Source organism: Dendronephthya gigantea, unplaced genomic scaffold (assembly GCF_004324835.1).
Source record: "Dendronephthya gigantea isolate DGI-Jeju-01 unplaced genomic scaffold, DenGig_1.0 000076F, whole genome shotgun sequence".
Classification (NCBI taxonomy): Eukaryota; Metazoa; Cnidaria; class Anthozoa; order Malacalcyonacea; family Nephtheidae; genus Dendronephthya; species Dendronephthya gigantea.
The window spans coordinates 291427-435605 of NW_021163086.1; the positions used below are offsets into that span (position 1 = coordinate 291427).

The following is a 144179-nucleotide window of genomic DNA, read 5'->3' on the forward strand; positions in this document are numbered from 1 at the left end:
ATATTCACCTCGCCTTCAGTGAAATATTGTCAAATATAATACGTTTATGTGTTTTCTACATCGCGAGTCGGATGCGTTTTGTAATGAGGGATCAAAGACATTGTTAAAATGATTTAAAGCAAGAGCACTGAGATAGAAATGTTTGTTTTGTTAATGGGTCCCCAGCTAGACTAATGATCAACTAATCCTCTCCGTTCTGGTTCCGGCGGAGGATAACTTTTGAAAGGGAAAAAATGAAATATGAAGACCGTATGATTATCGTGTTAAACCCTACCTATCATATAGTAATAAGGATATAGTAAACGGTTAAACGTGTTAAAATTAAAGATGCAATTGTGTACTGTATAAACTGTAAGCACGAGGTTTCGAAATTTATAGGATTCCGGCAAAATCGGTAAACATGGAAAATTATTTTCTAATTCAGTCAGCCAAGTATGCAACTGTGAAATACCGATAAGCAAGATTAGGTTGAAGTGGTACTCCAATAACTCCATTGCAAGTACATGTATGCGATTTAGACAGGCCACTTGAAGACCATTAGAAACAAGTCTACCCATTGCACGGTTGTCTAAGGTTATATTGGATTTCACAAATCTTTTATGATTCACGATTGTAAAAATCTTTCTTCATATAAAATTAAACTGTAACTTTCGCGTTGTAATGTAAAAAAATCTGCGTTTTGACTGTATGCATATTTTGTCATTGCAAGGTCATGCAGATGATTATGATCTGTGGAACTATAGACTGTATAGACTCATTTACGCTACAAAATGTTACTCGGACTTACTGCATGGGGTTATTAAAATTCCTCTCACAGTTTAGATATGATATCGCTAAGTTCGTGAAATGTAGAACTATATTCGTAAAATTTTATAATACAACGGTTACTCCGAAAATGTAGTCACACGCCAAAATTATTGCTATTCAACTTATCATTAGGAATGATAAAAATGCTTACAGCTTAGCCACATTATTCGGAGTTCATCTTCTATATATGGAGTAATAGAAATGCCGTGTAAAGTAAACATTTTGAAAAATCGAATTTCTGTGTTTTGTGTAATATATATATTACGAATAGATGACTATAGTCATCGTTAACTGAAAAAATGAATAAAAATATTTAGTCGAAACGTAGAAATTTAACAAAATTCTTCAAAATGTTTATTTTTTACGGAGTTCATAATTATGTTCTATTATGCCTTCGTTCTGAGATATCAAAGGATATCACGGGTTTCCGCAATATAATTTCATTATTAACACTGCTCCATGCAGTCAACACGAATACTGGGTTCTTGACCGACGCTTTTTAGTATGGACCAAGAAGAGACGAAGGGGCGAGATCCAAGTAAGGTCAATAATCAGTTCATTATATGGCTGACATCCGGGATACTGTTCCAGATACAGAATAAACGGACAACGGTCCGGATATGGATTTTACGACGTTAATAGTCTCGTTAAGGAACACATGAAGCAATTGTGAACTAGTTATTTTATTGTTCAAATGGTAGGTTGTACATTTCTGAAGAATTTGCTGTGAAGCAGACGCTGTGAATTTTTTGACATATTATATAACAATCACAAAATTTCTATAATTTCATGGCAACTACAAATTAGTGCATTATATTCTTTCAATCTGAAGATTATAATTACAATTTTTATCATCTGGTTCCTAAAACGAAGCAAAAAGTTAATATTTTCCTCGATTCAATCCGAAAATAGTTAACATTTATTTGCGCTAATTTCATTTATAGCGAAATGATATGGGACTGGTGTGCCACATTTCGTTGAGGTCCACTTATTCTTACCACCCCTTGTATATACATTTGGACAATTTCTCATCGGTGAGAACGACGTGCTCACGACAACGACTGTATAGCTAGGGAGCTTTAGATTTCACTACGGCTACGGCTATACACGGCGCTACGAAATCGGCTCGTCCGATCTTCGTCGTCGCGTTGTACTCATACGCCACCTAATGTCGGCCTGATAAACCACGGCGTCCATGCATGCACTATAACAAACGCGTGTTTATACTCTTATATATTTCGTTAAGATTTACGCTTACCAGTTTGAAAAATGCACCTAATTGAAGCCACAGTTCTCTCAAATGCAAAAACCATCAACTATGATATTGCTTTCAATCACGTAGTGTAGTGTGGACTACGAAGTTTTCTCAATTGAAAATGCTGTATAGTCACATGCATGGCTACGTCAGTACGAATGTCAGTCACCGTTAATATGACGAATCTCAGTCGTAGCGGTAGCGGGAGCCGTAGTCAAATCTAAAGCTCTTTATTATCGCGATGCCGACGGTGTTTGAACCTTATTTCAGGGGCTGGTTAACGGAAGCACGCGTCTAATAGTGTATCATCGGTAAAAAACATGATTTATGTGGAAATCCCGCTGAAGTCAACCTTCCGTTTTCTGATAACGCAGTTTTCTCTTAATTAGCGAATCACGTACTTTCCTTGGACGAAAGCTCCGCACTCAGCCGTACTAGCCCGTACATGCAGATTATAGTTATTTACGATTAGCTTTTTGTATACGTATAGATACGCAAACGGCAAAGAGGACAAACGTTAATAGCAGCCTAATATATAATATAAAGGCGCCGTATAATAATGATGTGTAAATATTCAAATTTCTGTGTTGCCAATAAGTTTTACTTTCAATGGCTAACGCGTTTTTAAATATTGTTATTGGGTATCCAAAGGTTTAATGTGGTGAGTTGCCTGTTTCGTTAATGGTATAGTTTGTGACAGTTCCGCTGCTGGTGGATTGGCGGCAGTAGGATGACGATACGGCACTCTGCTGCCTTGCCGGGAGCTAGACTGTGAATGTCTTCCACCTTTGATCGCACCATTAGGATACTGCGAAGCACCAGCTGATCTCGGAGAACCACTTTCTTGCACGCTTGCGGTCGGATAGCCTAACAGGGTTGTTGTCGTCGTTTGCGTTGTAAGTCCGCCATACGGAACAGCGACCGTTCCCCGAGTTCGCCTTTGTATAGAACTACATGGACGCAAAAAATACAAGCAGCATGATATGATGATGCCTCCAACAATCAAACTTCCAATCACCACTCCGGCTATTGATTCATTGGAAAGGCACCAAGATGCCTTCGACAAACACATCGAGTGGCAACATATTTCTTCATCGTCGACCCTACAATCATCGGCGGTTTTACAAGCCTCAGATAAACAGACAACGTATACGATTAGAATGTTTCGGAATCCTGTCGCCACATTCATTTCGACGAGTAAATAGCTGCAGTGAAAACTTTTATTTACGAGCAATCTTCACGCAAGGAAAACGGTGAAATGCTGGAACGTTAACAATGCGGGCACTCAAAAAAAAAGGGTGGTGGGTTGGAAGGCCATTGGAAGAGAGTGATTCCATGCAGATAAATATCAAAAGGATGGATTTTATCTCCCATTATTCGTATAACCACATCTTCGCATGTATTCCGACAATCACTAGATTAATTCCAATAATTTTACCAAAACTGCACGAAATGAAATACATATACACATGAAAACAATGAGTTATGAGACTGAATAATGTCAGGACTGTATTATTCCACACTGATGTATAGACGTAATATGCATATGCGTGTCAAATTATATATGATAGGTCAAGAGGCGTTGAACTTATATTTAGTAGTATTTAATTAAGGCATGATATAAGCGTTCGGTAACTATTATGTTATAAACCTTGCAAGAAAAAAGGGATTAAGTTAATATCTGTATAGTACTCTACGTACCAAGAAAATGGCGTCACGTTAGGAGTTTTTGCATGGATGAGGGGTAGTAACCAATGAGATCAAGCGAAAAATAAAACAGAAACGCTGCAAGAGAACCTGGGGGAGTGGAATTAATGATATTAGCTAAATTCAAAATGCGGGCCGGAAGCAAGTATATAATTCTTTAGGCGAAAAAATATATACTGATAAACATGGGTGAAGATAGATATAGAAAATATACAGATGTCCTTCACCTGTTACTCCGTCCTCATTTCATTACAAAGATCAATGAATGATAATAGTGCGCAACTCACAAAAGTTATCTGGATCATGCGTATCTAGGAGCATAGAGTCAAAATGTCATGATGGATTGTTCAGTATATATCTGAAGTTATGAAGAGTTAGATATTTTTCCTCACCTATCATGCTATTCACTGGTACGAACTATTTGGTGAAATATAAAACGATTTTATTAACATTAGAGGCGACGTGTTTAGAGGGAGGTAAACGCTAAGTATCGATCTCTGCTAAGTATAAACACGGTGGTATAAATTACCGAGCAATAATATAGGTAGCCAAGCTTAGCTATGAACAATTAATAATTAATAATTAATAATAACTAACTAAATTTCGTGAATTAGGTCACACGCACATCCTGTGTACCGCATACAAGTAAGATTATAAATATACAAATCAGTTACACTCTAGTGGTTGTATTTTTCCGATGTGTTTGTAACTGATTTGCATATTTATTAAACTCTTATTTATTACAAATTCATTTCACAAGTTGCGCGCTCGTGATTGTATATTTAATACAACACGGCCGCTCGTATTTTAACTTAAAGCATTCTGATTAGTTTCACATTACGGCTAAGATGTCAGGTGTATTTTCAAAGGTACGTGATAAATTATTTTAGTATGTGAAGTGTAATATGATGCCCCAGCATAATACATGCAGCGTTGTAAGAAGATACAGGGATTGTCTAAAACATGTTTGCAGTTTTTTATATGGCTGCGATAACGGGATATAGTTATCAATTTATCATGATTTTCAGTATGGAAACTTCGACATATATGGGTAATAGATTCTTTAAAAGTTTTAAAACGGATGGGAAAAAACAAAATCTGTATGGAAATCTACATTCTAGAAATGATAACGGGGGATGAAAAAAAATATATTTCGAGACCGTTTTTTCTGTGTTTACATCATTCGGAAGCGACGAATGAGCTACAATATATCTGCATGTATACCTCCGTTGTGTATAAATTGTCAATTAATGAGTTATTGCAACTGCATGAGCGCGAAATTTTTAACTCACGTTGGCACATCAGCTATAATAGATATAGAGAAAAAGCTAATTCTGCCAAAACAATTTAAATTGCTTTTTGCATGATGACATGTACAAAAGAGCCTTTAAACAGTTTGACCCTGTCTACCATAAGCAGCCTGATCGACCCTGTCTACTAAACAGCATATCTCTCTATACTATTTTTGCTAACTGAGAGGAAATTTGATTTTATAACCTGAACGAGAGACAATCCTGCATGTATATTGAAAATATTCTTTTAGAAGATTTATCCCATCCTGGTCAACATCAGAATTTTCATACCTCATCATAATATACTTTACCCTCCCTCAGAAAAAAGAACCAAAAGAATAGTCACGTATCAAATATGAATTTCAGTAATCATAATGAGTAATCATAACCCTATATCAATGGCCAGCAGAAATGGGACATTTTTATGAAATACAATTTTATTAAACATATGGTCTTGAATTCCCTTAAAAGTCTAGAAATAGTATCATAATTAATAGAAAAAATCTATATTCAAAATTTTCTGCCCTCTATATATTCGTAAGCCACTTGAAAATTGGCGTGCGTACAAAATCGTGAAGCCAAATCTAAAGGAGGGTGATTTAATTAATGTGGATAACGCAGTTTTAAGAACTAAAAAAATCTATTGTTATATTTGTATGTCCATGTATGTAAATTTGTAGCAGAGTATACAGTGTATTATTCAGACAAAATATTTGTGTTTAATCTTATTATATAAATTGTCTATTTACCTAATTAATTCTTGTCCCTGAAAAGTTGTATCCCTTAGAATGTACTTTGGGCACTTCTATAGTTACTGATCAGGGGCCGGTAGTCTCAAGCCGGTTTACAGGGGTGGCGCCAGGGATTCCTCGACACAGGGTCTAAGGTCCACGACAGGGGGGCTAGGAGAGTGAACTCCTGGTTGTTATTTAACGTGGAATTGTAGGAAGCACAGTTTTCGGTTTATTGCTACAGTCCCATGCCTTAAATTTGGAGCCTATGCTCACGAGGCGCCACCTTGGTTGGCGCCGAGCGATAAAATTTTTGAAATTTGATTGCTCTAGATCTTTGCCGGAAATTAACATCTCAGAGTCTTATCACGGACTTTTTCATTAAATTTTTTATGCTACAAACCGTGTACAATGTAAAATACTAAGTTAAATTTTGAAGCTGTTTATCTAATTTATTTGGGAGAACTAAAAACAATAGACCTTAAAAACAGCGATACGGTTTACAATCACATAATCAGTGCATAATATTCAAGTTGACTCGTTCAAGAGAGACGTAGGAGTGTTATTTTATTTTGACTTATCCGCCGTTTAAGCTAAACGGGCTTGATACAACCGGCACCAGTCACTATAGCTTAAAAAACTGAGAATCTTAACCAATCAGGATACTGAAGATGGTCCCATCAGTGTTGGCACAAGCATGAATCTAAACACCACACTCCAGTTGATATTTTTTTCTATAAACGTTAAAATTTCATTCCATTTGTACACGAAAATAGATTGATAGCATGTTTGATAATCAGAAATTACTTTTAGTATAGAATACTATTCTGGGGTACATGTGACGTCATAGATTCAAGTGGGGATTAACTTCATATCGGATGGAGTAATCTGATTGTAATGAGTTTAGTTTATTCAATTTTATCTTTTTCATTCAATCTTTTAGACAAGGAACAATCCTTCAACTTTTTCTCGGATATAAAGAATGGCAATGGACAAAGTGCAACCCAGCCCCACAATGGACAAAGTGCAACCTTTTTCCCCTCAGTGAACGGCGATACAAGGCCTGCTCAAAACTATTCAACCAACTCATCAATGAACTGCATCATAAGCTATCATCCCTTCTGGAAGGCCGTCACTCTGCGAATTACGACCTCAGGAAACCCCCCAGTTTCAACGTTCAAAGATAACAACAGACAGATTTTTGCTAACACTTTTATATACTATATATACTTTTTTATCATTAAATTGTTGCCTGCGCGCGGGCAACAATTTAATGATGCTAGTCTCCAGGCCTTTCCGCCAGAAAAACGGCCTTCAACTGGTAATCCACTACTGCTCATAAGCCTGATGGAATTGAACGTTTGCGGCTTTCGTCGCAGAATTTCGTTACCGCGAGATGTGCGTCTCTCTATACAGCAACATTTTATAGCTATACGGCAAAATTGTTTTATACACATTAGTGTGCCTTTTTTCCCTGACGAAGAGAAACGTATAAAATATTCATAAAACTGACTACCCACATGCACGTTTAAATTTCAAGCAGTATCTGTTTTCAAGCAGTTTTCTATCAATTATCGTCCGATGGTGCAATACCGCAGCCAGCTCCTGCATTCTGGTCGGTATACTGAGAATATTAATGAGAACGCTCGTTTGTACCCATAATTGATATAGCACCGAATAACAATTCCCATAATACCAGAGAAGAGCGGCAAGTCGATCGAGAGGGTAATTAACCAGTTTTTGTGGGGTTTTTATGCGTCTTCGGTCCTACATGTTTTAGTTTACGTTGCAGGCACAAATTAACCATTTTCAATACCTATCCAAAAAGGATAACTTTCAACCATTATGCGGAAAAACAATAACTTAATTTCAACGATCCATGTAACCAGAGAGAAGCGTGGCAGCTTCAAAGAACTTAGCATCGAAATGATCGAATGTGGTATAGAAAATGTCTAAAATATACTAAAAATAGGCCTTCGTCATGATCATACTAACTTTCTCTTGAACTGTTGTCATATGCATGTATGATGTATATGATATATGATACGGTATGCTGTGAAAGAATGCAATTAAAAACACCGTAACTATTATTTTCTTACTGTTTGGACAGTCGCTGCACCACTTATGGTTGAAGTGTAGAGCTAAAAATAATACAATAAGCTAGGCCAGTAAAAGATTGTTGGGTGGAAGGGACTTTTTTCTATATGCACTCCAAGCAGCCTCTCTTTGTGACCTTTGTGCCGCTACGGAAAAATTAAGCAACTATTTAAAGCAAGTGTTGGTCACTCATCCAATTAAATGAATGATGGAGACACAAAATAAAAAAACTCAAGAGATTTTAGTTGAATATATGAATTGCAAAAGCTCTCTACTACAGGAGAAAATGAATACAAATCAGTAGTCTTCTTTGAGTTTCTGTCTAGACAGTCTGGCTGTTCAACCTGATGATCCATGATATCTTCGGCATCCATTTCTGCTATTTTTTGCTCCGTTCTGCTCCGTCAAATTCTTCAAAGCTCGCGGGCACCAACAGTAGTTTTCTTCGATGCCATAATCGCAAAGTATTAATTAGCGTCTTGAATTTCTTCTGCTTGCACGGCCCCAAGTTTCGTACGATACATAAAATGAATTGATTTTACAAGACTGGAAAATCCTTTCCTCAAACATGATAAATTCAAAACAGACACTATAGCTCTATTTCAAAGATATCAAAGCTTACTGAATCGCTTCGTATCTGCCATTTTTTAAACAATTTTCAATTTTCAGCATGCAATGTAGGGTGCCGTAGAAAAATGCGGCACACAAAAGTAAACATGGCTGAATAAAAAGATGCTCTAAGATCTAGTTAAAATATCCTGCTCAGATCACAAGCAGCAACGTTTTTGCTCAGAGCCTGTGCATTTATCGTCGGAAAAACGTATAACACGACATCCAAACCGCTGCACATAGCGTTACATTGAAAAAGGATGGATAAGCAGATATCGATAAACTCAGGTGACGAACATATAATGAATATCGGAGGTTGAACTTTTTGCCCGGCCGTGTAAAAGCAAAATTTGTTTCATTTGATAAAAAAAGCTGGAATAGCCGCTCTTTAGGTTAGAGAACGCATTTGCTTGAATGCACGGATTTTATGCAAACATACAGTAAACATCTATGATATCCTTCAATTTATAATTGTTCGCAAACATCTGTGTTTGGCATTATAATTTACTGCATTATAATGCGGCTTGCAACAACCTTCTGTTTTAGCGTGAGCCACAACATATTATGACCACCAGATAGATTCTGTATTTTTGCAACAAATAAACATTTTGAAAATTTCCGGCTTTTGACTATCTCATCATCAGTTCTAAAACCTATAGAATTTACATGCCACCATGTATTTCAGGTCACCCAGAGGTCCAAAGATTAGGCTTAATGATTAAAACTATATAGTAATAGCTATGAGAAAAAGTTTCAAGCAACAACCACCTTGACGAAAGCTTTTAAGGATGAAACGCCAGGAGATCTATTTGGAGAAGCTACCACACTGCTTCCTAATTATTCTAAAATGTTAAGCATTTATAATGTTCTAGTTAAATAGGTTAATGTTTCGATCCATGGGTTATTCACACATGTAAACCAAATTTACCACAAGTTTATACAAGCCATCAAGTAATTGTAATTTTTACGTCTTTAATTCGCTGTACCTCGGAGGACATTTTCACACAAATGAATATTACTGACAAACGTTCTGAAAGTATCCTACCGAGACAGGCAAGCATAAAATGATGTTTGGATGAACATTCCTTGTCTGTGTTTAATTTCAAATAAATACTTTTTAACACCTCCATGGTGGCATTCGTAACCCAATTCACTCAATATATTTCTTTCGCAAACTATTAATTAGCGCCTTGAATTTCTTCTGTCTCGGCCGCGTGTTTCATGCGACACAATTAAAAGTGTTTATCTACTTATTTGAGACGACCCCTGAAATTATGGGTTGGGTCAAGTATTTTTCATGCATGTGCAGGTCACGAGACATTTCGAAAGAACGATATATTAACAAAAAAACCTTCAGTTAGCTTGTGAGATAATTTTATTCTAAGAATCCCATTCTTCGTCTTCTAGGATTCGAATTGTCCAGTTAAAGAGACCGACAAATTGACAAATTTGAATTATCGTGTGGGAACATAATTCTTTTTAATTTAACGTTTTCAAGTATCTTCTTAGAAAGACTAATTTGGAGTGAATTTATATTATACATGATTTTACGAAATATCCCAAATCCAAAAAAGATACCAAAGTACCATTTTATATGCACAGTTCATATGCATTTTAAAGACCTCCGAGTCGCATCGGTTATTTTGACAAAAACAACAAAACGACCACCATCGAGCCGTTGTTTTAGGCAATCGTTTTCGATAACAGCATGGATGATTTGATTATAGTCAATTTAAATCAGGTCACGCAGTGACCTTATGATTGCCAACGCCCATCCAATCGAGGTCATAGAGTGCGACTTTCGTAGGAGGATAGGTAATGCCAAGGTACTGCTGTTAATCTAATATGTTTTACATTGTTTTTTTATCTGTACCTGCATCTGCGGCGGTCCCAAGTTCAATTGGATTGCTCTCTTCTGGTTACTTAGTTACTCCAAACGAAAATTCTTGACTTCCCGCATACTTCAATGGCAAGCAGCATGTACATTGTGCAGACGCGCTAAAAAGGGGAACAAATGTCAAAAATATCGCAATGTCGGCTTCTTTTGCAACCTGTCGGTTTCCAAGCATATCAATCAAAACACTCAATTCAGTGAATTGTATCGATGCAGCAACGAATAATAATTAAAATACTTCAGGTGACATTAAAATATACAGTTCATCTTTAGCAGGATGTTATATGGCGGTCTATGAAAATTTCTTTTCTCTCAATCAAGAATGGAATTTAATAGCTAGTTCTCAGCAGTTGAAGCACAAATCCTTTGTATCCATTGGATGGATTGAAATGCGAAATGCACTTTTCGCATTCTTTATATATAATAATCTCTAAGAATTCTCCAGAAGAGAAACTAACTGGTAACGAATTGTATATAGAGCACATGCACATCTTCCTACTTTTCCAAGATACGTCCTTCAAATTTTCGACCAAGCGATGAATTGCCTATTTCAATGCCATGTTGCAAAAGTTCTCAAACATTCAGTTCGTTCACTAGCGTATCCGTTTCCTAAAGTATCAGAATTAACAGCGTTCATGAACGCTTTTTTTCAACCTTTATTCAGATAGAAAATACGTTTTGGCCACGGAACGTATGAAAGAAAGTTAGTCGTTCGCATCAGGTCACATGCAACTGACGCAATTATAACCGATCATCTATGACCTCATGACTTGCATGGGTGAAATGAGTTCCAGAACCAATTGTTTCGTTATTTCGATTATTGCCACTCTCTGGTACTTTTTTCTCGTGTAATTAGGGACAGGGCGTTTTGTGTCAATGTCGAAGTCAATGCTGTGGTATACGAGACTGCATCAAGCCTGCATGCATGCACCGATGCACGGCGCACATGCAGTGCATGGTGACGGGAAATATGTATATGCTACAAAATTGTCCATAAGTTAAGTCCGGACCGTGTTTATTACAAAGACTGCGGTTTGGCAACGAAACTGACATACCATGCAGTATAATTGAATAGATGGTCTTAGTTTTGGAAGTGACAATAAGCTGTTAGCAAATTAGTAAGGCAGCGTTGGAGCCGGGCCCAATCCCGTAAACGACGCAATAAGACGACGTATTAGAGCCTCGAGCAAATGAAAATCAGCCAATTAATTATTGTGTTCATTGTAAACCGAATTATTGATTAAGCTATAGCTAGTCTTTGCGTGTCGTCTAGATTCTTATATTTCAAAGAAATTTGAAGGACGATACTGCACTATAGCTTAGCAAAGGGAAATCTATAGTGAAGGATACATATGAGGGTGGAACAACTTGAACTTTAGCCACTGTATGCATGCATGGTTAAGAATTTCATAGTGCGGAGAATCGTTTTCATTTCAGCATGTTATTGAAGCCGTGGGTTTATGCATACATTCACGTTGAAATTGAAGGTGTTTTCTCCATCGGGTTTGGCGGATAGCCTCAGTGCGATTTCAGCATGAATTAATAAAATCCTCAGCAGGGCGATTCCTAATTTTTCGCATTAAAAATTTTGTGCAGCTAATCAACCGACGACGGGCAATCAATCATGAAATTGAAGGAAAATATAGCAATGAAAAGATTTCCTCCTATTTATAGATCTCTAAGATGAACGGCATGCAGTTACAAATTTTCATTTTCTTCAACCTTTCAAGAATTTTCATGCAAAGGCAGCAAAGCAACTGAAATTTCTAAACTCGCAGCGGATATGTACATTGACAAGGTGTCTCATGAAAAACGAAACAACAGATTTTTCAGCAGGATACTTTGAGTATAATCACTGAATCCTGACGTATGGTATCGAAGAGCAGTTATATATATTAGCTTTTCGTTGATACCCTTCTCGGCATTTCATATTTATGACTTAAATGACTTCTCTTTCTTGTAATATAGGGAAGATAGAAACTATACCCGGCCTGCATGTACAGTACTGTCCTTATTCTTTTTCGTTATTATCAAAATGGCTACTTGTTTTGCCGTAGTAGCTATAAGAGAAGGGATTACCCAAAAATAAAGAGCTGTTAAATATTTATGTATGTTATATAAACAATCTATGTATAGTGAAAATAAACGTAAAAATGTTACTCAATGTATGATAAATTTGTGTTGATTATCATTTGAATTCATAATTAATTATATCTCAAAAAATAAAGTTAGCAAAAGTCTGTAGAGGAAGTTTTTCAAATATTTCTTGAATTCACGTCTAAAAACAGAATTTTTCATTGCCATTCTTTGAATACCTAATCGATTTTCAAGGTAATAGAATGGAGAAAGATTACCGTATATAAATATTTGGACTTTGTTCGGTATATATTTGTAGTCGCTTTTCACTTTTGGAGTTTTGCTACTATTTTTAAAAATTGCCCGATACAGTTCTCGCTCGGAATTTTAGTCAAAGATCAAATTCCAAACTTTCAAGGTGACTTAATTTGGCGTCGCTGGTTATTGCTATATATATATGCGGGAATATATGGGTGGTGATGTCGAGTTAATTCAAAATAAAATACCGCTTCCGGTATGCAAAATTGTTTTTAAGTTCCAAAATGAATCCCAATAAATTAATTAAGTGGTAAAATGAAATTTGTCACTCTGCCTAACCACAGGCAGAGTGATGAGCTTTCTTTGCAGGAACAGATCAATTTTCATCCAGGGTTGGCAGGGAATATTCAGGCTCAACATACTCACATAAAACCTTTGCATGGGATTCCTTGACAATATGCGTGATTACCACTAAGAAAGCAGATTTATGAGGGTTGCATAAATGTGGCGTCTGGCTTTTATCTGCTAAATTACATTGTTTTATGACCAATGAAGCGGCATTTGGATTCAAAATAGGTAATGGTCACTTTTCATGCCAATTCTTATTGCTTATATATTGTATACACTTAATGTATGCTCCCAAGAGAAATAGTGAGTTTTGTTTTCCCAAGAGTCTGAATGTTTCCGAGACGAAGTGGAGGGAAACATTGAAACTCGAGGGAAAACAAAACTCACTATTTCTCGAGGTAGTGTACATTGAGTCTTTTGTTATATGGAAAAAACATACAAGTTACACAACAAATTAATTAAAAAAAACCACCTACTTTACTTTGTTACGACAAGAAGCGGGCAACAATTTTTCACTTGTTTTCCTGGCGGGAAACATTGCATTGATAGTTAAAGTCGTATGACTACGAATGAACCAATCGCATTTAAAATACAAAGCACCTATATAGCAATGATGGTTATCTGTTTATTTATGAAATTCAACGGCGGTTGCCTGATGTTACTGATCTACCGCGAATTTTACCCAGTACCTGACTAAATCGTAACTGCATGGGTTTTAAGCGACCAACTTGAATTAGCGACTTCTAAAATTCGAAAACGTAACTCAGAATATTGAAATCCGTGCCTGTTTTAGGATAATTTCCGTGTATCGTAATTTTACTTAATAGTTAGCAAATGCGGTTTTTGTTCAATGGGCGTGATTCATTACAACGTACCAACCATGACGAACCATTTTTGCATCAGTACAGGGATAAATTTGATAATCACAAGTTTTTATACGGAGAAAGATAGTATAAGTACATGAAGCAAAACGTATTTTTTGCATAAAAAAGGAAAAGGATTTCTTTATGCAAATCATGTTCTCTCGTCTTTGACTGTTCAAAATTTAGTCTTCAAACTTGACACAAAATTAAGTAAATATAAACACTGATTTGCCGACATTTTTTTAACTAGTTTTTTTTAATCGAATTCGACGAAGAAAATTCTTCACAATCAGATTGTATAAATTTAATCGTAATTCGCCTGCCTTTATCGAGCGCTGTGATAAAACCTATATATAAACTGGGTATATCACCAAAAAAATCTCGTCACACTCATAAAAAATTCATAAAGGTCTACAAGACATATTAGAACAATGCGTCGTGTGATTAGATAGATTACACGAAAGATAAAACGAGAATTGTGACGCCTGATTCAACTTTACTTTTTATCCGAAAAGCATTAGTGATATTTGTACGCGAATATATCATGTTCGTGTCGGTTTAAAACGCGCATGCATGTATGACGGCTACTTTTGGCATATCTCGTTTATAAAATTAAAAACTCGTGTTGTCTCCCAAACAGGAGTCAGATTATTGATTGAAGATCTTGTCCAATGCAATCGGGAATCCAACCCATGCAAAGCCTCCGGTTTACCACATGCCGGCGCGTTTAAGACTGCACACTGAGAACTCAGAAATACTATATATTCGTAATACAATTAAACACAATATTTTTAAATTCATTTCACTTTGTTTGACAAGGCTAGTTCAATATGGAGCCCTATAGTTTAGGTTCCTAAAGATATCATAACAAACGTTTATTTATATACGAAATATACGAGCAACTCTTAGTATAGATACTCAAAGTAATTAATAAGGAAGAAATAATTTATTATTATAATAAATTAATTCCGATCACTACATCGATTCGGATGAAGCAAGTCACGAAAGTACTTTTCACACAGTTCAATCTTCTTATCTGTTATCAGCGAAATAAAAAATGACATGAAAAAATATTTTTGATATTTCGATACGTATATATAGCTGCACCATCAAACATGATCGACTTTTTATAAATAGATACAGCACGTATTCTAAAATTATGTTTGGAGTTTGACTGGTATTCTAGTGGTTATATAGAGCGCTTTGGATATATGTTCACGGCAAAAACACGGCAAAATAACAATCGCCTGTTTAAGTCAATAGTGGGAACACCGCGCAAATCATGATCAATTTTAACTGAAGCTTGTAGCGCATTTCAAGCTGAGAATTGCTGAGCAAAAATTCGTGTCATGTACCAAGTTCATGTATGCACATAAAATCGATTTAAGTGTTTCATTGACACTACTTCACAGAAGTACAAGTGCAGCCATAAGCCCCGTAAACGAGCGCATAATGATGTGGGTGGTGATGACGCTTGAAAGTGGCTATTGAAAGAAAATACGAGGCAGACGTGTTTGAAAAAAAATGCCGTGCCGATTGAACGCAATAACAATACGATCAATAATTTCCGGATTATTTCGACTACTGTCCATTCAGTACCAAGCGACCAGGAATAGAACTGCAGTCATGAATGTTCGCCCTAAATTTGGCCTTCGCTCGGCATATTGCTTCCGCGGGAATATCAAGATGCGATCCGCTCATTCTGTGCGATAAGATCATTAAACAAGAATGCACTTCGATCTATCAATACTATTGGATATCCCTGATGAAATGTTTAAAGTGCGTAATTTTAGTCTCTATTCTTTCAAGTACGCCGGCACGTTGAATGTGATCCATGTTAAACATATGTGATCGGTCGTGTCCTAGTCGAAATACGCAACAGACGAGCAACTATTTAAAACACCTTTACGCTATCGTGTTAATTAAGTCTCACTGCATGGACAGTGGGCCTCCCCCTTTCCTCCACAATGGTGTTGATTAAAGAATAGTAAAAACAGACCTCCCAAATCCTAAGTACTTCGATCGCTATTCATTTCTTGTTTGCACAACTCATTTGACACAAGTGTATTAATTTAAGTTTCGCTGTCGTCCAAAAGCATCGCAGTAAATCGCGACCCAGCGGGAACTTTGTAAGAATCGTCGAAATTTAGAAAACTGACAATTGGGACGTGGGTGTTCCAAGCCTTTCCATGCACTTCTATAGGATGCGGTCATCGACGCATTCCGTTTAGTATATTGCTGTCCCCATACTAAATTTGGGCACACAAACAACGCGAAATTTGTGTGCTTTGGGGCGTTTTATTGCTGTGTAATGGCTTCCTACAGGAATGAATACAGGAACTCAACGTCGCCAACTTAAGGTCGAGCCTAATGCTCTGTGACAATACAAACCCACAAAATCTCTCGATCGTGTTGTGAACTGGTAGGGGCCTTATGTTGACTTCATTATTGAGTCATTTGGCTTAGGAATTTGCGAACCTGTCGGCTGTATGGTTTTGATTACATGTATCAGAGCAGATGAAAGCTCCAAATTACAATTAATGTTATCTCAGATTGCCTATGGAGTCCCTCCCAGATTAGGACCAATAGGAATTTCTATAGAAGGCAAGAGACTCGATAACACGTTTGGCCGCAACGTTTGTTCGACCTTGGGGCCTGGCCATGTATCGACAATATTTCCGTTGCCTGTATTCAACCGCAATACAATTTTTCAACAGGACGCGCACAACCAGTTCCCTGCATTATACTATAGGTGACTCACTCTCTCAACTCTCTGCCATAGATTGTCAACATTGTTGTCTGTAGCATTACAAATGCAGAATGCGACAGTGGTATACGTTACCGAACATGACACAACACTCAAAAGGTGCGGAATGATTTATCGAAGCGATTAACACAGCTTTGATGTTTTCTCTCGCAATGGTGCTACAGTAGCTGGGCGAACAAAGTCACCCTATATCACGCTATGTCGCGCTCGTCCCCCGGTGAATAGCGATATCACAGAAGTTTCCGGCAGATGTCGCAAATATTTTTAATTAATTTGTTTAACCCTCGATGATGATATAGTTAGAATCAGCATCGCTTATATTTCGTTGAGGTCGTCGTGCATGACAGATTGCGCTCACCTCTGCTGAGAATCGAACCGCGCGCTACGGAAAGGATTTAAAAGCGTGCCCGAACGCCCGCGGTGTCTAGTGTCTTCTAACACGCTACACCGTGAACATCTGCAAGTGGTTGACAATTGCTTTTGCCTGCTCTTCAAGTCCTTTGGCTGCCTTGTATCTCCCCGTATCGATTTGGCCGAAATCAACCGAAACATGCGGCCGTGTTTGTTGACAATCCAGTCAGTTCTACTCACCATTGTGCTGGTCCTTTATGAAGTCCACTCATTCCGTTGGCTGTACGTACTCAGACACAAGTGTTTGTTTAATTGTTTAACAAAAACGAAACAGTATCGAATAAGCTTCGGAGAGCTGTTTCTTATTGTATGTATAGATGCTATACGCCCGAGTTGGCAACACACGCAATGACCTTTCGCGTTTGACATCGTATCAAAAATAGCCCAATGCTTCTCGATCGGTCCGGTCCGAACGAGTTGCGATATATAAACCCAACGTTATGTTTTTGTTTTAAACTTTCATTAAGGGGGATAAACAGCACGCTGGTGGATGAATCAAACGAAAGAGACCTGCGTCGCTACTTGTGCTCGTCGTCACCGACCGCCAACAGAAATCGGTTGTTGGACAAGGAACAGAAGAAAATTTGTCGAAGGAGAACCAGGTTTATGAAGTACGTCGTTACCGCGGCCGAACTAGCGAGGAGCGAATGCTTGAGGCTCGCTAAATACGAGAGATGGGATTGCACGGGAGTCCTTCAAGCGCCAAAATTTTCGAAGGATCTACGAGTTGGTAAGTTACTATAGAAGTATTTGAAGGATACGTCAAATGGTGTCTTGAAATCGTGTGTCTTTTTCGCGCTTCAAACGCTGCCAAAACGTACGCGAGTCGTCACAACAGAGCGCGTCTGGCATATTTATTGGAATAAATAACCGTTTTAGGGATATCCACTTAACCTGTCCTGTCATCTACCGGGCGGCTTATTTACATCCCTCTTCAGAATGTCATAGAAATACTGTTCGTATATTATATACAGTGCATTGTACACCGATAACTATAAGTTTATTACAACTACGATTTAGGCGTTGTACTGTTACAAGATAAGTAACAACAACAAGGTCGAAATACGCGACGCTGCGAGGAATTTGCGAGGAATATCGATATCCAAACGCTTGTGTCACAAGAGTTGACATTCACAACACGGACACGTGCTACGCGAACTCACATAGAGGCGCAACGAAGCGCTAGTTGTAACAATCGTACTACATATGGGCCTTTTCGTTTGCAGAAACGACCGCTTCTGCACCCCACAGAAGATAAAATACGAAGAGAATTCGATAATTAAGGCCTCGTGTTTAGCTAAGTTGTCAACTCTCTGCGAAGAAGATAATAAAATATACGAATCTTCTGTCAAGCGTCGTGTTTACGTTAGAGATTACTTAGATTTCTCTGGGTACACGAAGTAAACTCTTTCAAACATAAACAGTAGCGGTGGGACGCAATAGTGAGTACGGCATACCTTCATGCGTGCAAAGTGGCGGAGGAATTATATGCAATATATTGATACTCCCTGCAGGAGTTCACTCTATGTCGGCAAACATCTTACTGTCATTGTGCGTTCACCAAAAAAGGTTATCTGAACTTTTCATTTGCCTGCCTATTGGTCTCAATCGAGTTTCCTCGATTTCCATTCACCCAACTTTTTTTTCGCCTCAGTCTGAGAGGATTTTGTCACTTAGACGCATATGTAAACGATTGATGATTAGAGTTGACGTAAACGACCACTAAGCCGTGTTTGGAATTGGTTATAAGCCCAGCGTCACATTGGAATTTACATCAAGGATTAAGGTTTGATTGAATAAGTGAATAAACAAAACACGAGCAGCATATAAATATACAAGTGTGGAAAAAGAGCGTACATATACTCTTTAGCAAACCGAGCAAAACCCCCATCTTCTCAATAATGTGCTTTATACGCCACCCAATATCTCGCCGGCGGTCGTGTAGACAAAATTATAAGAAAAGACCGAAAGATTTACGGCTCTCGACTTTACATAAGTACTATTTTCCGGTGGTATGACAGCTTTTAAAACCGTTTCCTTATTTAATCTGTTTCTTCTGCCGTTGCATTTGGGCCCTACACGGCAACTACAGCCCTCGCAATCGTTAGTTTCAGCCTCCTCGCTCGCTTTTCTATACGGGTTATCGACAAATTCATATTTCACAACAAAAGATAAACGAAATTAGAAGAGAGTTAAAAATAAGCCACGGTAATTGCCGCGAATCTATTTGAATCTTATCACCGAAATTGCTTCAATTTTTTGACGTGCAACTGATGATACAAATTGGGATTAAGATTGCCATTTGAAAACTTAACCTTACCGATTATTCCGCGTTGCATTGCGGGTGGAACACGCTGGTAAACGCATCAGAATCAGCTGACAGTCAAATAACCGATATTAATTGCAGATGCATGATTAGGGCAATATATAGATTTGTCGAACTGAGATTTGATTCGTGTAATTTCCACATCGTCAATGTCAATGTACTCCAGACTGACGCCTTAAATTGTGGAAATTTATAGAACTTTTTTTATCACATTTGTGCGATACTTTTTATAACATGCATCCGATGTCATAATATGGATTTTATATATATGGGCTGTTGAAATTTCAAATAGTTCTACCCAAACTAGCTGTGGTGTATAAATGCACCTTAACGCCTACTTCATGCTAACGTGCTTTAATTGCTACGCAAAATCGCTGCTTGTGATGCTTGAAAGCGCTGGGATACTTTATGATAAGTTATCGCAAGTCGAAAGCTTATAGTTAGATAGATTAGTGAAACTGTAATTGATCGGTTGGACAAATTCCTAAAATTGAAAACATACTTTATTTTCCAGTACTTATTACCAACGCAGCATGATCTGATTTTCATTCGAAATCCCGTTTTAACGATGCTATCAATACGGCTAGTGTGCTGAATAACCCAAAACTTTTACACACACACTTTAAAATGTTTGAAAATTGCCTCGAGCTATGACAAAATTTAGAACTATGATGTTAAAAACCAGTTGCCCTTTCACTGATTAACTACTGATTGAGTTGGTCTTTATAGCATAAAGCTTTTGCCCTAAATCATGTGAGAATGCTTTATATAGCGAGATTGCATGTGACTTCGTAAACATGTACATAAATGTAGTAAGATTCCCTGAGAAATAAAATAATTCGAAGCTTCATATGACGCGATATGTTCGTTCAAGCTAACAAGCTTGGTCAGAGATTGATTTTATGCCCAATTGGCAATCATTATATGTACTGCATACCTTGCACTTTAATGTGACACGGCTCTAATATCATTGTGAAAAATATTATTTGTATCAGTACTTGTAATCTTATCTTCATGTCCGTGTTATATATATAGGTTCATTTAAAAACTATATACCACGCTCATAAATCTACTTATATACATGTTATAGTGACATTGTTATTGTTAAGCTGTTGCGCATTTGTATATGTATATACGCACGTTTCAATGACAATCCTCAAATGGGCAAATAATTGTTTTCGTTCATCTTCCAAACAAACAATGCAGTTTTGTCATGAAATGTATACAGGATGTATAGATAGTTCTAGCGGTGAATGCATGGGTAACCCATAATGCATGGGTATTATATTACCTGTGTTGCTACTCCAAAATCATTTTCAACCATTGTGACATTTTTTCCTACGCTCGTATATATATAAATACGAGCGTAGGAAAAAAATGTCACACTGATCAATGAGAGCTCAACTATTCGTTGATAGATTAGGCTATATATACCTATGTAAACCTAAAAATATGCTTGGAAATGTGCTGTTAAACCATAGCATGCAGATACATACCAGTAATTAAGCATCAGCTATTGTCCTCTGGGCTAGATTTCACATGCCTTATATAGATAAACTTCATCAAATGGCGCATCATTCACGAATGGTTATAATAATCATGAACAACTTCGCACAACGATCGCTTGCAGAACGCTTTAAAAAAGTAATTATTAGAATCAAACAAAAAACAAGCATCAACAAGTGTTTTTACATTTGAGCGTCATATTCCGACGATATATATGCGATCACAATAACTGAAAAACGGCGTGTCGTATAGACTAATATCACAGAGAAAGATGTGTTGCCAGTGTTGGGAATTAAAATAAGCAGCAGAGCGCATGCACGCACGAGTACGTTTTTCTTGACGCAGTTTGTAAAAATGGCGAATGTGTAGCGTGAGTGTTTACAACTTCATTGGCCAGTTGTTTAAGCTGTTGCTGAGAAAACGACGCAAAAAATACTTCCGGAAATCATATATTGATGCGACATTTTGAAATACATAAACAACCGGTTCTGTTAGTGAATCACATGCAATAAACTCCTGAGGCTGGTTATACGAAGGCGAAGGCCGTTCAGTATAAACTGTCGATTAGCCTGAAAATAACACTTTTATAATATTTTCGTTTTTATTTCGAAAAACTTTAGTTTTCTTCCGGGAATAATATATACTTGAAGTCTTACCCTTTTTAAGTTTATCTACCGTTTGGAACAACTTAAAACGCTTCGTACATTCAACCGGGCTCCTATAATCCAGTCCAAACAATTTTGGAGTATCCCAAAAAGATCGAGACAGTAACACCGGAGAACAATTTGTAGTCAATGGATATACATTTTGCGACACATATTCTTATCATTATTTCTATATCATGAACTATAGGTCTGTCAATGTTTCCCAACAAGTCCTTATTTGGGCCTCATGTAGTTATAACATATTCAAAGCAAAAGGAATATCTGCTAGAATCTATCCGGCAGTTTCAGATGTTGACTATATTTATCGGTTTTGGAGTTGCGTATAAGAAATTCTTGAATTTCCTTCTTTATACATAGTTTGCGGTTGTCCTCATCACGTGAAAAAGAACCAAGAATGCTTCAATAACACTTGACAATGCGTTTATTTGTCGCATACTCGTTAACGCAAACCAGAAAATTGCCGTAAAACAATTAATCACGCTTCCATCATCGTCCTATAGCACGGTAACGCTGACATATATAAATTGCCAAGAAGGTTGTTGGCATGTTGCTGTTTAAAAACCGTGGTTTTGACGACCTTTAAACCGCAAAAGTTGGTTTGATTCATTGAAAAATTTTCAATTTAGTCGTTTTCGGTTTCAAGAAATCAACCAATACATTATTATTACGAATCTGAATTACAGATTCTCCGTTAAAAACTAAATGGCTATAGGCTTCAAAAGAAACGAAACCTACAACCAGTAACATAGTTTTTAAAATTTCTATTTGAAAGAAGGTTTCTCTTTTTATACCATGCAGATAGTGCGCGGTATTAAGCAAATCGCGCGCAGATTTCATACTTCGATCACTTAAGACTATATGTTCATCGTGTTCATCGTGTATTTAAAAGGCAAAATGCGGGATATATCTGCTCTTCGTCCAAAATGCACCAACCGAATCTAATAATCCTAATTCTAAACCTTAACCCTAACCTTATAACCCAACCCGCGTAGTATCCGAAGTCTGAACACGTTAAAAGAATGTCAGTTCCTCCACAAAGTCAGTTTTTTAGAAATTGACAATTTGGCTCTATATATTTATTTAAATATATAGGTCCTATAGCTATATATTGATTCGATTGCATGATTGCACATATATGTGGATACAATTTGATAATACTCGGCTGCCTTTCTAATGCGCAAAACGCCCTATAGTTTATATAATCGGTATAGTTCTTCGAATGTTCGTGGATCATGCAGGTAAAACTTTACTCTGCAAATTCTCGCTTTACGAACCGGAAAGCCGTTCGTTCGAGGAGGTTCCAAATTCAAAGGTTACACCTTCAATCAGCCGCCTAATTTCAATCAATGTTTCATTAATGTTACTTCTAGGAACAAGACAGGCGGCATTTCTACACGCTTTATCCTCGGCCGCTCTGGTTTTCGCGGTGACCCGGAGCTGTGCGGCAGACAAGGCGTGCGACTGTGGAAAGCAACCTAGCCGTTCGCTCCTTGATAGATACGCTGAGGCAGTGGAGAGAAAGAATCCTGGTCAGCCGCGAAAGACGTATCGATATGAGGGTTGTCACGACAACATTCACACCGGCTTAAAATTTAGCAAGGACTTTCTTGATCGTCGCGAAAAAAGATTAAAGAAGCCCGCAAGCAGGAAGATCCTCAATCTTCATAACTATGACCTGGGACGAAAGGTAGGCTTAAATACGAGAGTATTCATTAACGCGTTTACTTAGAATATACATGCAGCAATCCTTATATCATTTCTATGTTCTGTTAAGTCTGGCCACATAAACACCGGCTTTCAACTGAACATGCAGAACGGCGGATCTAACACCATAAATATATACTATAGGCCGATCAAAACTTACAAAAAGTCCCATTTGCTACTTTAAAAACTCCACAAAACGGTTTTGAATTTTTCAGTTTAAATTTGTCCCATGTAACATGACTTCATTCATATATTAAACCGTGTTACTGAATGGATTTGCTTAAAAATGTTTTATATGCCAAACTCATTTTGATATAAGACAAATCAGTTTGGTACATCGCTTTAATGCTAACATACGTACAGCCATAAATATAAAAGGAAGATGGCTTTAAAGTTAAGCTGAAGCTGTTAGCTTGAACACATAGGTTATATATAGGAAGCATATTTTCGTACAATAAAATGGTCGGCGGCTTCCTCGAAACGCTTCGGTGGATGCGTAACTATTTGTGAACAATAAATACTTTGCATCAATTGCATGACGACAGCTCTTTTCTTGGCATAACACCGCAGTGACATTGTTGAGCTATTAATTGCAAGGTTTTTCGTCGAAAATACTGCTGGGCGTAGAGACGCCAAGGCCTGGCAGGCGTATTCATTGCATTCCCGATCATACAAACCTTGCACAGTTATTGACGCATAATCCGACCAGGCTTCCAACTGCGAGAAGAAAAAGGCCATACTCGTTGAGTTGGCTATAGAAATGCGTCCATTAAAAAGTGGGAGAAACATTTTCAACTTCTTTTCTATAGCCCTAAAATAAACAGGGTAGAAGAATGAGAGTATTAAAATGATCGGAAGCCTTATTAATAGAATGTATACTATACTCGTAACTGCATTAATGCCACTTGTGGTTACAGTGAATTCATAAAAATATTTAAGCAATTAATTTTCTCTGCATGGCAACAAATGCATTGTTTGATGTATGAAAATGATTTGGATCGAAATTAGGTCGAGATAAATAGGATATTACAACTTGGATTGCTTTGTTGACTTTGCCATGTTGACTGGGCATATCATTACTAAAAATTACAAAGTTAAGTGATGTCTAAAAGACGCGTAGATGTAACCTCATATGTAAGATTACACTTGGTCAGTGCTTTCGATAACACGTTATTATTAGGTTTCCCTTTAGGCTTAGCTGGAACTCGAAATTGTAGTATTTGCTTTTCAGATTCCAACGCAATTGCGCTGTTAACCTGTGAATTAAGTAATGTATATATCATAAGATTAGGCGCAGCTAGCCGAGTCTCTGCAATGCGGAACGCGATTTCCGGCTATTCTATATTCACCAATCTACACTTTATTGTACATTCAAATTCCAGATGAAACATTTAATTGCACCAAAACCGCATTCCTCATACCAGCGTTGATATATTTACATTTCCTATTTACAACTTTTATATTTCGGCGGGTATAATAATTTCTTGCCAATATAAAGACGTCTTTTCAACAGTAGGGTTGAAAAGGCTCAACTTTTCGCTTGTGAGAAACAGAAAAGTCAGCCTGCGTTACTGATTATATACCTAAGTAATCTCTGGTGTACAGACAGGCGCAAATTATCGCTAATTATGAACATTTATATATTTCACTTATTGCAGGCCTTTTAGGCCATAAACGGCGATATGAAAAACAACATAAGGCAAACATGCATGTGTTTACTGCAGCTACACGCTCGTTCGTATTCCACGCACATGCATTGGGCATGACACAGTAGTGAAGTAAGTAACTTTCCCCTCTCCTCACAGAATGCTGAAAATAATCTCTGTAAGTAAAATCATAACACCATCATAGGATATAGTTTTGAGGGGGAGCTTGGGGGGAGGGGATCGAGCGCAAGTTTTCGCCGATGGCAAGCATGTGCCTCCTATATTTCGGAAGTTTTGAAATACTTTATACAGTATGTCGCCGTAAACATCACTAGGCATTCGAACATATAACAACTTAATTATTGAAAAACAAACCACTCAGACGCTGTTAATGGCGGACAATGCTCGTGCGGTCAGAAAACAAACAAACATAAGTGTTTTTCTAATTTGTACCGTGTATTACGTCAACGTGGGTTGGAACAGAATCGTGATTGCCCGAAATCGTGTTGCTTTTAATAATTAGATTTCTTGCGAGCATAATGAAACCCACGTGCTCATTTGCGCTATTTCGACATCTAAGTTTACATAAAGTCTGCTAACAATCAGCCCGTACTGCATGCCGCAAATGCACAATCGGACTTGCAATCGACTTATGCTTGGCGAAGGAAAGATTTACCAGCGAACCTCTTCAATTTTGGCAGCACACAGCCAGCGTCATTCGTGAAACGATAAAATGTGGTATAACGGTTTTTGTGGTTGCCATGCATGTGCTTGCGATTCACGGCACGGAATTTTGCCAGACCTATACAAGCTGCTATAGGGCAACGCTATATTTCATTTTCCGGCGTGATATCTTACCTATCGATTCCCGTGTTGTAAAGCTAATTACAAGATTATTCTATTTATGATCAGTGTTTAAAGATCATTTCTGTAAGATCATGCTAACTGTGAGATCCGAGAATTTCACTGTTTATCACCAGACACCACGCTTACAGATCTGAAAGGATCGAATGTACTCGTTTTGGATGTAATCGTTTTCCAATAAACTGGATGATATGCATTTCATATACATAACGTATATAGCTAATGCGACCGAAGATAACAGAACACTGATTCCTCATTATTATCTGCGTATCAGTTTCAAACGCCAGACATATCTGTTACACCTTTCCACAGATTGCACCCTCGACTATTAAACGCTGTATTTATTGTGATAAAAAAGTCTCAGTCCAGCCGTGCTCAAACACAAGCTAGCTACTGTTTTACTAAGGCAGCGATATTTACACTAAAATGTGAACGGGCTTTCTTGATCGGTATACCAGAAACCAAAATTACCAAATTAAACAGTTATTGGGGTTTTATCAAGATTTTTTTCTTCGCAGTTGATTTCAACAATAATGTATACTAAAAATAGAGGTTTCTTTCGCCGATGGGAGACTGGTATACGTCATCTATAAAACGATCTATACCGCTAGTTCTCTTCTTGCAATTGGCTTTAAACGATGCCAACAGTTGTATAAAAGCTTAATTGAATATATTAGGGCTCCGTGTGCCGAGTAACTTTTTGTTAGCTATACAGCATACTAGTCAATGGAAAAACATTCTGATAGTGCGTGCTCGCTTGCAGAATTTACCGGAAACAATCTAATATTTATATAGGGAAATTGTAAATGCTCTATATAGTAGCGATTTAATATGAAAGAATTAGGTCTTATTTTCTTAAAGAAAACCGTCTGTTTATAATTGCAACCACTAATCTGGGCGTAGTATAGAGGGGAAATTAAATTGCAGGCATTCTTTACTGTTAAATTGGAACCGATTCCAGGATTCGGTAAAAGTGAAGGGTTTGAAATTGATTACTTTGCTCTATTTCAAAGTAAAAGAATAGATTTTTTGCGTATTCTCTGTATTTACGTTGATACAAGCAGACACACTCCTATTCGGACTACCATACTAGTACAGGTATTTTAGTTATCTGTTGACTCAAATTGAAAAAGTTCTTTAGAATGTGCGAGATCATGCATGTGTTGACTCACATCCCTTCGTAATTGAGCAGAGCTGTTAATTATTTTCGTCTCAGCTGCGTGCGGCCCAGACAAGCGTCTTCGAATCTTCGATTATGATTCAAAGGAAAATTGTCGGTCGCCTTTGCCTTGTGAATGCCGAAGACGCGTTTGTCGGACGTGCTGACAAAAGGTGACTTAGGGAATAAATCGAATTTACTACTTCAATTCACTAATCTTTTGTCTGCTCGAGCGATGTCTGTGTTTATAATTGGTCTGATATCTGCCATAATTTCTTTTTTCAACAACGGCATATATGGATTATATAGGAATGAAGGTAATTACATGTTATATAAGTAGACGATTGCGTACAAAGATTTTGTGCTATGCAATGAATTTGCAACGGCCTTCTAATTTCTTTCCAATATGCTGGCGTCAGTTGAATTCCATACGCATAACGTGTTCAACCGACTGAACGGCTATTTCAATATTTCATCTGCTAAACTATACGTGACGGTTCTGCGCAAAGGCATTTTATTTTTTCGCTGTATGGAGCATTTTCAAAATGACCACAAGTGGGACGTACAGTCGTTTCCCTAATTTCCTCGTGTAATAACGAATGCGACCATATTTAGCTTGGGTCAACCAGGGGCATCAAACACCAAGACCTCCTCAACACTAGGTCATATATACATATAAATGCTAGTTTCTTTGATCAATCAGTGGTTACACCACTTTCAGGAATTTCCGCGTCATTACTTGATTTGATGGTGCCAATCCGGGGGGGGGATTACATTTCTAAACATTAGCTATACCGCGTATGTGAACACAATAGTGTGTTTGCACGATGGTTTGCAGAAGTCATTTATCTCGATAAACCAACAAATATTAAGTGTAAAGTTGCCGGGTTAAGCAACCAAACAATAAAAAACCAAACCATACAGTCATACACTGATGGGTTTCCAACAGTAAATGTAAATCAATGCTTGATAATAAGATAACTACCTATTTACGGATTGGTGCAAACGAAAAATTACAATATTAAACCAATAGTTTCCCCCCGTAAACCATGAACACTCCGTGAAAGTAAGTAATCAAAACAACGTTCCAAAAATTCGGCAGGCAACTATTAATTATCCTTTCATAAAAAGTATAATATCAAAAAATATGTATAATAACAAATTATATACTATATTATTCGTATGTCGAAAGATGGTGTAATTAACTGGGGGTACAGGTGTATTAAATGGGGGTACAGATAAGCCTTTTTTTCGTAATTTGTATGTACGTCTTTACGCTGTGAAAGTAAAACTATCCCCATAATTGACTTCAATCGTGTGAGATACTTGAGAAGGGCTATGTCACGGTTCGAACAGGCCGGCGATTTCTTTCAAACCATTCTACCGCGAACTCGTATTGCTAACTTTGCATCAAGACGAAGAAAGATGACGAAACTACATTCGCGTAGTCTCGCAGATCGTTGCTGCAAACTTGTTATTCGATCGGGAGAAAGTCTTTTAAAGAAATATCTTTTATTGTGGATCGCGTCCGCTCCAACGGAGGATGAATTTATTACTAACCAGTACTGATACCCACACGAGGGATACAAAGAAAATTTGGGATTCTGTATTTTGTGTATAAGATCTTAAAGAATATGTATCCCTCGAATGATGCATCGCTCGCACATTCGTGATTTTCGTGTAAGTACATTCTTTTCCTATATCTTTTCTTTGCTGACTTGGAATTCATGGCAATCACGTGACATAGCCCTTCCGAGTCAAATTCCTGGAGTGTAACGTGATATCTGTGATTTTTCCATTGACAGGTGGTCCGGGAGAGTCTAAATGCAACCTGCCGCTGTCCAGGTTTTGGGGTTGGCTCTTGTGCACAGGAATTATGCGTGCAACTGCTCGTAGTTCCGTTCAGCAAAATCTCCGAGGAAATCTTCGATCGCTATAAGCAAGCGCGACTGGTGACCCTTAGCAAAAGAAACGCGGTTCTCAAAATCAAGAATAACGGCAATAACGAAAGGAGGGCGCGGAAAGTCAAATCTGGTGAAATGGCCTATCTTTATGGATCTCGGGATTTCTGTCTCCCAGACCCTACCAATCCTCACAAGAAACCTGGAACCAGGGGGCGTGTATGCGCGCAGAGATTGAAGTTCGATGCGAGGAATCTGATAAAATTCAACCCAGACTTGCCAGATCGTTTTGATGTTTGCGGCAATTTGTGTTGTGGACGAGGGTATAGCATAGTAAACAACACCAAGAAAGTAAATTGCAGATGCAGATTTTCCACATCTAGATGGAAATTAATTTGCACAAAATGTTCCGTGCCGGCAACTGTGTCTATATGCAATTAACTGACGTAAATGATTTTCGACCTATTAGAGGCGTATGGTATATTTTACATCTTTCTTTTATTCCGAGATAAAAAACCAAACTTATTGCTTGCATGTTTATAGCAAAATTAAGGTTTGTCGCGACGCGAGTCGATGAATTAAAATAGAACTGATTAAGCCTATACAATGGGTCCGCATCAATCGTATCGTATTGACCTTTTTAAACCAATATAGATATGTATCTCTCTCGCCATATCAGTTCGAAAAATTGAAAACACATCTTCAAGATAAGCATCTTGGCAAATTTAAGATTTCGCCTAAAACAAAACAAAACACAGACAATTTCGATTGTGAAATTCCGATTTTAGCTATTACACAATCATTTTGTAACATCCAATCGAAACTGCCTACATTGCTGCTCTAACCTATATAGATCTAGATGTTCCTCTCAGGAATGCTTTTCGTTTTATACTTCTTAAACTGTCGCTTGGTGTTGGATATTAAAAGAATTTTACGATTGTAACTGAATTACAAAGGAAAAATTGCATAGTTTGACTGTGCATTAAATCCTATTCATTTTGTACATTTAAAGAAGGGTAGCTACTTTATTTTTATCGGTCAGCATTTCAAAAACTTTTTGAAATAAACGTGTTTCAAATGAAGTGACAAGCGCAGCTTATTCAAATCAATAACTCGTCATGCAATAGGATCCAGCAGTTGCGTAAAATTTACAAAAAAAACTTTTTTCGAAAAAAAATATTTCGAAAGTTTTTTATTCATAAATTTTAGGCATGTGGTGAACCGGATGTTTGAACGATACAACAAAAAATAGTCCACAGTCTTTTTAATCATACAACAAGCTAATATGGAAAAGGGTGTTTACACAACCATTTCAAAAGAAATCGTTTTCCGAAGCCCAGATGAATCAGCAATTCAAATAAAACATTTGGATTGAATTACAATAGAGATATCTAGCTTAATTTGACTTTTATTACCTTCGCATGTTTTGGGATTTTTGACGTATTCTTAGAAAATGGGAGAAAAAAATGACATGCGGGCAAACACAGAAAGAAAGAAATTGCAAAAAAACCTATTCAACCAAGTTGATGTTTTTACGCGCTAATGAATTTGTCTATACTGCTGTATGTATGTCAATAAGTTTGGTTCGATTTTAAAATATTCGAAGAATATTGATAACTTATTTTCATTATGTTGTATTATAGATTTAGCATATGAAGTATATCAAACGTAGGTGAACTCAAATTAGATTCTATAACTATATTATATAAATATATGAAAAAGAAAATTATATATAATATAATATATGTAGAAATATTGATGTCTCATAGTTTGTAACATTTTAATATATATATGTTAATGAATGCGATGAATATATTTTAAAATATCGTTGTTGTTTATTTTTACCTATTGACTTTAACCTAGCAACATAGTTGGACAAATCATTTCTAAAACCATGAAAAGAACTGCCTATAAAAATCAGGTTTTGTAAACTTTTAATGGTTAAGGTGGATGCTATCCTATGTTGATGCACCAAGCTTTATAGGCAGGACATGCATGCATACAAGATGCCGTATTGACCAATTTCGGAGTTGCAGTTTACTATATACCAACAACATTAGTGCCGGCAAGAGGTTGGCAATGCTTCATATGATTGTTTTGTCCTCAAAAGAACCCAGAATTCGGCATGTACTAGGAAATTGTTGAAATATTGTTGACGAATCCATTTTGTATTTGGCATGCACTTGCATGGTTAGAGAGTACATGCAGGCGTCCCACCATAAAATTATGTTGTCTACGACGATGTAGCTAATTTGGAAATATATGGCGTTGCAATATGTATACGAATCAAGCAGTGCTCCTGAAAAATATCAATAAATAACTAAAGATCAAACAAGAGATATTATGAATATTTTAGATTCCGAGTGTCTAATTAGTAAAAAGAAAACACGTCACGACAATTAACATACTAGTCTAAATAGATGCCGATTATTGTTACCACCTTGATAACAACCACCTAACATAAGTTGAAGTCTATCGCGATAAATCATTATCTATTTCATCTTAAGCAGTAAACTATATATCCTTTTTTTGCATTAATGGTGTGGGTCAGTAAAAGAGCACGCAATCAAATAGATTTTTTTAAAATATCGATTTTCAAAACTCAATTTGAAATTCCTAATGGATGTTTTGAAAAATGATTTTTTCATGCATTTCAAATTAGCTTGATATGGCATGATATGCAACAGCCAGTGATTGAACCTCCATTGGAATGCATGCATATATACAAATACCACTAATTTAATTTGAAATGCATGCCCATAAACAATGCTTCGTCACTGTCTGGGTCATTTTGTCGAAAGCTCAAAAATTTCAAGCAATGATTTTGCAAGCAGCATAAAACATTTGTTAACCAGTAGTTTTTATTCAAGATCAGTGGCGTTCACTGGAACATATCAGGAACATTTGGACTGGCTGCTTATCAAAACAGATTTGAGAGATTTACCAGGCGGGAATCGTTATCTTGAAATAAACAATTATTGGGCGAAGTACTTGGGATATCATGAATTATCGAGTCAAGGTTAATGTTATCAGCCAAACCAAAGTCAAAGGACATGTTGATAACCTTACCCGAGATCCTGATATCACAAATACAGAATGAGGAATTCCTAATATCGCAAATATCGAATAAGAAATTGTTGCATTATACATGGCAAAAACGCGTTCGTTTTATTCGTTTATAAATATTTACGTTCTGCTCTAAACTGAACAACAAGATAACCCAGCTTTAGATTTAAGAATTAAGGTCACGTCTGATTCACATGTTAGTTTCGAGTGCACGTTTTTAACCATGCATGTATGTTTGTTCGCTTTTTAACATTGTTCATTCATGTGTTTTTTGTTCTCAAATTATATAATGGCGCTGCTAAATGAGCGTACTGCAGGCTCAACCATGCAGGGATAATTCAATTATCTGCTGTAGCAGATAATTTATTTATCTGCAGGTGACGTTATTGCTAGATTATCTGATGCATGGCTATATATTGACAAATTAGAACGCTTATAGTAACTACAATGTTTAATAATAAAAATTTACGTTCAAAATACAACGCTTAACAAGCTATGAAAGAAAGAAAAATTTATTGCATGGATGCATTGATATACAGCATCATAAACATTTTCACGTTACTACTTTTTGCATTCATACTGTATTATTCTAACACGGTTAGCATTTAAATAAAAGTTATACCGAAGTAGTCTAAGTTCAAAAACATATACATGACGAAGCAGCTGACGAGTTTAATCCCCCTAATAATATATATTGATATAGGACGCTTATAATGCGAGATAAACAATGAAATTCTGAGTGTTCCTAGTTCCTACAGCAGACTGATCCACACAGAAAGAGTTAATATCTATATGGGCAAAATATATCAGTTTGTAGGTTCACCACGTGTGTATATACGTAAATACTGTCGCTCTCATTCAAAATTACAAGAATATTCATCACTTATAACATTTGTAGAAAAGAAAGCACCACCTCAGAGTAGAATCGTTTTTTAAAACGATTTCGAATTTGTTCTATCCATGTGTACACAGGTTCACAAAATTGTAATGTTAATAAAGCTGAGTCCTCCGCCGTTCATTAAGCCTTGTTCTTTGTTTGATAGACAAAGCATTTCATGCATCAATAACCACCGACAATAGACATCGCCGATGAATTGCGATATACGAGAACCGTGCAGGCCTTATGTGCATTCATTTACGTTAATTTTTTGTTTTCTTTTCACAGATCGCACGAGAAAGTTTATCGCTGGACTGCAAATGTCACGGAATGACCGCGTCGTGCCCCGTGCAAATCTGCACAAGGTACTTGCCGATAGAATTCAGCATGATCTCGACGAGACTTTTCAGGTTGTACAAGAAGGCGTTGCAAGTTGAGCTATCCAACGCTGGCGAGATTTGGAAAGAGCTTGTGATAAAAAGGCGGAGGACAACAGACGATAAAAAACCGCGGTCGGACAGCATGAGGAAGCTGAGGTCTGGCGAAATGGGATACTTGTACAACTCGAGAAACTTTTGCGTCCCCGACAACAAAAACAAGCTGCCTGGTACCACTGGAAGAATTTGTGGGCATAGATTTCCGGATACTTTTGGACGTTTATCTCCAGTGGACAAGACACCGGTTAACGTGTGCACCAACTTATGCTGCGGACGAGGACACACCACCAGGACGATAACCATTTCCGTGACACAATGCTCGTGTAAATGGGACGATCGGATCAAAGACGTGAGGTGCAAGAGCTGCAACACGAGGGAAGAAATACGCACGTGCCGATAGCGTGCGCGGGAAAATCCGCAAACAGGCTGCGTCATGCGCACGAACCTCCTTCCACGCGCACCGTGCTATAAACCCACGAACACCTTCCACAATATTAGGATAAAATGAATACACCATAATGAATGCACCATATTAGACTAAATGCGCATAAGTGCATGCGCGTACGGATATACTTTATGTTTATATCCAAGCCCGGCCGCTTAATGGCCAAGTGAGTTTGAATGAATGTATTTAAATAGTAACTAAACGTAATGAATTCTAAAATGTTTGGGTCATCTACGCCGTCTTCCTGGGGCCAGTTGTATAAAAGACTAGTTAACTTTTAACTGTAGTTAAGAACAGAATTGTCCAATCATTTTATACAACCGGTCCCTGGGGAAAACACATTGGAAAATACCGTATTCCAAGTTTTTTTTTATGAAAATTGAATGTAACCAGTGTTTGTGCTCCTCTGAGGCAGTGCATGTTTAAGATTTTAATTTGTTTATTTAAAGAAACACATATCACGTTACATTGTGGGCAATGCTGTGGTCCTCAAAAAGAACAAGGTTATAGGTTTTTGCAAAAAATGTGTTTGCCCCAAGATAACTGAGCAAACTAAAGAGATCCATCCGAAAAAAATTAAATTTGTTCTCGAGGCCCCAAAAAAAGAACCTATATTGGACCTTTTATTAGTGTGGTCAATTTTTTAAAATTAAATTACCTTATTTATATAAATGACATAAGCTTTTTAAAAAATGTATTATACATATAATTTATAATACTGTAGGTAAAGAATGTTAATAGCTTCGCATGCACTTTTGCATTAACTTGTAAAAAGATCACATACACTTACACAGAAAATAAATAATTTTATAACCACAAATGCATTGTTATATTTCCAACACAACTAATTGAATGAATACTTTATGCAAAACATCAAAACCTTGCAAAACATTAAACAAACAGATGAAGTATTTCATTTTGTAACCGCTGATTAATTGTAACTCCACTCTTACTCTAAAGCGAAACCCCATCCGCAAAACGAATTTTTTCTCAGTTTTATTTCATCCAAAACTTTACGGTTGGGCCACCTATGGCACAACCGTATGAAAAATTCAAAATGGCAGCCGATCCGGGCACTGACCAAATGCAACAACTAACAAGTAATTATAAAAATCCATGCTTTAGGCGAAGATGACATATGAAAATACTTATACTAATGTGTTGATGGATTATTATACTTATAAAGCATCGCATCAACTTAGAAAATACTAATATTCTTGTATGTTTGCATGGTGACAGTTGATAAGTAATTCAGCTTGTACACCGCGTAAGTATTTAACACTGCGAAGTTTTCGGTCCTTTAACCCGGGCCTTCATCAGTTGAAATATCAAACCAATTGCACTGGCTCGGATTAACGGACCGAAAGCTTTGCAGTATTAAATACTTGCGTGGTGTGCCTACAAGCTAAATTACTTTAGAAAATATTGTAAGACTACCTTCGATTTTTCCGATTATGTTTGATAAAGCACATCTTTAACACGCCAGCCAGTATTAATGAGACGATTTTCACCTTGAACCATAATCGTGCTTAAGATTTTCAATACACATTTATACGCATAACATTTATCACATATATCGCCAAATCACAACAAAATGGCAGTAATTTTTGAGAGAAAATACCAGGTCTTTGTGAACAATAATAATCAATCCCAAAACATGTCACCGAATATCACCCAGTGACCTGACGCAAAGAACTTGATATGCATGGTGATCTCATTCAAATCCACTTTATGCATAGTTGGCCCTAATTGTTCTCGTGTAATTTTAGGCCTAGACCATACGTCGCATTTTGGTCGCGTCGAATGCAATTCAAACAATATAGATAATGAGATGATAATGAAGCTTAATGAGGTTTAACGTTCTAACGGATCCTAAGGCTCACATCATTACGATAGCACACCAGCTCTTACACTATATTTTTGCCCGCTGCCGATCGGTAGGGATGGAGACGGTATCCGAGCGAAACGGTCGGGCTAGGGGTGAAACGGTGTTTCTTTTGAGTTTGCTGTTTTCGGCGCAGATAATAACTCAACGAACCATGCTATTTTAACGGTACCTCCTCCATCCCGTGATCAACTGTCACACGTGAGTCACTGAAGTGAAACCGTGGAATAAACGATACGAACATCAAAGTACACACACACACGAAACAAAAAAAAAACAACCTGTAAATGTGGCGATCATTAATGAATTTACCTTTACCCCAAACACCGATTCCACGACCAAAACGGGTGTGAAAAGAACTGTGCTTAATCCTGCAAAACAAACTAACAAAAAAAAACAAACCCCAGCGAGATTAATAAGACGCTTCTCCCGTAGAGTTCACAACATCGCGTGAAGTCGTTAGGGAAACGGGAGGGATGGGTCACGCAAGCAACTAACAACTCGATCAGGCAAACTGGGCTCATATTTATACTCACCGGAGGGGGCAAGTAGCCGACCGGACAAGCGTCCTAGGACCCGCGACACTACGATACGAAGACCCGTATAACATTAACTTCCTTTATTATTTAATAATAAATACATTTATCATCTCATTATCTATTGTTTGAATTGCATTCGACGCGACCAAAATGCGACGTATGAACTAGGCCGTGAATACCGATAACAGCCATTAGTTGAGAAAAACAAAAGCTTTGCATCACATAGTTTTTCGTAAGAGTGACTTCTTAATGGTAGAGTTTGGCCGGCTATTTTTTGTAATCAATATCGTTGTCGATGACGATGATGAGAATTTCGAAGTAGAAAATTGCTGTTTATGCAGGAGATTTGTATGATATATTAGTTGTTTATCAAATCAAATAAATCAAAAATTGGTCAACAAGGTTGGCAGAAGCAGAGCGGAGACCATGGCTAATTAACATGGAGTTCATGATTGTGACATGTTCGAGCCACACAACTAGTTGTGCATAAAACGGCAACGGAGCTTGTTGGTTAGTCCTCAAAGTTACGATAACAAAGGAGCTATCCGCACGCCAACAAGATGACGGAGATTGTACTCGTACTCGTACTCGTACTGGGTCCATGCAATGTTGGTCGATGCGCGGCATATAACGCACATCCAAAGGAATTGGCCAATTGATTTGCCGCACGGAAATTTAAATCATGTTTTGTGTGTATTTTTTCAAAAATGCGTGTAAACATTGTACCCATGTTTGAACAACACGTTTACACGTATTTTGCGCACCGTTAATTAGGTAGTGTGAGTCACGTACTGCATACGAATCATGTAACTTTGAAATAATCGCTGTCAAAATTATTGGATATCGATCAAAGCTGGTTTGACTTCATTAAAAATTTATTTGATAAACTCAAAATTAAATTTAAACTGATGTGAATTTGATTTAGCGTATTGACATATCTGTATATATTACAGTTCGCATTTTGGGAATTTGATTTTACGTATCACGCATTTGATTTAACCCAATACAAATTCTATGGGCATGTGTACTCCAATTTGAGCTGCAAACGGTGTAAAGGCGGACTGGCCAGTTCGGCTCCCCGGACAAAAGGGACAAAAGTTGCTTCATCGTTAATTGTTAGTGGTCTCTTCATCATGGCGTTTTCTTTGAATTTACCGCCAATATGAATACCATGCATTCCATTCAATGTTCTTTTAAAATCGAAATAATTTTGCAAAAAGATGGAACTGACTTTTGAATGGAGTTGACTCTTGTCTCTATCATCTATGCTTCAAACACAGGCTATTTCACGATGTCGAGGCATTAACCACGTGTTTCAGCATTTGCGCTTTCGTGAGAAGCCTTTCTCTAGCTAGTTTCATAAAAGGTAGAACTACAAACTACAAAGACCCTGATAAACAGATAGATGAACAGAAAAAAAAGAGATACCAAACTAACCGTCAGCCCCACTTCTGAAGTTCTATTATTATTTACTTTTTTACAAGTTCCATTATTATACAGGGTGTATATAAAAAGGCAACATTTAATGTTCAAAAGTATGCACTTTGTGAGCTACACAGCTGGAAGTAGCTACGATAATGCAGTATTGTGCTTAATTGCAATATGAAATATTTGCCTTTTTTTATACACTCTCTACACACTTGCAGTTTTGTGTAGCCATAGCTATTGTATTGTTATTAGAAATTATTTTCCCAAAAACACTTAAAACAAATTTCATATCTTCGTCCACCAATCTATTAATTCTGTACATTGTGTCGCAAAACATCAGCACCTAATCTCTTTAATAAGCGATGTGCCATGGGGGCATTTGAGCTAAACTGCTTGGCTGCTTTTCTTGCATTTCCAAAGCAAATTCAAACAAATTGCGCAAAGATTGCTGGCTATTCGATATTATATTTTGCGACACAGTAGAAAAAGGGCATTTTTGCCAAGTTGGCCTTCCCCTAAAAGGTAAGAATTTAATTCTGAGGTCGTTTCTAACGTCCAAACACTACCAACTGATTTAAACCAATCCAAAATTCCCTCCAGAGAGTATACCTCTCCAGGACCATTGCAGACTGAAAAATTGTCTACCGGCTACGAAGAATTGCTAGCGCTGATTTTACTCATTATGGCTACAATTCTCCCACAAAACGTCTTCGTTTGGGGCTTTTATCTTTCTCCATATAATTTTGCACGTTAGCCACGAGACGTGGATCATGAGATACAGTTCCATCATACAAATTATAGTCGTTACCTGATCGTTCATCGTCAGCCTTAAGCTGTGCAAAGTGCTTGCAAGTGCAACAAGTGTGCTCTCGACATGAACGCAAATAGAACAGACTCCGTAGTAAATCAGAAAGAAATTCACGCGCGTGTGACCGTTAAGTATGGTCAGGAAAGCTACATGACATAGACTACAAAGAATGTTGTTGATGACCTGTCCAAAACATTGAAATGGTAGGACGAATGGCGTCACCAGTCCGACACAAAACATTCTGGAGTACCCCATCAGCCACGTACTATAGCCTGGTCCAATTTGGTTTTTGATATTAATATGAACGCTCCAAGAGCCATTGAATAGATACTTGCTGAACAGATAGAAGTTAACCGTTCTCGTAATATTCCACAATGGATACGAAACCTCCAGGAAAAGGTACGACATCAGGTTAGTTTTCCGTAAAGCGGGGCAGTAGTGAAATCTAAGATACAAATGACATGATAACGACAACAGGACACGAATTTAACCGACATCTCAACAAAGAAGTCTAAAACACTATTGGCATGACATGATACTTAAAAAGGTGATGAAACCTATGATACAATTGGCAGGACAAAAAAGACTTCTGGAAAAGCGAAATAGCAATCAAGACAATGAATTATTAACTATAGTTTAGGAGTTGGCTAGTTTAAGCTCTTTCGTATTCGGAAAACTGATCAAACTGTAACAAAACGGATCGATTGGGGACAGAAATTGAGTATTCAAATGAAGTTTTGCATTCTTTTTAAACATTTCGGGCTTGGATATGTGCAAAACTGTGGAACAGATCCGAGAGGTAAAACTGAGGTTTTTCGCTAATGAAACGATCTGATTTGTTCGGATTTTTAAAAGTGGTTGGTTTAGAATAATTTGACTGTTCGGTTCCCTATATATGGTTTGCTAGTTTCGTCCACTGGCTCATATTACAAAGAAAATTCGGAGAGAAAATTTTTAACTTCACATTATAATTAATAGTACGAATTCAGGATGCGTTAAACGCTGTAGTTAAAACCTGAGGAAATGAACTAATCTCACAGACTAAGAAATAATATAAATCATTTGAGAAAGTAATAGGTGTTTTAAACTGATACCAAATATCGTGTCGCCATGGGGTTACTATATAGTACAATTAGTACAATTTTGTTTGCCTTACCTTATTGTCGAGCCAGGATATCCATAGCCCGTTACCAAATAGTTCAACACCGATACGGGACTAGGTAAAGCTATGACTAAAGCTGATATACTCAAAAGCAGCATGATAAAATACCTAAAATTTCAAAACCATTTTCAGCTATGCAGTGTAGGACATTTTAACAGCCAAAGTCCTTTTATTGACTGCATGAGTGTAATTTTAAAAATCATACACTTCGTATCCCTCAAATACGCCTCCTCCAAAACCATCACCTTTGCATGCAATTTATGGAAACCTGAATAAACATCTAGATAATCTCTCTCTTCAAATCTCTATGCTGCCATTCTGAGTTTTATTCGCCTCTCTTCTATTTAGACTTGGAACCCTCCGTTCATTAAAACCTCTCCCATGATACACCATTCCCGGTCTTGTCAGGAGTTACTTTTTTCTATTCAATGGGCCCTGTTTCTATGGGGAAATCTCGAATTAAAAGCAAATACCTTGGAAAAGAGAAATAACTTTCACTTGAATCATTATACTGGTTGCGCACAAGGCAGAATAGCGTATGTATCCAACGCAGTGGGCCGGTGATGAACCAATGGATGCCCCTATAGAGAATATGGATTATTATTGAATTCATACGGGAAATATCAACATAAAGATTCGCATACATGGAAAATTTATATTCGAAAATTAGAGTAAACATTCATGCTTCCGAATTTTCACATAAAAGCGCGTGGGCGTATCCATATGCAGCTAGTGTACATTTAGGAAGAGGTTCCGTCGTATGCCCTTACCTAGCCCACAATAGTGCAACAGCTATGACAGTCTCACTAAAAGAGAACAAGAAACCACTGACAAGCGATGGCACCAGCCACTGTATGATTGCTTTTGATAGCGGAGCAATTCCACTAAAAAGTGAAATATGTACATGTTAATTCTGTAGAAGTTGGCTGCTTTTATTATTAATTTTCATCACTATATGGTTATCAATAAGAATTGCCCTTGGCATACCTTATTATCGTACTTAACGATACACATTGGGAAAACGTCCATCGTACCAAAGGAGTCAAACAGACCAAGGATGGTAACAAAACAAAAGAATAAACCCAGCTCACCAACTTTCGGACAATTCTGGAGAAATAATAAAATTCATTTTTAACATACGGCTTCGTTTATTTTCCCCAGCTCCAGGGCTAATTTTGACTTTATCTGTATAGATTAGTTGCATACAATTATTTCATTTTATAAATTCATTTCATAAATTTATTTATATAAATCTATTCCATCGATAATTTACTTAAAATACGTGTAGTGTAACTCTAACTACTCTACACTAGACGTACACTGCGTATAACTGAAAGCATGCTATATATAACTCGACATGCACCCTTAAAAACTTTGAGGTTGGTGTGGAATTTCAATGGGCCTGGCACGCCTTTCTAGCTACGCGGTCTGCCTCTCTGTAAATGAATTATTATTGTTAATTAGATTGCGGTTTAAAAATTTACAGTTCAACTATAATAGTCTTAACCTGGTCATAGCTTGCAGGTCTCTTATATGTAACAACCTAGTCATAATTCGTAGCTTTCTCTTTGTAAATGAATTATTATTGTTAATTATATTACAGTTATTAATTAGTTTAAATATTTAAGCTTTTTTATTTCTTCGTTTTTTTATTTTTTATTTTTTCTTATTTTATAGTCATAACCTAGTCATAACACGTAGCTCTTCCATTAAAAAAAATTACAGTCAATAAAAATATGCTCGGGATACTCGGCTTATTATTCTTTCATAAATGTTTAATTATTGGACACGCGGTGAAGACATTAGACTTTTTGCAAATTCAAGCTTCATCGATCTCTATACGCAATTACAGTATCACCTCCTTTAATTACTCAACAATGCATATAAAAATATCAGTAAGCAACCAGGGGCGCCGGGAGCAGTTTAGGGCAGCGGGGGCAGAGTTTTAGAAAAGGCCACATTCATTTTACCTTAGCAACCACACGAAGAGGAAACTCAAATTTACAAGTACATGCGAACTTGCAAATCCACGGGAGAACGGATTTTCAATAATATTACCGGTTAGTTTTTATGCGAAAATTAGGCATCATGATTAAATGTTGAATTTATGATATGGTAGCAAAGGGCATAGGGCTGCCCCCGCTCGCCCCCGTAAGCAAAGGGTAGGGGGGAGCTGCCCCGCTGCTCCCGTGGTTCCGGCGCCCCGGTAAGTAACACCTGTCTGAAAATAAATTGTAGTTCAAATTCAAAACCAAATAAATCAACGTTTTAAAATTTGCTTTCAGACCACGCCTCTGGACTCGGGCCAAATTAAGCAAACCTTTGTGGAAGACAACTGAAGGCTTGCTTGATCAGTGTAAGAATGGAGCAAAAAGTTTTACGAATGCCGCAATATGTTATAGTAATATCAACGAGTTGGTTTTAGTGAAAAGAACCTCTAAGATATCATCAACAGCATAGACGTTTAGGCTTAAAACACTAACCTTATGTAGATGGAGATAAAAGTGTAGATTTCGTCGAGGATATAAAGCACCGGTTCCAAACGAGGCAGTGGAACAACAAGAATAAGCGAGAGCTAAAAAAGCACCAAAAAGATATATTATATATATATACCAACGTCTTTAATTATCATGTATGTTTGTCTTACTAACACTGTGCTTAGACCATATACTTTACATTTTATTACAACCTGCCAATATTGCTGCAATTTCTTTACTATCATGCAATTAAGGTTTTTGGGTATGCTATATTTTGACGCGTTTTCTCGTATAGGTATCTGGTTGTTATCAGTACCATATTCAGTATCTTCGATTCTAGATATTTTCCCCAGGCAAACCCCTTTAAAGGCCGTTAATTTAACAGCGGAGGTGTGGAGAGGGTTCTTACTCAACGGATTTTGAAATAAGGATGTATAAAGTAAAGAATACAAACGAAAATTCTAGAAAGAGAGTCCACGTTTTTGCAACTTAATTAAACACTCTAGCCTTCGTTCACCTGTAGGCGCATACCTACTACAATATTGAAGCAGAAATTGAAAATGTAAAATCTTCGTATTTATTTGTTGCATCAGATAAACCACTAGTATGCACTGCATGTACATATAGCACCACTGAACCCAGGTACGGAAAGTATTAACCCGTTTATCAATGACGTCATAGGATAGGGACTGTGTGACGTACATCAACGCGAGATGTTTAGGTCAAAGTCCATGTTTCACTCTGACACACGTGGAAAACAAGTTGCAACCCGAAAAATTGGCATATGTATATATATATGAAGATCGTCGAAATTTGAATTGAAGGAAGATCTGCTGAAGAATAATATTGAATTTGTGTGAATTTTTCAAACGAAACGCTTTTAAACAGCTGAACGAGATACGAAAAATTTATATTCTTATATAGCGGATAATTTTATTCGAAAACTCTCTGTTACTGTGACAGTGTTACAGTCTATTTTAAATGATATGTATATACTTCACTGATTCTGTTGAGTTTGAAATTAGCATGCAAAAAAGAAGTAAGAAATATCATGCGAAATACAGCTTAAACGCAAAAGTACATATTTCATAGAGGGGCCGGAATACATAAGCAAAAATTTCAAACGAATTTAAATGTACCTCATGAGTAGCAAAAGTTCACTTACTAAAATGTACTTTTTAAAATGGTCCTATGAGTATATATAGTTAGGCCTATACCGTAAAGAACTATTTACCAACCCTCTGGGCTGCGACTCGCAGCTATAATTCAAAATCAGAATCATTAGAATATCCAATGTTATCACAGTTTATAGAAAGAAAGATTATGGTGATGTCATTGATAGTTTTGCTACAAAAATTCGCACCAAATGGTTCTACCTAAATTTGCAATGCCAATACGAAAGTTGCGAGTAAAGTATATAAACTTACCATTAGCACAATCGAGTTGATGTTAGGGATGCCGTCAAATACGCATGTTAGCAGGAAGAGCATATTGAATATGACTACACGTATAAGAACGGTAAGGACCATTACACGTACATTTTTACCCATTGTAGTCGGTAAAATCGGCTGCTGCGGGACTAAAGTTTCCAGCGAACGGCAAACAAATGTTTAATTGCGTCATAGGAAGAAGATATCTTAGTTTCATTTTAAATCCTTGGCTTGCAGGAAGTGAGATTTACGGCATTACAAACAGCGCCATCAGAAACGTTTGTGACGTTTCACATTTACAGCCATCCACGGAAAGATTTATCTGTTTATCCACAGTGTATCTGGCCCAGGCTTTTGACCCAATCCAGCAAAATCGTAATGTTGCCAAATAGCACCGTATTTTAATCAACCCAATATATCTCTGTTGACTTTGTTGTTTGGTTGTTGTAACTTGACACCAAACATTCCCACTGTTGCAAATCTAAAATTGTACATGTGGGGGGAGGGGTGATTCGATCAGGAAAACTAAAAAAAATGTTCAAATTTGTTCATACCCGGTTCTAGAATAGCACCTATTGATACGCCCAGGAAATGACTTTCACACCAAACGTGTAAAAATAGTAATTAGGTTTCATTATAGCATAGCGAAGAAAGATGGCACACGCAGACTGTATGCAAGTTAATGGCGAACTAAACAAGTGATAAACTTGAAAAAATGTGACCATTCAACAAAGGAATGTTTCTTAGCTTAAGAGACATTTGCAGAACTTGGTACCCGCGCCTTTGCATAATAAGCCCAGTGAGCTCTATATGAATAAGCCTCGTTCCCATGCTGCGCAAAGGCGCGGTTACTAAATTTCGCAATTGGTCTATTGCATTAAGCTGCGAAACGTATTTTATTTTGGGCAGAAGTTCTTCGCCAAAAAATTATTCAACGATATGTAGTCTATATTCTTGATTTGACACACAGTTACTAGTCCATTGACTATCACGGCTTTTGCGGTGAAGGTTTCAAGGCAAAATATTTTGAAAAGTTTCCCAAATAGCACACTATAATATTGACGTAATAGGATGTTCTGTATCGTCCGATTTTACATATACCTCTTGGAACAAGCTGATATTGGCTTCGAAAGTCTTTCATATAATACATCGGTTATTCTTCCTTACTGAATGTATATTGGATTCTACTTTAAACAAGGAACTACATACTTAGACTAATATTGTTCTATGATTAAACATGATTTGAGCACAAGTTCTTATATACAGTTTTGTAATATAATTGAATTTGCAGGTAAGATTCCATTCATATTTTAAGCTGATGGCAGATTCATTACCATCAAGTACCATTTTTAGGATGCAATATTCTGGTTTCAGTATTTTTGAAACGTCATAAAATAAGTAAGCCTATTAGAATTCTATCGCATCACAAAGGTATAACCTTTAACTAAACTTTTATGAAAATTCTTTATAGTTCCTTTCTAGAAATATGCTCATCCTGGGAGTGAAAGGGGAATAAAAACTATTCGAATAATTAGAATAATGAACGACTGTTGTTAAAGCAATGATATCCGGTGGGTTTGGCAACTTAAACTTGAACACAAATCTGTCCATATATATCTACGAACATGTATGATAAATGCATATATATATATTACATTATCTTATATATATTATATCATCACCATCATCTAGGCCTATTGCGCCAATGAGGCGCACAGGGCCTGTTATACATTATATATTATACATATATTGAGTATAATCATATATATCCCCTCGACAATTTTACATATTGAATGTTTGCTTACTACCTTTGAGGCATACCACATCAGGTATATACAACTAAATTCCGAAGCTAAATTTACTAGCTGTATATATTAGCATTTAAATTCTCTACGTGGTGAGCTATCACTAGGTACTTTGGGGTGGAATAAAATGAAGCTGAGAGGAGTTTTTATTTGAACTGTCTTTCATTGTTGTAATCGTAGCTTGAACTGTTATTGGCGACGACGACAATTGTACAAGACAACACCGGTTGGAGTTCCAATAACAAAAAGAACACCAATCACGAAGATAATTGCACAAGACAACACAGGCTGGAGTTCCGATGGCAAAAACAACACTAAATACGATCACGATGATAGTCCACCTACTCAAACCGCATCTTCCTTTTTGACACTTTCCATTGCAACAGTATTCATCCACGTCACCACAGTGTAAATTAAAGGTACAACGATGGCCAATACAATCATCATGGCAATTTTCATTTCCACAACAGAACAATCCCCCCCCCCCACAGTCAGCGTCCAGAAAACAAGAGTGACCGCGACAGTTGTGAAGACACGCGTTATTGCAGCAATGGTCGTTTGGACCGCAATCATAGCTTGTGCTGCAGTATAAACCTTCTGTTCCTTGGTGAAACAAGGTGACAAATGCAACAAATAAGATAAAGTTAATAGCGTCCATTCTTAGCCAACTGAATACGTAATAAACTCTCCCTTCAAGCTTTTTCTCTATAAAAGGACTTTTATTATTCTAACAGTAGAAGCTTCAGTTGTAAAACAGGAACTATATATACGCACATCACGATAGGTAGCACTCTCTTGTCATGACGTAATAGGATGGAGCTATATCGCCCGAATTTAACATACCTCTTGCAACTATAGATATCGACTTTAGAATACTTTCATACAATACGATTTTTTCCTGACAGATTGTATATATTGAGTCCTTTCTTAAACGAGGGACTATGCATTAAGGCGAGGAACTATGCAAGTCAACCAGGAGAACCACGCCCCCCAATCTAACTAATGCAGAATGCAAGGATAGTGCATGCGGTTTGAATTCAAGTATGCACTCAAGCCAGATTTTCTAGAACAAGTTGAAAAGGCATGGCTCTCGGTTCATTGGAACCAAACACAAAGAAATAGGAACAACGATTTCATCCGATTTCAGTATTTTTGAAAAAATTTTTTTTACCATTATCAAATATGATTGGCGCACATGTTATTATAATTTTGCAATATAGTTTTATTTGCGGGCAAGATTTCATGTACGATTTTGACTTATAGGTATATTCAGTGGGCTAGTTTTAGTATTTTTGAAACGTCATAAAATGAGTAACTTGTGAATACGTTGACAGAACTGATTCCTTGTGAGCTTCTGCCTTGACTTCAATGAACATTTTAAGGGTCTGTCATGCCCAGGGCCTATTTTAAAGAATACCGCATGCACACAATGAATGAAGCATCAGTATCAGAGGGGAGCCGAGGCCATAATGTGTTACCACAGTTGAAAACATTAAGATTTGGTCTCCCATGCATATCGTCTGAGACAGTGGCTATCTTTGTCTGATCAATGTTTGTCAATGAGACAAGGAACATGGATATTTGTGCAATATAATTATGCATAAAAATGATAAACCGATGCTAATTTATAACAGCTAGTTACATGGTAAAACTCTATAATCTGTATAATTACAAAACATATAGCATTTGTATAGGATTTAAATTCAACGTGGTGGGTTCTCACTTTGAGAAAGTACTTTGGGGTGGAGTAAGATGAAGCATGAGAGGATTACTATTTGAAATATGTCCCATGCTGGTAATCCCAACTTGAACTGGTGATGCGGCAACTATAGAGCCTTGCAATTGACGTCGACGAAGATAATTGCACAAGACAATACAGGCTGGAATTCCGATGGCAAAAACAACACCAAATACGATCATGATGATAGTCCAGCTACTCAAACCGCATCTTCCTTTTTGACACCTGTCATTGCAGCAGTATTCACTCTCATCACCACAGTCTGAATCAAGGATGCAACGATGACCGATACAAGCATCATGGCATTTTTTATCCCCACAACAATACAATTTCCCACCGCAGTTAGAGTCAAAAGAACAAGCGTGATCGCTACAATTGTGACGACACACGTAGTTGCAGCAATAGTCGTTCAGACCACACTGAGATTTGATGGAACAAGACAGGCCGATACAAGTCTTCCGACAAACGTTGTTGCAACAGAAACCATAATCGCAGTCAGAATCTTTAGTACAAAATGTTCCCAAAGACGACAGACATCTAAAGCGACATTCTGAATAAAAACGGCCTTTCTTACAGCACAATTTTTCACCGGGGCACTCGTAGTTTGCCCTGCAGAAACCTTCAGTTCCTTGATAAAACACAGTCACATATGCAACAAATAAGATAACGTTAATAGCAGCCATTCTGAACACGCAATTAACTCTTCACTTCTGTGCCTGCCTTTATACAAGAACTTTTCAGACTCACAATAGAAAGTAAAACCGGAACTATAAACGCACATTTCGGTGACGTGATAGGATGTGCTATGTCTTCCGATTTATTCATACCTCTTGGAACCAGCCGATATTGGCTTCAGAAGGCAATACTCACGCACGTTTTCCTTAGTAAATGTCCGTGACACCTCTCTTAAACAAGAAACTATATACAGTGAATAACTGCATGTATAATCTCGCTTAGAATGATCGAGATTCAGCGTATTTATTTTTACCGTTGAATTTAGGCATCCAATGAAAGTACAAGCGGTTTGAATTGTGAAGTATACACTCAAGTCAGATTTTCTACAACACGTTGAATATAGGTATGGCTTTCGGTTCATTGAAGCCAAATAAAAATAAATAGGATCGATGATTTCATCCGATTTATTTTTTGTTTCCGAAAAATTGTTTGTTCCATCATTAAATATGATTGAGGACAAGTTCTTATAGTATTGCAATTTAATTTAATTTGTAAGCTATACAATTTTATATATGACAGATTTTGACTATACGAGAAGCACAATGCATTTGCCATAATTACCGAAATATTAAATATACTATTCGCAGTGTTAGTTATGTTCAGTATTCTGGTTTTAATGGTTTTGAAACGTCATGAAATGAGTAAAGTTTATGAACTTGTGCCGGACTTTCTGATTTCCGGAGATCTTCGGTTTTGACTTTTATGTAAATCTTAGGGGTCTGATAAGATACCCATTCGATATTTTAAAATGAAAGCTGAGATATCTATCAAGGTAACATGGATACAGGACAAAAACGATTCATAACCTGCAAGCTTACAGGTGCATGTTTTAAAAAGATGGGTGTCTATTTTATTTGCTATATGTAAAATGAAGCACGATCGCTTTAACTTCAAAAAATATGTCATTTGAAAAAACTAAAGAAGTTACCGAATTTCGTTTCTACCGTTTGGTTACAGATTGGCATATGAAAATGCAAACGTAAAATTTAATAAAATTTGTCTATATTAACTTGTCTCTGCGAGCATCCCTATATTCTTGACGTGTATCTCGATTTCAGCGATTTTGGTTTTTCAGGATTTTTTGAACACACGTAGCATAGAACAGCGGTTTCATCCTATTCAAATGCGTGATACTTCATACTCGCACTTACGTAACTTATGTGCGATCTCAACTCGGAAGAGAATCTACCTCCTCCGCAGGCCCTTTTCGGGCAAATTCTCATCAGCAAAACCGCGATAAAATATTGTATACCTTTATCATAATATAAACAAGTTTAAGTTTTTTGACACGCAATATTGCCATTACTATCCTGAAGACTATCCAAGAAATGACTGGGGGAAGATAAAGGTACTACGCGTATGCACTCGCTGCATTTCACTCACAATTTGTAATTCTAGTATATGTTTGCTTTATATTATCATACAGAGGCTGAGCACCGTTAATAGTTTGGTGTACAAGGCAGGCGCCCAGAGCCAAACCTAGGAATTTACCTTAAATCCTTCAAATTAAAAGCACGTCAGTATCTTCTTGCATCAAAGTAAAAAATCGAGCAAGCAGCATACCACAAGTTGCACGTTGTGAGTAATTTACATGATTGTAAACAGTGTAAACGCCTTGGTTGTTGAAATAAATCGGACTTTTTGCTTTGTAATACCTTTCCCAGAGAACTTGCGTTTAAGAGATATTACAATACGTTTAGTTAAACAACAGAAGCACGTAGTGTTGTCGGAATGACTACACCACTGTCAGGATCATGTTATTTACTTCTTTTCATACCTCAGAGTCATTTCACGCTTAATTTACTCTCGGGCAACCGGGCTAATGTAAACAGCATTTACGGGTGTTTCCCGACTCGGGCTGCTCCATCTCCGCAGCAATTGGGGTTGGTTGATATGCAAATTTTACAATCACAAGTTGACTAGTTTCTTTCAAAAATGTTCCGGTCCAACAGAAATTATATTATTTTTAGGCTTCGTAGTAGTGTTATATATTATATGCAGAAAGACCAGTTTAAAACAATATGGCCTTCTTAATGGCTTTCTATAAATTAGTTAGTTTTAATAAGTGATTTAACTGATGGTTCACCTAAAATGTTTCGATGATTACGCAGCACAGGAGTGTGAGCCACGATTACACATAAATCGTTTTAACCGTCGAGTCTTAGTTTCGAGTTGATCACCACAGGACTCGACGAGGTCACGTAAAATCCAAAAATTACGCATTTTGCAAGAATCGAATTCTTTTGCAAAAATAGCGGATTCAAAAAGGCCTAATATGAGAGCGCAAAAAAAAGGAAACATATATAGGGTTAATATATATCATTCCCGCATTATTACAAAAGTTATCTCTGTATATAAAGTTATAAAACTTCTACGCAGCAATATATAGAATACGTTCTGCTCCATATACATATTATATATCTCTCATTTTGTCTTCATACTATTCAAAGCCGAAACCTGTAAAACGGGTAGAAGTAGTTTATAGGCGTCTTGAACGTGCGATGAACTGTTTGAACATTCAAGATAAACTTCAGTAATTAGTGGTGTTATATTATCATCGTCCTCAGTCTCATTCACAGCCGTATTCAAACACTGGGCGTAACTGGTTGACAAACTCGATATGCGATTCGTTACGACTCTCGTCATTGAGCACAAACGGGTCGCCCGATCTTCAGCAGTCACTGTGTTGTCTTTATCGTCCACCAGCAGGATCATTTCGGCAACCTTTCGAAACACTTCGACCGATTTCGCTGTGATGTCAGCAAGACTGGTGATTACGTGAGAGAATATGTCGTCAGGTCGACGGCAATTTGCCGACGTTTCTTGGTCTTTCGCGCACTGCTTCAGCCATTCACTGATTGACTCTTCAGTCTGGTTTAATTTGTTCGGCACAAAGGCTAGATTCAGGGCCATTGCACACTTGCCGATTTCGACAGCAAACTCTGTGTTCACGCTTTCCTCGCGATCTTCCTCGTTCGGGGTAGTTTTACCAAACGCATCTTCAATTGCCCGGAGTTTAGTTTTTGCTTGCCCAAGGTCGTCCTCAAATATATCAATAAGGGCCGACTCAATCTACATGAAAAGATACAATCAAGGTTATTTGTCGCATGTATATATACTGAGCTCTTCTTTGTTAATGAATTGCAGTGCGGTTGGCAGCTTAGGTGAATCGCAGTTCACTTAGGGTTCCCTTGGGACAAACATATCAAAGACATCGTGAATCTACTATACATTTGCTACAATGCAGAGACAAGCTGCTCTAAAATATTGCTATTTCAAGTCAATACCTTGGCTTCACATTCCCGAGAAAGAATTTCTAATGCCTCAAGATGTGCGAGACCTTGAAATCGATCAAATTCATCATTAAAATTCACTTTCTCCAAAACCTCTTGTGTCTTTTTTTCCGCAGCTTGTTTAGCGCTTTCTTCTTTGGCTTCACGCAAAATCTGCAAAATGAAAATATGAGAGAAATGAAGGACTACAATTTACATAATTATAAGTCACACTCAGGATTTTCCCCTTGATTTGCACCACTATACATATGTACAAAACTCCTTCATACAAACCTGAGATAACGATGGTTTCTTAAACATGTCTCTTTTAACACGAAAACCTGGGTCACCTTCAGAAATAACATCCATCGTTTTTTTTCCAATTGTCTCCAACGCATCTATGCCTTCTGTTACCAGTTCAATTCCTTTGCTTGTTACTGCACTGGACAGAGACGTTAATCCCCAAGATGAGAAGAAGGAGTCCGAGCCTTTGCTATCGGTATCTGTCGTATTAAAGCAGTTTGTGTGAAAAAATATCAGTCAATATTATACATTAAATTTAAATTGTCCAAAATAAATGCGCCGTTTTGGCCACGTGAAGATTAAATTTATCATGCTATTCCTGCATTTACCAGTAGATACAGTACAGTACTACCATCGTTTGGCCAGCGACCTCCTCGTATTTACCGCTAGAGCAGTAAATAGTAATTTCTACTGTCTTTCACAACTACCGCTACAGAGGTGGAGATTGATGAGTGGAGCAGGAAGCGGGAATTATTATTATTATAATTATTTTATAGCGTACGTTTTACGATTTCACAGTCGGAAAATATTCGGTATAATATATTGAAATTTTCCAGTTCTTAAAAAAGGTTTTCGGTTGAGAATTAAGTACCATATGGTACAGGTATGGTATTTCAAGGAGGGATTGGTTTGAGGATGAACGGATTGGGAGAGATTTCTTTATATGTTTAAACATAAAACTATTTTCGAGGTAACGAGAAAAATGTCAATATTCACCCACGTTTGACAGAGTTTATCAGTTTCATTCAATTTAACGACACAATATTTAACATCTGCGACTGCATGTAGAATTGTGCAGATGCTCCCTTTAAGCAACGGTCCTCAGACGGATTTCAATATAATTGTACTTGTGTACAGTACGTGTTCGCGAACTTTCAAGCTAAGGGGTGTTTTTACCTAATTTCTGAGGCGTCTGGTTCTCAGAAGACTCGTTCATTAATGCTCTAAAATTCGGCTAGTAATGCTCTAAAATATACCATCCATCGCCGGCAGTCGCCGTTGTTTGAAATCTTTCAAACCGTTCGTGAAGACAAAAATTTTTGTAACTCTGTTCAGAATTACAATAACTATAATTTTTAGTCAACACGTTCATTCTGTTTTTTCTTAGTTCTGATTAATCTGCAGGCTTATTATGCATTTATTCTAAATGTAACTTCCTTCTATATTACAGCTTTGTAATATGCAAAGGATGTAACATCCCATAGATTTATCTCATCGAGCCTTGAGGTGCATGCGCAATTAAACTTTTTCGCAGTAGCTAGCTATATAACGGGAATAAATTAGAAACTGTGACGGAATCAGATTGAACAAACTCGGTGGGAATGATCAGGAAAATAACTAAAATTAAACGGCATAAATGAAGATTTCGGTTGCACTGTGACTACTGTCCGCGCATTTTGATACATTTTTTGGAAGCCATTCCAGTTGGCGCCAGCCCAATCTGGAATCTTTTGCCGACGCGGTGAATATGTAATTGTTCTAAATTTCATTAGAAGACAAGAAGGGGTTTTCATGTGTAAGAAGTATTGAAATCCAAAATATGTTAAAATTTTAAATTGTAATAGCTTAGATTATACACTTTCTGAAAATGTTTTTGGTCCACCGACTCTTATTTTGAAAAGTCGGTGACCAAGGTCTTTAATAAAAAATATTTCTAGATCACTTTCAATCAAATAAAAGTATGATACGGGTATATTAAAATTTATTGAGACAAATCGATGTTTGCGTTGACAAACCCACTTTCATATAAAAACGAATTTCAATGTTCTTTTCACGTATTTAAAAGGTAGAACTATTTATAAGCAAGAACGTGGTTGAAAAATAATAGGGGCAACATTTTGTTTACCCTTTAAATATATCGTACCGGCGTAGCTCTCTATTAATATTATTTAGTATAAATTTCGGGGTGACTATTGATTTGATTGTCTCTGAAGTGATAGTCACTGACACTGATTGATGACTATAGCTTCTTGTTGTTTTTCAAATACGAAATTTAAAGTAATTATAATTTCCTATGCCTATGGGGGATTTATCCAACGTATTTGGATGAATTTAAAAGAAACTATTTCATGAAAAATTTAATGGAATTTGAAAAAAAAAAATTAAGGCAATTATTCATGTCCACCTGTACATAATATACATTAGTTTAGGAGCCTTTCAAAGATGATAGAGTTCACATAAAAATCACTATAATTGAGGAACTCGCAAATGCTTTTGCTGGATATTAAAATACATGATAAAAAAGAGAATATAGTCTAAACATAAGGTTGAACATGTTTAATTTCCACATGGTCTACAACTGACATTCATGGCTTACCTGCATTACTGTTGCTTTCATCAATATTCCGATCAATCTCAGCAGGTGTCGGCTCCATTGTAATGACGTCTTTCTTTTCGTCTTTAGGATAGGCTTCATCTTCTAGTTCACCTGGCTCAGGTATACCAAGTGTTGTTTCCACTTTTTCAATGACTTGGGACAAACCAGACGTCATTGTACTTGTGGCTTGATTCAAAACTGTGCTCCATGATCCCCATACCCAACCACCACTGACAGAAGAACTACTTGATTCATTTTGTTGAGCACTAACACTACTCGATTTGTTTTGTTGGGTGCTCTTTTGACCATTTTCATTTTGTCTAGAAAATAATATTTGTACAAAGGTTTTAAATAAAAGGCTAACTGGTTCACTTGTGTGTAGAACATTGTAGTTGCCTTACTACATTGACTAGATATTTCATAGTTTCAGCAAACAAATGGCACAGCAAAAATTTTTATTTCTAATTTGCCAAATATCTAATTTTTATATTATTTGGATGAGATTTAGAGCAATTCTAAATAGCACATATACAGTTTTTTCATATACATTTTCATCCTGCATGTCTCATATTTTTCTTAATCATATAAATCACTAACTTTAGCCACAAGCTGCTCAGGAATTTTAAGATTCTTCTTATTGACACATTTTAGCAAACAAACCAATTTTTTGGCTTTTTTTTCTTACATACAAGGTTAATTGAAGGTTGTAATTGAAGAAAAATCTATTAATTTTAAAATTGGTTTCCAAAAAAAATTGAAGATCAATGAGAGGCCTGGGAGTGAAAGTGGGAAACTTGCAATTGTGCATCAAAATTTTATTTTTAGCATGCAATTGCAAGGGAGAGCTTATTTTGCCTTCTTAGAAAGCCAAACCTAGAAATTTTGTTGACCTCCTAACTAACATGAGCCTTTATTAACATTTGATCTGACCACAGTTAAGTGTGATCTGACCTTTGTACCCAGGATCCAAGTTTCAGCCTGACCTACTGGCCTGACCACTTTATCAAAATATGTATCAATTCCTTATCCAGCAGTCCCTTACCCAGGTTTTCCTTCATCAACCTTTGTAGCAGTATTGATTGTTTCTTTATTTTCTCGTGTGTCTCGACCCTCAGAAATATCCTTTTTGTGTCCACTAGTACCAATATTGCTTTCTAAGGATTGTTCGTCAAGCATTGACTCCGATCTCTTCTCAGTGCCTTTAAGGCTGCCTGTTTCATCATCAACCGTTTTTCCAGAATGTGCTCCATTTCCTCTCGTGTACTGGATTCCTTCTGATATAGTGTCCGTCATAATTTTCTCTGTTTCGCCACTATTTGTTACCACTATACTGTCATTGCCAGAGACATATTCGCATTTTGTGCCTGCTTTTTCTTTGCCTTCGCCCTCATCAGCACTTTCAAAATCCTCCTCCCCTTCACTGCTCCCATCCCCTACATCATTAACGGGAATACTTACGTTTTCCATGCAAAGATTGGTTATAAAATTAAGTAACTCCTGTGTTTACATGCAAATAGAACAACCATTCGACCACGTCAACATGACCGCGTGGCGATTTAACAAAAAAATACCTGGATACTAATCTCAATCCACTGACTTGAAGTATCGATGGCTCAGGTACGACTCGTTACCAGTTTACCACAAGTAACGCCCGAAAAACGAACTACGTTTCGCCGCCACAGTCAATCTCACAGCTTTTTTCGTTACAGCTATAAATTTATTCTGACAACTTTACTTTATAACTTTCAGTATAACTAAAGTCAGATCTTACACCCGGCAACACCCTATTTTCATTTATTTAATTTCGACTACAATATTACAATTAGGCTAGTAGGCAGTTGATATCATATGATCTAAATTGTATATACAATAGTAAATGGCAGTACACACGTACTGCTGTGCTGGTTTTCGTAATTCCTATGACAAGGCGAAATGGCAGTCAACGGAAATACTAAATTGCTGTTCTTTTTTCACTCCCCTCTGGTTAATCCCCAATAACGAGGTATGTAGATCGCGTGTCCAGCTCGTACATTCTTCTTCACCTGGGCATAAACAAGTATTCCACGGATGAAGACCAACCAACCTAAGAAAAAACATTTCAATGAAAAAAAGTTCTGTACACAACAAAAAAAAATACGATAGCAAAGAATTCTTTCTTTGAATTTTTATTTTGAAAGATGTAAACATTGTAACTCAGCATTGTACTCATACTCTACGATAACTAGTTTCAAGTTAATATTTCACAATGTAGAGAAATAAGTAAAATTATTCATGCAAATGAATGCCACTGTTGACTGGTGGTGTGATATCTCTCAAATATAGTCAAACTGCATATACCCTACTCCTTGGTATCCGGATTTTACAGAACTATGTATGTGGGTAGTTTCATTTCATGTCTGGTATACAGAGGCCGGTTGTTCGAAAGGTGTTCAGCGTAACGGTGGATAAGTTCAAAATGGAAAACAAAATCAAAACAAAATCTGTTTATGTGACAAATGAGCTGAAATATTTCGATGTAAATAGCTTTACTTTCAAGTACAGTAGTAAATTTTGGCTTTTCCACCATTTACGCTAAACGCCTTTCGAACAACCGGCCCCAGTAGTAGCCCGCAAGCAATATTTCTTCATCTTACCCAGAAGAGCGATCAGCCACCACAACCATGCATCCTCGAAAGCCAGATCTTTACAACATTTGCTATGCTGAATATGACATATAAAGATATCTTTAATAGCAATTTTTTCAGAGATTAATTTACTGGGAAAGTGACGCCAGACTAGGCCAGAGGGGGTGCAGGAAATTATCTACGAGAATTAGCACCAGACCATAATGGGTAATTTAGAGACTTATATTTCTTAGACTCTGGCAACGTAAATAATATATACGGCCCTGAGAGTTGGTGCTTGTACCACATCTCGTGGACAATCTTCCCCTCACCCCATAAAACCGCACGGGTCCATCCCTATTTTAATACACGATAGAATTGCCAGGGTATGCATGGTTACGAAGATCGATTGAATAATATTGCATTCATTTAGCAAACGCTCCATTTGCTCCCAGTTCAAACCAATGGACCTTTTTCAAAATGACGTAAAACGAGGAAAGTATGATGTTACACGAAGTTTGATTGGCTCGATAGTTTTGTGGAGCCAATCAAATTTCGTGTAACATCGGACTTTCCGCGTTTGACGTCATTATAAGAAAGGTCTATTGGTATTAGCATATTGCATGAATGTATTTCTAGTTTGCTCCTTGAAATTATATGGATATATGGAATATAAAGTATATTCTATGGCCGACAGTAATTGGTGTCCCACTGTTGTGGTGACCCTGCCATGAATGCATGTTACTGGCGAAGTGAAATAAATAAAAATGAATAAATGGCCATATATTAGGCTCCACGATTCATTATTGTGTACACAGGAACACGAAATCTAACCTTCAGGATGAACACCCATTTTATGAGCGATAGACCAAATCCTGACAGAGCACCGTATCGACCAGCGACAGTGTCCGTGACGCAGTAGGCAAAAATGAAACCAATCCAATTGAAAATGAGGGAAACTGAAATGAGAGAATAACTTCAATCGAACGCGTGGAGATTGCTGTCAGAGTTTATTCGCCCCAAACGTTGATTCCGGTGATACTTTTAATCGTTCAAATCAGACCCTTGTCCATTTTTTTTTCTTTCCATATAAATAACGCACTATAGGCTCCCTTTGGGGAAAAGCCAACTAGATGGTTACCAAACAAAAAACGCTAGTTTAAAACTTTCTTTTAGAAAATGTTTAAACTCGAATACATAGAGACCTATATAATTAAGCAAGATGTCAGATTGTATACGTTACCAAGAAAACATAGTGCAAAAAGACTATCCGTGCCAAGTTGAGCTCCTAAAAAAGCAAAATAAGTCTCAGTATAGTCAACCGTTCTTGTCAGATCTTTAATAAGCGGTCGTTCAAGAACCTGAAGCTAAGAATAGTTCGATAATCACAAATAACCAACTATTGAAACTACTGAAAACTATATATACTGAAAAGTTGTTCGGTAGTAAGGGCTGTAAAGCCCGTCTAAACGTGAAACTAAATCGTGTTTAGCGAGCGAGGCGAATAGGCGGCTTCAAGACACCTGAAAGACTTCAACGTTTAAACATTGCTATCAGAAATGAGTTTCCAACACTTATACCTTCGCTATTGAATTTGTAAACATACTTTACTGCATTGCTTGCTTCCTGGGCAGCAAGCGCAGACGTAATCAAATATGCGCAGGTTGACGAATTTTATCTCAGTAAAATAACAATAAAATAATAATAATAAAAGTACAATAAAAAAAGAAAAATACAACTATTCAACTTACGACATTCGTCCGGGTCTCTTACTCCACCGGGTTCGAACTTCGCATAATGAAAAAAAATAACATAACGATTAGTACTGATTGGAGGAAATAACCATAATACTATTGTCTTCACATCATTGTTTCTTTGGCACAAAAGCGTATATGTATCATGTAATACATGTATACAGTTCACCTGATACATGTATAATTTTGCACTCGACCAATCCTAAAGGCTTTCACACACTCATCGGAAAAACTCGCAAGCTCGATGTGTGTAATTTCGTCCAATCACAATACTTGACAGTTTATTTTAATTAGATGCAAACACTCGCTGCGAGCTAGTTAAGGTTAAAGAGTATTAAGGCTCCATTTTTGTTAGGGATCTGAATTAAAGGCCGAAACAAAACAAAAGGGAATACTAACTCTCGAATCGGAGTGTTTAGTCATTTCAGCTTCTTCATATGTTGGCAGTTTTGCAGCAATGTCGTATGCAGGAGGCATTTCATCCACACTGTTTATACCTATATACGACAATAATCATCCAGCATAATTTTTTAAGATATAAAGATAAGTTGCAAATCCCATAGTTCTGATCGTATGTATATCAGATCGTGAATAAGGTTTGTTATATGGTCATTACCTGAAGGCGATTCTTGTTCCGTTGTACTTGACGAGTAAGAGGGAGGTGGAGAAGTTGGCAGAGGTGCGGACGACGGGGTGGGAACAGGTGGCGTTGTGTCATTGTCGTTGAGCATCGGTTCACGCTCTGACTCTGTAGCATTTTCTGAGTCGGTCAACTAACGAAATTGGAGACAAATTAACTCAAACGTCACCCTTAAGTGTCTATACAAGCTTCTCATATTTATATTAGTTAGGTATTACAAGTATATAAATTCCATACAATTTTCTATGAAAAGACCGGAATCCTCTCAGAAAATCATTTTCATTGAGATCATGGTCAAAAATTATACGCCCAGTAGCTGGCAACTTTTGAAAAGAGTTACACATGTAAATTGGAATTACTACATCTTGCTTTTCTGGACATTTCATTGTTTTGGAGATTTGCCTTATCTTTACAGTCTATCGTTCAATCTAAGATGATAGCAGAAATTCTAACACCCTATTAAACAAATAATAATAATAATAAAAATAATAAAGCTTTATTGAAAAAAGTATTTAAGAATCTCGTTAATAGGCATACTTACAATACATTATAATCGATATGACTACTTACCAACTAGTATTTACATGCTACAGAATTTAGTATGAAAACAATATGTGTGTTCCATAACAGCAAGATCACAACTAACGTTAACACCTAAGTTTATGTGACGTTACTCGCTCAATCTGTTGTACGCCAACCATTACTGAATAGCTACATCTTTGTATGGTAGTCTGAAGAATACCTATCAACTATAACATTGCTTTACATTGTTTTAGGCTCAACCGCATACCCTTAGTTCTAGCATATAGTTGGACGTCGTTAACCAAAACGGTGTTAAACTAAATGAGCACCTCGGAATTATTTAGATGGTCGCCAAGTCATCAACAAACTTCACTTTCAAGTTCCAGTCCAAAACTATTCGATTTGCCAAAACCGCAAACAGTATCGGTCCCAATTTAGTGCCTTGTGGTATACCGCCATTCACATTTTTGAAACAAGAATATAACCATGAACACGGACACAATGCTTCCTTCCAGTATGGAAAGCACGTATCCAGCTTAATGAGAGAGGACGTACCAGTTTTATCAACTCGTGAATTAAGATGCTATGATTGACCAAATCAAAACCTTCCCTCAAATTACCAAAAAGGTACGTACTGAGCACAATCAATGTAGTACAAGGACCAACGTAGTACAAGAACCAATGGATGTGTTGTTCACCTTTCATTGCAAATTGACATGGTTTTTCTTGTCACTGATGTCATCTAATAGGGGTTCCAAAATAAAGCCCTCCATTACTTTTGGGATTTGTGGGGTTCACGATATGGGACGGAGATCTTTTTCTACGTTCTTAAGTAGAATAGTTTTCAGTATCGGAGAGAAAATCGGTGACTTGATGAAGAAGCTCTGGGATTGTTCCTTCCTTCAAAGTGCTATTGTACATTTCTGCCAATAACGGAGATAATTCTAAAGCAAAAGCGAACTACTCTACTAGCATGCAACATTTTATATTCATTGATGAACATCTGTTGGAATTTCGTCCAAAGGATTACATAATGGTGTTCAGAGCTTGATATTCTGCGGACAAACTAATGAAATAATTGTTAATATTTTCCACCAGTTCATCAGTGATGAAGCGTGACGAAGCTCCCAAAAGTTGCTCCAGCCATTTCACTCGACTCACCATTTAGAGGCATTACCACCATGATGTACATTTTGGAACTTATCCTTGCATGTAGTCGGTCTTTGATGTAATGCATGTTGTGATGTAAACATTGAACAACATTTTTTATAGAATGTGTGTTTCATATTTTTTCTTTGCTCAAAATTTTACAACAGTATGTTAAATGAAAAACTGTTGCTCTAGTCACCAATGTTAGTTCACAATATGACTTGTTTGCAGCATCAGCACATAGAGATGCTAATGTGTATCTCTAAAACAACTAAACTATTCCTAAGTTTCCTTAGCTTATGAGACTATGATTAACACACATTCTTACAGCACTATACCATAAATTCAATTTGTTGCAAGCAATTGCAGGCCAAAGTGTTGTATGTCAAACACATGGTTTGCAAGAAGTATATTTGTCTTTTTTCTTTTTCAAATCTTAGCTTTTAAGACTTTAACTTTGACTGGTATTTTAAAACACAGCTTGCTAATATGGAAGCAAACTCCTTTTTGCTAGGGGTAATTTAGCCTAATTTAATATACTCATGAGCAAAAATTATAATTCAAAAGTACTATTGCAGCAAAAATTACATTTCATGAGTTTAATTTGAGACAGAAGATTTTGCCACTAGATTGCCAGTGTCAACACTTATTCTACATTTTAATTACCATGCACTTGCTGCTGTCTAATTTTTTTGTACAAGGATCATGTATTAAAATAAGATTTAATATTTCCCCAACAAAATAGGATAGTTATGTAGATACTGTAGATAGACTAAGATAGTTATGTACAGTAGATACTGAAACCAAAAACATCTGTGAAAGTGTATAAAGCAACAAAATACACAACAGGGAATTGTTAGTGAGAGATTGCTGCATAGGATAACTGAAGCAGAACGGTACACCTCTCGCATATCAAGGGTATAAAATACACACTTTGCCCATGTATCTCAATTTATAACTCGGCCACCTGAACGGCAGTTTTAAAAAGATATATTTCAAATAGTTCAACTAAGAATAAAGTTCCGACGTACTTATTATTGGTCTGTGCCGTACACTTTAAATGTTTTAATTTAATATATATTGGGCTTGTATCTTTTCTTCTGTGTTTACGAGATCAAAATTTCATATAAAAATCAATGACGTACCCTTGTGTATCGTCCACTTTCAGCCATTGTAGAGCTTTTCTCGATCTTTTCCTGTTGTTTCGCCGACTAAAAATACCAGCAAACAGTGCCTTTTTATTTTAAGATGTAGATGGCTTTCAATAAAAGCGTAAAATACGACAAAAATCTATAAAATAATTCTACAAAGGCAAGTTCAAGCGAAATTTTATTTATAAAGAGAAAGATCCACTCCGAATTACCTCGAATGTATTACGGACATTTACGGCTATGACGTCACGTCATTACCATTGGCAACCGATGAACTCTAATAACACTGGATGATAATGATGTTAAACGTAAACGTGGAAAGACGTTTTAAAAAGTGTATTTTGGAGTAAAAGTACAATTCCAAACCGGTTTGATACAACCAGACCTTGATGTGTGGCGATTTTAGATAACTTGATCATACAGAGGGTGTCAAAATAAAAACGAGTAATTTCTTGATATATTGCTTTGGCAGATGGGAGATTTAATTGAGGTCTAATCTTGCCCAACAATCGTAGTCTTGATGATGCCTGTTTAAAAGTACCAGTGGCATCAAAATTCGATTTGAGATTCAGTGACGAATTAGTTTCAACAACAAGGTCCCTGACACCATAGACCATCCAGAAGACATTTGTCAGATGTCTTCTGGATTGTCTATGCTGACACCGATTCTTATATGGGGGGGATTTTTTGTAGTTCACGGAAATTGGCTCATTTAACTTGGATAGGCGTTTCATTGTTCCAAATAAGAGCATCTCAGTTTTACCTTCTTTTAAATTCATAATAAATTCATTTTCATCCATCCAAGCGGCGATACTTTCCATATCATTTGACAATTTTGAGTTAATTACCTTTATATCACCATCAGCATACATAATTATACTAGACTCCTTGACTACATCAACTTTCAACATTTTTTTTCTTCAATTAAAATCATAGATCTCAGTGATTATTATAAAATTCAATATTTCTAACGACATAAGGAGACTTTTTGGGATTGCAATGACAATTTACTTTAATTTGTCAAGTTTGTTTTATGTAATTAATCTCGGGAGGTACGTACCTGGTATGGATATAAACCATAAGCTGTTTTAATAATTATAGTCAACTGCTTGTCCTATATCAGTCTTAGTCTAGTGGTGAAGACAATTGTCTCGTAACTTTTAGGTCGGTGATTCGAATGCTGGGACAAATATATTCTCATTATGACTTTGAAAAGGTATTTGAAAAGGTTTGAAAAGGTATGAACGTGCCAACAAATCTATTTTGACAATTTACTTTGACAATTTAAGCCAGCGATGCATGTAATCCTAGTTTTTCTGAATTTGGAGACCAAATACTTGACGCCAGACGTTGGGCTCATCTGTAACAGGCTTAACACCAAGTGCTGATGCTCTAATCCTTTTATGCTAATTAGAAATTTGCTTGCATACATGTGCGCGTACTATCTTTAACTATCTACGTCTGTACTCTGTGATGTGTGCACCTGGTTATTCTGCATTATCATTCACTTTATAGTATTCTCAATTTTGATTGGTTAATTTACCTGCAGTTAACTGCGTGCAAATAATACTCAGCTGCAAATAATACTCTGAGCATGCGCATTAATGTCAATTTTATAAACAATGGCGACTCGCTTTGCCGAACTGTCCGATAAAACGAACTCAAAATTGAAAATTGAGTGGTGAATGAATTGAAAATTGAGTGGTGAATGATAAAACAATTATGGAACTCGGTTCTCGCAAAATATCGTGATTTGTCGGTGGCTCGCAGATCAATTATTTGCCTCTGCCTTCGGCATCGGCAAATAATTGATCTGCTCGCCACCGACAAATCACGATATTTTGCTCGACCTCGTCCAATAATTGATAACTATGTGCATGCACTATTGCATTAAATCAAGAATCAAGAATGTTCTTTATTCACATCATTTCTTAACTAAATCAACCTGTTTTAGCTTATAGTAAATGCAGTGAGTGAAAAAGGACACTTTACAGTTATTATAAATATTTAAACGCTTTTGGAAAACCATAAAAAGTCAAATTTAGAAGAATAAAGAAACCCAGCGCAGTCGCAGGGAACGAATAATAATCCCGCAATCACCGCATAGAGCAATGTCATACACACTAAGCCTTCGGCGTTGGAAGTCGCATCCACAGCGTGACACGCCCATCTATCTGTTCTTGCTCTTTTGACCATAGGCTAGTTATATGCGCCCCAGGTGAAGCTAATGGTTACGGTGCGTTTTCCTTGTATTTTTAATGAGGTCAAGTCTGATTTCACAGGTCATAAATTAAAATTTGAAAAAAATGGTAATTCAGATTTATTAGAATGTTTCAACATTTTCACTAATTTCACAGCTGAAGTTGTACTACAAATCTCGAACATAACACAACAGATATTAAATAACTCTATTTCTCTTAAGCTGCGTTTACACGGTACCATCTGCTCGTCACAACATCATTGTTTCTATTAAATTATATTTTTGAATTTCACATCTTCCTAGTTGACCGACAAAATCTATCAAGTCTCGTACAAATCGCTTGTTTTAATTTCACACTACAGTCCAAGATTTCTTCCTACATGACTACTTTATAGTTCAATATATATTCAGGACCAACGCATGGTACTAACTGAAAAAGAGTTTTATCACATTTTTGTCTCATTTGCACCAAAATTTGTACAGGTCACGCCATCCTTGGCGATGAATGTCTCTGCAGCAGCCCCATCTTGTAGCTCCATGCTACGGTCAAAATCGTCGTCAAAATCATCACGGGAAAACTTTTCAACAACTGCCGCACCGACCCCATCTCCAGTAATGTTGCACACGGTTCGGAAGCGGTCCCTATTGAAAACAAGATACCGTTTTCTTGAAATATGGAAATGAATTCGATTCCAAATACAATTTTTTAATAACCGTTATAGCGAAACCTCAAGGATTTACTCAACGTTGGTCATAGGCAGCCCAAACTCAATACGCGTGCGTTGTCAATGTTCATAATTTTAGGCTGCATGTTGATTGATTAATTTCATTCACAGTCATCCGTTTAATTTGTCAGGGCTTCGTCATTTGGTGCTTTTGCCCGGGAAGACGGGCAGTTTATCCGCCGAAATGTTGAGAAGTAATCACAGTGTGGAATAATCAAGAAAAGTAGTATATGCCGATTAGTCTAATTATCAACTCCATTCTGATGTCGAAGAAGTCGACGTTTTCGGATTACTTATTGCAAGATGATTTTATCTTAACCTTTCTAGTGAACTTTGCTCTCGTCTAGAGAATAGCGACCTAAGCTTAGCCAACTTAAAGGGGCTTGAGTTTAGTTATAGTCCAAAATAAATGAAAATTTCGTAAATTTTTTCCAGTTGTAGGTTAGAATTTCGGTGTCAAAGCGTCAAAACACAATTTTTTTTAACAAGATGCATGCTGGTATTGTAAAGGAAAATTAATTTACAGGGCTTGTAGAGACATTTTTATTGGCTAAACAAGTTCAAAAATTATAATCTGTTTTCATACTTACAGAAACCAATCGATGGAATAAAGCAATCCAACGTCGTTTGTGGGCAGACCAGCTGCTTCTAACACCATGAGCAAAGTGACCAAACCAGCAGAAGGGATCGCAGCTGCTCCAACTGAAGCGGCAACTGAACAAATTCTAGGGAAGAAAGCCTTAACAATTACCACTGCTGAAAGCCTAACATCTATAAATAGCCTAGGGTTAAGTTATACACGGAAAGCATCGCATCGTGTGAGAATATCCTATAAATATCAGCATTCGTCAACGGTATATTTCGTTCCAACGGGTAACAGTGGGTTATTTTAAATACTAAATCCTGAAAAAAAAACAGGAACAGCTGGCAAATTCATAACTTCAACATAAGCCTGCAGGCAGCAATCAAATCATGCAGATTCCCTGAAATTTCTCTAACCACACACGAGGTAAACAGAAGCGGATGCATGCTGAGCAATGCTATATTTGTCCGATCTTTACTATTACAGCAGGAGTGAAATATATATTTATCACCAACGTTCATATAACAAACATTTGTCCCAAGGATCGGGAGAAGGAGGAATGATTGCGATTAAGTTGGGTGTTCAAAATAACTTGGTAGTTAGAATTTGGACATGTTTATCAAGATATGCATGGATGTAGTCCAAATCCATTACGACGTAATAAATATGACGGCGTACTAACCCCTTAACAAGTTTGGTCAAAAAAATAAGTTTATAAATTTATGCATGTGCATTATATAACGTATATAATAAATTGTAGCGTATCTCATTTTCTCTCGTTCTTCATACAAACGATATGAAGGGCGCAAAAATTACAAATTCTAATTTACATTTTACATGCAATTGATCGAGGTTATATGAAATGAGTGATAATGGCGAGGATCTGGCTTCTGATTGGTTTATTTTTGTACTCACTCAGATCAGCTGGTGACGCAGCTAGGCGGTACAGCATGTTTATGTAAGCAGCAATAAATATTGATAACAGAATTGGATGGAGGTTTGTTTAAATAATATATAGTATTGCCCCATATAGGGGAATTCGAGAAGTCATAGTCGCCCAGGTCTTCGAATAGCACAATTGCATGATCATGACCCAACTAATGCATAGTGGTCTACAAACTCTGGCTGGGTCAAAAGCAATTTGGGCTAAATCAGTTGTATGCATGTACACTCAAATGCAGGGAAATTTTCACTTGCAAGTCAGGGAAATTTTCACTCTAAATAAAATCACTTTATAAAAAATGCACTTTATAAAAAATTCACTTACACTGTTATCAGTATTTTCCCAATTCCAAAGCTGTAACCATTAAGCTGTGCTATATAAATGCAAGCAACAGCCTCGTATAGCGCTGTCCCGTCCATGTTGACGGTCGCGCCAATCGGCAATACAAATTGGGCCACTCTTGGATCCACTTTGTTGACGTCTTGGACGCATTTTATTGTTACAGGCAGAGTGGCAGCGCTAAAAAGAAAACGGAGAAATTTTAAAAACGGTTTGAGATTTTTCGATGATCGGAATAGCACGAGACGCGTTTTCAAAGATTATTCAAATCCACCGTCGTAGAGGCTAAAGGGGCTGGCCTAGTTTTAAAGAAACAAAAACATGACCGCAAAATACATTTTCTTAATAGCTCCAAATCAAATATTAATGGTGCGGTAATTTAGCATATTTTTTCCCACATAAGTTCAAAAAATCGTTGGAATTCGATAATCTGCTAGTCGTGGCATTATATGAGAAATTGTATCTATATTCGAAAGCATATAACAGGCCCGTTGCGAGTTACGAAAAAACTAGGTTTGAAAAATAAACAAGGGGGAGAAAATCGTACTATAGCCTCGCTTTCGTGTACCTCGTAAACCCACTCCCAGCGTCCCTCCTTTCACCCTTTTCTTGTATTATGCGACACAAATATCATACATACCTCGAATCCGTACCAAAAGCTGTAAACATTGCAGCTTGCAGATTAAACATGTATCTGAACGGATTTTTCCTCAGACAAATGAAATATATTGTTGGATAGACGATTAGAGCCTGTATGGCGATTCCAGTTATGGTGGTGACGATTAAATAAGCGAGAGACTCAAACGTCTTGCCAATGTTTTCCATCTCAACCAGTTTTCCAGCTATAAGACTGCATATTCCGATCGGAGATAACCTAATTGAATAGATAGGGAAAACAATTAAACAGGTCTTTCGGCATCATTCATGTCATTTGCTTTTCAAATCATTCACTTGCAACACTTGGCAATAGCAGCTATAGCAAAATTAATCTAGTAAGACTGATGTGTCTAAGTGCAATCCAATCGCTACGAGAGGACATATAAAATACCGAGGGATATGAAAAGCGCATGTATTTTTTCGCAGTCCGTGGTCAACCGCTTTAGTCCTGCTATGCTTTTATCTTTATAGTATTCATTAACTGAAAACAATCAAATTCCAAAATCTGGGAAAACGTGCCATTATCTTACCACATTACGCCATTAACCAAAGACATCACAATCTTCATGAGGATCTCGAACAGATTTTTCATCTGACGGCCTTCAGGCCCCAGTCTACTTAAAGCGATGCCAAATGCGATTGAACAAGTAATTATTCCCAACACGTTCATGCGGTCACCTTTTTGAACCTTCGCCCAGACTTTTTTTGTAGTTTTTGTAATCACCCGGACCTTCTCAGTATCGTTATTCACACTCCAGGGATCATATAGCGTATTTTCCATAAAATTAACCAGTTTCTTCATGTCGCCCTTGATATCATCCGCGTTTTCCGTACCATTTTTCAGGGAAGACATTTTATCTTTGTAGATAGTTGAGGCCTGAAATATAAAAAATGGCGCAGGAAACATTAAAATATATTAATTAAGTGCACGCATGTCCGGCTACTTATTTCCCTATATCGTAGATTCATAGTGTTGATTGTATGCATATGTGATAGGAATTTGGCCAAAGCAGGGCCTGAATGTACTCATGCAACAAGTACTGTATCTAAAGACCTAAATTTGGAGCCAGTTGTATGTAGCGTCATACAATATCAAGGAATTCGAATCACAGGAATGTTGGAGAAGCCGGTATATTTTTCATGCATGCGTCACATAGCCGCTTCGCCATTGCAGGATTATGTTGCTGCCTAGGCCTGTGCGAATTTTTCTCATGTTATGAATCTTGGTTTAGGAGGTTTCAATCAGCTTTACTCTTAAAAAAAATCATCAAATGCTTCATGTGAAATACAAGTAATGAATGATACGTTGCAGCTTATATATAGTGAATTAATGTGCTGAGATTATGAGATCAGAATAATAGAAAGCATTGTTCGTCGTTCTCTGGTCGAAATATTAAGATATATTAAATGCATTCGGCTATCAGTCTATATAGCCTTCAACGAGTAGAAAAATAATTTATATTTTCATTGAGTCCAGAGGCTTTTATACACCGGCGGATGGAGCTTTTAATCAGTCAAATAAGCTGAATTTCATTCACACACTGACTGATCTCCCGGAAAAGATCTCGCAAACCTTTAGAAACAAGATAGCTATCATAATTTTCTTGTATGATTGCATGGCGACTTTAGTAATTATAATAACTTGTAGGTACACCACGTAAGTATTAAATACTGCAAAGCTTTCGGTCCGTTAACCCGGACCTTCATCAGTGCAATTACTTGAATACACGTTTGCGCGTCACTTAAATATCATGTTAGTCGTGATTAGTTTGCTCGCGCTATTAATTAAACGGTTTCATTTAATTAAGTTCTAACTAATGCGCGCGCCCTAGACAAGTATTTGACTAAGAGACACCGAAAAGAGCACGCCACGTACTATTAAGTGGCTTTCCCTCTTGGACGATAGTTTGATGTTTATAAATTTCAATAGATTCTCTCATTTTACGAGAGACAGTAAACTTATCGTTTGCTAAAATGGTAGCATCGTTCCATTTAATGCGATGATCATAAGTCCATGCATGGTGAGCTACTGCAGACTTATCCAGTTTACCTTTCAGTTTTTTAAGATAACTCTATATCTTTCTTAGATATCTTATTTGATGTAAAAGAGAACGGGACTTTGGGCCATAAAGTTTATAGAAAACCAACACACACTGACAGATATCTGAATTATAGTTCATTTCACCATCCTAGCATTAAAAGATCAGTATGCAAAACATTAATCAACCGTGCCAAAACAATTTGTGATTCAAATAGCATTGACTCAGAGTTAAAGCATTTGAAGGATGTTCTGCACATGAATGGTTATCCTAAGAAATTCATAGAACATGCTATGAATGAACAGCAAAGACAGAGGCAAGACACGGAATATCTATCCTCTGTCTGTTTACCATATATTGGCCCAGCTTCATATAAAATCGTTAGGATTTTAAAAGAAGTTGGAATACAAGTTTACCATTCTAGCAATAACAAATTGTTTCGCGCTCTTTACACACACAAGGATGGCGTCGATGAACAACAGAAACCTGGTGTGTACCGCATTCCATGTGAATGTGGTTTGGTTTACATTGGAGAGACCGGTAGAAATCTCTCAATACGTCTTAAAGAACATAAGACGAACTGCGAGAAAGGTAAACTGGATAAGTCTGCAGTAGCTCACCATGCATGGACTTATGATCATCGCATTAAATGGAACGATGCTACCATTTTAGCAAACGATAAGTTTACTGTCTCTCGTAAAATGAGAGAATCTATTGAAATTTATAAACATCAAACTATCGTCCAAGAGGGAAAGCCACTTAATAGTACGTGGCGTGCTCTTTTCGGTGTCTCTTAGTCAAATACTTGTCTAGGGCGCGCGCATTAGTTAGAACTTAATTAAATGAAACCGTTTAATTAATAGCGCGAGCAAACTAATCACGACTAACATGATATTTAAGTGACGCGCAAACGTGTATTCAAGTAATTGCACTGATGAAGGTCCGGGTTAACGGACCGAAAGCTTTGCAGTATTTAATACTTACGTGGTGTACCTACAAGTTATTATAATTAAGATAGCTATCATTGTAAAGAGTCCTTCGTGAATAGCATAAGGTCGTATATCAACGACTGCTACTGTTCAATGACTCATGTTTACTTTTGAATATCATTTCTGGTGCAAAATGCTTTAAATTTAATAAAATATAAACTTGAATGCTCGCATGGTCAAAAGGCGACAGCTTTTATCGAGCAGAGAGGTTGTGCTATGTACTTTATTAGCACAGATAGATGAAGTAAACACCATATATACTCACTGAGCGGAAAGTTGTTTCCACAATGTTGTCAGGGAAAAGATTTCTAAAAACATAATGCATTGAAAATATAATTATAAGGAAGAAAAGGATAACTGGGACCATACATTTTGCATAGTTAAATCCTAGTTAACTGAGAAATACACAACTCTGATTGGCCAATTTATCCAGTTAAAAGTTAACTAGTCTTTTATTTAACTGGCCCCTGGTGACCATCAATATAGGTTCTTGAATAGTGGCATGCCCGTGCATATCGCGCTGGCCAATTTATATTTATATAATGCTATAGCCTCGCTGAAAGGTATAACTGTCAAGTTCTGATTACGAAATACCACGATTTTTTTCTTTTGATGGCGACTATAATTCGATCGAAACGTAGAAATTACATTTTTTCGCAGTTTCACCTTTTACGGGGTTTCTAATGTTCTCCGTGCGTAAATGCCATCAAGACGAAACGCCCTTGTGGCGGAGTACACAACTAAAGCCTAAAAGCTTAGCAGAGCAAGTAAATCTAGAACAGAACACCATGGGAGCGTACAAGGTCTTCTTTATGGAAAACAACTTGAAGCGCATGCATGCATATAGGCGACTATATTATTATCATTTTTTTTTAATAAGTGCATGCGCCCAATATTTACATGATATAAAGATGATATAATTTTTTATTCACAAATGTGAGCTAGGAGCCTACCAGAAACCATATGGCTTTTATTTTAGGCCCCTAGATCATATAACCAGTTTTAGCATAACTATAACAGCTAGATATTATAATGTGCATCGGAATGCATGAACTGATGAGTGATGTACGTATTCATGTTAACTCGAAATATTTTTGCATAACATCATTTGAGACATGCATTCAAACGCTGAAACCCCGTTACTATTATAAAATTCGTTACAATAACCGTCTGTCCGCCATATTATTCTAAACAAGGCATGCTACGAAGAGTCGATATACCTACATCTAATATGTCGCCGACAATCGGCGATGTTGTCGGCAGGAAATGACGAGGAAAACCTATTCAAAATAACTAAAGTAAATAAATTGTAGACAATAACCGACAGGCAATATGAGACTTTCGATTTGCATAAAATTCAATTTCATCAAGGAGTTCAAGTTGCGCAGAAAGTACATCGCAGCAGGCTGTCGCGACATTTGAGAACTATACTTAGCTAGGCTTAAGCGCGCTTACATGCATGAACCAGAATATTACTTGAGCGCTTACATGAGCCAGGGTATTACTTCAGTATTTCCAGTACAGGCAAATATGAAAGAGAAGCTTCGAATATAAGCCAGACTCACTCCATTAGTTCATAGCGAAAACAGATAAAAAAATGATTAAAAAAACCCCGCAATATTTCGAAAGAAACGCAGATTACTGTCATATGCACAATAATCATGGTAATTCCTACAGTTTCAGCTTTGACTAACTCGACATCTCGTAACTTATTAATACCAAATAAGCTTATAGCAAACTTGCAGTGGTACTGCAACAGGTCTATAGAGACTGGACAGTCTCAGTGTAGTATATATTTTTTAAAGAAAACAATGCTTAGGTCTTTACATTTTTAAAATCTCTCCAATTCCATTGTGAATTTCTCAGAATAGGAATATGGGCTGTTCCGCCAAATATGGTTCTAGTTTAAATTTGAATACCTCACATTAGCGCTTGGACGCGCTCATCAAATAACACACTACACGAATGCCCGCCACTTCTTCAGGCGAAAGACAAAATATGTTGCGGAATCAACGGACCCAGATCACGTGCACGGCCAGTGACAAATCAATTTAGGGAATATTGACATTGAAAATTAAATGATGCACGAGAATGTGTATAAACTTTTATGTATACATATGTACGGACACGCGGACATGTGCAAACACATGCATGTACATACATACATATGCATACCACATTCAACGATTCTCACCTTAAAAGATCAAGTATGGAATCCAATGCATTGACATGTCTCGATTCCTTTTTTTCATGTTCAACGGCTGTGTCCCCCGGCCGAATGCTGACCACCAAAATCACACCAATAATAACGGCAGTGAGTGTTGTACCGAGGTAATAGATGACCGTACGACGACCAAGCTTCCCGGTTGTCTTCGTGTCCAATTTGGCAACGGCCAGAACAATGCTCGCGATAATTAAAGGCACGATAAGCAGCTTGAGCAGGCGAACAAAAATATCGCCCAAGAAAGACACCAACATTACTATTTCCCGCCTCTCTTCATCGTCATACTGATCACTTTGGACATGCTTATTCAAGGGCAACCCGATAATAAAACCAGATATTACGCCTGAAATGATCAGGATTAGAAGCAAATTTTGCCGTGCTATCTTACCAAGCCTTTTGAGCCTTCCTCCGCACAATTCCATACTGGATTGGACAGCGTGTTTTTTTGTCGCGTCTGTTTGCACTGTTGCGTTGTTCAAAATAAGTGGTTTTGCCGTTTTGTATTAAAACGACGACACGCACTGCTTAGTCATTAATATATAATCACGCATAATTATAGCCGGTCTTCCGTTCACACGTTTTTCAGACGCGCGTACACGCACATGAACGGGCACGTAGTACACGCACGCACAACTTTTAATTGCATACTTGAATCTCAACATAATTTAAATTATTGCTTCTTACTCTATTGCGACAACTCATTTATTTATTTATTTAGTAAATTTTGCGTATACATGCATGTTAGCAAATATACACAGGCTAGTGACAACAGGATATTGATAACCTAACTAAGGTCACTAACCCTTATAACACACTGACGTTACAGACATATAACGGACGGACGAACAGACAAACGAGCGACACAGAGTTCAGCTTTAGCAACAATGTGATTGGTTCAAGGGTTGAAAGAAAAATCTTAATGAGTTGCAACGTAAACATATAGAGCGCCAGGTTGAAATATCTTCAATGTTGTAGATGTCTTGGAGAGTGGTATTGTAGGTGAACTTAAGCATTCTTTTGAAGGAGTTATATACAGGAACTTGCTTCAGGTGATTTGGTAAGCTATTCCAGAGTCTTGCAGAGCGAATGAAGCAACAATTTTGGAAACATTTGGTTCTAGATCAGGGAACTTGGAGATTAAGCGAACAGGAATTTCTGAGGTTGTTTACTGGAAGAGTAGGAAGATAGCGGTAGATCAATGTTGTATTCTCCATAGGTACATGCGTGAAGAAACAGTAGATCCTTGATTTCATGCCAGTAGGATATTGGAAGTAAGATTGTTCGAATCAAACGTTCATTGTACGGGACAGAGAACCTTGGTGTGCCGAGGATGTAAGAGGTAGCCCGTCGTTGAACTCCTTCAATGTTCCTCACCTGGTATACATGTGAGACAGTTTATAGAAATCTTTGTGGTGCATGCATGCGAAACAGTCTTCACAGATCGCAAAACACACTGTTTTACATCCGCCACTTATCGCCGTAAAGCAGACTTCCATTATGGGAAAAATGATGCGCTTTCGACTTTGTGCGATCGCAGACAAACAAGCGGAACTCAGAATCACATTAGATGAGCTTGACTGAAAACATTTCAAAAGAAAGCGACAGTGGCGCTGGGAGGGGCCCATTAATAAAAATTTGCTCAAAATGGAAAAAGTTGCTGGTAAAATGAAAAAAAATCCTTTAAAAATCTTTTCTAAAGGATTGCCAAAAAATGCCCGAAATGGTGCCAAAAATGGTGCATCAGTCTTCCAAATTTTGTTGAAAAACCTCTTGACGGTATATTTTTGGTAAGAAATAAAATTATTATAATTCTATTGTTTTCAGTGAGAGAATATCTTCTCGACTACAAGTCCTTAGCCACTCAGAGATTCCGGAAGGATGAGATGGTGAAAAGGGCAAATATTCGCAAAAGCCACTTCTAATTTGATAGGCTTGTCAACACAGTAACGTTCTCGAGCGTTTTCATTTTCCGCAGTTTTCATGCCAAAAACTTTAATTTCAATTATACTTTTCCATTTCAATTTACAACGGAAATTAACCTAATTTAATATATTGGGCATATGTATAGATAGAACGATAAACGAACAATGTTTAGCCTGATTATATACATGCACGGAAGATGTCCATATCTTCGTATATAAGCCTGGCTTTAAGTCTCCTCGTCGGATCGAACAACATGCTTTCTTTTGTGCTTAAGTTAAGACAATTCAGTAGTTTTGGTTGAGAACATATATGGATCAAAGGGGTGTATAGATAAAAGGCGGACGCGGACTGGCGGACCGAAAACGGTCATATTATCATATTATTAATTTTTAATTTTTGTGTTATCAATGATTATGTATATTATCACTTATTAATATATTATTATACTTTTTGTTAATTATTATATCCACTATTTTTTAAATATTCTATGCGCTTTGGTGACAGGCAAGCTCTAATTCCTTGTGGTATTTGCACAAGAGAGGGAGCAAAATAAGGCTTGTCTTTACTTTTAAGCATTCTCAGGAGTTCCCTTTAACTCCCCGGTGCCATCACAATATAGGGTCTATTTGCATAAGACATAAATCACAATCACTAAATCCGAAGGTGCCAATTTGATCGAGAAATCACGGGGTTTTTGAGTGCGCCATAATTTCACGCTAATATCACTAAAGTCATGTAAAAACTTTTATGTAATAATATGTAAAGTCATGTAAAAACTTTTTTTCTAATTAATAGAGGGATGTTTAATAGTTACAATTACGAAAATTGATCTTGAAATCTTGGCTGCTTCAGACGAAACACTATACTGGTTTACACAATCTTCTTGTATATTTTGATGTGGCGCTGTACGCATCAAGGAAATTAAATTCACAAAGCCAAAGGCGACAAAGCAGCCCCTCTCACCCGAATATCAGTTAACGAGTTTCTTTTGCAATATCGCACGTCTGTCGCTTAGTTAGCATCCGTTTTTGTTGAAAAAACTATTCATATAGATGGTTCATATTACACATTATCCTATACTGCTTTTACAATAAGCAGAGCTCCTAACGTCTTGTCGAGAATTTAGTTTTTTATTCCGAAGTTGTTTCAGGCTCAGATAGCGAGGATGGATATCTCTAATTATCGTTCAAAATGGCTTTTGCTGGCTTTAACAACTGTAGAAACTTATTAGTATCTCTAGATATGACATCACAATTACAAAATACCAGAAATTATTATTTGTAGGAATTATTTGTAGGTGGCTAACCAAACAAAACGAAGATTGCCTACATAGTGAATAATAGTTGAAAAGCATGAGAGCAACAGAACACCCCGTTTCAAAAACGCTCGACATCTTTTAGTGTAGGGCTACTGTGCTCGGCGTGTGCAGTTGTATGTAAGGTTAGCGTTAAGATAAATATGGCACTTGGAAGCCACATTTCGAAATATTTTGAATTTTTACCGTCTTTTGTCCACAAGAAAACGATGAACGTCATGAACGAATGCACTCAGCAGTGCAGCATGCACGTTAGCTTAGCAACCACGCCTGCGTAGCTCACCACACCTTATCGCACCTTGCGGGTCGTGAAATTCTCGACCATAAAAATATTAAGAACGCTTCCCACGCATTTTAAGAACTCGCTTGCGCATTGCGCAATGCGAGTTAATTAATACAGTTGCTGTTAGGTTCAGTCTTGGTTTCCATTCAATCGTAATTGTCGTGAACAAGTTAGACATTTTCATCGATGAAAAATAGTCCGTTTAATTGTCGCAAATTAAACGTGTCAATATAGCTGATGAAAAAGAATAATTATACGTGTGTGCAGAATAAATGCAAATTGAGAATGGAAATGTCTTTTTGGAAATTCCTAAAGGTTTCAAGTAGACGAAAACTACCATCGGAATGGATAAATCCTTGTTTCCATCATTGATCTGGCTTCACAGAACCTGGAAATTCTAAGATATGGTATCTATCCAGTCTCGCTAGGAACCTATAGTGATTATTGAAAAGGTTATTATTTTAGTTTGCTGATACGTGCACTATGTTTGCATGGAAATTCCAGAGGCGGGGAGACCGGCTGCATGGTGTGGGGTGATGTGACACTCCCAATTCTCACTCGTTGTCCACGCCCCCGGGAAAGTGAAAAACAGACTTTAAGGTAATTAAAACAATACGCTAGATTTATAAGGGAAAATCAACTCAGCAAATGATCTACACAATGTATTGAATAGTCAGAGGGAAATACTTTGTAAAAGTTATTATATATATAACTATAGTGAAACACGCAATGTGATTGGTCAATAGCCGTGCAGGATCAGACAATCCTGCACGCGTTTTAGACAATCCTGCACGCGAAATTTAATTTTAATAAAGTTAACCGTTGTTTCACTACAGTTATTTTACAGTTATTTTATAAAACAATTACCAAATGATTTTCCGTGCAGGATTGCGTGATCCATGCACTTGGGATGTTGCTCGACTTTCGGAAAGCGTGAAAATACACTCGCCTACGGCTCGTGTATTTTCACGCTTTCCGAAAGTCTCGCAACATCCCGCGTGCATGGATCACGCAATCCTGCACGGAAAATCATTTGGTATTCCTTTAATCCAATCGCTTTCAACAAAACAATTTTCAAGAAAAGACGTTTGAGTTATTGCAAAAGTACTGCATTATATCATTATTGCAAATATCACTTCTGCGCATCGGGTATGCTCATAACGTTAGCGAACTAAAAGCGTGTCAAATATTCTCAGAGTCAGTGAAAGTTCGATTCTTTATATTTTAGGAAATACACGGATTCAAAATGTAAACAAAGCGTTTATTTACATTACGGACAGTAGCTCACCTTTAATGCACTTCGTCCTGTATTTTGTTCAAATCAACATCAGTCCCCGTATTGACGAAATAAGTCAAATTTGATACACATCCTATATACCGCGTGGTTACATTTACAGCGTCTTCACAAACGTCATCTCTAGTAAAATTGAACGTTACTTTGCATACTTAAATTGATATACTACTCAAATATCTTCTTCTTGACTATTATATTGACTATTCGTTTGTATTGTCTGTTTTTATCACGCTTCATGCCATCATAACAACACATGCATGTCCTTTTCCATGTTTTTCCATGTCTCTTTTGACAAAAACTGGTCTCACATTTGTGATTAGCTTCAATTAATTTAATCAATGTTCTCTCTAGCATTCAGGTTATGTTTGGTTTCATAGTAAAATATGATGATAATCTTACCGGATATCTTTTAACTAAGTTTGTTCACGGGATATTTTTTCGTGTACGTTTATGATTTTATCGTATTCTGAACCACTAAATGTCATACATTAAGAAAATCATTTTCATGAATTTCACTTGTCCTCCGTTCGTAATCCTATGATAGGCAACTTAAATCAACATTCAAACAATTCGAAAATACCTTAATGGCAAAATATGCGCGTAGTATTCCTGTGGAGGATAATTATGCAGTTATTCAAATGATACATACATACTTTCCCAAACAGCAAATATTTTTAATTGCTCTTAAAATAGTTTGTTTCAATGGACTCGGTTGGTGTTTTGTCTGTAAGAGTTATTTTTCAAGATATTATAATAAGATATTATAATACCAAAGATAGGATATGGTAATATCGAAAATAAGAATGTTACTAATGATACTGAAAATTCCTTACGAAGATAGGATATGATATGATAATAGCAAAGATAGGATATGATAATATCAAAGATAGGATATGATGACACCGAACATAAGAATAATAAAATCGAAGTGTACTGGGAGCGAACGGGGGATCTAAATTCCTTAGGATCTTTTAATTACTTTATCTGATAAGCAAAAGTATGCAGAGAATGCCAACCTCCACTTACGGAATTAGGCATTTTGCATGATACGATATTTGTTAATTTTGTGATAAAACCTAATTCAATTGCATTCGATTTTTTTGGCACTTTTACATGGACGGATTAGACGGATAATTAGGAATGATGCGTTGTCATGGGAATTGCATTGGAACATTCCTTTAATATTGCCGCTAAGTAGGAAACTGATTTACGGTCGCGGAACTCGTGAAGGCGGTGTTACACTTTGTAACTTTCCTTACAACTTTGCAATGCAACTCTAATCCTGATGGATCTAAAGTTGTCAAATACGAAAATTTCATCTGCTAACGTTTTCTTAGCATTTCGAACACTTCACAAATTAACTTCCCTCAGATTTTTGATTAACAGCGCCTTAAATTAACTCACAAGGCCGAAGAAATTAGCCAACACGGTAAGAAATTGTTAAACAATACTGAATATAAGAACCGTTGTCATGGTCGTATAATTGAAACACAACTACGAACAAGGAGCTAGTTGGCCAAATTCATAATATTTTTATGAATTCAACTCGAAAATTTGAGCTCCTTGATACTGCAATTTTTGAAATGCAAAGAGAATATCAATAACCTAGGGAACTTTTTCTTTTTATTATAAAATAGCTTTTCATCTTAATAGCCCCTGCTGATAGTAAATTTGAAAACAATATAATTGGCAATAGGAGGTCTTGACATGCTTCAATGCAGAAATTCATTATACAAATGGTTGATAAGTCATAATAGATACAGTATTGCAGTGTACACCGCTGTAGACATAGTTTCTCTTCCTTATGGCCGAGACAGCACGCAAATCGTGTCGCACTTTGAAGTTCGACCTTGGTCCTTTTCACATCAATCTCAACCCGGTTGTGACACTCATATCGGCTTCGGTCATTTGGGGGTTTGCGATATGGGGGATGACCGATACGGATAACGTGACCGAATATATGAGCGAAGGCAAACGCTGGATCACGGACAAGTTCACCTGGTTGTACATTGGCACGCAGGACGTATGGTTTCTCTTCATTATCGTCGTGTACTTCTCGAAGTATGGAAATATGAAACTCGGTCGAGATGACGAGGAACCGGAGTTTAGCGACGCGGCGTATTTTACCATGTTATTCTCGGCCGGCATCGCGATAGGCCTGTTTTATTTCGGTGTGGCCGAGCCTATATTTCATTACGAGCCTGGAAAATACGGCAACCGTTATTGGGGAAGGTAAGTATGTCATTAGTATACCGGTAATCCAACATTCAAAACCACGCAGTGCGCTCATTTACCAACATGTTTACCGTACTGTTACCGTTAGCTGTATATGGTGTTATAGAAAACACGACCATAAAACAGCCGATCTGGTGCATGGTGTAAGGCATACACACTATTTGATGTTCTGGCCAAGGTTTGATTATTACTCTTAGCATGAAATTATTCGTCTGTTTACCTGGGATTATGTACCGCATACTAAATTCACTATTTCATAACTCAAATACAGTTAATTGTTTTCCTAGTAACATCAAAATTAAACTAAAATTGATGTAAGGTATAGTGATTTCGTGCATTATAGGCAAATGCAAGATGGTAGAGCCACCGCTATTGACTTTTTAATTATCGATCAAGTATTTAAGGCTTAACGGCTTTTCCTGCATTTGTGTTCATGCAGATTATGGCGTCCTTTTTTGACATTCCTATAATTTATATAGTTCCCTTGCAATGTCCTTGCTGGGGGACCTTAGATTGGTCTAAAATGATTTGCTCATCGACAAAGCAATAATACACGATGCAAATGCTCAGGATATTGAAAATGCTAGAGATTAAAAAATGTGAAAAAATGTCGGTTGGATAAACGCTTTACATACAGACAATTACAAGCACGAATAACTTTGCGTCAAGTGCCGAATTCAATAACTAACAAACTTTGCAAGCAAAGCGTTCGAATATTATTTAAAGATACAAAGTCCATACCACAAATTGTCTGATAAAGGGTGTATAGAAACACAGCAATAGTCAGTCCATACTCGTTTTGGGTCATTTACTTCGCAACAGTGCATTGCTAAACGAAGGTTATTACTAATTTTAATTACAAAGGCTCTTGCCACGCTATGGGTTAATGATTGTGACAGAGCATTTTGAATAGATGAAATTTTTTAATATACTGCTACAAAATTTAGCATCTAAACTTTGATGGCGTAGCATGTAACCATGATATAATCTGTATATAGAATCTAGTCATTCCTTTCAAGACCTATGATTGGATAGGTCAATGCGAATACTCCAATATAAAATAATTGCTATTCACAGCGGGACTCGCGTACCTGGCTGGGAAGGCAGTAGGAAATACAATGAAATCGGCAAGAAAAATAAATCAGAAATAAGGCATATAGCAACAGGGATGTACGAAATTAAATTCGCTTTATAATTTCGTTTAAGGGTGTATTCAAGACTAAGCACTAAAATCTTTCTTGCAGATATTCTGACAATCAAAGGGCTCAAGATGCTGTCAACGTTACGCTCTTTCACTGGGGAATACATGGTTGGATCGTTTACGCTGTTGTTGGCTTGCTCATGGCATTCATTGCATACCGAAAAGGACTTCCTATGACGATACGTTCCTGTTTTCATCCCCTCCTTGGCGATAGGATCTATGGTTGGATGGGCGATTTGATCGACTCTCTGTCCGTTATTGCTACAATGTTCGGGGTGTGCACCAGCCTTGGCATTGGCGTTATAACAATCAATTCCGCGTTGAATCGCATTGATCCAGATATCGAAGAGAACACGGACAACCAAATTATTTGCATTTGGGCAATTACGGCAATGGCAACCGTCTCGGTCGTAACTGGTCTCAAAGTGGGCATCAAGTACATCAGTGAGTTATGCTTCTGCCTCGGTATGTTCCTGATGATGTTCGTCTTCTTCTACGACGACACTTGGTTCCTTCTGAATCTCTACGTTCAAAGTATCGGCTACTACTTACAATGGATCATTCAACTCGGATTTCACACGGATGCCTTTGCGCAGCTCGGAAATGCTCCGGACGGAAAGCAAGCACCGACCTGGATGGATGACTGGACGATCTTCTACTGGGGCTGGTGGATTGCTTGGTCACCATTCGTTGGCATGTTTATTGCAAAAATTTCCCGCGGAAGAACGGTGAGAAATTTCATCAATGGGACTCTCACCGCACCGATTCTTTACTCCTTCCTCTGGTTCTGTATTTTTGGCGGAGCTGGCTTGAGAATGGAACGGGATGCTGTCTTGAAGGGAGTCAATTGTTCCTCGGCCTTGGGAGGAACCAACGCAACCGAAGGTCTCGATAAACTCTACAAACTTTCGTGCAGAAAGCAAACGCAGATGTATTTCGACGTCCTCGACCAATATGGGGAAAATCTGAGCGGGTTTCTTCGTGTCGTATCCCTGATCGCCATGGTCCTGTACTTCGTGACAAGTTCGGACAGCGGTTCGTTAATTATTGATTGTCTATCGGCAAACGGAAATCCGGAGCCTCCAGTTCTCCAGCGTATCTTCTGGGCGCTGACCGAAGGCGCTTGCGCCACAGCACTTCTCTACACCGGCGGATCGAAGGCGCTCACTGCCTTGCAGACGGTGTCGATTGCTGGCGGATTGGCCTACACAATTATCCTCAACTTCATGTGCGTTGCCCTTTGGCGAGTTATGAAAGAAGAAGCAGGCGACAACGACCCCAATGCTCGCTACTTCCCCAGCAGTCTTTTCGCTGTCTTCGATTTTGCGTCGCTCAATAAGACCATCAACGTGATCGTCACGATCTTTGCACCCTGGTGGTTGGGCGGCAAAGCAGCCGGTAAGGTCTATGGTCAAGAAGCATGGCCACACATGCTCACGCTTGGCACGTTGTTTTATGGTTGGATCGCATTGCTCATTCTGGAGATCTTGGAAGACGGTCTCGCGTACATCGGTTGGGTAATCTTGTGCGGCTTCTTCGCCTACACCACAGGAATACGAATCCGTGCTCGTGCAAAATACGAAATCAGCGGCACCATGATTGAAGATGCACTCGCGGTGGTATTTCTGTATCCGCTTGCCATTGATCAGACGTACGAGGCGGTTCTACTCGACGGCGGTTACGGGCACGGAAAAGATTCCCATCCAACAGTCCCTGAAATCGGCCTGGATAACATGGGCGAGAAGAAAAATGATCCTGGCAACGGCCATGCTGCTCCAGAGGACACTTCATTTTAAATAATATTCTATTTCTCAATATATTCAGCATGTTTACCAGTTTATTTAGTTTTATAACCGTATTGAAAAATGGTATAACCTAACGTAAGCACACAATAATCTTCGAATCGCACATTTCAATTGATAAAGGTGATTTGAAAATAGATTGTATGAAAAATACAGGTAGCGACTCTTCTTTGGGATTGTTTTGATTCACCTGTGTATATATAACTGATTTCGATACATATATATATTTAACGGCGAGAATACTTCTAAGAATTATTTAGTACGATTCAGGAAGTTTTTTAATTAAAATTTTAGTTTTCATGTGTCATAATTTCGAAAGCGTGCCTTTTTTTACCAGAATTATAATTAGCCAATACAGGGTACATTATTTGTCCCAAACGTGGCCGAAACCTGGAGGGAGCTCGAGGCGCGAAGCGGAATAAGAAGTTTAATAATTAGAAGTTTAAAGACCTTTTAATAATTTTTTGATGATGATAAATCTTTCAACATTTAAGGTCCTATTTGATAACTTTCTTCATTTCCTACTATGCAGCAATATTTGAGGGGTTCTCGGGTTTCTATTCTCAAAAATACGTAATCATACGATAAGGATTCACCCGACAGTAAAATGAGACGCATCAGTTGACGCATGACAAACAATAGCATGGCCAGTCTTGCCCAAATAACGACGCCCCCCCCCCAAAAGAAAGGAGTCTGTATGTAGGTTTGCGATCTATAGTGAAAGTCAAAAAATCATATTTATCAAGGCCGTGTTTACACACCGGATAGCTATCGGAACGGGTCAAAAAGGCAGTGAAGATTTATAATGTCCAAAAACTGAGTAAAGCAAATCTGTCACATTATTAGAGTAACATTTAAAACGAATCATTGCTTCACACCCAAAAGCGATTTGTCGCTTCTGACTCAGATCAAGTATATAGTGTCATGGGGAGGCCGAGGCCATATTGTTTCTTAATCCTTTGCATGCGGTTGGGAACGACATGCATAACTGCTATTTGAGGCTACGATCAAACCTTCAATTTTCTATAACCTAGCTAGACCCAGAAAGCCGAGGCTAGATATCAGTTAAATTTCGCATGCAGTTATAATAAATTGTAACAAGAAAAAATCTTGATTGTAAATCAAAAACCTTGATGTATAACCAGGCGTAATATAAGACTAGTCCGTCTGCCTGGACGACTACGCCTTCAGATTCTCACAGATGGCACGATTTGAATACAGAAATAGAGACAAATTTAAAACTTGGCTATTTCTCATCGGTGAAAATGACTTGTTCGCGACACTTACGATTAAATATAAAAAAGGTCTTAACGTGAATGCATGGAGCGGTGTATTAGCTGGTAGAGATCTGAGTTTCTCAGCATAATTGAGACGTTTGTGTTATTTTCTAAACGAGCTTTGGAAAAGCAAGGCAAAAGATCTAAATTCCCGTATAGTTTGTTAAAAACCTATAAATTGGATCAAGTCGAGCAGTTTGATTCATGGCTGCTCAATCAAGCCACTTCAATCACTCAATGGCAACTTGCGCGTCATTTTTCAAATTGCATAGTTGTATCTATTTAAACACGTTTGCTTCTTGAAGCAGTTGTTGATCTATGCTTCGCTTTACAAAATATATCCGCTTTGCAAAAAATTAATCGCTAGGTAATTGCATAATCGAGCATTAACTAGCACCTTAATATTCGCTTTCCAGAGTAGCCTACACTTGAGTTTACGTAATTACTTCAAAACACACCGAGAAACAAAAGAATATCCAATCTATTATGAAGCTAATTCATGAAATATGTAGTGAAGTATAGTAGAGCTGTTCATGTTAAGTACTACCGCGGTTTCTTCAAGTATCATTTAACCGTTTTTGAAATCTGAAATTGTCACATAGAGTATTACAGTTTTTAAAATCCCAAATTAAAAGGTTTTAACATTTTAAAATATTGGTCTTACACCAGCCTGGCAAACAATTATGCAAAAAATATTAATATGCTTTTAGACTTAGTGTTTTGAAAGAGTTGAATAGAAAATAACAATGAATTGCAATCTTGATTCATTTTTACTAGTGCGAAGACGACAGACAGTTATCAAAATACTTTCAGAGGTTCTCAAGTACTCGTAAAAAAAACCATATACATTATTTCCGATACAGCTAAAACAAACTGATTGATTCAAATTGTCACTTAACTTGTCTATTTGAAACGACATACACTGTACATAAATACAACCAACTAAAAGCTTCATATATTTCCGAATCGTTACGTCTATTGTCAAATATCACAGATGTAGTTTAACCTATTTCGACTGATTGGATTTCTGTACTAATTACTTCGGCCCGATAAAACAAAAACCACATTCAGTTCATGCATTCTTGGTCGATCAATTGATCGATCAATTCTCGATAGCCATTGTGGGTGAAATTGAGGTTAATTATAATAATTAGTGTATGGACACCTCAGTGCTGCTAAAAGAATCCCTGTAAGGTAAAATTAAGATCCAATGCACCGTCTATTATGCCACGATGAAAGTGTTATATGGACATCGTGGGAACAGGGAAGTCATCTTAAATCTTATATAAGTAGCAGTGCTGTTAATCCACTCTTTTTTAAATTTATAATTACGATATTGACGAAAATCGATATTTATAGCCAGCCAAACCTTTGTTATTGCAACAGTTTCATTTGTTATAGGGTAGAAAAAATATTTTCAAGTAAATGAAAGAAATTCCATCATTTTATCGTTAAAGCTTGGCTACTTATCGGTGAGTCTGGTGTTCGTAACTATTGTGACTACACATTCATACAGCTCTTCCTCTTTTCTAAGCTCCGAATTACTTGCTTAGTAATATAGGAAGGATAATGTTGTCTAACTTAAGGAAAAATGTTTTTTACAGTAGTGGACTTCCGTTAATTTTTTAAAACACTCTGCTTTACGCTTCTGCCATAGGAAATAGGAATAACCGTTACACATGGTAAACGAGGCAAAAGAACATAGTACTTATACCAAAGAGTTATACCAAACTTTCCGAATTTCCGAAACTTATTACTTTTGTCTATGAGAAAAAATTAAGACAAACAATACCAAAAACGTCATAAAATGGACTAATTAGGATAAAGAAATCAGAAAAAATTAATAAACTATACTGTTGTCAAAGATAGTTTAAGAAACACATGTTCCCGGACTAAAATAGCCCGCAGTCGAAGTCAATTTTACATTGACGTAATTCGAGATGTCGGTTGATAGTTAACTCACTTAAGTGTAACAAAAAACGGACACTGTAGCGTTTATTCGGCTTTTGAATCCTAAAATTTTGATTGCCTTACAGTTTATCTTTCTTTAATTGCCATGAAAGGACCCCTGAAGCGGTGTGATTGCCCGTCATTTAGAAAAATTGTCTTGTGATTGCAAACAAAAAATAGAGAGCGTTATGATAAGATTTGGGAAGGCAACGCGACGACAACGGCTAAAAAACCATCTTGAAATTAATGGTAATAACGAAAACTTGTCGTCCATTATTCGTCCTATGAATTAATTAAAAGTTTGAGTAGCAGTGCAAATAACTGCTTTAAAACGATTATTTTAAACGAACGTTTTGCTCATTGAGTTGGAAATTTGGCTTTGTAAGAATATCCAGAACAAAAGAGATGTACGATATACAAGCACTAATTGTTCTGAAAACAATTTTTAACGAACAGAGCACTATAGTTCAGAACGTACACTATACATCTCTTATTTCGTGTTCAAAGTTCACGGTTATGTGTTATTGGAAGGCAATCTTCGCTACTTGTATAAACAATGGAAGAAGTATTTGTTATTACAGGGCGAGCGTCACTTCCGGTGAGATAGGGCCTTGTTATTGTGATTCAGCAGTCCTTTAATTTCCCGTAATGGACCTGTGATCCATGACGAGATAAAAAATCGAGAATTTTCGAAAGAGAATAGCAAAAACAAATGTCAAACTTATTTATGTTTTAGTCAATAAGTTGCGTGCAAGTGGTTTCAGGTTGAAGTGATGAAATATTTCAGTTGTTGTTTTCATCGAATGCTTCCACGAAATTCACGGTAAGGACCTCGCGCTCAGTTAAGCATAAGTTAATAATCTATATCATATGATATACTGAATGTATAAATCACAAATATATTTTTTTTTTTACCGCCCACCCGCGGTTTCTCATTTATATGAAGGTCTTGACACAATGAACGTATTTTTTGTCGACGGTTCTCGTCGCTTGAAATATACGCGCCCGGCGTCCTTAGCTTTTGCACCGATTCATCGCCGGCTTGAAGTGTTCTGTCTCATCGTTGATGACACAATCGTTTCATCGCCTGACTTCAGAGTAATTATAGTAATTCAATTGATTAATAACTGTCGGCACTGAACATGTTGTTGTTGATGTAACGTTATAGAAAAAGTGTTCTACTCAATGAATATAGCAAACTTATGTGTAATACTTTAATACTTTTCCGTAACTTTGATTTGCCATCTCATCCAGCCCGTCAAGATATTAGTTACATCATGAAACTACATCATGAAATTTTTTTTGGTAATTTAAGTGCACAAAAAAATGGTGTTATGATAACAGAAATATATGTTTGAAATGCAGTGCGGATCTTCAACGATGTGCAGTGTATCCTCAATCAAGCATTCAAATTTATGCTAATGCCTTGTAAAAAAGAAAACTGCAATAGTACTACAATATGCTTCTTCTAGAGTAGTATTCGCAAGTAATATGCACAAGACGCAAAATCCCAATTCCCAAGATTTGTATTCGTAAACAGAGTGCAACGTCTAAAGCTTCTTTGCGCTTTTAAATTATTTATTTCTTTTAATGCCCCATTGTATGGATAGCTGTCGCCATTGTATTGCCGTTTTACGTGTTTATTTAGATCCACTATAAACACGTAAATTATGTTTATAGATTATAGCCCCCGACCCACTGCTTTCTCGGTATAAAAAACGGCTTTATTAAATATGAAAATTTATATTTTTTCCGTTTTTGCCGGATAAGAGCGATAAAGAGTCGTCTGTGATTCATGCACATCTGCTTAATGTTATCAAATTTCAAATTAATACAAATTAAAAGAAATAAGCTAGAAGCGTCGTGTAGTTTCGAGGTGGGAAAACAATTATATCGTGATATGCACGCCACGAGCTTATATATGGAGGAAGGGAGTTTATATAAAGGCAGAGTGGACTTGCAAGTCGGGTATTGCGATTGACAACTTGTCTACATTGATAAGTATGTCAATTTATAAGGAATGGTTCATTCAGGTTTTAGTGGTCGTAGATTGGATTACTGTATTCGTTGGCGTCGTTGGAAATGTTTTGACATTAATCGCTTTGCTGAACTACGAGGCGATTCGAAATCCGATCATGAAGGCTCTTTTTGTCAGTCTTACTATTTCCGACCTCGGAGTTCTTCTGATGCGTCATACGTTTCATTCCATTCAACTTTACAACGAAGGACGTTGGATATTCGGGGAGCTGGCGTGCAAGATCATTCCACCGGTGTCGCGGACATTTCTCACTGTTGCGGTACTTACTTTGGTGGTAATATCCTATCGCAGATACAAATGCGTAATTTCCGTCTTCGACTCGGAGCCATCGACGAGAAAAACACTCGTTACCATTTCTCTAATCTGGTGTACAGTATTCACACTGTATTTTTTTTTAGACTTTCCTCTTCGAAAATTGGATGAAACAACAGGAAGGTGCACGTACCGAGATTCGGGCATAAACTATTCTGTTTTTGCTATCGTAGAGAAAGCGCTTTACGCTCTTTCCATTGCATGTATCGTGTGGATGTGTCAAAAGATGAGGCGTGCCCTAAAAGGTAGTCTCCGGGTTCAGGAGCGATCGTCTGTTGGAAGAAAGTTATCACTCAGTGCACAAATGTTGAAAATACTTCGACCGACAGTTGTCGTTTTGCTGATAACACTTCCTCCAGCATGGATTCTGCACACGTTCGCTATCCTGGGAGGCAAACGGTGGAACTTGGGGCACATCGAACGTTATACGATCTATCATTTCGTAGGAATATTGATGGTGTTCAACAGTGCCTCTAATCCATTCATCTATGTCATAATGTCACGTGGGTTCGCGATTTCATTTAAGAAGATTGTACGTTCCTTCTGCTTAACGCTCAAATTTTGGACGGCAAACTCTGCATTTTGACTAATGGATATCACAAATAACTACAGAAGAAGTGTGATTACAATGGATTAGGGTATTTCCAGAAAATACCAAACTGTTATGTTATTAATTGTTATTTAATTCTTGTTATTTATTTACTTATTAGTTTTAATGAAGACAACTTGTCGAGAAACGTAGTAAAATAAAATTGTTGAAAAGAAAAGGCATTAATTTTTTCCCTCATACCTTATTAATTATTATTTTCGGAGATTTTTGCAATCAAAAACAATGAAGAAACTGCTTCTAGTTTCCGTCAACGCAATGAGTCTCTCCACAATATTTCCTTTGCTTTTACGATATGAAGTGATTTCTCTTTTCTTCTTTAATTTGTAACTGCTTAATATATTTATTGTATTATAAACTACTTCGACTTTGGATGATTCGCTAGGTCCATGCATTTTGTTATTTCATGGCTAAGTTAATTTTCGCGAAAATCGCCGTTAATTTAAACGTCTGTCTATATTAAGGATGATGAAAACCACTGACATATATACTGAGACTGGATAGCGCATGCTATTTAATAGACCTTTCTTATAATGACGTCAAACGCGGAAAGTCTGATGATACACGGAATTTGATTGGCTCCACAAAACTATCGAGCTAATCAAACTTCGTGTAAGATCAGACTTTCCGCGTTTGACGTCATTATAAAAAAGGTCTATTCACTCGCACGATTATAGAGGCAAAACTAATGAAACTCGGTTTCAAAATTCGTCAAATCTCGACTAGGTTTAGGCGCTTATTTTCCAACTAAATATAGCTTTGTCATAATCAAAGTGTAATTATATATAATATTAACCGGACGCATACTACATCCTTTGCGGTAACTCGGTAGCTATATATATATATATATCATGATTGGAGAAACTGAACTGATTTACTTTTAATTTCCTTTGTATTAATTCTCTTGTATCCAAAATCCTTGCTAAAAATGCCCACCAGGAAAAATATGACTTATACAAGTAAACAACTTTTCAAAGATTCCTAGACTTTTAAAAGCGATTGTGTATACATATTAAGCAAATTAATTACTTCTCATGCAAAATTGTAAAAATAGATTTTCAGATCTATTTGCGTACGCTGGGATAAAAAATAATTCATTTCATAATTAAATAGAAAGCAAACATATTTCAGGATATCATTATATCAACATAAACACATTTAAGAGCAGGACTAAATTAGGTTAGAGGATATTGGCTTGTACACGGAGGGAAACAAATAATTTAAAGATTTAATGTGGTTCTTAAATTAAAATAGAAAAGCAAAGAAAAACTTGAACTGAATAAAAATGTTATTAAAATAACCCCCCGAAAATTTGAGGCATTAAAGTAATAGTTATATAGCCAACGATTTGGTTATGAGTTCTAAATGCTTTAGATAATAACTCGTATTTTGATTGCAGTACATAATTTTGCGGCAACCTAAAGTACATAATTTTTTTAATGCTTTAAAGGAAACAGCAGTGGTAAGTGGACGTTTCGGCATGACTTCCAACATAAAATTTAAATTTAGTATGCAATAAGTGAGAGAGTTGACAGAGAGCCCAAAAATATAATGCCTAACCCTGGATATACATTTATTTTATATTTGGCATTTAAATAAGAGCATTTAATTCCTGCCGGCGGACCGATAGTTGATACATATTTATCATCTGTTTCTGGTTTAATTATTTTCTCATTTTACTTGAAATGTTTTTCAGAGAGCGACACGGTCTATCGTTTGTGCAGTTGGCACGAACCACTTCCTGTACCTTTCTCTCGGCTATTTTAAATAAATACTAATATAACAGATAATACAAGCTGCGCGGTCAGACATGATTCAAATCATACTCGACTTTATTGTTAGTTTTAATTGTTTTTGATGAAAAAAAAACAGAATCCCCCAAGACAATTGAAATTACCCATAGGCCATAGCAATGTAATGCCTAAGATGTATGACAGTATAATTTGTTTGTATACCCAAAAATGACTTTTATTACCACTACGCTTTACAACTTGCGCACCATGACCTTCGACATGTCCTTAATTCTCTAGCAAATTTTAAATTTTTGTAGGCCTTTTTAGCATAAGTTGCGTTCATCCCCATGCACGAACAAAAATTCGCAAACAAGTCACTCAAATTTTAACAATTGGTGATAATTTCAATGGTGTTTTTTTAGGGACAGCCTGTCGGTTCACAACAGACTTAATTGTCATTAATGTAGGTTCCATGCATATACAAGGGGTCAGGGGTGAGTAAAAAAAACTGACACCTTTGAATATCAAATTAGCCGCATAGCAGCTGTAATGTGTCAGAAGTTGCCTAAAATATCTCACGGGTATACGAAGCATATCAAATAAGTGAACCCATTGATTAACCTAAAACATAAAGTTTGTTCCCTTTGGGAGTTAAAATGCATTCGAAGCTCTGTAAATAAAAAAAGAACTGTTTTATCAAATCGTTTTTCCAGCACACGTGCCACGTTAAATTAGTTCAATTCGTTTAAACACTTTCGCATTAATTAACCACGTCCTGTTGATTGTACATATGAGTCTGTCATGGGAATTGTCAAATTCCAGCCATAACTTCGCGGCTAATTTGAATTTTAAAGGTGTCAGTTTTTTACTCACCCTGTACAGGGTGTCCCAAAGAAACCCAAAACCATTGAAATCACCCATAATAATGCAATATAGCCAGAGTTTGAATGCCTAAGCATCCTGTTGGGACCCACAAGTGTATAAAGAGTATAAATTTTTGACGAAAGCATTCTTATGCATGATGACAGTAAAATTTGTTTGTATACCCACCAATAACATTTATTACCAATAATGCTTTACAATGACCTTCGACATGTTCTTAATTCTCTAGCAAAATTAAAATTTTTGTAATTCCCACGAACAAAAATTGCGAACAAGTCATTCAAATTTTAACAAAATGTGATTTCAATTGTTTGGGGTTTTTTTGGGACAACCTGTACATAATGCATATTATTTATCAACGTACAAGGATATAACCCATTGCTGGGATAATCCGATCATTGTTGATATTATTATTACATTTGTCAACATTGCCACACACAGGTAGGCCTATAGGATTAGGACTAGTTCTATTGTGCCTGATGCATGGGGGAGACCAATCCCATTGGCCACCAAATCCTAACCAAGAAGTTGGCGTGACCAAATGATTTTCATCGTTTCCAATTACTCCCAAACGAACCTGGAGATAGAGATGGTTGACATTGCCTTTACAATTAATCCTGATACAGTCACAAATGCAATGGATTTTCACAGGAAAATAATTTTTCCTCACATAACTGAGGGGAACAATCCGATAATTCTCCGCAATACGTCTTACGGTGTGATAAAAAAGTGAAATAACTGCATGAACGAGTAACTCAACGTGCAACTTAACAACTTTTTTTTTGTATTTTTTATTAATTCACTCAACGCGCTTTATATATAAATTTTACTTAATTCAATGTTTTTTAGATGTATGTGTGACATTTTATGAGAAAAATATAAACTGCAACATATTCAAGTGCAGAAGAATTAATGAAATCAAAGTTTATCAATTTTGCGAGTCAAAAACCAAGTTACGTTGTACTGACTCTCAAGCACGTAAGACAGCAAGTGTTGTACATATATCAAAAGTTCAACGAGTTTATATATAGGTTGGACGAATCAAAGGAGAAAGAAAAAGTGTTTTAAATTATAACATAATAATTATATGTTTACTTTCCCCAGATTTGAGCTTATATACATAGTTTTCTTTCCATGCGAGGTTAAATATAAAGATATTTTCGAACCGATATATCACAAGGCTTATGAAATACATCTAAAAATGACAAATGCGCGATTTTTACATATGCAGGTGATAGAGTCGATAGTAGAAAATCGAGCAAAGAACATGATTTATCATAGACGAGGTAGTCCAATGTCGAGGTAGTAATAATGCAAGGCCAAACTCCTACAGTGCAAATAAAGAATTGTACATTTCTTTTGAGAAGTGGTGCAATTTTACTCCGATATTGACAAACGGCAAAACAATGGCAGTTATTATAACTAACAACGCGAGATCATTTGGCGAAACAGCGAGCATGCACGTTCATCATTTTGAATCATGATGTTTTATAACAGCTGAATGATTTATGTATATACAAGGACTCAGAGTATACCAAATATCTCCCCCTAGCTAATCCGATTATAAACAGCCTTAAAATCAGACAAGATAAAAACTCTGACAAATACAATATAAAAAAATTGGCAGAATATCATCGTCTCAGATTCTGTCTGTCTCAGTCAGTATCATATCAATCATTTACATACGGGTAGTATATTCAAGAAAAATTTTTAGACCGGGATTTCTCAGTGAACCTGGCTCCCTTCATGCATGCATGAACTGCATGTTAATTTGCTGTATTTATAGTGATTTTCGAATTCCTGGGGGAAAAATTCGTAAAGATCCACATGCACATAATCTCCATATATCTGCATGAAGCGCGCCCCGCAAATTCGGGAGGTTTTGACTTATGGAGATTCGTAGCGCATTATGCATGGGCCTTGATACGTATACATAGACGTTTCTATGAACGAAGTCGCGTACAATTACCGCAGTGTTGACACCTTCATTGATATTACTATAAACAATCAACCGTTACCGATGATTAAAAGTTACTATAATTTTTTTGACGTATACCTTTGCATATGGCGCGGGACGTTTGTCGGCTTTCACGTTGAATCCTCCTCGGGAACACTTTTCTTTAATTGACGAATTCACAATAAGATCCCTCCATTTTTGTAAGTTTAGGTGGACGTTCCTGAATGTCTCATCAACAAAAAAATCATACAGTGGATGAAATAAATTTCCGCCATAGTACAAACTAAACGACTGGAATTTGGTCGTGTTTCCTGATGACATTCCAAGACAAATCCTTTTGGCCGGGGTGCTCCAAAACGTTGGAAGTTTCGTTTCATTATAATCGAAACCTGTGACTCCACCCTCTGCATTATAACTCTTCATGTTTAACCACAGTTGTGAGTTGTAGTCAAACGTTGTCTATATAACGTATAAAAGGTAGCTATTGCGATCACAAAATACTTTTTTAGGGTTAAATAATAATAATTTCGATAATCATGTACATGTGATTGGGCCTGGAAGACACAAACCGTATTTACATGACAGCAACCCTGCCCTATTCCATTATTTCAAACTAAGCAAACAATTTGCTGAGCTAGCCAGACCTAACATTATCATTGAATTGGTAAAACAACTCTGTTTTTTCGCCGCAATAAGCGGCAGGCAGTTTATGGACCCTCTGAGCTAATAGAGGTAAATAAAAAGAAATCAGGTTTCAAACCATCAAAAAGTTATCTGTACAAAATCTTGCAGGTAACTACACATGCAGTCATCATGCATATATCTTCAATAATCCAAATTATCGGGCAATTGATTTCTTACGGTCAATTAAAATAAAAATATTACAAGAAACAATTAGTATATATATATATATATATATATATATTAATATATATATATATATATATATATATATAAAACATCTGTAATAAGATTTTAGAAGTGATTTAAGCACTCTCTGAAATGAGACAATAAAAAATGTCATTTAATTGAAAAATCTCGGAAGCTGAGACGAAAAAAAATTAAAAGAGGATTAAAACGTTTTGCTGTTTTTTTTACGGTAAGACGAAATATATAATTCGGCATTGCCTATATTGTGACTATGGTTCGATCCGTAAAGGAATCGACAATTGAAGATCTGAATCTATTAATTTAGGAGATATACCGCTTTTAATAATCTAAATCAAGTTTCAACAATCGTAACATGTGAAAACGTTTCGTGGAGGGATGAAATTGAATGTATATCTTTTTGATATAAATTCCAAGCCTATATAACAGTAATGAGGATAGGCGATTTTTCGTGCATTAGTAAATGATTGTAACGAATTTCACGTAATTGATCTCAATTTTATTCAAAGGTTTATTTGCATGCTCCTTTGCTATTGATCATTTCACTTCACTTGACATTTTTAAAAGACATGCAATTAAAGTATTTCGTGGAGTTACCTTTGTACCATCAATCTTCATAACCATTGTCCAGCCACTGCCTTCACAACCTTTCAATCGACTCATGTGGCAATACATTCGAATATACCCAGAATTTGTATTAACCCGAATTCGATACACGCCATCTTGCAAACTGTCAAGTTAAAATGCACATGCAGTCATAATTTTCCCATCATCTTTGTGCGCTGAATTCTGGGGCCGGTTGTGTGAAAACCGGCCGGATAGCGCTATCCATGCACTGACAGCTGGTTAGCGATGCTACGGCATAGCTAGTCTTACGATTTAGTCTCGCTTTACACATTATTTTTAGGTCATCATTGTCATAATTGATTTCCTTAGAGGTCGATTGTTTTCACGGTCAATAAACACTACAATATTTAGCATATATATAGCGCGGGACTACAGGACGAGCGAATCCGGTACCAGGCCGTGTAACCTTTGCAGCTAATAGGTAGTATAAAGTCAATTAGACGCCTTCGTGCGAATATAATTCCTCCCATATTAAAAAATTCCTCACTTCTTACATGCAACGGTGCATTTTTCGTAAAAATTACTCAGTTTTGAATATATTTGATTTTCAACGATTTTTTAGAAAAGCTTACGAAGTTACGGTTGTTTTTCTGGCTGTTACACATAATTATACAAAAATCTTGTTTTTGCTGTAATCATGATGTCGCTTTTGCTACCAATATTTAATTTACCAATTCTAGTCAGTATAAACTCGGGCGAGAGCTTAACGCGCATTTTTGTAAGTCCATCTAGAAAATTAAATAAATGCGAATTCGGATTACGCGTCGTCCATATAGGCACAAAAATTCTAATAAGTTGGGATGCCTTCGCATGCCTCAAGAAGCTGAATCTGGTAAGATTTCACTAACCTGCTATTACGTCTTTTTGCCTCACTGCAAGACAGATAAACATCTACAAAATAAGTCATGACTATATGGATGTTCATTCTTCAGACTGGCATGCACGAGAGAGTTCGGAGTTTGTAATGGCAAGTATATGGGCCTTTACTAATGCGAAATTAATCTCCTATGACAAAATCACTAAATTGTGATTAAAATCAAATTATATATCACCTTTTTCCATCTCGCAAAATTCTCCTTCAAAATCATTTACACAGACACATGTAAATCCATTCTCTTTTCGTGTGTCCCTCATGCACGAACCACCATTTTTACATCTATTGGGAATGCAAGGACCCTGCAAAATATATAGTTAGTGTAATTATGACGTATTGCTATAAATATTTTCGCATAGGGTCTAGACTAAGAAACATTTCAGAATTCTACACTTGCCGTTTTAATAGCGGAATTATGTACCTCGAATTTTAGCATATGTCACATAAGGTTGTACTTGTCATATTCATGGTGTGAAGTTGATTTGCCCCCTCCAATGGTAATTCTTGCAATCCAATCGGAATATAGCTATACAAGCCAATCACATGCAGGCACCTACCGTGTTGGAATTTAACATTTCGTAGGTTCTCCAGTCGCCATGTGAACGAATTATCTGTATAGGCCTTAGTGTCTCTTTGCATAGTCTGCAGTTAGATTCACCCCATTTTCCAGCACGATACTGGAAGTAACGACAATCTTTCGCTCGAATACACAATTGCCCACATTCCCGAACAGACCTTGCAACATTCTTGGCAATGATATAAAGCTGCTTGTCTTCACCTTTGGAAAAAATGCATAACGTTATTCGGTATTATAGCCTCGCTCCTGCCGAAAAGCTATAAAATAATATAATGAAGGCATTGCATGGTTTTGCCTTTGGAGAGAGCCTCATTTCAAATTCATGCCCTATTAGAAGTGTATTAGAAGACGGAATCACGCAGGTCATTGAATGAGGTTTGAGTATGGTAGTATATGGTAGAGAATAAGAAAAGGCCATGACTGAAAAAGTAAACTATATTGCAGATCAAATGAAGCAATTTCGGTGCGGAACAGTTGTATCTAAATTTTGGACAACTAAGGTTAATTTCCACTATAAATTCGCTTACCTATTCGAAAACCGGCCTAAAACACGAAGGCTCGATTCGAGTCGAAATTATCCCAAGAACCTGATTAAAGAATTTTCTCTTTTTTCAGTTCTTCACGAAAACAACAGAACTGGGTTTAAAGAGACAACACTTTCAAACGGCGGACGACAACAAAAAACAAAATCAATAATTGCTTTCGGTAATTCGGTAATTGGAGAGCAGTATATTCATAAGTTTTCGATACTCTAATACGCCATAAATACAGTGAACATTATGGTGTCAACATTTGGTGCGATTTAAGTCATCAGCTGAGAAAACATATGAACACCTTCAACTTCCAATTTTTCAGTATAAACTCAATACGAGCGTTCCATGCATGCATTACATCTCCTGAAATTTATGGCAAATGTAACTATATATATATATTTAGCTAACTGATATATTTACCATATAACAGTTTATTGCAGAATAAACGGTTTTGTGAAGAATATCGCGTTCTGAATTTTCATTCTAGCGAAATGTTGAGCAATTGGACTGCATGTGGTGTATTAACTATATATATCAGTGGATTTCTGACCACTCCAATGGAATGGCAAACGACGACGAAATATTCTTTCAATGGAATAGTTTTCTTTCGAAACTGAACAGTCTTTAAATATAGTTGATATATATACCGAATGAAAGCGTATATGACACACAAGTGACATTCGTGAATTGAATGAACCCCAAAACTACGAGACCCCTCATAACCATGCAGTATACTACCTTTAATGTTTCTAAAAATCCCTTCAGAAAACGAGTTTGTCTTTTTCGGTCCGAAAGAACAAATGGAGATAACAGCGACAATGAAAACATACCTATCGGCTGGCATTTTGAAAAACACTGTTCTTGTCAGGCCTTTGTTCCTAGTATCCTTTATTTGTTAAGCTGCGTCCACATCGTTTGTTTAGCTGTGTTGATAAAATCCTGCTTTGTTTATACATGATTGACGTTGGGTGTAAACTATAATAGCACGAGATATAGCATGCTATATATACAATTCTTGTTTGGCCACATGAAACGTGCAGGATTGTAATCACCACGGTACCATTGAGAAGTCAGCTATTATTTTACACTGTTGACGAAGTGCTTATGGAGTAAAATCGAGTCCGTTTGCACTGCAAAAATCATTTTGCGAAATCAAGTTCCGAAGCTTATAGCCTATTACAGTACAGGCATCGGCTCAATATGTAAACACGGGTTTTGCATGATCCATCGAGTTCGAGATAATTCCGCAAAATTCTTTGTATTCTATCTTTTCTCTTAATGAATTTGCTGTACGTAATAATTTTTTCACGAATTTACATACAATGTCCGCTTGACAAGGGCAGTATGTGTATTATAACAATCGTTGAGCAAGTATAAGGGTTTTTATTAAGCGGCAGGGAGACATTTTTATTCATGCAGGCTAAAACGTTCTAATAGGACGTGCACGCAGCTAGGTAAGTTCAAAATTAATTCTGTTAATTGGAGACAGGGAATGATGGAATTTAATGTCAGAATGATAGAGGAATCTAAACTAAATTGGATATGTGCACAGCAGATGCAGTTTTCTATTCCACAATGCATGCGTGCAAACAAACCTTATTTACACGTGGCCGGAATTCAGTCAAAACGACGCCTGCATGTTTGGGACACCAACCATGACACCAGACATATGAAATGTGCATGAAACCTAACCAAAAAGAATTCAGTTAATTGATATAAAGGCTAGTGCTGTAGACATGTCTATGTTGTTAAATATAAACAATAGGCCCTGGAAGAAATTATCATAAAGATTTCAGAAAGAGTTTACCAAATATCCCTCTAAATGATGTACCTTTAAGCCGGCAAAAGTTACCAAAACCTGCTTCTTTCGAAACTAAATCATTCTCAGCAAGATTTTACCTGAAGCGACAAACTGTTATTAGCTAAATAATGAGAGACTAAACTCTAAAGCCAAATAGATCAATGAACAAAATATATAAAAATGAATAACACTTTGTTTTGTTTAAGCCTAGGCGAAACGTCGCATTTTGGTCGCGTCGAATGCAATAAAAACAATAGATAATGAGATGATAAACCTCATTAAGCTTCATTACCATCTCATTGCCTATTATTTGAATTGCATTCGACGCGACCAAAATGCGACGTTTAATCTAGGCCTTAGTTAAATCTCCCTTAGCCATTGTTCTATTGACGGCTTGCATGCGCTAAAGGCCTAGGTTATGCGTCGCATTTTGGTCGCGTCGAATGCAATTCAAACAATAGATAATGAGATGGTAAACCTCATTAAGCTTCATTACTATCTCATTGCCTATTGTTTGAATGGCATTCGACGCGACCAAAATGCGACGTTTAACCTAGGCCTTTAGTACGTTGTATAAACAACGCAATCTCCACCAAGAAATTTACTTTGTTCTTCAATCACAAAAGAATTATTTCCTTCAAAAATTTCAATAGGTTTTAATTGTATTCTAGTAGGTAAAAGTATGATTATTACAGGGTGTATAAAAAAACCGGAAAAACCTTAATTTGTATGATTGTATCCACGAGATCATACACTGTGAGACTGCTTACGCTTCTGTATATGTTAATTTGTAAAGAGTGTTCCAAATGAAACAAGGAGGATTTCGTTTTGAACTAATCGGCCCATTTGTTTACATTTTACAGGTCAAGCCAATCAGAATGCCTAAATTTTTAGTACTTAATGTAAAACGATAAACCATGACCCTTTTTATCGGAAGTGGTCAACATTTATACATTCTGATTGGGTTATAAAAAATCATAAACAAATTTCCTGATTGGTCTAAAACGAAATTCCTCCTTGTTTGGAATGCTTGAAAACGTTAGCAGATCGTGAAGAATGTTCGTTTTCAAAAGCTGCTAAGTGTGACTGATTGAGGGTACATTTTGACTGATCTGGTTCCCAAAAGTTTAACAAAAGCTTGCATGATTTTGATGTATAAAGTATGTTTTCAATCCTCCACTGATTGGCTTTATATTTGAGACACGTTTCTAGTTGTGTTTGTTAACACCCCTCCCCCTCTTTGACCGTCATATGCAAATTTGTCGCAATATTTAATTCAGAAGCCATTTTATTATTTTTTTGAAATATAATTGCATTTTTATACGTACGCCTAATTGCCGATTTTCAATTCATATCGATGCATGCGCGTGTATAGGTATAATTTTTATAAAAGTTTAAAATACTAGTGTTGCATAATAAAACCGGATCTGAAAATTATATATGCACACAAAAATTTACACTATACATAATGTCTTCCTAGTGGAAAAGAAAAAATACGATATATCCAATGTCTGAGAATCAAATTTTGTAAATTATTGTTTAATAAAGTTGACGACTCTATAATTACTGCATGCACGTTTTATGACGTGAACAAAAATTGAGAATAATGTAAAATGTTAATATGGTTTTGTTTGCACAAGAATTTGTGAATTAAATAAACCTTTATTCCTTTTTCTCGTGCGAGTCAATTCAAACCATTTTCTATGAGAATTTCAAACCTCACTGATCAAACGACCACTGGCACTGGCACTCCATCACATGGCATGATATTTGTCGCCCGGATGTGATCTCGCGTTCGCAATTAAAATCAAGCAAAAACTTCTACTCCATCAAAAATCGTAGTTAATGAGACACGACATGCAATATAAATGAATAAAAAACTATTAAGATTTCCAGCTGCAGATATACGTGTTAGACAATCTATAGCATAAACAAATGCACACACACGACCTTGCCGAAGTGATACAAGCCAAAATATAATAATGTCTACGCAACAATACAGCAAGTGCGACAACGTACTGGACGAATACCGTTTGACATTGTCGGCAACAGGACTTCACTTCTATTCAAACATCGCTATTATAATATTGAATGCTGTGCTCTCGGTACCAGGGATGATCTTAAACTTCCTTTTAGTTGCAATGTATTTGAAGAACACGCGTTTACGAAATTCTTGTACAGTGCTGTTCGTCTGTCTTGCAATATCTGATTTGATGGTTACCACGATAGTACAACCGATCAGCATTATTAAAAAAATACAAGAGATCCTTGGCTCGGATGTTTGCGCAACAGGAATAGTTGCTAAGCTCACTACATACGCATGTTGCGGATGTTCCATGGTGACCATAGTCTTTCTTAGCGTGGAACGCTTCGTCACTCTGGCTTATCCGTATCACTACCAGAATATTGTGAATCGATTTCGGCTGAAAGTATCCGTGGTTTCATCTTGGTCCTTTATAATAATGGTGTCGATTTCCCACTATTTTTACCCGACAATTATTCACTTCTATTTGTCAGGTGCAAGCATAATGTGTTCCATAGTCATAGTGGCGGTTATATGGATTTGGATTCATCGACTTGTCCTCCACCACAAACGGCAAATACTCGAGCAGGAGAAAGTACAAATGGCGAGAGCGAAGCGCGAAAAAGTAATATCAGCAACAATAACTAGTTACATCATAATAACAGTTATTCTTATATCATATTTTCCATCATTTGTGACGAACATGTTTACTCTTCCGAACGGCTCAAGCTTCACGGTTTATTATATCGTATACCCATGGATACTAATTGTTCTTTACGGGAAATCGACTGTGGCTCCATTACTTGTATTTCAAAGAAAGAAGATTATTAGAGACCACGCAAAAGCACTTTGTAATGAACTACTGTGCAGATTGAAGCGTGCATATTAGACAAATACAGATTGATAATCGTGTTTTATTAGTATTGCTTTGATTGGACCGTGCAACGTAAAGTGGGATCAATTTCGATTTCGCCGAATGACTGAGCGTACCCCAAGGCAATGAAAGCTATCGATTCTTCAAGACACATGAAAAAACAGGTTTTAAAAAGTTTAAAGCGTCGTTAATATTAATATGTACAAAAATATATTAAAATAATATTAATTCTTTACACAAATTTACCATTGATAATTAAATTTTTGTTTGGAGATTCTTCATTACGGCATGGATGTATTTATTACTCCTGATCAGGAAACCATGCTGCCATCATTTAACTTCTACAAAGAAATTGAAGGTAAAATAGAATCGCATAATCGAATAACATAAAACTGCTGGTAAAAACAAACTGAATAAAATGCTGTACGTGAAGAGAGCGCTAATAAAAACATCTTCGATACTGAGCATATCTTACTCGCGGAATGAATAAAATAAGCATTGCCAACTGTGTGAAGAAGCATGCTGTCATTTTAACACGCAAAAGTTGTTCTCGGTTGATGGAAAATTGTGTTGTGCTACACTTACACTTTCACTTCAGTTAAGCTTTTATAACTGTGACAACATCGTTGAAACCTTTTGTCATCATTGGGAAACAACTTGATTAAATTGTATACGTACTTTTTTTGTATGCATTCCAGATTCGAACTGTCTTATCCCAAGAAGAAGAAATATACTGTAAAACAGACGGAATACTGTTATCTATTTTAAAATTTTGCTCAAAAAACAGAAAATTCTTATGAAGTAACATCAAACCTGCCCTCTTTCCGGCACGTGGATTATGCTTCTTACAGAGTCACTGTGACCAACATTTGTTTGGACAAACTTTCGACAATCGGGATCGTAAACCCTTTATAGTAACAAAAGGTCATTATATAGCCAGTGGTGTTGTAATGAAAACCTAAACATTTCAATCATCCCAGGTCATTGTGCCTCATTTTTCGGTGTGTCACGACTGAAGTGTCATATACGGAAAAGTTATGTCCGTATTTAATACAAAAGGAGCGATTCTTCGCTCCTCCTGCAGCCAAATGGCACGATTTTAATAACTTTTGCAGGAAAGAAATTGGGATTAAAGATATTGCCCAGTAGCGTTTGCGCATCAGTTATGCTCATCACATTGCGGGCAGTAGCGTGAGTAGCACGATAGCTGCACCCCTGATTGCGGGACCCAGGATCATATTTAATTAAAACAACAGGAAAGCAATGATGTGTGAGATAAGTAGACGTTGTCGTTCAAAAAATATAACAGCTCAAAATGTAAACACAGGGTTTGTTTACATTATACGACTAGACATCTGCATTAAGTAGATGGACCAAAGTAAAACTTTCATATTAACTCTTCTAACTTTTTTGTCTATTTTACGCAGTTAATCGTTATTCCACATTTGAAACGAAGTTGTTGTTTGAAGACACTCAGCTGCCACGCTGCTTCCTGGTTAAATGGGATCAAATAACACTTCATGCATTCAGAAACTGATTGTAATTCCAATGCCGTTTCCATAATTTGGCGAAAAACTGAAGAAGTATTCATGAAGGCGCATGCGCATCGAGTGTATTATTGCATCTTCCATACATACCTTATTCTATCCTGCACACCTAAAGCAACACAGCCATTTGTTTGGTCGATACAAAGTGCTGTGATTGCTCCCTGAGTGCTGATTTGCTGTTCACATTGCATTCCGTCGTCATTCTATAACATTGATGAAACGGTAGAAATTTGCGGACAGTTTGCCAGAGAGAGGGGTCATGTCGTCATGATGCTTGAGTTGTAAATTTAAATATTGTTATCCATATTTGTAAAGTGTAAATATTGGTGATAAAAATCATTTGTAGATACGAACAAATTTTACTGTCATATCATGCATAAAAATGCTTATGTCAAACATTTATACACTTGTCGGCCAAACAGGGTGTTTAGGCATTCAAACTCTAACTATTGCATTGTTATATGGTGATTTCATTAGTTTTGGTTTTTTGGGACACCCTGTAGTTAGGCCATTACCCATATCCGTATGCTTCCATCGTCCGAGCCTGTTACCCACTTGGAAAACACAGCATTCCACTTAACCTATAGAATAATGTATTGCTATTTAGCTGTATTGAACTTCCCTACACGATAGAAACTTTATGGTCTATTAGAACCTATTCATTAACTTATTCACGCTCAGTAAGCGTAAATGCATATTCTTCAAAATAACGCGCGCTTTCCATCAGAATCCCTCGATCACTCTTAACCCCGCCTATTTGCGACTCTCAACCAAGCTGGGATATGTAGCACGGTAGATAAAAGAAGTAAAACTTACAATATTAGTAGACCAGGAGAATACCTGTGTTACGTCAGCTTCGTGACCTTGAAGAATTCCGGTCAATTTCATATTCGAGCCTTCATCGGAAAATTGTCGAATGTAGACTAGTTTGTCCGAGGCAGCGTATGCAAATTCATCTCTGAAATGCGACATGCATAATTAATTATAAATAATAATAAATTCACGCTAGTAAACAAAATCAAATCCGTTTTAAATTCCAATCATCAATGTTTGGTGTTGTTTGGGTGTTGTTATATGAAAAGGTGTGCTAACTAGCACACCAAGTGTGATGTTCTCCTGCACGCCTAGGTTTACTAGAAAACACATATTAAGTTGTGCTTTTGATTAATATTATACATTCACAAAAAACCTAAAGCACCTTTCGGGGCTATATGCAAGGTCCATAATGACTCCATCTGCAGAAAGTTCTGCACAAGATGTATTTCCATTCGAGTCTGCTGTGTTATAGAATACATCGTGAAGGCTGAAAGAAGAGCAAATATGACGAACACATACAGTTAAGCAAAAGGATAGGTGAATAAATTGTTCCTACATGAAGCACTATTATAGTCAGAAAGTCTTCTAAACAATGTATACATGCCATGCAAACTCTGCTCTATCATGGCATTTTTATTGCAAATTCTCTCTGTTGTAAAGATTAATTCACGACTTAAGACACACTTTTTTTTTCAAAGAACGTAACTACCATTAACTATCTTAATTTTCATAGATCTGCGTGCATTACAATCCTTACCATAATTTTTCTAAATCCCATATAAGAATTTTTCGATCCCAGCCTGTGCTAATCTACAACGCACATAGGACGAAATCATGAACATTTCAAGAAATTGAAATATTTTACTGTGGAAGAAACACCTACCAAAAATGTTGTATTATATCTTTCTCTATGATCTTTCTCCACAGCTACTATACCAGTAATACAGTTGTTATGCTCGCTAAATACACTCTTGCATATAAAACCAGCCACTCGGTTGGTCACGGAATCAATATTTCCTTTTGATACCTTATAAAATTGAGCAATGATCCAGAATCAAATCTCTGCAGGATTGATCGATATTGATATCATTTTCATGTATCAGACAGCGATAAGAAATTTCAATTTAACAATTTTTTATGTATTATAAGAGTTGGTGAACATATTAAGTGTGTAATAAATGTAATATAAAGATTGTACAATAAATAGATTATATGTTGAAAAGATATTATTCGACTCATACTTTAAACCAGATAAAGAATTCCGGCTGAATAAAATTTCGGTGGAATGTAGTACTTTTACTGTACCATTAAGCTCTGAATTACGAGAGGAGGTGAAGAAAAGGCGAATGCATAATGGGGATAAGAATGAGGAGATAAAGCAAGAGGATTTTAAGCATAAGAAGGAAAAGTACGGAGTAGTAACGCAGGAGGCCGGTGGAAGGAAGCATAGGAAAGAAAAAGACGAGGAGGCGGAGCGTTAAGTGGTGGAGGATAAGACGCAGTTAAGCATAAAGGTGAAGTATAAGAAAGTAAAGTATGAAGTGGAGCATAAGCAGAGGAGTAACACGAGGTGATAGAGAAACAAGTGGTAAGGCTTACTTTTAAGAACTTCTATACTTACACCAGTTTCTGTCTCAGGCATACAACCACCGTTATCTAGTAAAATCGCATATCTGTGATTTAAAACTTCATCGACCGGTTTCATTTTCTGTAAAACGTCCACGGCATTCTTGTCAAAACCCCAAACATCTACATGCAGAATGAGACACATTTGGAAATGTTAAGAAAGACTACCAAGAAATTCAGAAAGAAATTTATACATATTTTAGAAAAAAAGATAATTTTACACATTTTGCCATTGCTTTAACGGTTTCTTGTTGTTACCTGCACGTAAACGTCTTATCTATCGAACTGTACTTACAAATATTATTGTCCTCTGATGCAAACACTAACAAGTCCAAACTTTCAACGAATAAAGAATTCAGTATGGACACATCATTGGTGAAGTCTGGGTTTGAGTAACTCTGCAATAAATTTATTCAATTACAAAATAACAGAAAAAACATACACCCTCGTTTTATTTTAAACCCTTGAACTCGTCTCCCTTTCTTAAACAATAATTCTAGATGTAAGACATCTTCACAGTTAAGTGGTTTAAAATTTGTTAATTTCCTGCAAGGCTTGAGCCTCATCATCGAGTCTTTCACTTTACTTACCATTTTCGTGAGTTTACCACAATCAGGGGAAGCAGAATACAATTCTTTTGGTCTTTTTCTCTCACTTCTTCCACCAATTTTCTCATACTTCTCAGTAAACTGGTAAGCAAGTCGAGCAAGTCCTTCGCTCCTTGGAAATGTTTCTTTACTAAAGGTATAAGGGCATGTATCCACTACATTAAAATCTGCATTCATCCGACAGACAAGTACACAGTTAAGAAAGGGGTTACCGAGCACAATGTTTTCATTCTTTGCATTCAATTAAGATCAAAATGATCGTGAATGTCATGGTTTCTAGGTCTACATTTATTGTAACTCTCAAAGTCGCAATTAAACAAATAACAAGGGAGAAGACTGGCAGTGTCTTTTCTTAACACCCTATCTAATGTATTACGACAACTGCCTAAAATAAACGTGGAAAGAGGGCCTTTCTCAATGACAACATGTAGGCCAGAGAATTCTAATTTCCCATTGGCCAATTTTTTATACGTGTTTCAATTTTATACGAAACATTTTTTGCTTATAATTAAGCATGTTCATGTTTTTAAACTTCAATGGTAGAATTATATCCACATGAAATCAAATTCAAGATGGCTATTTATCTATTACAATTTCCTTAGTTTTGATCCCTTTACCTATAGATAAAATTGCTGGCTTGAAGTCGTTCCCACTTTGTGACATTTCCATCGCTGCCACCACTAAATATCAGCAGGGGGACCTTAGGAGCTGGAAAAACAAATGTATATAATATCAATTGTTACTGAGACAACTCCAACATTTGAGTTGTAATTCCATAATAATAATTCCATAATTCGTTTTCTACTAGCAGGATTTTATGGAACCTCATATTGTTTACAACGCTAGTCGCTAGGAAAGCACTGCTTAATGCTGCTGTTATACAAAAAATTAAATTTGTTTTGCTTGGAATTCATGGTAGTTGCATTAAGGAAATATGGATCAGCTGATCCAGCCTACTCTGATGAACACTGCATGTGTTCAGTCCTAAAAACTATCCTAAACACTAGCATTAACAATTGCGTTTGTACTAGCATTATATCACAAAGCCTTTCAATAAACGTTTAATTCTCAGAAAAAACGAAATGACTAATAAATTATACACGATTCTTATCCACTCACTATATGCAAGTGACTCAACAGGGCAATTATGTCTCAAGGTAGTTAAACAACCGGAGGGGTTGAATTTCCAAAGAATGAGTTGCCGTCTGATATTAGTACCTAGACATGAAACAAAACAAACATATTATGATGCGAAACAAATAGTTAATAATTTGTTAATTCATAATTAACATTGACGGAAACAAACCTATCACTTGTCCTAGCTCTGGTATAAAAGCCAGCAATTCTAACAGTATATTTTCGTTGGGTGTGTGAAATGTACCAATAAAATCTGAGACCTGTTCAGAAACGAAATGCTAACGTAAATTTTGATATTCAGCACGAAGATAAATTTTTTGGGCACCATGGATGTACTGCCCAATGTCAATTGAAAAAAAAAGCCGTTATATCACGTCTTATGTCACCGAACTGCTACTTAAAAAAAAAATATGTGTATTTTTACGGGTTATCGGACCACCGATGAGGATGGTTATGATGATAAATGAATTAACATGCTCGCGAGGACCACTGCAGTTTACAATAACGCGTTTAGTTTTTTCATTATGGTTATAGGGGATAGGGTAACACCGTTATATCGTTTGTCTTTGAATTAAGGCGTCATTAAAGATTAACGTACGTTTTCGCCTGACTTCGGATCGTACATGGGCGCCTCGAACCCGCCTGCGGCTATCCATATTGTCTTCGCTGGTCTGACATATACCAAACCTGTTATTACTGAACTATAGCAACAAAAAAGGATTGAGAAAGTAATCATCAGCTGGTACGCGTGATCGGCAAATTTTTCAAACGAAAAAACGATGTATCACTAATTGTAATCAACAAATGCTCGCGAAATATCAGGCATAAAATAAATATTTGCTCTTTTATAATTCGTGTTCCTGGCACGTATAGAACTAAAAATCCTTTATCTCTTGTAGAACTACGCTAGTAATCATCCTTGCTGAGGAAAAAATAACCGGGGCAATCATGTTATTGTATTTTGAAAAAAATTGGCAGATTCCTTCCAGTATACTTTAATATGTGATTTAGCACCAGGAAAATTTGATCTTTTACATACTACTACCCTAGTCACTTATAGTGTGCCTAATTCAACCTGCCATTTAGAAATAAGCGGGGCTATATTACGACAAATATGAATCGAAGTCTCTTCCACCTTACCTAAATCCATCAAATCTATGCATAATTTGACCATCGGGAGTCCATATCTTCACAGATTTATCAAAGGAACCGGTAAATAACCTTAATAATTCAATGAGAATCTGTGCTTTAACCAAAGTCAAATCTTGTTGAAAAGTTAACGAATAATTACTTCGTTCTAGGTATGTTCTAATCCAACTGAAAGAGTTTGTAAGACTAGAACAAACGTACAGCTTATAAGCACGATTTTACCCTTTCGAATAGACGGAATTTTGGAATACAAACCAAAGAATATTGTCTAATAAAACTTACAGAGTATTATTGTCAGAATCGCGAGTTACTGACAAGCAGGTAATTCCTGCCTCGTGAGCGTCTCTAATACTGCAATAAGGAAAAAAAAGTAGCCATTTAATGATCAAAGAAAAGGAAAGAATGGCATATAAAACAAATTGATGAGATTTGAGTGTTTCTAACGAAAATCAGCACTGGTGTTCCACAGGGATCTCAACTTGGACATTCACTTTTTCTTCCTTCATATATACACTCTGCTTGATTATTATAAAGTTTTTAAGCTTACGATTCTAACATTTTTTCTCACATGTGATTGTCATATCTAAATAAAAAATAATTTAACGCACCACGTCGCTACTTTCAATCCTCTAGCACCAGGATAAGACAATGATTCGTAAACAATGAGGGTTCTGTCAAAACTGCCAAGGAAACAAAAAAGAGAAGCCAGGAATGCCTAGATTATATCCCTCAAAACTCGTGTTGCAGGGGATATCTAATAACAAACTCCTATATTGAAGTTAATAATTAAGTTCACGACAACCAGGCATCGTTATATACCCTGAACATGATCATTTTGGCCATATCTTATACGCAACGAATTGAAGTTAATAACTTCTGTCACGGCAACTAGGTATATAAACCATCTTAATTATCGCTACTCTGGGTTTGATTAATATAACTAATCACCAAACAAAGATTTCATTCACGACCCAACGTTTCGACACTCCGGTCTTTAGTGTCCTCATCAGGGGTGATCTGACGTTGATCTTTATATACTCCCAACATTGATGTTTCAACATCAGATCACCCCTGAGGAAGACACTAGACCGAAGTGTCGAAACGTTGGGTCGTGAATGTAAATATCTTTGTGTGGTGATTACTTTCATTAATCAAAACCAGAGTGCATTGGTTGAGATAAACTCCTATATCCTAAGGCAATTCTTCTGACAACTTACCCGCCACTGTAAAGTCTTGTTTCCAGTGCAGCTATACATTTCACTATATCAGTATGCTCGCGACATATGTACGCTGTAAACAATAATTATTTGAAGGGAGAGCCATTTTTATTGGTCTGAAATTCTGAATTAATAAAGTACAGCTAATGGTTTTCCGACTAACAGATAAATAGGGGGAAATATTGTTCATATATACACTTACCTTTAGTATCGATGACGTGACCTAATTCCTTTCCTAGTAAAACAGAGTAATTATATTGTTTTAAAAAGTTGTGTTCTTATTTATCGAAGACTAACTTGTGTAGAGGAAAATAGGGGGAAATTAATACAAACCAAATAATAAATGCTTACCAGGATCTTTCATTGAAAAGACTTGAACTGTTGTTCCTGCACAAGCAATTAATTGGTTTTTTCGTGAATGCCAAGCCATACCATAAATAGGAATACCAATCTTTAATAAAAAGATTCAAATTTATGGATTTTAAACATCGAATTTGTTGAACTAAAACAAAGACAAAGTGCATGGTTGGTTATCGTGATTAAAAATTAATTTAGTCTTTCAACGTAAATTTATCATCCCCGATCCTCAAAGAGGCCACAAATTTTAATCATGATAACAAACAACTTTTCTGTTCAAAATTCTGTGCCGATAAATATATTTTTTCCAAGCTGTGTGGGAAGAAATTTACTTTAATTTAAGTGATCTATAATCCGCAAGGTCATGTTATACGCAAGGAAATTTATGCTCGGATCAAACCATGCACGTTGGGAGGTGTGAAAATTAGTAAAGAAAATCTGTTACTGTGTGCATGACATGCTTTAATTTCGTCTTCTGCATTAATTTCTTTTTCTCGGGAGAAAAATATCAGCAAACAGGGGCGGATCCACGATATTTCGCACCTAAATTTTTTGACCATGCTGTTGCTCTTATTTTTTTTACATTTGATTGGTCATCAAACAGCCAAAGATGGTTCAATGTTATCAACAAATATCCATGAGATCTTCTAAACAGATGCCTTAATATGTTACAAAATATGCAAAATCGTCGCTGGATGATGCATAAATCTTCCATTCCAGAACCACTGTGCCATTAGAGCATTAGGACTTTTTCACGTTAAACTCAGCAAGGTACTGTTTTCAATCAGCGATCGAGGTTCGCTTGTTTGCCTCGTTTAGGACAAGAAATTCTTGTTCGGACATTTTCTTTTAGGTAAATAAAAATGCGGCTGCTTCTAAAATATGCAGATCTCGGAATTTCTTAATCTTAGCCTTTGGATTCGATACGCGATCTATAAGCGGTTGGAATCCTTTTTCTCTTTGGGTTTCTTGAATTCAGTAGATCTCACAAGCGGTCAATCGTTCTCAGAAATATGACTGTTGTAGACAACCACAAGGGCTTTCGAAGTTTCTTTCTTCGTTAATTGGTACTGCACTTGTTTCTAATTTCGTTGATTCGTCTGCTCCGTCAGATATTGGGAAGACAATGTCTTGTCGTGAAAAATGGTTGCTGCATATGCGCTAGGATACGTCGCTTTCCATTCTGGACAGTTGTTTAAAGCTCTAATTGCTTTTTTCAATCTGCTAAGCACCGTGCTAGGTTAGTTGAAGATATCCAAGTACAGAATTGGGGATTTGAATGGCATAATTATTGATTCAAATTATTGCTCATTCATGAAATAGCGAATACTATTTGCTCATCAGGGACCGCGGAGCAGGGTGGCTCGCTGAGCTTTAGCCCCATCAAGAGTTTTTTCGTATATAGTCTTTAATTTCGAATATTTTTAGTTCGCTCAAATTTACAAGCAATATTTTTAGCAATTTTTATTTTTTGCTTACAAGTATACGCAGGGTATCTTATCTTGAATACTATCGTAACTTTTACTTCTTCAACGTAAAGGAAATGAGTATTCTAATTTCCAACGATATCTGTCGTAATAAATCCGCTATGTTTACAAATGGATTGAAATTAGTTATGTTCAATACATATATTTGGCCAAAATGAAAAAAAACAGAGACAAAAAGAACAAGCATTTAACCATCAAAACAGCGTGGTTATCCATTTCATATACGTTATATTGTTTAATGTTTGTATATCGCCACAAATTTCCATAGGAACATGGCATTTGACCATTAAAACTGCGTGGCCAGAATTAGACCATGGTCGAGTGTACCATTTCCCAGTATATTCGACCATGGTCGAGTGTACGGTTTTTCCGCATATTCGACCATGGTCGAGTATATCGTTTTCCGGTATATTCGATCATGGTCGAGTATGCCGTTTTCCGGCCATATTCGAAGTTGTAACTTTATATAGATGTTTGTATATGAGCACCAAACATGCTTGAAACTTCACATAGCACCAGAATTAGACCCTTTAACCTGCGTGGTTATCCATGTCAAAATATTTGACATCATAACCAAAGCATGGTTTCCGGCCTCTTTGGTTGTTTGTATTGTTTAATGTTTGTATATGAACGCCAAACGTGCTGGAAACTTTACAAAGTATCTACTATTTCCCAATAATCCTTAAATTGAGAGGCATTTGGGACCATTTCAATTTGCAGAGGCCTATGTATATTTCCAAAACCTTCCCGGATTCTCCTAGCAGGCGCACTGTTCCGAGCTTCAGCAATACGAAAAACACTCCGTGGTCCCTGCTCAGGCATATATCTAAATAATCCCAGATGTACTCTACTTACTTACTTTACTCAATAGAAAATTTTATTTAAAAGTAGTAAGGTACTGCTTTTCAGTCAGTTTAAGGTATATAATTTACTTTTTGACTTGTTTAGATAATCGAAACCTCAATACAGTGCATGTTCAAATGTACATCAAATATCACGTCTAAATTATTTTTTTTAATCTGTCGCTACGACAAATTTTTTATACAAATCAAAACAAACTAACCTGCGGAACGAAACCGATGTTCTGTCACTGTGGTTGGGTTTTTTGTCTTCCTAGTTGTTTAAGCTAGTTGTAACACAAGTTGACGGCAGTGTAGCGGAATAAGGGTGTCAGGATAAATTACACGGCCTAATTTCGAATTAAAAATTTGAACTCCCGCAAATACCCGCGTTTCTTGACTATTTGTACACTGTACTGAACGAGGTACCGCTGGAGTAATTTTGAATGTTAAAATATTAGTTAGACCTTGACGACGTATAAAAAGATAAATGGAGTAATAAAGAGATTTCCGTATAATAATAATCCTTCGATTAAGTTTGGCTACCATGTCAAATTCGCCCCTGTCAACAGAACGATCAAAATAATCATTATCGTAATTTTCCTGGTATTATTCCTCCTGCATAGCATCACCATGTGTTAAAAAACGCTTTGCAACTAGAAGCAAAATTGCCTTCATAGACATGACCTTAAAATTAAATTATATCGGTGTAAGTCTTTTAATCTTTGTAAGAGTTACATACATGAACTTGGTCATAAACAGCTCCTCCAGATCCCCACGCAATAATCGTACCATCGTTACCACTTGAAAACATCAGTTTGGCTTCCGACCTGCAAATTTTTGGTGAAAAAGCGCTAACGAAAAACAAAATTTTGGAATCTCTATTGAAAAATGCAGTCTCAGCTAATCTATGGCATTGATCAAATTTAACAGCTAATAGTAAAAAAGGAAGCCATTATTTACAACTATATAGAATAATACTAATAGAATGTAAAGTACAAGCAGCGATATGCACATAATCAGATTTTCAGGACGAGCAAGTTGTCAGATATCATAAAGAGATCGGAAACGAATGTTTTCGCTACTAAAAGTATGCGTTCAATGATATCCTAGCATATTTCGGGGTACTGTATATTTAAAAGTATTAAATAAACGTTCACCTTTCAATTATACATAAATCATATTTTTGGATTTTTTCATAACTTGCAAACACGCCTTTGACTAGGTTAGGGGTTAGATAAAGATCACTGCTTTTCTGTCCCTTTATTTGTTTCCTTACCAGAAAAGAAATGCTGTGACAAAGCCCTCATGTTCGTGAACAGAACGTACAGATTTTCCAGCTTCACCAGTGGAGTAATCCCAAGCCTTAATAACACCATCTAAAATGTGTATAAGTTTATTACACTTGCTTACCTACATTCTATCATGATATGAATAGAAAGAACAAATAATTGAAAAGTAACCGGTTCCACAGACTTTGTTGCGAGCGAATTGAGCCAAAAGCGGAGCCATTTAATAGTAATTAAAAGGATCGGCTCGTAACAATAACAACCACAATTAACATATAATGCATCGAGAGTTAATAATTATATCGATAATATTATGTTTACGTTATATCAAAGGATTTATGGCATTACCTTTTTTATATTAATATATAATAAATATCTATATATTGTACAAATATTTATATTATAAATTACTGCATATTTGGAAACAATATGGAATTTCGAATGGAATGTCTGTAACAATTATTAATATTATGTATTAAATCAATGTTGAGTCAATTTGAAAAATTTTAACTGGGTGCAATAGATACAAGTTACAACAAGATGGAAACGTGTTATTTATTACCACAATTAAATACTCACATAATAAAGGTGATGCAAGTGTAAAAGGCTTCAAATGATGTTACCATAAAGTCATGTACGAGCATTTTTAGGCAATGCACAAATAATATGCATTTTGCCTATGGACCTAAATTTACCTTCATTTTTCCTTTGAAGTAAAAAAACTTTATTATGATGTTACCAAACATCCATTCCATGCTACCCTGATCTCACTCATTGCTCTTTTGTGTGCTTCCATTTGTTGTTAGGTGCTGATCTTTAAACCGCCTTTGAAGGTGAACCCCCGAAGGATATGCCGGCTCACCATAAATACACATTACACAGTGCAAGGTAGCGTATACAACGTATGAAACTACATGCATCATTTTAAAAAGCAACTTGTATAAAAACAGTTAGAACATTCCACAGAACATTCCACATCCCCCTAGTTTCCACATTCAAACTTGTTCAATTTCCAATACGGAAAGGCGCCTTCGATTGATATTTATAATGCAGGGCAAATTATTTGTCGTCGATTGTCATATGCCACTAAGCGCCGTGATTTTGCAATTAGCTAAACTTTAAAACTTCAATCGCAACATACATATGACGATAGCAATTGTAAAAGATTGTTTACTAATTGTGTACTTTAATTAATCCCACATCTTAAAAACGCACACCATATTTTCACGAACTTGTACCACACACTCCGATTTAGGCATTTCGTACTAGTAAAGTAACGTTGTACTAGATCTTAACAAACCATCCGTAAGTATCGGCGTGAAAGCAAGCATACCACCTTTCTTTGGTTAACTCTTCTCCTTTAAAGCTTTATTTTCTTCAGGATACGCTGCTAACTGTGCCTCTTGAAAAACTCTTCTTTCAGTCTCGTGCAGTTCATCCGTTTCGAGTCCCCCAACCTTTCGCTAGGCGACAGTTGTTGATAAATCGTTGAACCCATGCAACCATGTATTCGTGCTAGACAATACCCGAATTCCAATTTCTTATCGTTATTAACTCTATACGATTTCGAAAACTGTGATGGATTCAACCTGCTCTGTTGTTGAACTTGAACTCTATTACGAAACTATAGGGCCACCGATATTTGTCGCAACATCAACTTGATCTGGGGCTTGAACTTTTAGTACTTTTAATTTCTGTAAGAACTAGGTACCGTACCACCACAGTTGGTTGCTTTTCGATTCATTTACTTTCACCTAATGCGTGCCCAGATCTGCAGGATTTAACTCGGACTCGACTGTTCGTATATCTTGCCAACTCGATGGGCGACAAAAGGCTTATAACCACTGCTTCGTCCATGAATCCAATAGTGGACGATCATTCTATCGACCCAAACAGATATGTTACATCTTCCATTGGTATTTCTACAAGGACAATGAAATTCGTTTCGCCAATCGTACTCAAATCAATGCTCCCATGAGTTCCAAATACTTACTGCTTTCAAAAGGCCAATCTCGTCTTTTATGCAATCAGACGTGTAAAAACTGACTCGAATTGGTATTCTGGAATAGACTGCAGCGCGTGACAGCAGTATGTAACGATACGCTGACAACTGGACTGTATATATATATATACAGTATTGTATATTGCACGCAGGACGGACAGTAACAATCTGAGAAATCCGTATACTTCTGGCTCTTTTAAAGAATCCAAAACTCTTCACAAAAATCATTGTGATAGCCGATTTTCTGCACGTAACAACTGATGGCACATCTGACTTACATCTTCGGCGGAAGGACCAACATGTCAACCACGTTGCTCTGTATCTCTGGGCCAGATAATGCTTCAGTGCTGAGGCTCTTGCCTTCGTAAAGAGCACCATCGAATACGATCCTTATCTTGGTACTTGTCAACTGTTGGACAAACCAATGAAAAATGGGGAAGAAACCACCCTTTCTCCGGTTTTACTTCTTCTTTTGGTACTTTCAGGATATCCAGTATACCCTGCTCCTTACGCTGCCCGATATTCCATACCGCCGTCCATCTCAAAGGACAGAGTCTTGCAACTAGTTCATCTTTCGCACCAAGGAATTCTTTTATCGAATACATTAATTCATATTTGTCGGCTCCGAGCAGAACATCAATGTCATTCCCTTTCTCTAACTTGAACATCTTTCAAGTGTGTCCAATTTTGCTTGATTTTTAATAGCCAACCAACTTCATTCTCGCTCTGGACGATAATTGGCACTGTTCGCAAGGCAATCTTCGCGCCCTCATGATCTCCTAATGTTTCCATGTTTATTAAATGATTTCCCTCATCTCCGTTCAGGTCATGTGTGGATTGAAATGCTTTTTTTGTATCCTTCTTTTTTATCTCCGTTGAGGCCTCGATTGTGGTTTTCTTGACAACCGGCTTCAAGAGCATGAACCTCCAGAACAAGCCGAACATGGATTGGTTCTTTGTTATCTATGTTTTTTTCCTTTTTTCGCTATCCAAACCAGTCCCATTTTTAATTTCGGTTGCTTGGATCTGATACTCTGCATTCTCTGCCACTTAATTTTTCAGCTTTTCCAGAGAATCGATCTAATGATTTTCTTTTATTCATCTGTAGCACTGTTTAAGTAACCATTTAGGTCTTATTTTTTCAATACAAGGATATGGAGGGCATAATTCTCCAAATCTGATTCGCAACCCTTTTTTTATTTAGTGCAATAACAGCTCGTTCTAATACGTCCTTTGAATTGTTCTATTCAATGGGTTTTTTAGCCTTTCCAAATGGGAAAACGGCGTCCTCCATGCTTACAAACCAGTCATGTTTTTGCAGCTTTATATACCTCCGCCGAATATCCCAACCCTATTATTGTATCTGCCGCCTCGCCCGTAATGCACGCCTCCAAACGAGACATTTTAAACTGAGGTGAAAGATATGTTAAATCCACACAGCTCGTAAATGCTGCGTGCCACTTTTGAAAATCCATCTTGTTACCTGCAAACTCTGACAGATCCGAACTCTCTCGAATTGTGCCTGCGGTTTAGCTGCTCCGATCTCCTTCAAAGCTGGTTGATCTTTTTCGTGATGATTCGTGATCTCTGATGATTCCATTGTTGCGTGGTGATCATTCATTTTCATTCCGGATATTTACCAACTGTCTATCAACCTGTTCATTTCATTCTTGAGATTTATTTTCTTCTTCATCTTTAGCTTCCCTTCCTTCCAGTAACTATCGTTCTTGTTCTTCATATTCTTCTCTTCCCTTTTGACTATTTCTATTCGTTCTTTTCGTAACGGTGCCCACTGTTCAGCCTTCTTTTCTTGCCTGTAATCTCGGCGCCTGGCTTCCGTCGGCCTCGTTATCTTTCCTAACTGTAACTGAATTCATCTTTAACAACTTTTATGCTAACGAGCCAGATTACACTTTCGAATTGATCAACTGTAGCATCAGCCTTATCACCCACTAGTTTTCATCGCATTCACTTGGTCACTATTTTCCATATAAGCTCTTTCTAACCTATTCATAATGTCTAATGTTTCTCCCCTTTGTTCATCAATTCGTAATCATGGTCGTTATGTTTAATAATCTGGTCATTCTTTCTCTTTGTCTTTTCCTTCGTTAAATACCGTTGTCTCGTCCTTGCCGTTATCTTCAGCTTCGCTCATTATATATAATTCAACGTATATTGTTTTCAATATTTTGAATATAATACCGATACTTCCTCAGTTCCTGTGTGAAAATGAAACTACAACTTTCTATCAAATTTCTTTCAGCGTAACTCTAAATTGTCTTGAATGCAGATTACATTGAATTCGAATTATAAAATAAATTTACAAAGCAAAATAATAGCAATGAAACGGCAAAAAATTCTTATATTTACAGTCGTATATACACGTTATTCTACAGTACCGGTAACAATCTATTCACGAATAAAATATAAAGTCGCTTAAACATTAATAATGTACGACAAGATATGTACAATATTCATGAGCGTTCCTGGTGTCGATTTTTTTCATCTTTGTTATCTGAACTTTTTCTTCCGGTTTGTCACACATCAATGAGTAAATAACCACTAAAAGCCATCTTGCCATTGATTTTTAATTATCCAAATAAAGACTACGGTGTTGTCGACGCAGACCGTCTCGATCAACTCACGTCGTCTTTGACGTCGCGTCGTGATATCTAAATCCCTCTATCTGCTCTAAGACAACTCGCAAACTGCAAGGTCGACCTCAAGAAACTGTACTTCCACGTAGTTCGAATTCATTCCACCCTCTGAGTTTCTCCGAAACACTGTTAACACACATTTTGTTCTCATCTTCGACTATACCGCGAAGTGGCAAACAAAAATTACCTTGCAAGTTTCAGCTATCAGGGCCATTTTGATTTTAATGTTTCTCTAATAGACAGATTCGAGCTAATATCTGTCTAGTAGCTCGCAATCAGACTGCATATCCAGCGCTTGTGTATATAATAAATGAATATACACCCCTCAATTAAGCTTCTAGCTACGGCCCTGTAAAGTACGTCCATTTCATAGCAAATTTGTTTTCACCGATTTTACAACATACTCTTGTTGTCAAGAAACGTTTTTATATACCCATCTCAGATTCAAAGTATGTGCATACATATTAGTAGCGAAAATATGCCTCAAAACAGTGTTAATTAACAAATTCGCTTTAAAAATTAGGCAGATGACTGTTGCTTCGAGCAATTGACTAGCTACTTGTCCGCGGCTATATTGTGGGAAACAGCATACCTTTGTGACTTAAAGAATTGAAATATAGGTCCAATTATGGAATGATCGATCAAGGTTTTTTGAACATTGTTATAAATTTTTACCTAACTCTTACTGTAAAATTCTAATTAGCTGAAAAGATGAAAGATCATCGGAAACACATGCACAGGTCACTACACGTGTATTATTAAGTCAGACGGCCTATCGTGATATAGCCAAAAATTGCCCAAAATACCTTCAAATCCAGCTAATATCTCATGCTTTATTGGATTATAGCCTACAGCTGTAATAGATTTACAATGTGTGTCCTTTATAATTTGCACTTGTTCCATAGCCATCTTTCGATTGACTAGAGAAAGTGCTCATCAGTAAATGAACAGTTCATATTTGGCCGCCATCTTGTGTTGTCATGGCGACAGCACAATGAGTCACTATATTAGTCTCTACATGACGTCCAAGTAAAACACAACATGGCCGCCAAAAAGTTACAATATTTGGAATCATCCCAAATATTGAAAAAATTTGAAGGTTGATATTTACGATCGTGATGGTTTGTTATTTCTCATGGAGAATAGACCAGCTTTCCTCGGTCGCGGAAGAGGTCGTGGTACTAGAGAGCAGAGATTTCAACCAGGATCGAATTATAAGAATGACACAAAGACACAATTGAACACGTCAGCATGGAATTCTGGCGCTGCGGCTAGGCTTACGAATGATCAAAAGGATTCTCGCGGGGATTTATCCGATCGACATAGAAAGATAGAAGAAATCCGACAGGCAGCGGTCAAATTTACTGATGACACGTACTTATCGTCCTCCGATTCCGATGAGGACATAAATGATGATGAAATATTGCGCAACACTTTGACCGCTTACCAAGTCCAAGGTTTGCATTGAAATATTGATATTACAATGCACCAATTGCTAAACAAACCGTTGTCCATTTACCATACGCCCTCTAACCCCATGCCCAAGGATATAAGGTGTCGTGACGTGTGCAGTTTGGTTCGTCTTACGCGAAATCTCAAATCTCGAACTCCTTTACTCTGAAGTCAGAACTCACATGAAATCCAACCTAAAATAAAATATTCTAAATAATGGGTGAATTTAAAGTCAAAAATACTCAAATAACCATAGAAGCTTTAGGTAAAGATCATTAAAAGTCGTTTTCAAAGAACCCTAAAAAGCCTGCCGTTTGGAGGTATGGCCATGGGTAGTTAGGGGTGAAAGTTTCCATTGTATGTTCCTCCAAACCGCATTGTGTGATAAACTGGAAGGTATGCGAGAAGGAAAGACGCTTTGTTTGCACACGAGTTAATAAGGAAGTCTTTAATATGAATGGCCCTCGTTAGGTTCCGGTACTTAATACAATTAATACAAAAGTATAAGTGGCAATATTCTTTTCTTTCTAAAGATATTTCGTAACCATTGTAAGTTTGCTATTCTCTTTGCTTGGTGAGAGTTAGTAGCATCTTCTTGCCCTGAAGAAGCGATTTGCGTCTAGTCTAGTCTAGTCACGTATTAGTAAGAAAGTCAAAAGCGTTCCTTATTGCTGCGCAGTTAAATATCAGCTTCTGTTTACAAGATCTTGAATTCTGATTAAGAAGATAATCAAATAACCAACCAACCAAATAGTGTTGTTTCGGCAGTATTGTTTGGTTTGATATAGTATTTGATAGAAATTTTTAGAAAGGAAGAAAAATTCTAACCCAAAAAATATAAGAGTGACTTGCAGACTTGAACTCACACCTCAGTATCACGAAGTTTAACATATACGCTTTAAACCACTTGGCCACCAATTTATTGTCGATCGTATATACACGTTTTTATATTGTTATGTACCAACTGTCAACAGTTACTAGACCTGGTTGGCTTTAGTGATAGAAAAATAAAACTGGTATCACCTCCACCTTTAATATAAACCTTTCTTCGTTTAGGAGATGGAGACAATTTAAAGAAGATAAAGCAGTACCTTCAAGAAAGTTGCAATTCCCGTGCTTTGACATGTTTGATTTGTATTGCCTCCGTAAAACATATTGATGCCGTATGTGTTTTCCTTGTATTCGCATAAGACTGGAAGTTATTTACTACAATCCAAGCAAATGTTTAAATTTCAGATTTGATTTATACATACATCACAATTTTAACTCTTATCTTCTCTTACTTTTTTCAAAGATCTGGAATTGCGCTCAGTGTTACAGCATCTTCCACCTGCAATGTATTCAAAAATGGTCGAACGACGGTGCTGTTCCGAACTTGCCTTTGTCCCAAGAACACCTTCCAAACCAAGACATCAAATGGTTTTGGTAAGTGGAATATGTCGACTTTTCTGGTATAGAAGTGGGAGTTGTTTGAAAACGTTGCAATTGCAGTTTAAAACAGAACGACATTTCACAACAGGTTGAAATGCAGCACTGCAAACAGTGCTTAACATTTTTATCATTTTAAACGCAGCCCAAAATGCCGATGTGAATATCAACAATCTGAACGACCAACAGAGTACATTTGTTTCTGCGGGAAAACGGTACGCCCGTCAAATCTTACGCTTAATTTCACATAAGAATTTCTAACTGTTCGCATCCTGCTCATCTTCATCGCCGTCCTTGTTTAATTAATTGCGAATGCATTGATTATTTTAGGTTAATCCAAAATTTGACCCATGGTCTGTGCCCCATTCTTGTGGTGAAGTATGTGCACGCGAATTAACCCCCAACTGTGGACACAGCTGTCTTTTACTCTGTCATCCAGGTATAACTATAGGGTGTACTTTGTTGAAGTTGATATACCGTACAATATACTTTTCCCACACCTGCATTGCTATGTTTGCGTTATCGATAATTTATCGACTTAGGACCATGTCCTCCATGTCCAAAAATGGTCCAGACCAGATGCCATTGTGGCTCCCAACCGCCTACCAGTCGTCGATGTAGCGCCAAAGAATGGTCATGTGGAAAACCCTGTGAAAAAGTACTTGCATGTGAACACCACAAGTGTAAACATCCATGTCATGGTGGTATGTAATTGTCATTGTTATGCACTTTTAAAGTAGAGCAAATTTCACTATACGTCGTCACGTTGAGCAAATAGCACCGTTTTTATAGCAAGTTATCTTTCTTAGGTCTTTGCCCACCGTGTCCCGAACGAAGTTCTCAAAGTTGTATCTGTGGCAGAAACACATCTATTAGGTCCTGTGCTGAGCCTCGATGGATGTGTACTGAGGTACTTTGTATCTATATGAAACTCTACGGTTAAGTAAATCATCATTAGACCTTTGATATAAAAATGTCCAATGAAAAGATTGACTGATATAGCTACTCGAATAAATTTTTTTCAGGTTTGCGGAAAACTTCTTGAGTGTGCTAATCACACTTGTGTTGACATCTGTCATCAGGGAAAATGTCTGCCTTGCCCGAAATCTGGAATGCGAACTTGCCCGTGTGGAAAAACTAGTAAGGATATATAGTCACAATAATCTTCTATAATACGCTTCCTTTTCCCAAATTCGTTCAATGATGTTTTGCATTTAGAGTAGATGACGTTTTTATGCGAGGCTTTTCTATCCAACGCGGCTTTCGTATACAAGCTCAACTTATCTAGCTACTATACAAACGTTTTCAAACGTTTTATACATTTTCGATTCCGCCTCCCACTCTGAAAAAAGATGAGATGTCATATCGTCCGGCATGTTCCACTCTCTGTGATAGCACCTTATCCTCGCTAAAGAGTGCAGTGACACGTGCTCCAGTTCCGAAAGCAATATTCGGGTTCGGGTTCACAATTTTGTCCTTTCATTGCTTTTATATTCACTATTATAGTGCTCGCTCTGATCGGTTCTGCCAACCTCCAGACTATTTATCTCTGTAAGAAATCTTGAAACACTCGAAACCAGCATGTTTTTCTCGGTCGAAAAAAAATCGATGTCGTTTCAATATTTCCATATGAAGTGTTCCAAACGCTATGCAGAAAAAAAAGCAATCGGAATAGCAACTTTATCATATTATTCCATTCTTTCAGCTTCAAATCTGCCGTGTACTGAAGATGTCCCAGTATGCGGGGATACATGTGAGTTACTGTTGGCATGTGGGCATCACAGCTGTACACGTCGTTGCCATTCAGGACCGTGCGAGACATGCAGACAAATGGTTAACAAAATATGTCGCTGTGGTAAGCGCGAGAAATCAATCCAATGTGCGCAAGAATTTACCTGTGATATCAAGTGCTCCAACTTAAGGAACTGTCAAAGACATCAGTGCCGTAGGAAAGTATGTTTCACATAAAAAATAATACTTTTCTACTGCGATATATTACAGTTATATAAAATGCAAGTAAAATAATTAACTTCATGTATGTTTGCCAATAGCTTAATTACGCAGAATATAATAATACACTACTTTTAGTGCTGTGATGGTAGATGTCCGCCATGTGAACAGATTTGTGGTCGTCAATTAAGTTGCAAAAATCACAAATGTCCTTCCGTTTGTCACCGAGGTAAGCATCCGTGCATCATTTTCAATTATAGTTAAGTTTTAATTATTTTTATCATACAAATTTATAGACGTATAACTGTGTGATATTTACTGTATTCTGTGGTTAATACACAATGGTATTGCAGTAATCACAGGTTCGATTTCGGTGTTGAAAGAGAAACTCTTTTGATTTATTCCTATAGGTTTCTGCTACCCTTGTCCGTTGACGAAGGACGTTAGCTGTAATTGTGGTTCTACTAGGCTGGCTGTTCCATGTGGTAGAGAGCGTGTTACAAAACCTCCTAAATGCTCTCAATTATGCAAGTAAGAAACTTGGCTACACATGTTTTTTGCGTGTTGTTTAACCGTCCAGTCTAGCCGCCTCACAAGTCGCAAGACATGCATTTTACCAAACATCCATTTTACAAGCATTATTTGTTGTTTTTTTAGAATTCCTTCAAATTGCCACCACCCAATACGAAAGGTACAATTCTTTTAACTTTGTTTTCAGAACAATGCATTTACCCCGGGCGTTAGTCATGCGCATGCTGTTTTTTACTTGCAATTTTAATTGTTTAGCCTCACCGTTGTCACTTCGGGTCATGTCCACCGTGTAAGCAAATTTGTGGAAATAACTTGCCATCGTGTGATCATACATGTCAAATGGAATGCCACGACAACAAGAAGACTCCAACCAAGGTACAGTATCATTCCCCTGTTTTCCTGGCGTTTATGATATTTGCCATGTCGTCTGCTGCATGTTTATATACCTAGGAATTCTACTGGTTAGATATTTTATTCATATCTGATCTATGCGAAATGCAGCAGTTACCTCGCACCTGTGCCACCAGCGCTTTGAGGTCACGTTTGCCTATAACTGCGTAGTGAGGACCGTTGTCTACATCAAAAAGACTTTTTCAAAAAGTAGTAGTTTTTTGCGAACTTGCTGACATTGGTAAATAATGTCAAATTTTGTCAATTATGGTACCAGGTGAAGTATTAGGTGAAGTAAGGTGAATTATTATATGACTAGTGTTTGTTTTTGTAAATCCTGCAATTTGATTGGCTGCTGACGAGGCGGGATTTTCCCATATTGCCCACGGGCAATACGCTCAATTCTTATTGCCCTCGGGAAAAACAACAGCAATTCGAAATGAATTATTATTTGTGTTTATGGTTTTCCCAAATTAAGTCATATAATAAATAACTTACTGACTTCGATTGTTCGGTCTGTACGGTAAAATATCAAACCTCGGTCGTGCCGTATTGACCTCGCTATCACTCGGTCAATACGGCACGACCTCGGTTTGATATTTTACCGTACAGACCTCACTCTCAGTCAGTAAGTTCTTAGTATTTGCTATCTTAAAACGTTAACCTTTCTTTTGCAGTCATCACCTTCAACGTCACCATGGACGAACAAGAAGGAAGTGGAAACGGTTCCAATACAATGTGGGCCTTGTGCTGTGCCTGTGATGAGGTATTTTATCAACTACACAGTGTTAGATAGTTCCCTTCATTTATTTTACGTTGTAAAAAACTAGGACGTTTTGTTTGACTGGCGATTTTATCGCACGAGTCATTATATTTTACGTTTGTTTCTTTAAGGCGTTGTTTGGGAAAACACGAGGTATGCTAAATTAAAATATTTTACTGGCAATAATCAGTGGTGTTTGCACCTTTCCATTTCCCAGTACTACTACGGTATATAGCAGGGAACTAAACAAGCGTTTTTTTTTTAAATTATTGTAATGGTACTTGCACATATATTGTAATCTTCGTTACTAGACGGTATCAATTCCTTGTTCTAAAGATGGAGTGTTCAGTTGTGGACGGCCATGTGGTCGTTTACTGTCTTGTGATAATCACAGCTGTCAACTACAATGTCATACTGTTAGCCAAGCACCAGATGAAGGGAGGGTAATGAATATTATGTACATTGCGGTTAAAACGGGAATTGACTTGCGACAAATTTACCTCTATCACGTTCTTATTACCTTATTGCCTTGATTTATATTGGATTCAATACATTTATGTTTATTAGTATATACATCAGAAAAATTAAAAAAAAGTTAAATATACAATTAATATAGTTGACCATGCAATTATGACTGTGAAATATTGGTTTCTAGCTTTCACATATGCAAATTAATTAAATACGTTCCAATAAAAATACGGACCAATAAATACCATAAATGTTTGCACGAAAACTGTAGAATATTATAGTACCAATATTCAGGTGATATATTGCCCATCAGATAGAAGTAAAAAAATCTTATCACAAATCGATTACTTTATTGTCGCTAAAAAGACAGGGCAAAGCCGAAAAACTTTTTTATTATGTCCCATAGAGTGGTACAGAATGCGAACAATGTGATCGACCTTGTTCCAAACCAAGACAGCCAGGATGTGTACACGAGTGCTTAAGAAGGTGTCACCCAGGTAACATCTTTAATTAATTGATGCACAAAATTTAATCCATATTCTAACAAATTACCTTTCACTCCACGTAGGCGGATGTGGCGATTGTAGAAAAATGGTTAAACAACAATGTCATTGTTCTTCCATGGCCATCTATGTTAAGTGCAGGTGTGTGAATGTTTGGAAATTTGATTTTGAAACATTGTAATATTTGAGAGAGCATTCATTTGAATGACAGGACATGCATTGCTTCGTTGAAGTGCTTCTAGGGTAATAGGTCATATATATTTACGGTTGCGGATGGATAAATCTATATTTAACAGGCTTTTTTTATTTATTTTCCCAGTGTTCTGATTACATCTGACGATTCGGCAAAAAAATTGCTTCTCTCGTGCAAAGGTGGTTGCCCTAAAATGTTAAAATGTGGTCACCAATGCTCGTTGCAATGTCATCCAGGGAAATGTCTTGATGCTAATGAATGTTCTAAGAGAATTACTGTGAGATGCCCATGTAAAAGACTAAAGAAGGTAAGTCTGGGAATAGTAGGATATATAAAAAGTCAGATCGAAATAATGTTGTCTATTGTGTTATCATTATAATTTTTCGGCAGGACTACCAATGTCACGAAGCTCAATCTATTTCACTTGAATGCAATGACCAGTGCAAGGAAATTCAGAAAAACAACGAAAATGAACGGAAAGCACAGGAACGTATTCAACAGGAAGAAGAAATGAAATTGCATAAGGTTTGCATAAAATTTAATTCGGGGTTCTTCCTGCATAGTGACGGTTCACAAGTCTGTGTGCTTCATCAAAACGTTTTTCTTTTATTATTAGGAAGAAGTCGAGAAATACGAGCGAAAGAAGCAAGGTCGTAAACGACGTCCTCGTAAGCAACAAGAGGATCTTGAAGAGCCAAACTGGTTTTCAGTTCACCGAAATGCTATTTTTGGCAGTATGGTTATCGTTGCAATGTTAGCCGTTATTATTTATATCGCTCTCGCAGAATAGTCTGCATGAAGGGGAACTCGTAATTTACACTTACCACTTTACATACCACGTATTATTGTCATTATGGAAACTTCAGTAAACTTTACCTAATTTATATTGGCCAAATTAAAGGCTGGTTTATAATTAATCATATAAGTCGTCGTAATCAACATGTTGTAAATAACGACAATTGCGACTAAATCTGAGAGTATTCAAGTCTCCAGTCCTATTGGTAATTCGCAAAACATGGCTTCCGAAAGGCGACTAAATGTTTCAGGGCGAGACTATTCAGTTTTCCCACTAAAATATCGACCAAATTGCGAATAAATAAGCGCTAATTACGAATTCGATTTTGATATTTGGGATTTCGCATAACAACGAATTATGACATGTGAAGTGCGACGAATTATGTCATACGAAAACCAGCCTTTAGAAAGGCCAGTTTACCGCGCATTAGCAAATGTCAAAATTTTTCTAAGACAAAATAATAAATGATCGTGTAGATCAGACGAAGATTTTAAATCACGATCAACGATACATTTATTGCATTATCTTACACTTTTCTTAACAGGGTACAAGGTTGCTTTTCTAATATTTTTCGGCCATTTCGGCTAATGGCGCAGGGACTTAAATAAGAAAATGCTGCATAATTGTTCTTTGAATTTTTTTTCAGAAGAATTGATTAGCAGTATTTTTTACATTTTTCCATCAATAGCATTTGCAGGGTAAAAAATCCTTCTAAAAATAAAAAAAGGGTAAAAAATCCTCCAACATGGGCTGATAAGGAGAATGGTTGGAATATCCTAAAGGTTGTCTGGAAATTATGCATGATAAAAAAAACTTCTGTCAACTTCACGGTATAATGAGAATTTCCTTGCAGACATTCGGCATCCCGGCGAAGAATGGTTTATGGCAGGTGACAAAGAAATTTTTACTTACAAAGTAACAAAAGACTTTGCTCTTCAGGGATCACCAACAATGTCAATGGGCTTTACATTAGCAATTCAACTTTCCATTTGATGAGGCATATTAGGCTATTTTATTCTAAATCATTTTTATATTGTTATAACGTTGACTGACACTCCTTACAAAACTTATACTCCTTTTCTTACCTTTAGATTCAGATACAGGTCAGACTTTATACCTTTCCTCCCTTTCATGCTTGACATTTACAGTTAAAAACACCTGCTATCCGCCATGACGCCATCGTGTTTTATATTAAAACCTAGCTAACTACTAACATCAAAGGATGTTACATCACAGCATTCTTCTGCCATGAGCTGCATGCTGCTCAAATTTTGCTTTTTGTTTTTCTGGTGCGCAACGGCGAGGAGTTGGATTAAGCAATAACGCATGCAAATGTTTTTGCTGCCCCGAAGTACGTCATTACAAGTGTAATATAATTATTACTACAGTACATAAGAGACTCAGTGTAAGTCATTTACTCTTATATAGCGAATATACAAAAATCACACAAGAATCTTATACTTTTCTGCAATAGCAAACACCTTGGTATAGGCAAAACGATCTCGACAGTAACAAATAATAATATTAAAGGCCTGAATAGCTTTCAATATAAGTTTATACAACGTCCGAAGCTAAACACGTGCGAACACACGTCCGTTTCTGGGGCTTCGGCTAGTTCAATAAATTGCACCTTATATATTTCCATTAAATATACCTGAGATTCGCTTGTATTACTTGTGCAACAATTCCTCCACAAACAATAAATGAAAATAAACAACGGTACCTTTAAATAATGAACGGATGCATCATGCATGCGAAATCGCCCCAAAACTTCTGGCCTGACACAGTTCGAACATGAAATCTGCCATCTTCTGAGAGAAAAGAGCGGCAAAGTAAAATATTCCGAAATATGACAGCCTGCGAACAAACGCGACGACGAGTCACGAGTCGACAATTACCGAACTTGTCAACTTTGAACCATGCCCTTACCTAAATTCCTTAAATTCCGTGGAATTTCCTTCACATTATCTGAAAAGTCAATGAATACACAGAATTGTTTGAATGTTTTTACTAATGCTCATTTTGTTTTATTTATGTTCTTTTAACTAATTTAGGACAACGGTTTGATGTAACAAGATTGATGTAAGATGACAAACTTGCAAATCTAAGTCTTGTTGTCCTTTGCTAATCTTATCAATTCAAAACAGTTTGTCACAAGAATACGGACTATACACATGTATTTGGAGATCAGCTGCCGTTGTTCACGTTCCTGTCCAATACATCTTAAAATCTGTGCGTTTGAAACCAAGGCGACACCTATAATCGGTATTCTAATATAATCTTCTCCCAACACCCTTAATTAGTACCCAAGACATGCGACAACGTTGTTAAATTTTTATGCAGCTATCTAATGAATCAGTGATATAAACAGAAAGCCCTCATGATTTAGAACCTATTATTAATTGCCTTCACGTTGCCGTTCAACATTACAGAAGATATTTAACGCGAGTTGAGGAGAGGAAAACCGCGCCCCTTTGAGGCTAGTGAACATAAGAAATAAATCGGTATATATATGTTCGATAAAACGTATTTCAGGAGCTGGGAATGACATGGGTATAATTAATAATATAGGTGTATATAGCGCAGACTAATGTCAACAACACATAAGTATAGATGGTTGTATTCGTTTAATGCGCTTGGGAGCACTCTATTAAGATTGATGACGCACGGGAACTAAAGGCTGTTTTCCACCGTCGCGTTTTTGCACGTACGTGCACGCACGTAAAAGCTAAAAGCTTTCTAAGCTGTTGTGTAATTAATTTTATGCCAGTAAAACACACACCAAATTTTCAACAGAATCCAACCCTATGCATCTATTCAATCGTTGATTTCATAAGTATCATTTAAATGATTCTAAACTTTTACGTGCGTATACGTACGTACAAAAAACGTGACAGTGGAAAACAGCCTTAAGGCTGTTTTCGACTTACGCGTTTTTGTTGATACGCACGTACACGCACGTAAAAGTCTACTGAAACCTTATACATGTTACCTTTGAAAAAAGTAAGTGAATAACGTTTACACTTGCAATTTTTGCTGGGATTTTATGTGCGATTTTCTCCTTTTGATGTCGGTTCGTTTTCATGTGGTAGGGGATCTCTACATTAAGATTGCATGATAACGCGAAGGGAGTTGTATATAATAGACGATAAAAAGTCATTCAGATTTAAAATGCATGCAAGTAATGTCATGAGCGTATCATCAGCAGCCAATTAATTATGCTATCTGGGCAGTTCTGGGAAAGGTTCTCAGAAGACCGACATTTTTGAATGATTGTTCACTGACTTCTTCGAGTACTAAGAAAGGCTGTCATAACGAGAAAATATTTAAAATTTACGAGTTCTTGAACGTCGGAAATAGCCTTTGTCTACTCCAATTTACCTCTTAAATTCTTCACCATTCATCCAGTATTTGACGAGACGAATACATTAGGGTCCAACGAAGTTGAACGAACTACTTGCATGTAATTGTACTATAATAAAATAATTTAAATCTATTGAAACGACGCAGCCGGATCAAGCAAGTGTTTTCTGATTTACTAGTGCAAAAAATAGCTTTAGCTTCAGCTCGAAGTTGTACAAAAAATGGTTATTTATGAGAACGAAATATGCATGTGGGAGAAAAAAACAATGTAAAAAGATTTTGAATCTAGCCGGGCGTAATACGTTTCATTTATCAACATATACAGTCAGACAGCGATGTAAATACCACGAAGAATGGATTAAAAATCGTCCTATACTAAGTTCAATGTTTTTCAATAATACACAGTAGCATGACAAAGGGATGTACGATAAACAAGTATTTAATATATAATAGCTGTTTTGTCAAATTACACGTTCTGCTGCACATTGTTCCAAATATAGAGATAGTCTATAATGTGTCTTACGGGCTATCTGCATTTTCTACTCTCAGTCTTTGTTTTCTTCTTTCACCAAAACTGTATCAGTGTAGATTGTAAAAACTGCGCCTTCGTTAATTTTTGACATAACGCAGGAATCTTTGATCTCATTTCCTTTCTCCGTATCCTCGCTGTCCTCATCTTTAACTTGACAAGGATTGTGAATAAGTTAAGCATCAATATAGTGGCGACGAATACAAACACGATTGGAAGAATCATAAGTCCTTTATCACCTGCACTATCAGGTAGAAAATCGATAATGGTTGCCGGAAAGCTAACAACTCTAAGGCAACTCATAATGGACAATGTCACAGTTGATTTCTTTGACAAACATGGTAATACTGAAAGAAGACCATAGTTTGATAGGAGATTGAACATTGTGAAACTTACTCCAAGAGCGATTACAAGTAAGAGTTTTACGACGGAAACCTTTTCTAAGTTTCCACTTGCGCTCGTCTCACTGATTTTGACCAGGAAAATGCATACGAGGAAAATCATTCCAACGTATTTTACGGTATTGTTCCAATTCGTCACGAATTTTTTCACAGTGCTAATACGACGCAAACACATTCCAGCCTTTAAAATTATATATAATCAAATGTTAATTTTAAAATTATCAAGAAAATTTGAAGTGCTGATTGCTCATAGCCAAAGGGTTGGTACTCATCTAGTAATTGTTCACGAAAACAGGAAAACGACTGAAGGAGTGGGTGGAGCCCATTAGTTCTTACGAATAATATACTCACCAGCAATGGCACCAAGATTCTGATTACGATGTTCAGCAGTAATTTCCCAACACTGATGTGGACGTGCTGCATCGTTGGCACCAACAAATCCAACATGGGAGGGACAGTAAAGATAGGAGTGATCATGCATAGGATTGAAACCAAGACAGTCAAGCCTCGATCGCCGTTTGCTTTTGTCACCTATATGAAATATTGATAGACAAATCCTTATTCGAATGAATTTTTAGGGAAATTAGGACCATTTCTAACGTTTTAATACGTTCAAATTTAGATATTCAAATTTAGATATTCATACGTGTCATGCAGGCGTGCCTTTATGCTTCTCCAAAGTTCCAAAGCCTCGCGCAAAGCGAGCACACCATGCATAACGTGCAGGCTAAAAAGACAATTACCTATAAAGTTTATATAACGTGTGCCCCCTTCCAAAAAGTACCCTCTATTGAAATCATTTCTGTTAGGGGAACCTTTTTTTCGGACACGCTGTACATGCACAGGTACAAAGATTAAGGAGTTAATTAATAACCTACCATAATCAGTGAGATTGCGGGGGTATTTGGAGACATGAGATATATTTGCAATGACAGACGAAATTCCTCTGGACCAAAAAGTGCACTTTCTCCACCGCTACTGTTTGAATTGTTTTTTAAGTTCAGTGGATTATGCCCAACGCCAACGGATGAGTCGAATTCAGCCTGGTTCAATACACACGTTGAAAACACTGGACCGACGAATATTATCAAGAATAAACCCAATGCAATCTCTTTGTAAGAGCGAACAGCCGTTTTTGCTTCCACAAAACGAAATCGGATACCAATGGTCAAAAAGATAACGATGATGCAGATTTTAACAATTGGAACTCTTTGGCTCACAAAGACTGCTGGTTGAGGCAGAAATATCCCGACGATTATGGATAAAATTATCCCATTTGGCAAGAAATTCCTCAAGTAAAAATTTCTAAACTTCGCAAAGATACTTAACTTTTTCACGCTTTCCTGTTTTTCCTTCGCTTCTACCGCCACGTCAGCTTGAGACGCCATTTTCAAGAGTTGAAGGTTCAAGGGTTTATTATAATTTAACATTTATTGTGTTTCCATAACTGTATAGAAACATGGGCCGAACTTGACAAGCGAAGCGATGTAATGAGAATTTGTAACTAAATCGAATTATATATAATGATTTGTACAAAATCTTTTTATTGGCTTATATTATAAAAGAAATAGAAAACATTTTTCCTGTGTTTCTATCCTCTGTTTCTACATAGTTATAGAAACACTTGTGAGAGTTTGGGAGAACTCGAAATAACGTGGCGAGCTTTTCCACGTTATTTCGAGTTCTCCCAAACTCCCACAAGTGTTTCTATAACTATATAGAAAGATGGAAAATGTTTTCTATTTCTTAATTGGAAAACGCGAACAAAGGACTGATATTACACCGTTTATTGCTCATAACGATGAAACGAGGTATCATTTGTGTAAGCCAGCGACCAATATGCGTAAAAATATGAATAATTTTAAGCGAATTTGACAGCGAATTGCATGAAACACATATTCAATGTCAAAGATTTGAATATGCATATCAATCATTATCGTCTCAAGCTACACGTATTTAACAGCATAAATATGGTGGCCATAAAAATCTAGGGATAAGACGCGTAAAAAATAATTCATTCTAATCCAATCGTTGTTCATGAAAATTTTTAAACCGCTAGAGATCAATAAAGTGAATGTATAATCGGCATTACATTCATTGGTGTTAATTACATATTGTGTGATCGTACTAACAGGCGCTTTAGTCGTAAAAGGTTTAATGTTGTATTCAGCTATTGTATAGAGGTCAGCTGAGAAAAAGCAGGCGCGCGGGGGTGCTTTCGTTTAGCGGGAAAGCTTCCTTTGTCAAAACTCAAAACCTCCCCAAGCAGCCCCCCCCCCCGCTCATTTTTTCTCAATACCTCTTTATATTCTACTAAAGCGCTGGATAGGAGACTGGCATTTGAACTAGTCGCACAACAGTTCCGAAAGAAATTTTATTAATTTGAAAAAAAAATTATCCGTCTGGAAAGGAATATTTCACAATAAATTTTATCCAATTGTGCCTATAGCTAAACGCTGCCTATTAAATCCTATTAATATTGCATCTATTTCAAAAACATTATCATAATAACACGTTCTCCTTCAAGAAAACAGGTAAATTCCAATACGTAAAGAATAGCGAATTAAAAAAGGCAATTGCCTAAATCTTAGTATGAAGTTGCAATACAGTTACGCATCAGAAGGTTGTTCTTCCTTTGCTTCGTTTTCTTTGTTCTCGTCGCTCTTTTCCTCGTTCGCTTCAGGTTCCTTGGCTTCCTCTTCAGGTTCCTTGGCTTTCTCTTCAGTTTTATTGGCTTCCTCCTCGGGTTTTGCATCAGCTTCAGGCTTATCGCAGGACGAAAAAGATTTCAGCAGTTCGGTCAAGGCGTCCACGACCGCTTCAAACTTCTTACAGCATTCCCCACCTTCGGCCGGCTTCTCTAAGACCGCTTTATCGAACTTGCCTTCTTCACTGTGCACATTCAGCGCGAATTTCCATTCTTCCGATTTCAAAGTCAGAACTCCTTCGACTGTTTCCTCAGTAACAGTTGCCCCTAATTCTTTAAGGAGTGATCTAAAGACGTTTTGAGCTAATTCTGCTTTAGACATTTTTGCAACAGCCTTCGAAGGGTATATAAAAAGTCAGATTTTTGTACGCTCCTAATTCGTTGACTGGCTAACTACGTCTGTGCGAAGCGACGCTGCATATACCCAGGAAGTTTAATATAATTAAGGTGTTTATACCGTCTCCAATCAAAACATCAAACCGCAGTGTATAGCATGCTTCCTATCCAAAGTAATTTGCTCATATAGTGGCAACACGCATCGTAATACGAGGTAACAAGTTGATTCCAACTTTACACGCGCTTTTGATTTAGTCCAACAATAAAATGATAGGCTAGCGTAATTGGTAGGTTTGGATCCTGAACGGGTTTTTTGAGGAGCCACCTGTTGGATCGCTACCTAATTGTTTGGGCTGTGACTAATTTAAATCAACGAGTAGTTGGAACGAAGATGCCACCTGCTTAGCATCATACACAGCTCCATGCGCACAGACATTTGTCGTCATGAAAACTGCGATTAAAAAACGGAAATCTAAAATATTTTCGCGCCCATGCATGCAACAACTTCTGCGATTTTGCAGATCACTCCCCCTTTTTAGATATTTAACATTGTTTATTACTCTTATGCACACCACATGCACGCAGCTTCCTCCGCAGGACCTCGAATTTATTTATTATTGTTAATATGGCCTCGGGTAGGGGGATTTCAGAAGGTTAGATGGCCGACATAATGACATTCCCAATAAGAGGGACTAATATATTGAAATTGGTCAATATAATCCAGGTAGAGAGATACAGAAACTTAAAAATATTTAATGAAAATCATAGTGCTTCTTCATTCAGTTATGAGTTTTTATTTGTACCAACGGAATATTGTTGATAGGAAAGAACTATAAACCGTGTACGCGCACATCTTACCACACAAGTTCTCGGTCGCACAAAACAACATTATTATTACCACATTCGTATACTCTGCGTTTACAGCGTCCGCATTTTTCCTGAATTATTAATTTCGCGTAGCTTTATTGCCCATGCCATGCTATTATTAATAATGCGACAATCAATTATTCATAATAAAAAACATATACCTAAATCATCAGCACTTATACACAGGATAACTAATTTGAAGTGTCTTGACATTACGTTCCAATTTCCATCACCCTTTTTTTTTTCGTTGACGATGGGGAATTCAATTTCTAATGAACTAGCCTTAATGCATGTGGTTCGTAGCGTTAAGGGACAAGAGCAATAACAGCATAAATTATTATCACCAGCAAAATCACCAGTAAAATCCAATTACATAATTATTTTTCATATCGTAGCATTGCTCTTTGAATATTTTCACTAAAGTGATGTGTTGTCTCGCATCTCGCATCCTAAATCCTAATTAAGCTAGTAACTATCGGCGACATATTGCGGGAAAGTAGCGTACCCGCGAAGAGGCCTTCAAGGCCCCATTTACACTATACCGGATTGCTTCAGGAGTGGGTCAAAATTTGTATAGCTATTAAAAGGCAACAACAAATTTTACTATTAGAGATCGAAATAAATGTACCAAATCTATCAAACTAATAAGCATTTGCTACACAGAAAAAAGGCAACCGAAGATATCGGGACGAGCGAATCCAGTAGAGTGTATTAAAACGGGGTTAAAGGTACCCTTAGGTACTGCATGAGTAGTTTATTCACAGGCTTGATCATGAGATACCATTTCGAGGTGTTGTTCGTACCATATTGATAACAGGCTGCCATATGATATAACGTTAGCGTGGCCACATGCACATCTTTACATCTTCTTTAAGAGCCGGGTTTATTAATTTTGCGTCAAATTTTCCGACATTTTAAAACACTCTGAGTGAAGTGTTCTGTAGAAAATTACCTACTGAATAATTTATGTACTGGAAAATATGTACGATATCGTGACCATTGAGCTAAAAGCCATTGAAATAAGGTAATCTTGCCCTGTATACAGGGTGTCCCAAAAAAATGTCCCCTCTATTGAAATCAAGCCTTTGTTCGAATCTGATTGCCTTAAATTAATGATAAACCCAATTGAAAGCAAGACACTTTATTTGAATGCCTCAACCTAATAAATATGCTATTTACACTACTGCGTTGATCATGCATTCAAATTCCAACAAAAGCTTCATTTCAATAGCAGGGACTTTTTTTTGGGACACCCTGTATAGAGGTCATGTATGGAGGTCATATTTTGCTTCAAGTATACAGGGTGTCCCAAAAAAATGTCCCCTCTATTGAAATCAAGCCTTTGTTCGAATCTGATTGCCTTAATATTATGATAAACCCAATTGAAAGCAAGACGCTTTATTTGAATGCCTCAACCTAATAAATATGCTATTTACACACTACTGCGTTGATCATGCATTCAAATTCCAACAAAAGCTTCATTTCAATAGCGGGGACTTTTTTTTGGGACACCCTGTATTTCGTACGTAGTGAATCTGACCTGGTTTCAAACGTTTGCAGTTGCCTTCTTTCCATCGTTGTGAGAAGCAAATCGCGAGTTTCGTGTGCTTTTTTACATATGTACAAATATATAAAACATTCATTGGCTAGCTTTTTTTCTTGCTTTTAGCTTTCTTCTTTTTGCTTTTCTTCAACAAACACAACGGACAATACCACTTTTCATGCTTGGGAGGAGCTGCCATTAAGCCAACACAAGACCTAGAAGTGACGATGTAAAGTTTCATAAATATACAATCATGATAAAGTAAATTAGGAATCAATAACCAGGAAACACCTTGCATGCATTTTTAAAATTCCACGATTTTTGGTGCGATTTTTGTTTGGTGTGTATATGCAAAAGAGCTAAAATGTCTCTCAGTATATTTTCAAAATATTTTCTCAGCATATCGTTCGTATCAAATTGTTACACGCTAAAACATACCAGTGACACCATTCATCACAGCCATCGCAACCGACCATTGGAGAACCATCATCTTGTTTATGACACACTGGACAATAATAAGCTCGGTCAGGGTCATATTCCTGCAGCAATGGGAATTAGTAAGAATAAACCAGGAGGCATAAAAGAATGTTGGAGAAAGTCATGACATTATATACATACAAGAGTGTTGTTGGACAAGGTTTCGACCAAGACGCTGGATCTGACATTCTCAGTTTCTATTACAACCATAGATGATTTCTTTGAAGACGACTGACCAGTTGACGTACCACTTAAAATGATAAAGATGATGTATTTAAGCATCTGAGGCCGGTTGTATAAAAGTTAGTTAACTTTTAATAACTTTAACTTTTTAGTTAGTGGCAGAATTAGCCAATCAGAATAATGTAATTTCTAGTTAACTATGTTTTAACTATTAAAATGTAGTTAAAAGTTTTCCTCAACTAGCCCCAGCATGGTTATCATTGCACCCTTGGACAATGAAGCTACGCGGCATGCTGTATTTCTCTACTTCTACAGAATATAAAAGTAGTTAATCTGCAAATTGAAGGCAATAAAAATTGTTGTATCTCGCTCCTGGCTTGGTATTGAACTGTTTCTGAAGATTATCTATAGCTGTTGCTTTTCACTTGACATTATGACCGAACAAATGAAATCAACTAAAATTAGTGTTCGGGTGAAATTCGGCAGAAATTATTTGACCGATCAAAGAACAGCAATAGTAGAACAACTTATTCCGCACTATGCTATTTTATATGGTATTCTTGCAAAGAAACACTGACAGTACGTGCTACATGAACGTTTTTGTACGTGCTACTTCAAATCTATTTACATATTTGTAAATCTATTTACATATTTGTCTACATATCTGATGACATTAAGTGCAATAAAAACACTTTATCAGGTTCATTTTGAATTTACGCAACTTTATAAACTATACAGACTTTTGCAACCAAGATTTTGGTTTTTTGATAATAAATTTTCGCTGAGATATACATATGCCGATTTCATCCCGAAACACAAATGTATTTTGATTGTTACATCCCACTTTTATGGTACATAGTAGCCATAGTAACCATATATGGTGTGCTATGCTCCTGTCAAAATTATGTTCTACAATTCTAACTCTTTCTTTGTCAATAATAACTCAACGCTTCTCCTTATTTCTACATATAACTACAGTACTTTTGCCTTCCCTTTCTACTTTATAATACTCCCTGGCTGAGTGAAGTAAACTGCAACAAGTTTGAACATATCTCCGTGGCTGAAGACTGGCTGTCTGACTAACGTATATTGAAGTTAATTGCTACAATAGAGAACTTTCTGCAGGCCCTTAGCCAAGCACATTTTCCACACACCAGCTTTACAACGACCACCATATAAAAAGAATATGAAGAGGGAAAAGGAGTAGAATTATGCATTATAGTGTTGAAAGTATCAGGCAGGGGAAGTTTGTTATATACATACATATAAATATTTTCCTACCGTTGTAAAACCAGACAAGGTATCGGAATTAACCTCCATAGTTTTAAAGCTTTACTTTATGAATCTGTTATGCAGACTGTTAATACTGTTGCCGAAGAAAAACTAAGAAAAAACTTACCATTTTGACGAGGAGGTCGTCGATTCTCCAGTCTTGGTCTTTGATTCTCCTGATGGATCCAATTTAAACCGTATTTTGGGTATTGGAGGTTCGATTTTTTCGCTCTAAATTATTTATAAATTCGAATGTATACCACAGTTGCATATATAAAACAATTCGGGAAAGATTAGTAATGTAGGAAGCAACAAGATATGTTAGCTCCAGATATGAGTTATATAAAAGAAGGTAACAATTTCTGGTGATAACTGTGAAATAAATTCGAAAGTCGAAATATCACCGTAAATTAAATTGTCGTCTTGCTTTATATATAACTCAAATTTTGAGATTACAAGTCGTCTTTTTCAAAGCACGTTTCTTGACTTTCTTCCTACATTTCACCACATTTTTTGCTTGCAAAGGTTTAATACTAGTAACGTATACCTTGCGTTTTTCTTTATGAACGCTTTTCTCCTTCTCTCTGTCCTTATCCTTATCCTTCTTTTTCTTTTTCTTTTTGCTGTGTTCTTTCTTCAAAATGGCAAATTCTAACGAATCGCCTGAAATTTTAAGCTTCTTTTCGCTTTTTGTAGTGCTTTCACCTTCGAATGATTTCGTCTTCAAGCCAATCGCCTTCGTGGGCGATGGACTACTAGGGGTCTTTGCTTTCACTGGTGTCGTGATAATCTTCGGTTTCACAGGACTGTATTTGGGCGATTCACTATGCTGTTCTGATTTTGGTAATTTTATCATTAATTTAGGCGTGCTAGCGCTCAAAACACTTTTAGTTTTTTCCGCATCGCGTGACGACTTTCCGCTATCTGTTTCGACTGAAGTTTTCTTTTTCTTTTTGGCCGGGTTGAATTCACGATCTTTAATTTTGGGTGATACAAGATCTTTCTTTGCCTCAACCACAGGTTTCTGTGGAGGTTTCTTTGAGAAAGTTTTTGACGAGGTCTCTGTGGACGGACTACCTTTGCTTCCGAGAAATGACGCTTTATGCTCATTACTTTTATTAGTCTTTTTAACTACTTGTTTTTCAGATAATGGCGACTTAATTGGGGATTTTATTTTTCCAGCGGTTGAATTTTTTACGCTCAGCGGACTTTTTATAGGCGACAAAACATCAGTTTTTGGGCTGGAGAGCGCTGCTTTATTTTGAACATTCGGAGAGATCGATTTTTCCTTCTTTGTTTTAGGTTTTTTCGGACTCGGAGACGATTCCGACTTCACCTTTTTCTCAGGTGGTGGTGTTAATTTCTTTAAGGGTAAAACCATCTCTTTTGTTAAATTAGGTAACTGCTTGGGCTCTGTTTTTACCTTCGTAGTGCTTGCGGGTTTTACCGGCTCTTCCGTTAGCTTAGGAAGGTCCTGTGGCAAGTAGGGAGAGACTGGAGTAGCCGGGGACAACGATTCTCCGTCCGTATTTTCCACGTTTTCCTTCTTCTCGAGAATTAAATTTGCCGGAATATCAAGTCTTGAACGTTTATTATCGTTTGGAAACAACACACCGATTTCGTGACGGCGTTTAACCGCCACATTGTCACTCGTGTCCATGACATTATTCGATTCCTTTAAAGGAGTCGAATTTATCTTTTCAGCCTCTTCAGCGCCGGCGACGCTGTTATTTTCGGTGGTTGGGTTCTCTTCCTTTTCACCTATAAAACCGAATTAACATTTTCGCTTTTTAGTGGACAGGAAAAAAATCCAAAGAGATTCTAGCGAAAAACCCAACATAAATGAGTTGCATGTAGGAATGTTTTGCACAACCAACATACCGACTAAGGATAATATACCATTGTGAAACGAATATTTAAGCTGAATTTATACTAGGATTTGGGGTGGTGCATGTTCCTTTTAAGGTCTGTTCACACGATCCGATTTTGTTGGATCCAATTCACTTCTAATGGATGTTTTATGGTCCGTTGTATGGTAATGTATACGAGCAGCAAATCCACTGAAGTCAATGCAGTACTGCTTTATCAATAACCGACTATATTTCATACGTCAAAAGTTAGCTGGATCCAACAAAATTGGATCGTGCGAGCAGACCTTTAAGCACCTCCAAACATGCAGTAGGCGTAGTCCCGATAGCGCAATTATTAAACAAAACCACCGAATATTACCATCCGTAGAAAAACGTATTTTTTATCGAGACAACCATGCAAACAAGTATTGTTAATTTTTTAGGCCATGCATGTTATAGGTTGGATTAATCCTAGGGGTTGAAAAGAATTACAGGTAAATATCGATGGCAAAAATCTATATATAGCCGCACAAAACCTGAAAGGGAAAAGTGATGAAAAATCGTTCGTACAGTAGAATAACATGAATAAAAAGTAATAGACCGTAGCCATACAGAACCTGTTGGTTCTTGATAAATTTTTGGAAGGGGAGGAAGATGCTCAGAGTAGAACTCCGCTCGATCTACAATATCTCCCTTGCTTGGATGTTGTAGTCGGCATGGCTGACACTTTGGGTACGCCGTGAAAGGATGAATAAATTGGAGTGGATCTACCTGGGCCACAAAATTTTCCAACTCTTGCAGTACCACACCAGTATCTTGGAAGGCTAGGTGCAAGTCGTCTAGGTTAGGTTTTGTTCGGCTGCCTGAAATGCAGAGGTAAAAGAATTCTTGATTTTCTTCAGTTCCTGCATGAACTTGCACTTTTTTTATGTTGCTCAAATGTAATTTAAATGCGAAAAAGATTGCATCATTATCAATAGGGACATGGTATGTAATTTGGGCAATCTTCAGAGCATCCACATACCATAGGCTAAAATTTTGAAGTTAAGGCAGCCATGGAGAAATTTATTGAAATTTTGTCTAATATTCTAAAGATATGTATGATCGATGATATAGAGAGGCTAAAAGCTACCTATTCTGTTATGCACAAGTTTACTCTGTTATGATTTTGTTAGATGCAAGTATTCCTGTATCACACAACTTTTTAAATAAATATGAACAAGACCAAAAAACTATTTTTTGTAGTATACACTTTAGTTTTACAACCTATTTCCCCTCCCCCCTGATCTCTAACATCAGGCGATTGTTAGTTGGTGCATCTTGGCAGCATAATGTTTGCAAATTAGTAACTATTAATCTAATATTTTACTAATATCTATTCATATTAGCTATAGCTTTTTTTCCACTATTCCTACATCATAGTTGTTAAAAATAGGCCATTTTGGCAGTTTGGAACTATTAATGCATATAAGAGAGCCCTTCTTCGGATTGTTTGTGAAAAAATTTAACTGTGGGATAACTGTCCATTACAAAAAAATTAAAAACTGTATTTTTCACCAGATAGCTTTAAACCTAAAAAAACTTTTATATCACTCATATTGCAACTCTGTTTTGACACACCAGTTTAGTGTCTTAAATTCTTAATGGAAGATGATTAAGATGTATTACAGTACATATTAAATATATTACAGTTCAAGCAAGTGAATTAGCTTGTAGGTAAACCACATAAGTATTTAATACTGCAAAGCATTCTGTCCATTAACCCGGGCCTTCATAATAAGTGTTATGGTATTGTGTGAAATTTTCAATAAGTTTGGGCTAACTAGTTATTGTCATGTAACAATATTCTGCTTTAAAGCAATGCAAAATCCAAATTTCATCGGAAAAATTAAAAAAAAAGAATCCAAGAAAATTAATGAAATTAATCATAAAAATTAAGGAATATTGAAGAAATTTTTTGTGTCATATTGAACCACATAGCTTTTGTTTTTATGAGTCATTACTGCTGGGCTAGTGTGTTCTACACTTCTACACAGAATGTAATAGTCTAATGAAGTTGAGTCCAATTACTTTGGGCAGATATATCTCAGCCCTAGCATTACAACTGATAGCATTAAGTACTTCAGTCAAACTGTCTACAAAGTCATTTACATGGTTGTAGCCTGAGTTTGAAATAAAACTTGAGCAGGCTATCAACACTTGAATGTATTTTAACACTCTTTGGTACTAACAGCAGAAGAATGTATAGCATTCAGACAAGGCACAACAAATTCAATGGCATGGCAATATTTACCTAGTAGTAGTAGTAGTAGTTACTGGTAGTGCAGCAGATGTTAGATGTTGTTGGTGTTAATATTATCACTGTTGTGTATATAATTTGTTAGTTTGTAGGCTGATGCTCTTAGAACAGTAACCTGATCACCCTTGCTCTATCGTAAAACGTCCATCTAAACATAAGAAGGGTTACACCAATGCTACTACCCTAAGATCAAATTCACAACAGTATTATGCATTTATGCCTTAAAAAAGTCACTTTTTTGATAAAATGTTTGTTAAAGGCGCATTTCTTGTACCATTCATTCATTTATTTAGCGTTCACTTATTCTGTTTTATCGTGCCACGCACGCGCAGTAGATCATGCAATAGATCAGAAGTATGTTCACTTCTCTGATTGCAGCAAATTAATAGTACGAATACTATGCTTTGATCAACTGGGCCCTGTATGAATAACAGCTACAACATTCTAATGGTCGTCCGTACTTATCAAAAACTTACACAATTGCGTGTAATTATTAGCAACTTTCCCTATTTCCTCTAAGTATCTTTGCATAACGTCTGTGAGCGTGTCGTGTGTAGATTTGTGAAGAGCATCCCAGCCCATAGATTGACAAATTTGAGCCACGGCGTGCCGTAAAACTTGCCGATTAAAACTGTCAACCATCTTTGTGCTCTGAATAGCTCGATCACATTTGGTCAAGAGCACTTTTAAAACGAAAATTAACCATCATATTCGACTTCTTTGGATGTGCGGAGTCCATCTCATGTCAATAAAATCTAAAAATGATTAAAATCAGGGAAATTTCAAATGTGAAATTTTCCACTTTGGATGCGCACTTTTCATACTTCATAAAAAACTGAAGAATTCGAACTACAAGAAAATAGAAGTATGAAAGATCATACAAAGAAAAAAGATTATGCCAGCTTTGCCAGGAACGAAAAATTTTTTACCAAAAAGGTAAAGTCTCGGTCATCTGATAGAGCTTGCAACCTTGCACGTGATAATACAATAAAGTAGCGTCATAATACAATAAAGTAACGTGGGGAAGCAGAAGTCAACTAAGTTCCATCAGGTTCCTAATGTCTGTAGACTGACTGTTCTCGCCTTCGTTGTTCCTTCCTCTGAATGTTCAATGTTGTTATACCTGAATATTATATACCAGTATGCTTTCGTTAGGTGCAAATGTGTTAGGAAGACTATTATTAATATTATTTTTTTCTGGAAATGTTGCCACATTTGTAAAAAGATGTCACGTTCGTAAAGCTCGGTTAAAATGTTACTAGTTACTAAAATGTCATTAGATCTATGAATGTGGTTAGATATGTTCATGCTGCTGTGACATATTCATGGGGCGAGTACGTAGAATACTGAAACGTGATAGTCGGTCTTAAAAACTATTGGCATCCTACAGACATTTTTGTTATGTACACCCCCTGATCGTTATAAACTTTAATTCATGTATATTCTTGGATTTCACATGATTTCTTGGATTCCAGTAAGGGTCAACTCGAAATTGAGACATAGTAGTCTGAATATTAAATATATCAAATTCTAAAAAAATACATTGTTATTAGTGATATCAATAGTTTTTTTAAACACACTTGGTGCTTTAATTCCTTGTCACGGTAAAAATGGCCAGACAGGTTTAGAGCGGTGTTTCAAGAACTCTGCATTCAATTATATACGTCTGGGTACAATTTCACTCTGAAACCAGTTCGTTACAAAATGCGGACTGGCAATTCTATGCAGCGTCGCACAATTTTTGACCCGATGAAGCACTAAATGGGAAGACGTTGTTTAGCCACAACTTCGTAATCTTTCGGTTTCACAACAGCTGATACAAAATATGCTTCTGTACTTGGTTTTTCTGATCCCTTCGGCAGTTCAAACTTGTAGCGTTGGAGCAATGTGGCTGCGAACGTAAACATCATAACCTTTGCCAACGACGAACCAGCACATTCTCTGCGACCCAAACCAAAGGGAATAAAACCATGAAGTTTGGTCCATCCGACAAACTTTCCTTCGGAATCTAGA

At 36.8% G+C, this 144179-nt stretch overlaps 12 protein-coding genes and 1 long non-coding RNA gene across 16 annotated transcripts in view; 4 read left to right on the forward strand and 9 right to left on the reverse strand.

Annotated features, from left to right (window-relative positions):
* Positions 1–10032: 10032 nt before the first annotated feature.
* LOC114531899 lies at positions 10033–35231 on the reverse strand. The gene is made up of 3 exons (XR_003687897.1): positions 35149–35231; positions 23994–24127; positions 10033–10496 (listed from the first exon to the last, which is right to left on the reverse strand). It is a non-coding gene; the product is annotated as an uncharacterized LOC114531899 (long non-coding RNA).
* On the forward strand, positions 16844–34499 carry LOC114531898 (protein Wnt-4-like). 2 transcript variants are annotated; one of them, XM_028553499.1, is made up of 4 exons: positions 16844–17337; positions 17583–17845; positions 22983–23299; positions 33118–34499. In XM_028553499.1, exons 1-4 carry the CDS (start codon positions 17255–17257, stop codon positions 33664–33666), a joined length of 1212 nt encoding a protein of 403 aa, XP_028409300.1. In that variant the 5' UTR covers positions 16844–17254; the 3' UTR covers positions 33667–34499. The 2 variants fall into 2 exon arrangements, with proteins under 2 accessions (XP_028409300.1, XP_028409301.1); XM_028553500.1 differs by lacking the exon at positions 33118–34499 and adding an exon at positions 28791–30602 and having other exon boundaries at positions 16854–17337.
* A 1784-nt stretch (positions 35232–37015) lies between the features above and the next one.
* LOC114531986 lies at positions 37016–44254 on the reverse strand. The gene is made up of 8 exons (XM_028553582.1): positions 43995–44254; positions 43438–43921; positions 42017–42108; positions 40521–40640; positions 40304–40417; positions 40007–40114; positions 39528–39641; positions 37016–38816 (listed from the first exon to the last, which is right to left on the reverse strand). Exons 2-8 carry the CDS (start codon positions 43558–43560, stop codon positions 38237–38239), a joined length of 1251 nt encoding a protein of 416 aa, XP_028409383.1. The 5' UTR covers positions 43561–43921; positions 43995–44254; the 3' UTR covers positions 37016–38236.
* A 5414-nt stretch (positions 44255–49668) lies between these two features.
* LOC114531955 (protein FAM114A2-like) lies at positions 49669–55153 on the reverse strand. The gene is made up of 5 exons (XM_028553549.1): positions 54653–55153; positions 53611–53930; positions 51285–51493; positions 51006–51164; positions 49669–50790 (listed from the first exon to the last, which is right to left on the reverse strand). Exons 1-5 carry the CDS (start codon positions 55075–55077, stop codon positions 50143–50145), a joined length of 1761 nt encoding a protein of 586 aa, XP_028409350.1. The 5' UTR covers positions 55078–55153; the 3' UTR covers positions 49669–50142.
* A 194-nt stretch (positions 55154–55347) lies between these two features.
* On the reverse strand, positions 55348–61625 carry LOC114531965 (NEDD4 family-interacting protein 2-like). The gene is made up of 8 exons (XM_028553559.1): positions 61424–61625; positions 58584–58740; positions 58367–58464; positions 57965–58001; positions 57457–57501; positions 57048–57172; positions 56244–56310; positions 55348–55693 (listed from the first exon to the last, which is right to left on the reverse strand). The coding sequence occupies exons 1-8, from the start codon at positions 61448–61450 to the stop codon at positions 55581–55583; spliced, it is 669 nt and encodes a 222-aa protein (XP_028409360.1). The 5' UTR covers positions 61451–61625; the 3' UTR covers positions 55348–55580.
* Positions 61626–63719: 2094 nt separating this feature from the next.
* Positions 63720–72660, reverse strand: LOC114531966 (excitatory amino acid transporter-like). Its single transcript, XM_028553560.1, has 7 exons — positions 72099–72660; positions 70170–70212; positions 67407–67753; positions 66860–67093; positions 66205–66399; positions 64945–65079; positions 63720–64271 (listed from the first exon to the last, which is right to left on the reverse strand). Exons 1-7 carry the CDS (start codon positions 72548–72550, stop codon positions 64076–64078), a joined length of 1602 nt encoding a protein of 533 aa, XP_028409361.1. The 5' UTR covers positions 72551–72660; the 3' UTR covers positions 63720–64075.
* A 5944-nt stretch (positions 72661–78604) lies between these two features.
* On the forward strand, positions 78605–82636 carry LOC114531936 (glycine betaine transporter 1-like). 3 transcript variants are annotated; one of them, XM_028553534.1, is made up of 2 exons: positions 78605–79175; positions 80423–82636. In XM_028553534.1, the coding sequence occupies exons 1-2, from the start codon at positions 78748–78750 to the stop codon at positions 82173–82175; spliced, it is 2181 nt and encodes a 726-aa protein (XP_028409335.1). In that variant the 5' UTR covers positions 78605–78747; the 3' UTR covers positions 82176–82636. The 3 variants fall into 3 exon arrangements, with proteins under 3 accessions (XP_028409335.1, XP_028409337.1, XP_028409336.1); XM_028553536.1 differs by lacking the exon at positions 78605–79175 and adding an exon at positions 79185–79356 and having other exon boundaries at positions 80423–82600; XM_028553535.1 differs by lacking the exon at positions 78605–79175 and adding an exon at positions 79364–80348 and having other exon boundaries at positions 80423–82607.
* Positions 82637–86963: 4327 nt separating this feature from the next.
* On the forward strand, positions 86964–88491 carry LOC114531939 (neuromedin-U receptor 2-like). Its single transcript, XM_028553538.1, has one exon. It carries the CDS (start codon positions 87412–87414, stop codon positions 88342–88344), a length of 933 nt encoding a protein of 310 aa, XP_028409339.1. The 5' UTR covers positions 86964–87411; the 3' UTR covers positions 88345–88491.
* Positions 88492–91320: 2829 nt separating this feature from the next.
* On the reverse strand, positions 91321–96070 carry LOC114531971. Its single transcript, XM_028553564.1, has 6 exons — positions 95884–96070; positions 95505–95628; positions 95301–95343; positions 94423–94555; positions 93037–93396; positions 91321–91557 (listed from the first exon to the last, which is right to left on the reverse strand). The coding sequence occupies exons 1-6, from the start codon at positions 95899–95901 to the stop codon at positions 91336–91338; spliced, it is 900 nt and encodes a 299-aa protein (XP_028409365.1). The 5' UTR covers positions 95902–96070; the 3' UTR covers positions 91321–91335.
* Positions 96071–101384: 5314 nt separating this feature from the next.
* Positions 101385–118851, reverse strand: LOC114531889 (uncharacterized WD repeat-containing protein alr3466-like). Its single transcript, XM_028553487.1, has 25 exons — positions 118672–118851; positions 113197–113296; positions 112660–112747; positions 109586–109685; positions 109437–109469; positions 109235–109307; positions 108626–108697; positions 108300–108368; positions 108009–108089; positions 107467–107569; positions 107038–107128; positions 106851–106949; positions 106349–106439; positions 105714–105861; positions 105419–105521; positions 105119–105246; positions 104381–104524; positions 104255–104307; positions 103880–103984; positions 103522–103639; positions 103197–103262; positions 102772–102884; positions 101948–102041; positions 101813–101867; positions 101385–101475 (listed from the first exon to the last, which is right to left on the reverse strand). Exons 1-25 carry the CDS (start codon positions 118772–118774, stop codon positions 101465–101467), a joined length of 2241 nt encoding a protein of 746 aa, XP_028409288.1. The 5' UTR covers positions 118775–118851; the 3' UTR covers positions 101385–101464.
* Positions 118852–118910: 59 nt separating this feature from the next.
* LOC114531888 (NF-X1-type zinc finger protein NFXL1-like) lies at positions 118911–126849 on the forward strand. The gene is made up of 21 exons (XM_028553486.1): positions 118911–119322; positions 120374–120480; positions 120612–120742; positions 120891–120960; positions 121076–121184; positions 121288–121449; positions 121555–121655; positions 121771–121885; positions 122451–122698; positions 122834–122924; positions 123106–123226; positions 123353–123386; positions 123482–123601; positions 124294–124382; positions 124511–124532; positions 124691–124822; positions 125254–125344; positions 125416–125491; positions 125670–125850; positions 125934–126068; positions 126160–126849. Exons 1-21 carry the CDS (start codon positions 119001–119003, stop codon positions 126331–126333), a joined length of 2631 nt encoding a protein of 876 aa, XP_028409287.1. The 5' UTR covers positions 118911–119000; the 3' UTR covers positions 126334–126849.
* Positions 126850–136020: 9171 nt separating this feature from the next.
* LOC114531970 (transcription initiation factor TFIID subunit 3-like) lies at positions 136021–142915 on the reverse strand. Its single transcript, XM_028553563.1, has 7 exons — positions 142643–142915; positions 140485–140730; positions 138565–139778; positions 138145–138248; positions 136704–136812; positions 136524–136624; positions 136021–136300 (listed from the first exon to the last, which is right to left on the reverse strand). The coding sequence occupies exons 1-7, from the start codon at positions 142806–142808 to the stop codon at positions 136189–136191; spliced, it is 2052 nt and encodes a 683-aa protein (XP_028409364.1). The 5' UTR covers positions 142809–142915; the 3' UTR covers positions 136021–136188.
* A 465-nt stretch (positions 142916–143380) lies between these two features.
* Positions 143381–144179, reverse strand: part of LOC114531932 (cytochrome P450 2D4-like) — a 2039-nt gene continuing 1240 nt past the window's right edge. Inside the window, exon 1 of the mRNA XM_028553530.1 lies at positions 143381–144179. This exon is cut by the window's right edge and continues 1240 nt beyond it. Within this exon, the coding sequence (XP_028409331.1) occupies positions 143924–144179 (256 nt within the window). The 3' untranslated portion in view covers positions 143381–143923.

Bases quoted from the DNA above. Each gene is read 5' to 3' on its own strand.
- LOC114531898 (XM_028553499.1), top strand. From the start codon at position 17,255: ATGCGGCCGTGTTTGTTGACAATCCAGTCAGTTCTACTCACCATTGTG. The intron at 17,338-17,582 runs GTACGTACTCAG...ACTTTCATTAAG, and splicing joins GTCCACTCATTCCGTTGGCT to GGGGATAAACAGCACGCTGG. The intron at 23,300-33,117 runs GTAGGCTTAAAT...TTCTTTTCACAG, and splicing joins ACTATGACCTGGGACGAAAG to ATCGCACGAGAAAGTTTATC.
- LOC114531986 (XM_028553582.1), bottom strand. From the start codon at position 43,560: ATGGGTAAAAATGTACGTGTAATGGTCCTTACCGTTCTTATACGTGTA. The intron at 42,109-43,437 runs GTAAGTTTATAT...GTGCTTTTTTAG, and splicing joins TCAACTCGATTGTGCTAATG to CTCTCGCTTATTCTTGTTGT. The intron at 40,641-42,016 runs GTTAGTGTTTTA...TTATTTCTCCAG, and splicing joins TTTATCTCCATCTACATAAG to AATTGTCCGAAAGTTGGTGA.
- LOC114531955 (XM_028553549.1), bottom strand. From the start codon at position 55,077: ATGGAAAACGTAAGTATTCCCGTTAATGATGTAGGGGATGGGAGCAGT. The intron at 51,165-51,284 runs GTTTGTATGAAG...TTCATTTTGCAG, and splicing joins AGAAACCATCGTTATCTCAG to ATTTTGCGTGAAGCCAAAGA. The intron at 50,791-51,005 runs GTATTGACTTGA...CTTTTCATGTAG, and splicing joins CTCGGGAATGTGAAGCCAAG to ATTGAGTCGGCCCTTATTGA.
- LOC114531965 (XM_028553559.1), bottom strand. From the start codon at position 61,450: ATGGCTGAAAGTGGACGATACACAAGG. The intron at 58,002-58,366 runs GTTAGTATTCCC...CATTATGCGAAG, and splicing joins CTAAACACTCCGATTCGAGA to TTCGAACCCGGTGGAGTAAG. The intron at 57,173-57,456 runs GTAACGTATACA...CTCTCATTTCAG, and splicing joins TTTTGCACTATGTTTTCTTG to TTTCCCTCATTTTCAATTGG.
- LOC114531966 (XM_028553560.1), bottom strand. From the start codon at position 72,550: ATGGAATTGTGCGGAGGAAGGCTCAAAAGGCTTGGTAAGATAGCACGG. The intron at 70,213-72,098 runs GTGAGAATCGTT...TTATGTTTTTAG, and splicing joins TCCATACTTGATCTTTTAAG to AAATCTTTTCCCTGACAACA. The intron at 67,754-70,169 runs GTGAGTATATAT...TTTATATTTCAG, and splicing joins TGGAAACAACTTTCCGCTCA to GCCTCAACTATCTACAAAGA.
- LOC114531936 (XM_028553534.1), top strand. From the start codon at position 78,748: ATGGCCGAGACAGCACGCAAATCGTGTCGCACTTTGAAGTTCGACCTT. The intron at 79,176-80,422 runs GTAAGTATGTCA...TCTTTCTTGCAG, and splicing joins GGCAACCGTTATTGGGGAAG to ATATTCTGACAATCAAAGGG.
- LOC114531939 (XM_028553538.1), top strand. From the start codon at position 87,412: ATGTCAATTTATAAGGAATGGTTCATTCAGGTTTTAGTGGTCGTAGAT.
- LOC114531971 (XM_028553564.1), bottom strand. The intron at 94,556-95,300 runs GTTAGTGAAATC...TTAACTTGACAG, and splicing joins GCAAAAAGACGTAATAGCAG to TTTGCAAGATGGCGTGTATC. The intron at 93,397-94,422 runs GTAACTCCACGA...TACGTTATATAG, and splicing joins TGAAGATTGATGGTACAAAG to ACAACGTTTGACTACAACTC.
- LOC114531889 (XM_028553487.1), bottom strand. From the start codon at position 118,774: ATGGCTATGGAACAAGTGCAAATTATAAAGGACACACATTGTAAATCT. The intron at 113,297-118,671 runs GTATTTTGGGCA...TACACATTTTAG, and splicing joins GATATTAGCTGGATTTGAAG to ATGGTGTTATTAAGGCTTGG. The intron at 108,369-108,625 runs GTGCGTTAAATT...TCCTTATTGCAG, and splicing joins GGATTGAAAGTAGCGACGTG to TATTAGAGACGCTCACGAGG.
- LOC114531888 (XM_028553486.1), top strand. From the start codon at position 119,001: ATGGAGAATAGACCAGCTTTCCTCGGTCGCGGAAGAGGTCGTGGTACT. The intron at 123,602-124,293 runs GTACAGTATCAT...TTTCTTTTGCAG, and splicing joins ACAAGAAGACTCCAACCAAG to TCATCACCTTCAACGTCACC. The intron at 125,851-125,933 runs GTAAGTCTGGGA...ATTTTTCGGCAG, and splicing joins CATGTAAAAGACTAAAGAAG to GACTACCAATGTCACGAAGC.
- LOC114531970 (XM_028553563.1), bottom strand. From the start codon at position 142,808: ATGGTTGACAGTTTTAATCGGCAAGTTTTACGGCACGCCGTGGCTCAA. The intron at 136,625-136,703 runs GTATGTATATAA...CCATTGCTGCAG, and splicing joins CCTTGTCCAACAACACTCTT to GAATATGACCCTGACCGAGC. The intron at 136,301-136,523 runs GTATGTTTTAGC...CGTCACTTCTAG, and splicing joins TGTGATGAATGGTGTCACTG to GTCTTGTGTTGGCTTAATGG.